The 120,771-nt window shown below is 42.5% G+C and overlaps 3 pseudogenes; all 3 read left to right on the top strand.

Moving 5' to 3' along the window:
• Nucleotides 1-4,776: 4,776 nt before the first annotated feature.
• Nucleotides 4,777-29,567, top strand: LOC108398056 (cytochrome P450 3A19-like; annotated as a pseudogene).
• A 183-nt stretch (nt 29,568-29,750) lies between these two features.
• On the top strand, nt 29,751-56,052 carry LOC108388358 (complex I assembly factor TMEM126B, mitochondrial pseudogene; annotated as a pseudogene).
• Nucleotides 56,053-56,449: 397 nt separating this feature from the next.
• Nucleotides 56,450-103,722, top strand: LOC108409676 (cytochrome P450 3A12-like; annotated as a pseudogene).
• Nucleotides 103,723-120,771: the final 17,049 nt, after the last annotated feature.

The raw sequence follows: 120,771 nt of genomic DNA, 5'->3' as shown, positions 1-120,771 counted from the left end.
GATGTCAACCCTTTATCGGATCTGTCATTTATGAATATATTCTCCCATATGGTAGGATACCTTTTCATTCTATTGATGGTGTCCTTTGCTGTGCAGAAGCTTTTTAGCTTGATATAGTCCCACTTGTGCATTTTTGCTTTTGTTTCCCTTGCCCAGGGAGATATATTCATGAAGAAGTCACTCATGTTTATGTCCATGAGATTTTTGCCTATGTTTTTTTCTAAGAGTTTTATGGTTTCATGACTTACATTCAGGTCTTTGATCCATTTCAAAGTTTCTTTTGTGTATGGGGTTAGACAGTGATCCAGTTTCATTCTCCTACATGTAGCTGTCCAGTTTTGCCAGCACCATCTGTTGAAGAGATTGTCATTTCCCCATTGTATGTCCATGGCCCCTCTATCGAATATTAGTTGACCATATATGTTTGCGCTGTTTGGAGTCTGTATTCTGTTCCACTGGTGTGTGGCTCTGTTGTTATGCCAGTACCAAATTGTCTTGATTACTGTGGCTTTGTAGTAGAGCTTGAAGTTGGGGAGTGAGATCTCCCCCACTTTATTCTTCCTTCTCAGGATTGCTTTGGTTATTGGGGGTCTTTTGTGTTTCCATATGTATTTTTGAACTATTTATTCCAGTTCATTGAAGAATGCTGCTGGTAATTTGATAGGAATTGCATTGAATCGGTATATTGCTTTGGGCAGGATGGCCATTTTGACAATATTAATTTTTCCTACCCAAGAGCATGGGATGAGTTTCCATTTGTTAGTGTCTTCTTTAATTTCTCTTAAGAGTGTCTTGTAGTTTTCAGGGTATAGTTCTTTCACTTCCTTGGTTAGGTTTATTCCTAGGTATTTTATTCTTTTTGATGCTATTGTGAGTGGAATTGTTTTCCTGAGTTCTCTTTCTATTGGTTCATTGTTAGAGTATAGGAAAGCCACAGATTTCTGTGTGTTAATTTTGTATCCTGCAAGTTTGCTGTATTCCGATATCAATTCTAGTAGTTTTGCAGTGGAGTCTTTAGGGTTTTTTATGTACAATATCATGTCATCTGCAAAAAGTGACAGTCTGACTTCTTCTTTATCAATCTGGATTCCTTGTGTTTCTTTGGTTTGTCTAATTGCCATGGCTAGGACCTCCAGTACTATGTTGAATAACAGTGGGGAGAGTGAGCAGCCCTGTCTTGTTCCCGATCTTAAAGGAAAAGCTTTCAGCCTCTTGCTTTTCAGTATGATGTTAGCTGTGGGTTTATCGTATATGGCCTTTATTATGTTGAGGTACTTGCCCTCTGTACCCATTTTGTTGAAAGTTTTTATCATGAATGGATGTTGAATTTTGTTGAATGCTTTTTCAGCATCTATGGAGATGATCACGTGCTTTTTATCCTTCCTTTTGTTGATTTGGTGGATGATGTTGATGGATTTTCGAATGTTGTACCATCCTTGCATCCCTGGGGTGAATCCCACTTGGTCGTGGTGTATGATCCTTTTGATATATTTTTGAATTTGGTTTGCTAATATTTCGTTGAGTATTTTTGCATCTACGTTCATCAGGGACATTAGTCTCTAGTTTTCTTTTTTAGTGGGGTCTATGCCTGGTTTTGGTATTAGGGTGATGTTGGCTTCATAGAATGAGTTTGGGAGTATTCCCTCTTCTTCTATTTTTTGGAAAACTTTAAGGAGAATGGGTATTATGTCTTCTCTGTATGTCTGATAAAATTCTGAGGTAAATCCATCTGGCCCAGGGGTTTTGTTCTTGGGTAGTTTTTAGATTACTTCTTCAATTTCATTGCTGGTAATTGCTCTGTTTAGATTTTCTGTTTCTTTCTGCATCAGTCTTGGAAGGTAGTATTTTTCTAGTAAGTTATCCATTTCTCCTAGGTTTTCCAGCTTGTTAGCATATAGGTTTTCATAGTGTTCTCTAATAATTCTTTGTATTTCTGTGGGGTCCGTCATGATGTTTCCTTTCTGATTTCTGATTCTGTTGATGTGTGTTGATTCTCTTTTTCTCTTAATAAGTCTGGCTAAAGGCTTATCTATTTGTTTATTTCCTCAAAGAACCAGCTCTTGGTTTCATTGATTTTTTCTATTGTTTTATTCTTCTCTATTTTATTTATTTCTTCTCTGATCTTTATTATGTCCCTCCTTCTGCTGACCTTAGGCCTCATTTGTTCTTTTTCCAATTTAGATAATTGTTACATTTGGGATTGCTCTTCCTTAGTTAAATATGCCTGGATTGCTATATACTTTCCTCTTAAGACTGCATTTGCTGCATCCCACAGTAGTTGGGGCTTTGTGTTGTTGTTTTCATTTGTTTCCATATATTGCTTGATCTCTATTTTAATTTGGTCATTGATCCATTGATTATTTAGGAGCATGTTGTTAAGCCTCCATGTGTTTGTGAGCCTTTTTGCTTTCTTTGTACAATTTATTTCTAGTTTTATACCTTTGTGGTCTGAAAAGTTTGTTTGTAGGATTTTGATGTTTTTGAATTTACTGAGGCCCTTTTTGTGGCCTAGTATGCGGTCTATTCTGGAGAATGTTCCATGTGCACTTGAGAAGAATGTGTATCCTGTTGCTTTTGGATGTAGAGTTCTATAGATGTCTATTAGGTCCATGTGTTCCAGCGTGTTTTTCAGTGCCTCTGTGTCCTTACTTATTTTCTGTCTGGTGGCGGTGGATCTGTCCTTTGGAGTGAGTGGTGTGTTGAAGTCTCCCAAAATGAATGCATTGCATTCTATTTCCTCCTTTAATTCTGTTAGTATTTGTTTCACATATATTGGTACTCTTGTATTGGGTGCTTATAAGTTTATAATGGTTATATCCTTTTGTTGGACTGAGCCCTTTATCATTATGTAATGTCCTTCTTTATCTCCTGTTACTTTCTTTGTTTTGAAGTCTATTTTGTCTGATACTCGTACTGCAACATCTGCTTTTTTCTCCCTGTTGTTTGCATGAAATATATTTTTCCATCCCTTGACTTTTAGTCTGTGCATGTCTTTGGGTTGGAGGTGAGTCTCTTGTATGCAGCATATAGATGGGTCTTGCTTTTTTATCCATTCTGTTACTCTGTGTCTTTTGATTGGTGCATTCAGTCCATTTACATTTTGGGTAATTATTGAAGAATATGTACTTACTGCCATTGCAGGCTTTAAGTTTGTGGTTACCAAATGTTCAAGGTTAGCTTCTTTACTATCTTTCTGTCTAACTTAACTTGCTTATTGAGCTATTATAGACACTGTGTGATGATTCTTTATTTCTCTCACTTCTTTTTCCTCCTCCTCCATTCTTCATATGTTGGGTGTTTTGTCCTGTGCTCTTTTTAGGAGTGCTCCCATCTAGAGCAGTCCCTGTAAGATGCCCTGTAGAGGTGGTTTGTGGGAGGCAAATTCCCTCAACTTTCGCTTTTCTGGGAATTGTTTAATCCCTCCTTCATATTTAAATGATAATCGTGCTGGATACAGTATCCTTGGTTGAAGGCCCTTCTGTTTCATTGCATTAAATATATCATGCCATTCTCTTCTGGCCTGTGAGGTTTCTGTTGAGAAGTCTGATGATAGCCTGATGGGTTTTCCTTTTGTAGCTGACCTTTTTTACTCTCTCTGGCTGCCTTTAATACTCTGTCCTTGTCCTTGATCTTTGCCATTTTAATTATTATGTGTCTTGGTGTTGTCCTCTTTGGGTCCCGTCTCTCGGGAGTTCTGTGTGCCTCTGTAGTCTGAGCAACTATTTCCTCCCCCAGCTTGGGGAAGTTCTCAGCAATTATTTCTTCAAAGACACTTTCTATCCCTTTTTCTTTCTTTTCTTCTTCTGGTACCCATATAATGCAGATATTGTTCCTTTTGGATTGGTCACACAGTTCTCTTAATATTGTTTCATGCCTGGAGATCCTTTTATCTCTCTCTGCATCAGCTTCTATGCGTTCCTGTTCTCTGGTTTCTATTCCATTAATGGCCTCTTGCATCCCATCCATACTGCTTTTAAGTCCTTCCAGAGATTGTTTTATTTCTGTAGTCTCCCTCTGTACTTGCTCCTTTACAGCTCCTTTAGCTGTATTTGCTTCTCTGCAGATCCATGAGCATGTTTATGATTTTCATTTTGAATTCTTTTTCAGGGAGACTGGTTAGGTCTATCTCCGCAGGTCCTCTCTCTAGGGTTGTCTAGACTATTTTGGACTGGACTAAATTCTTCTGCCTTTTCATGATGATAGTGGTGGCTGTAGGCAGGTAGCAGGTGTGTAAGCTGGGAGAAGAAAGTCCTTTCCTGTTTGCTGGACACCTTACCCTTCTCCACTGCCTGTGTTGATTACCTGCACTGCTGGAGGAGCCACTGAGTTAATCCCCTAAGCTACTGTGGGCGAGGTCTCCATCAGAGCAGCTCAGAGCCCTACAGGGTGTGGCAGGCACACCGGGTGCACTCCCCTGTGAAAGCAGTGCCCCTGCTTGGCAGCTGTGTGCTGGAAGTGGCCTTTGGGTCTGGCCTGGGCATCTGTGCATCGGGCTGGGATTCTGGGAAACTGCTGGGGGCGCAGCTGCTCCTGGGCTGCTCCTCCACCGCTGCCACCAGCTCCCGCAGGCTGCTCCCAGGCCCCTCTGGTGCTGCCGCAGGTGCATGTGGGCCTCTCCTGTGCCCCTCTGGTGCCGCCATCACCAGCATGCACGGGCCACTCCCATGCTGCTCAATTGCCACAGGCTTGCGTGGGCCACTCCCTGGCCACTCAGTCGCTGCCACTGTGGGCTCGCACGGGACTCTCCTGGTCCCCTCTGGTGCCACAGCCGCCGGCATGCGCGAGCCAGTCCCAGGCTGCTTGGTCACGCGTGGGCCACTCCTGATCTCCTCTGGCGCTGCCACCTCTGGCAAGCACTCCCACTCTCCCGCTATTGGGTTGGTGTGTTGGGGTCTGCGCCAGTTGGGGAAACAACTGGCAGGCTGCTTATTGCTGTGAGGGGCTTCAGAGCTGTGCTGCCCAGGGGGTTAGGGTGCCTAAAGTTCCCCGGGATTCCCAGCTTCTGGCTATGTGTGCTGGGATGACTTTGTCCAGCTCTTGGTCCCTGTCTCTTTAAGACTTGTAAAGAGCACTCTTCTTTTGTCTCAGGGGTGCTGGTTGCAGGGACCTGCCTGCAGGTTTTGCTTTTCCGTTTCTCTAATATCCAGCGCCCTGTGCACCATGTGTCTGCGTTCCGGGTGTGGATTTCTAGAGCTGGTTGTTTAGCAGTCCTGGGCTTTCACTCCCTCCCCATTCTGACTCCTTTCTTCCCTCCAGGTTCTGGGGTGGTGGGGCCATTCAGGTCCCACTGGTCCGTGGCTTGTATCTTACCCCCTTCATGTGATGTTGAGTTCTCACAGATGTAGATGTAGCCTGGCTGTTGTACTGTATACACTGGTGTCGCTTTTAGGAATAGTTGTATTTATTGTATTTTCATAAATATGTATGTTTTGGGGAGGAGATTTCCACTGAACTACTCATGCTGCCATCTTGGCTGGGTATCCCGACTCTATTTCTTTTGATTGGTGCAGTCCATCCATTTACATTTAGGGTGATTATTGATAGGTATGTACTTATTGCCATTGTAGACTTTAGATTCATGGTTACTAAAGGTTCAAGGGTAAGTTCCTTACTATCTGTGTAATTTGACTCACTTAGTATACTGTTACAAACACAATCTAAAGGTTCTTTTTTTCCTCCTTTTTCCTTCCTTCTCCATTCTTTATATATTAGGTTTCATATTCTGTACTCTTTTTCTATCCCTTGACTGACTTTTTGGGTGGTTGACTTGATTTTCCACCTGCTTATTAATTAATTGGTCTACTTTCTTTACTATGGTTTTATTTCTTCTGGTGATAGCTTTTTAGTCTTAGGAGCACTTCCTTCTATAGCAGTTCCTCTAAAATACACTGTAAAGATGGTTTGTGGGAGGTAAATTCTCTCAGCTTTTGCTTATCTGGAAATTGTTTAATCCCTCCTTCACATTTAAACAATAATCTTGCTGTGTAGAGTATTCTTGGTTCAAGGCCCTTATGCTTCATTGCATTAAATATATCATGTCACTCCCTTCTGGCCTGTAAGGTTTCTGTTGAGAAGTCTGATGATAGCTTGATGTATTTTCCTTTGTATATTATCTTTTTTCTCTCTGGCTGCTTTAATACTCTGTCTTTATCCTTGATCTTTGCCATTTCAATTATTATATGTCTTGGTGTTGTCCTCCTTGGGTCCCTTGTGTTGGGAGAGCTGTGTACCTCAATGGCCTCCAGGAGGAAGAGATTATCTCCTTCCCCAAATTTTGGAAGTTTTCAGCAATTACCTCCTCAAAGACACTTTCTATCTTTTTTTCTCTCTTCTTCTTCTTCTGGTACCCCTATAATGTGAATATTGTTCTCTTGGGATTGGTCACACAGTTCTCTCAGTATTCTTTCATTCTTAGAGATCCTTTTTTCTCTCTGTGCCTCAGCTTCTTTGTATTCCTCTTCTCTAATTTCTATTCCATTTACTGTCTCTTCTACTACATCTAATCTGCTTTTAAATCCCTCCATTGTGTTTCATTTAAGATATTGTATTCCGTAATGATTGAATCTCAGTCCTGAATTCTTCCCTGAGTTCTTGAATATTTTTCTATACCTCCATGAGCATGTTTATGATTTTTATTTTGAAATCTCTTTCAGGGAAATTGATGAGTTCAGTTTTACTTTGTCCTTTTTCTGGTGTTTGTGGGATTTTGGTTTGAACGAGGTTCCTTTGACCTTTCATATTTGTAGGTGGCACCCTCTAGTGCCCAGAAGCTCTACTCTCTGGAGCTGCTCAGCCCCTGGAGCAATGGCAGGGGTCACAGGGTAGCAGCACTGGTGCCTGTTGGGATGAATGAGGTCTTTCCTGCTTCGTGGCTGCAGTGCCTATCTCCACCACCAGGGCCAATGGGCCAAGCATGCAAGGAAAATCCTCTGTGCTTTGTGCTTGTAAGTACCATAGGAAGCAAGGCAGGGGCAGCTGGTTTGCGAGCCAGTGCCAGCTGGGAGGAAGGCACAGCAGGCTGCGTATCATGGTGGGGGTGCTTCAGGGCTGCATAGCCAGCCAGGGTGATGGAGTGCCTTAAGCTCCTAAAGTTCCCAACCTACTGGGAAGAGTGCACCCATACAATTTTGTCCACCTGTCCTTTCTTCTGAGCAGCATCCTCTGTGCAATCCTTGCCCCTTTAGCAGTCCTCTTGCTGTTAGGAAGTCTCTCAGACTGCCTGCCTTTCTTTTGTCCCAGAGGGGCTGGATGTGAATCCCTGTTTTCCACAAACAGCTGGAATCTCAGTCTTTCCAAGTATTCTGCCTGTCTTAGCTTTCCAACCCCAGTAATCTCCAGAACACCATGTAATATAGGTTCATCATACTCCCAGAGAAGATTTCTGGAGCTGGGTGTTCAGTAGTCCTAGGCCTCCACCCCTTTTCTGCTCCATTTCTCTTCCTCCCTCTAGTGAGCTGGGGCGGGGGAAGGTCTTGTGTCCCTCCAGATCATGCCTTTGGTACATGACCCCTTTCCTTGAGGTCTGCTGGTTTCCCCAGGTGTAGACAATCTGCTACAGCCTTCTTCCCTGTTGCTCTTTCAGGATTTGATGTCTTTGTTATATTTTCATATTATATGTGGTTTTGGGAGGAGGTTTCTGCCTCATCTCTCTCGCCACCATCTTTTCTGATTTCCTTTTCTTGTACTACTGCACTAGCTAGGATTTCCAGTATGACGGTGAGTAAGAATGGTGAGAGTGCACTTCTGCCTTGTTCCTGGTTGTAGGGGGAAGCATTTGGTCTTTTACCATTAAAAAAGTTATTTATCTATAATTGACAAATAAAAATGTGTTTATTTGAGGTATATATGTATATAACATGATGTTTTGATATATGTATACATTCTGAAATGATTGCCACAAGGAAATTGACATATCCAGCACCTCCCAGATTTTCCTTTACTGGGTTGTAAGAACACTTTTGAACTACCCTCTTAGCAAATTTCAAGTATACATACCACTTTATTAACTAGGGTCACATGTATAACTAGGTCCCAAAACTTCTTCATTATAAAACTGAAAATTTCTACCCTTTTATCAATATCTCCAGTTTTCAGCATAGAGATCCCATACATGTTTCATAAAATTTTACCTGAATTATTTCAGCTTCTTTGGAGTGATTGTTAATGGCATTGTGTTTTTAATGTGTTTTTGGATATTTATTTTTATTATATAGAAATGTGGTTGATCTTTGTGTGTTGACCTTGTTTCCTACAACCTTGCTAAACTCATTTTTTAGTTCTAAAGTTTTTTTCTACTCCTTGAGTTTTTCAATATTGACATTCATGTCACCTGAAAATAGAGACCCTTATTTTTTTCTTTCCATTTGTGTGCCTTTTATTTCTTTTCCTTGTACTTCACTTTAGATCTACTCTCTCAGCAAACTTCAAGTATACAATATGGTTTTACTAAGGAAAGTCACCATGTATACATTAGGTCTCCAAAACTTATTCATTATAAAACTGAAAGTTTGTATGCTTTGATCAATATCACCCCAACCCACTCTGCCTAGAATGATATTCACTATTCTACTCTCCATTACTACAACTTTGACTAATTTTTTTAAGATTCCATGTGTAAGTGAGATGAAGTGATATTTCCTCTCATGCATCTGGCTTAACTCACTTAGTATATTGTCCTCCAGGTTCTTCCATGTGGTTGGAAACAGTAGGATATCCTTCTTTCTCGAGGGTGAATAATATTCCACTGTACATATATATTTATACATATATGTATGCATGTGTATGTATATCGCATATCCTCTATCCATTCATCTGTCCACTTACACATAAAATAACTATTGATAGTAAGGTCTTGGCATTGGCACTTTGTTAATCCAAGTGTTTTATAGATCCTTTGTTCCTTCTTCCTCTCTATGATTTGGTGATGTTTTTTATAATGGTATTCTTTGATTCCTTTGTCTTTTACTTTTCAGTATCAACTATTTTTTTTCTTTTTCTCTGTGGTTACCATCAGGCTTACATAAAACATGTATAGATGTAGCAGTCTCTTTTAAGCAGTCTATATTTTATGCTGTTCTCATCCAAAAGCTCAATGCTTTTACTGCTTAACACCCATTTTATATTTATGATGTCACAATTTACATCATTCTTGTTGTGTACCCACTAGCAAATTGTTTTAGCTACAGTAATTTTTATTCTTTTGTATTTTAAAGTTTACATTGGAGTTATGTGATTTATACACCACCATTACAATATTACTTTATTTGGATTTGACTACATATTCACATTCCAGTTGTTTTATCCTGTCAAATGACTTCATATTATTAGTTAGTGTCCCTTATATCCAGCTTCAAGAACCTCCCTTTAGCAGTTATGATAAGGCATGTCTAGTGGTGATGAACTCTTTCTTTGTTTCTCTGGAAATGTCATTATCTTATGTCTCATTTATAAAGACTCTCACTTCTCCATGTAGAGTATTCTTGATTAGTAGTTTTTTCTTTTAGCATTATGAATCCCACTATCCCCTGGCTTTCAAGCTTTCTGCTGAGAAATCCACTTACAGCTTTACGAGCATTCTGTTGTATGTGATAATCTTCTTTTCCTCTGCTGCTATTTGTCTTTGATTTTTGACAGTTTTATTATAATGTGTTTTCATGAATTCTTTTTGGATTAAACCTCATTGGGGGCCATTGAGCTGCATATATTATGAAAACCATATAGTCACCACAGTTTGTGAAGTTTTTGTCTATTATTTCTTTAAATAGTCATTCTGCCCCTTTCTGTCTTCTAGGATTCCAATAATATGAATATTATTTCACTTAGTGGTATCCCATAAACATGGAGGCTTTCTTCATTCCTTTTTATTTTTTCCCCTACTCTGACTGGATAATTTCAAATGACCTGTCTTCAAATTCACTGATTCTTCTGCTTAAATGAGTCTTCTTTTATAATTCTCTTGCATTTTTAGTTCAGTCATCATATTCTTCAGCTTCAAATTATCTTTTTTATGTTTTACTTCTCCTTGTTGAACTTCTCATTTAGTTTTTGTAATTTCATTATAATTTTGTTAAATTTGTGAGTCCTAAAAATTTGTTCTTTTTTAATTCTACATTATTTTGACTATTCTGGGTATCTTATAATTCCATTTGAATTTTAAATTCAGCTTGTCAATTTCTATAAAGAACTCAGTTAGAGTTCTAATAGGGAATGTGTTAATCCATAGATTGATTTGTGCAGTATTGTCATCTTGACAGTTTTAAGTTTTCTGATCCATGAATTTGGGATGTTTTCATTTACTAAGATGTTTAATTTATTTTGACAATGTTTTGTAGTTTTAAGAGTATAAGTTTTGCACTTCTTTTGCTAAAATGATTCCTACATATTCAATTATTTTTTATCTTATTTAATTAGAGTTATTTTCTTAAATTTACTTTTGGACCACTTTTTGCAGTATACATAAGTACAATTGATTTTGTATTTTGATCTTGTATGCTGAAACACTGTTAAACTTCTTTTTAAATTCTAATAGATATTTAGGGGATACCTTGGGATTGTCTATGTAAAATATTTTATTAGGTAATAAAATTCTACTTATTAATTTCTTATATGGATACCTTTTTTTCTTCCCTAATTCCCCTGACTATATTCTCTAGTCCAATGTTGAATAGAAGTGCTAAGAGACACATTCTAGTTTTGTTTCTAAATTTAGTGGAAAGCATGCAGTCTTTCACTATTAAATATGGTGGGTTTTTCCTAGGTATCCTTAATTAGGTTGAAGAAATTCCCTTTTATAACTAGCTTGTTGTTTGTTTTTATCACAAAAGGGTGTTGGATTTTGTCAAATGATTTTCTGCAGTTTTGAGATGGCCATGAGGTTTTTGTTTTTATTGTATTGATATTACACAACCTTGAATTCCTGGGGTAAACTCCACTTGGTTATGGTGTCTACTTCCTTTTATATGTTGTTGGATTCAGTTTGCTAGTATTTTGCTGAGGATTTGTGCATCCATGTTCATAAGATATGTCTGTCTGTAGCTTTCTATTCCTGTGATAGTTTTGTCTGATTTTAGTATCATGGTAATACTGGCTTCACAGATTGAGCTTGAAAGTGTTCCCTTTTCTATTTTTGGAAGAGTTTGTAAAAAATTTGGTGTTAATTCTTCTTTAAATATTTGATAGAATTCATCATTGAAAGCTTCTGGAGCTGACTTTTTTTGGTGTGTGGGTAGTTTCTTGATTACTAACTCAATAATTTACTTGTCTATTCAAGATGGCCTTTTTCTTTTTGAGTCATTTCTAGGAATTTTTTTATTCCTCTAAGTTATTTGATTTACTTGTGTACAGTTGTTCATTGTATTCCTTTACAGTCCTTTTCATTTTTTTATGTCAGTAATACTCTCCCCTCTTTCATTTCTAATGTTACTAATTTGAATCTTCTCTCACTTTTTCTTGGACAATCTAGCTAAAGGTCTTTTAAAAGAATCAGCTTTTGGCATCATTTATTTTCACTATTATCTTTATTCTCTATTTCTTTAGTCTCTGCTCTCATGTTTCTTGTTTCCTTCTGCTTTACCTTTAGTTCACTTTGTTTTTTTTCCAGTGTGTTAAGGGAAAGGTTAGGTAATTGATATGAGATCTTTGTTCTTTTTAAATGTAACTATTTCTAGCCATAAACTTCTTTGTGATCACTGCTTTTGCTACACCCATAAGTTTTAATACATCCTGTTTTCATTTTTATTAATCTCAAAGTAATTCCTAAGTGCCCTGTGATTTCTTCTTTGACAGACTGGCTCCTTAGGAGAGTATTATTTTAATTTCTACATTTCCAATTTTCTTTGTGCTTTGATTTCTAATTTCATTCCATTGTGGTCGACAGGCATACATGTTATTATTTGCATTGTGAGTACAGTTTTTTGAAGAGCACGGTTAAAGTGTATGAGTATGGTTGTGGTTTAACCAAACAGACTCTGGAGTCAATAGATAAAAGGCTAATAGGTCAAGGAATTTAATCCTGTTCCTTTAGTCACTCAAAAAATGCAGTAGGGGACACTGATCTCACTGCTGTAGTGAGGGGACCTATGTTTGGGCTCACTTTGTTCAGCTGTTGGCTTGGAAGTCTAAGCAGAAGTCATACAGGGAATGGCTCCTGGTTGAGAAGCCTGGTGATTTTACTCTTCCAATTGGTATAGAAAATTATATTGCAGGTAAATTATGCATTTTCACTGTGCTTCCCCTCCCTCCACCATACAGTACTATTTCCATTCCTTGGCCCTATCTTTGAGGTATTAAATACCTCACATTTTTAAAAAGTGTCACTAATTTTTTTCACAAAATCTATAAAATGGATGAAATAATGTCACCTCAAAGATATACAAAAGATAAAAGCTGGTGACAGTTACATGGGGGTGTTTACTTTTTGATAAAGTGTTCAACTGTATACTTTTGGCATGTGTACATTGCACATAATTTTAAGGTTGCTAGAGAACTCTAGGGTTTAGGACAGAAGAGTTCTAACATTTTGGTAGGAATGAAGAAGGTGGACTTGGGGAAAGACATAAGAAAATGAGTCAGAGAGACAATGTTTAAATTTTATGTAGGCATGACAGTATGTCACTGCATGAATATCACAGGGATGAAAAATTTACCACTTTTCTTCAATAACTTGTCAAAGGATAAAAATTAACATTTAAAGATCATTTTACTATTCTCATAATTTCCCCAAATCTTAGATTGGCAAAGAATCACTTCAATTTCAAGCCTCTTATTTTACACATTTTCTAATGGAAGCCCTATCAGGCTACCTAGTGGAGTATAGTATGTTAAATTTGATCCCATCGTGATCTGGACATGGCCAGGAGTCTTCTTTGGACATTGAGGCTGCAGGCCGGCTAACACAGCTTTGCCTTCATGAGGCCTGGACACCAGTACAAGGATGTCTGCAGGCCAGGAGACAGGGCTGGGTACCCAGGGTGGCATTGTAGGTTGTGTAGAATTCTGGGAGGGTTGAGGCACTTCAAGAATCTCACCCAGAAGCTGCTGATGAACTCTGCAAAGGACACAGGTTAATCTGTGTGGCTCTACATTAAGAAGTAAGGCTGAAGAAAATTAAAAGGATTGAAATCAGGACTTCATCCTGAGCAGGAGGACAGATGGGTAAGGTGCAGGCACCTCTATGGACAGGAAGCTATGTTCAAAATCCAAAGAGACTGAGAATCAGAGAAGGTGAGAACTGAAAAGCAGTTGGACAGGATGGCTGGATTCCTCTCAGGGAAACATCCTGCTCTGCAAGATTTATAGCTATATATTTTTGTTCAATGGTGACCCCAGTCAGACTCTGGACTTGAAGGGCCATATTTTCAGGAAAGACGTTAAGTACTAACTGATTTCTGACTTCACAAGTGACTTTCTGTCATTGAGATTTCTCTTTCTGCTTCTAGCATTGAGTGGATGTTCTTCAGCTGATGACTAGCTCCCAGAATTTCAAAGAAAAGGATGGTCATAAATGTAACCAAAGAGTCCTTCAGAGGACCTGCACTGGGGAAACTCAAAGGTAGGGGTGGTTCTGAAGACATGCAGGATGTTTTCCAGGCAGATGAAAATTTCTGCCACATTGCAGAAAGACACCTGTTCAGATTAAACTGGTAGCCAGAGGCACATTCTAGAATCTTGAAGGCACAACATTGTAGAAGGCTTGGAAACAATCACAAACAAATATTTCATGCCCAGAAGTCCATCTGTGGTCTGTGGATCACCTACATCAGGACTTTGATGGAACCTCTTTCCAATGTCAATTCTCAGGTCTCATCCAGACCTGCTGAATCAGAACTTCTCCCTGGAACTTTGCATCAAGACCTCATCACATCAGGAGACATATTGCCCTGGGTTGGTGACCTCTAGAACTTAGATCAGGAGAGTTTGAACATTTTTCAGGGAATAATCAGTTGGAGGTAAGGGAAAGAAAGAAGAAAATGAGTCAGAGAGACAATGTTTAATAATATGCATGACTTGGAACACTTCATTTAAGTTGTGTTCACTAGCTTAATCTATAAAGTTTTATTTTTTCCTTTTTAATTAAAAGTGTGGTGGAAGACTTTGAGTCTGAGTAAGTATTCTTTTCCTCTTCAGACTTTCACTGTCTAGTTTTATCACTCACGGATGGTTTTTTACATAAACATCATTGCTGTGGTGGTTGTAAAAGATAACCTTCAAATTTCATCATTTCTTCTACATTTATTAGTTTATGTTCCATTGTCAGGGAGAGCTTTCCATTCTCTCCCATTTACTTACTAGCTTGTTTATTTTTGTCAGAATGATCTCATAAATTAAGAATTTATTCTCTTATATCATTCTTTATTTTGATTCTCAAATTCTCTCAGGTTTGTCCACCCTTTCAGGTGGGCTCTAATGTCATTGTTTTTCTTCTTCATTTTCAAGTTTTTTATTTTATCAGTACATTTTTTTTACAGCAGTTCCTGGTTCACAGCAAAATTAAGCTGAAGGTATAGGTATTTCCAGTATACTTAGACCCACTACAGCCTCTGTCACTATCAAAATCCCTCACAGGAAGAGTGCATTTGTTATAGTCAATCACCCAAAGTCCATAGCTTACCTTAGTGTTTACTCTAGGAGTTTTGAGGTATGTATAATGATATGTATCTCACATTGTAGTATAGAGAGTATCTTGTTCCTTTTCACATATCATTTTTTGGGTTGTTCCTTGCTTTTTGGTGGGAGACATTCCAGGTTTCTCTTCTATTTTCTCTGATCAGCCCTATAATCAACATTTAGAGCTGTGCTTTCAGTATCTTAGCCACTAGCCAGATGTGGAGCTTTGTGAGAAATGGTATTTAGAAATGGCATTTAGAAACCAAAATCTGGATGTAAGAGTGCTCATTGTTATTAGGGTTTCTTTGATTCTAGATCCTCTCAGTGCACAAACCTAAGAACATCAAATATATTATATAGGACTGAAAAACATAAATATTTGCACATCTGCTTATAACCATTGATGTAAACATGCTGTCTCTCAACAACAAGAGAGGCTTTATGTATAATTTACTTACATGACATAAATACTCTCATCATGGTTAATCTCAAGCCATCTCACCAAATTCCTGAAAATCTAATAGTTGATTTTAGAAAGTATGACTCTATCACACCACTAAAATATGTCTGTATTTATGTCTACATCTACTTCTATGTATCTATCAATCTGTCTATCCATATGATCCAAAACAAAGTTTTATGATGAAGGAAATATTCTATATTACTCTTTTCATTACAATAATCACTAGACACAAATGGCTGTTGGGCACTTGATGTGTTGCTAGTGTCACTAAATAACTGAAACTTATACTGTATTTAATTTTAATAAAATTTTAAATAGCCACATCTGGGTAGCGGCTAACATATTGACAACAGAGCTTTAGTAATTTTAAGTACCATGTGGCTCATGCAAACCCCATGGTGGAAAGAATTTGCTAGAGGAATTTACCCATAACAGCACCACAGAAACCATCTTTATGAAATCAGAACTCTGTAGACATTTCTTACACTGTTTTATGCAGGGGTCATGTTCATTTCAAAGCTCTAAGTACCTAAAGGTCCTAATCTCTTCTCAGTCAAATAGGTTAGAGCCTGACCATGCTCAGTTTCTTGCAGGAGAAAATCAAAAGGGAGATCAACTTATATTCACAAGGGCTGTTTTCTGACCATAAGATAGAAAAGAGTGAGGACATGTACTAAGGAAGACATTCAGGCCACGATTGAATTAACACTGTTAACTCAACTCACTGCATCATATATTTCTATATTTCAGCTGGCCAATCACTTACATTGACACACTCTATCTTCAGAAATTTTAATATCATTGTTTACTGTATTGTCAGTCACCACTCTTCTAGATTTTTATCTATGTCCCTGGTTTCTATAAATATCTGAGAACATCCATTTGAAGACTTAAGCCCCAGGACTTCTATTGCTTGATGACACACAAAGATGTAATTCATGCTTTACAAGCTGAGTTGTGCACACTAATCAGCACATCTCCTGAAAGTTCATATTTTGGTTCAGTAATTTAGGAAGAGTTTTGAGATTTTCCACTTCTAGTAAGCTCTTGGGTGCTTTTGGTCCATGGACCACAGTTTGAGTAGCAAAAGTTTATATATAGCCTAATATTGTTATCTAAATTCCCCCAAAACATGTTTAAATGAAAGATCCTTTACTTTTTCCTACAGTTAAGCCATATATTATCAACTCTCTCAAAATATTTCAAGCTATCCTTGAGTTAAAATTATTTAAGTTTTTTCCTCAGGGACAATGCTACCCCATATTCCTTCTAGCTACAGTACATTTAGGATTCTCCAAGGGATATACTGATAGCGTTGTGCATTTGAGAGAAATGCTATCTCATGAAATTAGTCAGTTATGTGGGTGGGGATGGTGTCATAACCAAGAGCAGATGCCAACAATAGTATAGACCTTAGGAAAAACTGGACCAAGACCATTTTTGCCTTTTTCTGGCTCTGAAAGATAAACATAAGAGGGCATGCCACTTCCAGTTGGACTCTGAATTGTTTTTCCATTTCCCCCCTATGTATTTGGGAGTTTCATTTTGATTTCCCCTCATCTAAACTGTGATGTTTTCCATTCTCATGCTTTTCCTAAAATGTCTTTCCTCCTCTTATCTGCTATGGAGCTGTGCACCAATGTTACCTTGTTTGTGGCTGGCTACGAAAGCACCAGCAGGGCTTTTTCCTTCCTTATATATGTATTTGCCACTCCCCATGATGTCCAGTAGATACTGCAGGAGGATATTGATGTAACTTTCCCAAATAAGGTGAGAGGGTAATACCCACAGAAGGTGGGAGAAGGTTAAACTTTAGGAAGAAGGCTTCCTTACTGAGGATTTTTGCAAAATGTAGAGGCATCAATTCTTATACCTGCACATTTAGGAAGGATCTATGGAGAGAAAACAAAGGAGAAACATAGGTAATATATACTATTTTCAAAAATAAAAGATCTTTGAAAAAAGTACTCATTCTGGTATATAGTTATCTGTTACCACAATAGTGCCAAATAAAAAACCACAAAATGTTAGTGGCACCTAAGAGTAAGCATTTATTTCTCAAGTGTCTGGATAATTATCTCTGTTGATACATGCTTCACCTGCCTTCATCAGGCTGTTGGCTGGTCTAGGCTGGCCTTGGCTAGGCTGGCTGGACTGACTCAGCCCCACATCCATGGATCCATGCATCTCTCCTATTCCAGAAAACTAGCCTGGGTGTGTTCTTCTTGGGACAGTAACATAGAACAAGAGAAAGAGCAAGAACAAGAAGCCCAATCTATGGGTGCCCTTCAAAACTCTGCTTGGTCAACATGCCATTGCTTCAAAGAAGGCCACATGGCCAACCCGAGAGTCATAATGGGAGAGAATCACATTAGATGGCAAAGGGCACAGACTTAAGAGGGGTGGGGGAACTGGGACCATTTGGGCAATTACCAACACTGAGTAACTTTGCAGTATACAGGAAAGAGCATCAGGTAGGAAATAGAAGACATAAATTCTAGTCCAGACTCTGGTTTTCACCTTCCTAAGGTGGTAACTTCAATAGGTCCTTCAAATATAAAGGTACATTTTATGACCTACCTATATTAGAGATGATATTTTGTCTGTGGGAAAGCCCAAATTGGGATCCTTTTGATTGGTACTACAAGACACAGCCTAACTAAAGTACTGTGTACTCCTCTTTTTAAAGTAATAATTACAATGTCAGCAATCACATATAGCTAACATTTGCTTCCTACTATATTTATCTCTTCTAAATGCTTCATACTTATAAATGAACTCAATCTTGCTAAAATTCTGTATTAAGGTAGGCCAGGTTATATGCCTCAGGAACAGACTAGCCCTCAAATCTCAGTGGCTTTACAAAGCAGAGATCTGCTTCTAACTCATATTTATTTGTCCAAAATGGATTTTAGATGGAGGGTGGGGGTGTGAGTCTCTGCTCCACATAGTTGCTCAGGGATTCAGGCTAAAGAGGCTCCACTTTCTTATAGCATTACTCTCTGGAATATGAAGCCTTCATGGTGGTTGGGGAATAAAGACCAAGAGTGGTGTTCACTGGTTTTTCAAATGTTTTGACTCCCCAAACTGGCATACATCCTCTTGGTTCACAGCCCATTTTCAAGCTCATGTCCCCTAACTTCAGGGTTGCTGTGGAAAGTGGGGGACAACATGGATTTTGGGTGAGCAGTGAATGTCTCTGCCACACAACCCTTTGAAGATCAACTCCAATTATCTGCTTATAGCATGAATGAAAACTGAGCTTCAGAGAGGTGCACCCTTCTACACTACTGGTGAGGAATCCAAGCTATGGACAAGGGTGTCTGGCTCCAAAACTAAACATGTAACCTCTATAATGTTGCCCATGAAATATAACACCAAATGATAGCCATGTATTGCCCATGCTATTGTTGGATGTCTCTCTGCCCAAACCAGAATTCTTTGTGGTGTGAGGAGACTTGGCCTCTGGGGCTCAGTTGGCTTGTCTGAGACCTTCAGAATTTATGGTCAAACCCAGAAGTGACAACTGGGAGATTATTTCAGCAACAGAGGAAGGGGCTCTGAGTGGGGTTCCAAACCTCTTTATAACATCCTAGAGCTGAAATTGTGTGCCTGGTAGCATCCATTCATACTCTTCATTTGTCATATTAGGTATCAAAAGGAAGTAATTTCTTCCCAAATTATTTTCAGAGATTTTATAGAGTGTTTATCTCCAAATTCTATACATACAATCAGAGAATTAGCTATCTAAGTAGGATTTTTCCACTGAAAAGTTTATGTTGAATAGGAGATTTGCTGTTTTACATGTTCTCTCTCCTTGGCACAGATGTGCAAGCTCCCTTGTGAAAGGAAAGAGTGACATTGGCATATTTGATTTAACAGTTAGGGCCATACTCTTGAGCCACTTTGTCCAAATGAGAAATAGAAACCATGACATGGTAACCGGAGGGGTTTCAGGGCCTGTTTAGGGATTGTCCCAGTGGTCTCCTGTTGTCCTGGCTACTCTGCACATCTAATGGGCTACTGAGCAGTCAAAGGACATGATAGATATTACAATTTATAGAAATGCAAAGGTCCTTAACCAAAATTAATTATTCCTTTTAGTTCTTAAAGCTCCAACAGTACTGCCTAGACTTAATTGAAAGTTGATCCCAAATATCAGTTTCCCTAAATTTGTTTCTTTCTTCCCAGATACTACCTTCCTATGATGCCCTGGTGCAGATGGAGTACCTTGACATGGTGGTGAATGAATCTCTCAGATTATTCCCAGTTGCTGGTAGACTTGAGCGACTCTGTAAGAAAGATGTGGAGATCAAGGGGGTGCTCATTCCCAAGGGGACAGTGGTGATGGTGCCCATCTTTGTTCTTCATCAAGACCCAGAGCTCTGGCCAGAACCTGAGGAGTTCCGCCCTGAAAGGTACAGGGCCCCAGGAGAGGGAACCCACCCTGGTCTGGGCTGGTTGGAGCATATTCTGACACCTCTAAGAATAGGTGACAGACATGTAGGTGTACGATCATTAATTTGTACATATTTTTAACTTTATAATTTTTTATTACAAGAGTGACCATTTTGTATTGTCAAAATTTTATACACCACAGGATAGAAAATTATAGCCATAGACAGTTCCATGCCTTAACAGTTCTCATTAATAATGTGATGTATGATTTTCAGGACATTTTTCTATGCATAACTATAGTTAAAAATTGGAATGGTATTAAACCCCATTTGTTTTTCCACTCTTACTTTATTTAACACTGAACTATAAAGAACATCCTATATGTGGGTGCAACTGTATGCATATGCCATAATTAACTTAACCACTATCTAATTTTAAATTCTAGGATTTTTTTCCTTTCAGTTTTTCTGTGCTTTTCTCTTTAGCTTTCTGCCTTACCACCACCATTCCCATATCCCATGTTTTTAAACATTGGCTGCCATTTGCTCTTGAGTTACTGCAGAGAGCAGCTGAAGACCTGCAGAAACTGCTCCCTGCTGGGTAAGCAGCTTCATGAGGGTGGAGGTGGGCACAGGTTCCTGGTACTGCCCATGGCTGCAGAACCATGCCAGCTCCCTCCTCTTTGGTATGGCGTGACTCTTCCAAAATGAAGCATATGCTCCTCAGACACTGAGACATCCTCCCTGGACAGGCCTTGAGCTTGCTCTCCTGAGAACGCAAAACCAATGTCTACTAGGGGCACAGGTTGAGTTCTGCCCAGAGTTGATGCTTTCCTACATCTTGGGTTGGTGAGCAGAATTTGGAATGACCTCTGGGGCACTACTTAGGATGTAAGCTTTTAGGCCCCTGACTAGAAGCCCCTGGGTAGTGGGACATTATCTTGATTGCAAGGTTTCCCCAGTTCTAGGGTAGTGTCTACACATAGTACTTGCTGAAAGACAATGTTAGAGTAGAGCAGCCCTATTTCCTCTGGATCAGGGAACCTCTGTGCTTCCCCCAAGCTCATCACTTCCCCATCCTGCATCTTCACAACCACAAATCAGAGACCACTTGCTGTCCTCCTTGATTTATCCAGGCATCAAACAGAGTAAGTGCTTACCTTTGTGTGTCAGGGATCAGGCCAGGCAGTGAGAACCTAAGGGTCAAAAAGTGCCTATTATGGGGGGTTTGGCTCAAGTATATTTGTATCTGACACATACGCAAGCATTTCCCTAGACATGCCTATGGATTACTTTCAATGAATCTGTTTGAGTGCACTGACTGCCTGGCCACCATCAACCCATGTCAGCCACCCCATCAACACACCACTGCTATTCTCCTAGTTCCCATAGTATTTGAAGGCACATCATTTGTATCTATTCCAGAACATTCTCTGAATAATAATGACTCTTTAAATAATAAATAACTACAATGCCATTATCACTTTCCCCATATCCACATTTTTCCTTTAAGTAATCAGATATGGAGGAGTGAGATTTGAATAACGCATGGGTCTAACCTTGGAGGAATGTGAAGCTAGTGCAACAGGCAGACAAGGAGATCAGGGATTGTACTGCAGCAGAGCAGAGCCTGCTGCCCACGGGAATCACCTGACTTTAGCAGGTCTGTGGGAGAGGGAGCAGAGGAGGAGCAGGGGGGGGGCAGGAAGGGGAGAGAAGGGGAAATACCACCTGCAGTAGTTGGAGGCCTGTCTCCTGCTCCATCCTCTGTGAGCATCTGGCCAGGTAAGTGGTGGGGGGGAGGTAGGAAGCCCCTCTTCCTTCAGTCAGCCTCATTTCCTACTTGCCTTTGAGTGAGAGCACCTACCCACTCTGAATGTAATTTTAGTGTTCAAACATGAATTTCCTTAAACAGCACTCATCTCATCTCCTGAATGAGACTGAAAGCTCCTACAGGGCAAAGGGGACATGAGGAGCTGTTGTTTGGGCTCCCACACCAAGTACCTGTGGTGGGACTTCCTGACTCACCCACAGTGTGGTCCTGTGCGCTCCTGGCTGAGGAGCTTAGTGAGAACCCACTGTGGACCTTTGTGGTTCTTGTTTCATTAACTTGTTTTCATCTACTATTGTGGATGCAGGTTCAGTAAGAAGAATAAGGATGGCATAAATACATACACATATCTGTCTTTTGGAGCCAGACCCTGAAACTTCACTGAAATGAGGTTCACTCTCCTGAACTTGAAACTTGTTATTATCAAAGTCCTGCAGAACTTCTCCTTCAAACCTTGTAAAGAAACACAGATCAGACAGATAACTTTCTGGATGTTTAGTGGGAGTTTTTTAAACTAAAAAATATATGTATATATGTGTAGAAACGAATGTGAATAGAACAGAGAATCTATTTGGAGCCATGTATGACCTCTGGGGGTCCTCAGCTATGGAGCACTAAGTGTGTGGCTTTATCAAGACCCAATCGTAATGGTTGCCTACAGCCTGTGAGGTTACCATGATGTGGTTATGCACAGACCTTTGAATGTGGACAAAGTTTAAATTCAGCTTCCAGGGCACTAGAAGGAAGGGTGTGTGGGCACAGTCATGCATTTAATATGTTGGCCCTCAGGAGGAGGAGGAGGATGGTTTCCTTGTTGTTTATGGCTTTAGTGCAGTTGTGTGGCTGTCCTATAAGTATGTACAAAAAGAACCCTGGGCCTGAGAGCAGCCTGGGATGGGCAGGATCTCCTATAAGCTCCTGGCATGCATAGCTGGGTGCTTCTCACCCTTCAGGACAGTGTGCTTGCCCTGAAGTCACTGAGATTAGAAGATGATTCTGCTGGGGAGTGATAGGGACTTAGGGGCTCAACCTGTCACTCCAAACCCTGAAGGTCTTCTCAAGTTCACTACTTGTTCTACACTTGGGAAACAACAGATGTTAGAAAACAGGAGTAGTGCCTCCCAAGACATCAGCCATGAACTGGATGTTACCACTGGGTGAGGTGATGGGATACCTTAGAAGTGAGGATGGTCCTGCCATGTGTTGTACCCACACAGGATCACATCTCAGGTTTCAAAATACACAAAATCAACTTGATGTGGCTTTTCAGAATTGCTTGCCCTAATGCCTAAGAATGTGGTTTATGTTTTAAAAACTCATCTTTACTTTAACTTTAAATCAAAACAGATCACAAGGCAACATGAGTATGTCTCTGTCCTGGTACATAGCAGCTGCCCCATAGATAATTTGTTGAATGAATGACAGATGAGCTTCCAGCTCACAGAATAAGTGCAGAGAATTACAGCAGGGAGGGGGCTGGGGAACGTGGTCCTGTTGTAAGATACATAAGTGCTGAGGTTGTCACACACAACATGGTGATAATTCACTGCCACTGCCACATGGCGCATATGAAGGGTGTGAAGAGAGGAGATACTAAGAATTCTCATTGCAAGGAAAAAAAATTTCTTTTTCTTCTTTTGGTATCAACATGAGATTATGTTAACTAAACTAGTAGTGACAATAATTTCTTGATTTATGTAAGTCAAATCATAATGTTGTATGCCTTAAATTTGCACACTGCTGTATGTCAATATCTCAAAAGTGGAAAAAATTTTTAAAGTGAAAATAAGGGAATACTGTGAAGAACTTTATGTCCATACATTTTATAACAGAAATTAAATAGACCAATTCCTTGAAAGAAGCAAGTATTAAAATTCATTCAAGGAAAAATAGGTAACCTGACTGTCCCTATATCTTTGAAAGATATTGACTGATAGTTTTTAAAAAAAGAATCAACTTCTGGAAAAAGATGGCAGAGTAGGATGGCAAGGCGGAAACCACCTCCCAGAAACACGTAAGAGAAGAACATACAGCAAATACAACTAAACCTGAAAATGACTTGAATACTACAGAACAGACCCCCTAAACATGAGGAAGAAGGTAAGACAGCACAGAAAAGGGTTAAGTGGCAGAGTTATGATAGAGCAGGACCCAAGTCCTCCCATCCCAGCCTACAGGCAGGAGAAATGAATGGAGCGGGGGGTGAGGGGGGCTGGGGGGTGTAGGTAGGAATCCAGGATTGCAAAATACCTAGCCCTGGAGTTCTTCTCTGGGAGCATGAGCCCACATTACATGGGTTCTGGTGATTAGTGGTGCTGGAAAGCAGGGACAACTGGAACACTCTGGGAAACAGACTCCACCCATTATAGAAGACAGGCATGCCAGTTGAGATCCAAAGCAGAAGTGGCAGTTTGAAAGACTTGCCAGCAGTGGGAGGGGGGCCAGAAGGTTAAGGGTTGGATTGAATGGTCTCCTGAGAAGAAAGGGCAGGTGGAGGATACTTCCCCAGCCCTTCCTATGCCCAACAGATCAGGAACTCTTGGAAGCCCCAGATGCTTCATCCCCGTAGCTGGCAATGCAGCCCTGAGGCTCCTCCATGTGCACACTGCTGACCAAACCACTCAGCTCAGCAGCAGTGTTAGACTTTGCCACCTGGCAGGCAGAGGGGAGACTCTCCCAGCTTCCTCAGCTCCATTTCAGCTCAATCAGGGAGGTGCCCACAGGAGCCTGCCCCAAGAGCTCCTTCCTTCCTGTGGGTGTCCAAGCCTGGTGCTGTGTATCCAGCCCAGACAGAGCTGTATATCAGCTTGCCTACTGTATTATCCCTGCAGCCCCTCTATTGCTGCAGGCCAGGCAGAGGGTGGCCTTTCCCACAGCAAGCTCAACAGAGATTCCTGAGTTGATCAAAAAGGCAGCAGCTGAAGCAAACTGCCAACACTGACAGAAAGATGTCCCCCCCCCACCACACTGTATGCCAATCCGGGGTCCCTGCAAAATAAAATCAGGCACTAGAGAGTAAAGAATCTCGAGCTTCTGGGCACCATAGGATGCCCTCTTCATAAAGCTATTATTCCATAGGACAGGAAGCATAACAGAGCCATCTAATATAAAGGAAGAAACACAGAAACCCTGATAAAATGAGTAGGCAGATGACTATGTTCCAAACAAAACTGCAGGACAGGACCCCAGAAGGAAGGCTAAATGAAATGGAGATCACCAATCTTTCTGATAAAGATTTCAAAATAAAAGTCATAAACATGCTCTTGCATTTACAGAAAAGTATTCAAGATCTCAGGGAGGACTTCAACAAAGAGAAGACATGAAAAAGAGCCACTCGGATCTGGAGAATGCAGTGTCTGAAATTAAACATACAATGGAGAGATTTAAGAGTAGATTAGTACAGTTAGAGGATATGGTGAATGAGATGGAAATTAGAGAACAGGAATTAATAAGAGAGCTGGTGACCAATCCAAATGAAACATTATTCACATAATAGAGGTACCAGGAAGTGAAGAGAGAAAGAAAGGGATAGAAAATGTCTCCAAGGAAATAACTGTTGAAAACCTCCCCAATCTGGGGAAGGAAATAGACACTCAGGCCATGGAAGTGTAGAGATCTCCTAACAAAAGGAATCCCAGGAAGACAACAACAAGACCTATGATAATTAAAATGGCAAAGATCAAGGATAAGGAGAGAGTGTTGAAAGCAGCCAGTGAGAGGAAAAGGATTACTTATAAAGCAATGGCTATCAGCAGACTTCTCAGCAGAAACTCTACAGTCTAGAAGGGAGTGTCATGATATATTTAATACACTGAAACAGAAGGACCTCCAACCAAGAATTCTCTACCTGGCAAGATTATCATTTAAATTTGAAGCAGGGACTAAACAGTTTCTAGATTAAATTTGAAGGAATTCACCACCACTAAGCCAGCCCTACAGGATATGTTAAAAGGGACTATTGTAGATGGAAATGTACCTAAGGCTAGATAGTTTTCACCAGTGAAAATAATCCCACAATAAAGGTAGTAGACCAACTAATTACCAAGCAAGTACAAAATTAAAACAGAAAAAAATCAGCTATACTTAAAATCAGTCAAGGGATACACCATGCAGATTATGACATCTACAATGAAAAATGTGGAGGAGGAAGAATAAGGAAAAAAGTACCTTTAGATTGTGTTTGAAATAGGGCAATCAGCAATTTATGATAAACTACTGTATAGTAAGGAAGGTATTCTTGAATTTTTGGTAACCAAAAAACTAAAGTCTGCAATAAATACACAAAAATAAATAAATACACAAACAAACAGAGAAATCCAATTGCAACAGTAAAGAAAACCATAAAAAACAAGAGTATAAGAGAGGAAGAAAGGGACAGAAACTACAAAAACAACCAGAAAACAATTAATAAAATGGCAATAAATATATAGCTATCAATAATCATTATGAATGAGTATGCACCCAACATAGGAGTACCTAAATATGTAAAACAAATACTAACATAATTAAAGGGGGAAATAGGTCAACCAGACAGAAAATAAATAGGGAAACAGAGGCACTGAACAATACATTAGAATAGATGAAGTTAACAGGTATCTATAGAACACTCCACACATTTTCCTCAAGTGCACCTGGAACATTCTCCAGAACAGATCACATACTAGGCCACAAGAAAAGCCTCAATAAATTCAAAAGATTGAAATTGTATCAAGCAGCTTCTTAGACCACAATGGTATGAAACTAGAAAGAAATTACACAAAACAAAAAAGCTTATAAACACATGGAGGGCTAAATAACATGCTTCTAAGTAATCTGGATCAATGAACAAATTAAAATGGATATCAAGCAATTCGTGGAGACAAAGAAAACAAAACCACAACAGCCCAGAGTTTGTGGGAGGTGGCAAAGGCAGTTCTAAGAGGAAAGTACATAGCAACATATGCTTACCTCAAGAAACAAGAACAATCCCATATAAACAGTCTAAAATCACAAAGAAACTAGAAAAAGAAGAACAAATGAAACTCAAAGGTAGTAGATGGAGGGACATAACAAACATCACAGCAGAAATAATAAAACAGAAAAGAATGAAACAGTAGAAAAAATTGATGAAACCAGGAGCTGGTTCTTTGAGAAAATAAACAAAATAGATTATAGCCCTAGCTAGACATATCAAGGAAAAAACAGTGTACACACATAGACAGAATCTGAAATGAAAGGAATAATCACAACAGCACAGCAATACAATGAATTATTAGAGAATACTATGAAATATTATATGCCAATAACTGGACAACCTAAAAGAAATAGGCAACTGCCTAGAAAAATACAACCTTCAAAGACTGACCCAGGAAGAAAGAGAAAATCTGAACAGACAAACTACCAGCAATGAAATTGAATTGGTAATCAAAAAACTCCCCCCAAACAAAACTCCATAGCCAGATGACTTCACAGCCGAATTCTACCAAATATTTAAAGAAAAGCTAATACCTGTTCTTCTTAAAGAATTGCAAATAGTGGAAGAGGAAGGAATACTTTGAAACGCATCCTATGAGATCAGCATCATTTTAATACCAAAACAAGACAAAGACAACACAATAAAAGAAAATTAAAGACCAATATCCCTGATGAACATACATGCAAAAATCCTCAAAAAAATTGGAAAACCAAATTCAAAAATACATTAAAAAAATCACCCATCATAACCAAGTTGGATTTATTCCAGTGATGCAGGGATGGTACAATATATGTAAATCAATCAATATCATACACCATGTTAACAAAAAGGATAAAAACCACACAATCATCTAAATAGATGCTGAAAAACACGTGAATAAAATGCAACATTCATTCGTGATAAAAGCTCTTAACAAAATGGGTATAGAAGGTATGTACTTCAACATAATAACGCCCAACTATGAAAAACCCATAACCAACATCGTACTTAATAGCAAAAAGCTGAAAGCTTTTCCTCTAAGATTGGGAACAAGACAAGGATGCTCACTCTCACCACTCTTATTCAACATAGCACTGGAGGTCCTACTCACGACAATCAGATAAGATAAAGAGATAAAATGCATCCAAACTGGTAAGGAAGAAGTTAAACTGTCACTATTTGCAGATGACATGACATTATAGATAGATAACCCTGAAGAATCCACTAAAAACTATTAGAACTAATAATTGAATTCAGCAAAGTTGCAGGATACAAAATTAATACACAGAAATCTGTTGCATTCCTGTATACTAACAACAAACTGGCAGAAAGAGAAATTAGGACAACTTCATTTACAATTGCATCAAAAAGAATAACATACCTAGGAATAAACCTAACCAAGGAGGTGAAAGAGGTATACTTTGAAAACTACAAGTCTCTCATTAGAGAAATTAAAGAAGACACCAAAAAGTGGAAATCTATCCTGTGCTCATACATAGGAAGAATTAATATTATCAAAATGACCATCCTGTCCAAAGCAATCTAAAGATTCAATTCAATCCCTATCAGAATACCAACAGCATTCTTCAATGAACTAAAACAAATAGTTCAAAAAAAATCGTATGGAACCGCAAAAGACCCTGAATAGCCAAAGCAATCCTGAGAAAGAAGAACAAAGCTGAGGTATTACGCTCCCTGACTTCAAGCTTCACTACAAAGCTACAGTAATCAAAACAATTTGGTACTGGCACAAGAACAGACCCATAGATCAATAGAACAGAACAGAGAGCCCAGATATAAATCCACATGTCTATCATCAATTAATATATGATAAAGGAGTCATGAATATATAATGGGGAGAAGACAGTCTCTTCAACAACTGGTTTTGGGAAAACTGGACACTTACATGTAAGAGAATGAAACTGGATTACTGTCTAACTCCATACACAAAAATAAACTCAAAATGTATCAAAGATCTGATTATAAGTCATGAAACCATAAAACTCTTAGAAGAACACATAGGCAAAAGTCTCTTGAATATAAACATGAGCAACTTCTTCCTGAACACATCTCCTTGGGCATGGGAAACAAAAAATGAACAAGTGGGACTGCATCAAACTAAAAAGCTTCTGAACAGCAAAGTACACTATCAGCAGAACAAAAGGGCATCCTACATTATAGGAGAATATATTCATGAATGACTCATGTGGTAAGAGGTTAACATCCAAAATATATAAAGAACTCATATGTCTCCAAACCCAAAGAACAAATAACCTGATCAAAAAATGGGCAGAGGACCTGAAAGACAATTCTCCAAAGAAGAAAACAAATGGCCAACAGACACATGAAAAGATGCTCCACATCACTAATCATCAGGAAAATGCAAATTAAAACTACAATAACATATCTCCTCACACCAGTCCACTATCCAAAATACAAAAAACAACAAATGCTGGCGAGGATGCAGAGAAATTAGAACCCTCCTACATTGTTGGTGGGACTGTAAATTGGTGCAGCTGCTGTGGAAAGCAGTATGGAGGTTCCTCAAAAATCTAAAAATAGAAATACCATTTCACCCAGTAATTCCAATCCTAGGAATTTACCCAAAGAAAACAAAATCCCTGATTCAAAAGATATACGCACTCTTATGTTTATTGCCACACTATTTTCAATAGCCAAGATATGGAGGCAACCTAACTGTCCATCAAGAGGTGAATGGATAAAGAAGATGTAGTACATATACACAATGGAATGTTATTCTGCTATAAGAAGAAAAGAAATGCTCCCATTTGCAACAACATGGATGGATCTAGAGGGTTTTATGGTCAGTGAAATAAGTCAGGTGGAGAAAGACAAATACCATTTGATTTCATTTATTTGTGAAATATAAAAACAAAGTAAAACAGAAGGAACAAAACATCAGTAGACTCATAGGCACGAGAGGTGATAGTGGTTACCAAGGGGACAGGATTGGTGCAGGTGCAGGGAGGGGTGGAGGAAGAGGACAAAGGGCACAATAATTCCCAATCACAAAATAAGTGAATTACAGGAACTGTTGAACCACTGTCATGTACATTTGAAATCAACATAAGAGTGAATATTAATGATACTTTAATAAAAAAATCAAAGATATATGATGCTAAAAGTAGTTTTTAGACGTTTGTATCCTTAATGTGTCTTGTCTACTCGCTTCTGTTCTTGGCTGGCTCCATTAACTCGTTCTCATATGCTTGATTACATGTGGCAGATCCCCATGAAATTAAGCAGAGACTTATTCAACCACAAAAGCCTATTGTTCTAAAGGTTGAGTTGAGAGATGGAACCTTGAGTGGCGCCTGACTTTCCCTAAAGATTCCACTTTGTTCTTCAGGGAAGCTGGATCCCATAACACCAGAGACCTCAGCTGACTGAATAAAACCCGAGGATGAAGAGGCTGTTAATGTAGTGCACGTGATGAGTAGGGCTTCCGAATGTTCATTTCACTTTCCGGTGTCCCAGTGGAGTATTACATATCCTGGTAACATGCAGGAGGACACTAATGAGCGCCAGCTTACCTGGTTCTCTGGACTCTCTCTGTCCACCTCAAGTGAGCACCTTATGCTCCTCCTGAGCTCTGATCAAGAATGAAATTTCTCAACGATTTCATCAAACAACTCCAATGAAAACAAGATTCATTGCAGTGACGATTATATCACATTTTATTTGGAATTTCTATATTAGGTATTACATTGATCAAGTCAATAAACATCTCTTTATACAAAGTATTATCTGATGCCTTTGTGTGCATTAGGGGGAATCTATAAACTGAACATAGAGATCCAGTGACTAAATGTTCTTAATCTTCCCAATCACTGGGTGGGGGTCCTGTCTCAGAAATCCAACGTTATATTAATAGATAAGAGTTCATCCACCATGACTTTGCCCATTGCTTAGTAGGTATATTCATACTTTAATCCTACCAAGTAATTCGTTGGTCAATTCATTGAGCAGAAAGGTGAACAGCATGCGACAGTTTCAGCTGGTATCAGGAGCTCATTGTTCCCCTTTGCCTCCCCTCTGCACCCTTCCTCCTCCTGCGCCCTTTTGTCCCTTCCCTTCCCTTCCCTTCTCTTCCCTTCCCTACTCCCTCCCTTGTCCTTCCCTCCTGGATAATCAGCCCATGGAGCAAACAGGGAGCGCTGAGTACCTGTCAGCTATTATTTTCATAGACTTATTCTCCCCAGACCTCAGGAGGCCAGTACTGGTTTTGAAGTTGGGCTCCGGTGTTGCCAGCTGCAGGTTCATCTGCCATGTTGGAAAATAACTGCAAACACCTTTCACAGAGGTTTCAGCATGAAATCACTGGGGTCACAGCTGATGCTGATCAAGCCTTTCCCCAAGCACTGTGAACATCCCCCTTCCAGGAGGGCCCTTGTCACCCGCGGAGCGGGGACAGCCTCGGGGATGCGCTGCAGGGCCTGAGGGACAGGCTCCCACCGCACTCACGGGGCCTCTCTCCAGCCCTCCCTCGGAATCACTTGCTGGTCCCAGAGTTCTGACAAGACTCTGTCGTGGTGTGCAGGCTGCGTGGTGCCCGGGATACATGAAAAGCTAGGCTGAGACAGGTTTCCCTCTTCAAGGGTCAAAGATAGGCGGGACTAGGGAAATGCCGAGCCAAAGTTGGTTAGTTCAGGGATTCACTGCCTCTCCTGTGACAGACTGGCTGAGAATTCTGCAGAGTGGCAACTGGCCGTGGGGCAGGAGGGCCTCAGCTGTGTCTGAATTTCCACATTCACTTCTGGCCAAGATTCATCCTCTCCATCAAAACTCATTTGAAGATATAGAAACTCCTTGAACATGTTGTACTATAAACATGTATATGTGTATATATGATTTTATCTATCATCTCTCTGCCTATATCTGTCAATCATAGTCTATCATCTATTCACCTATCCATTTATATAATCCATCTATATCTATGATCTATCTATGATCTATGTATCTATGTATCTATCTATCTATCTATCTATCTATCTATCTATCTATCTATCAATCAATCAATCATCATCAAAGGTCCACTCCCCTACTCCAGTGACTTACAAGTGGCTTATATCATTGTGCCCTGGGACTTTTTGTGTGATGCCATAAGAACTGGCACTTTTAATGCCAGTTTTCTTAAACACACACAATTAAAGATTAATTAATTGCTCTGCTTCCAGAGTGATGTGACCTCAGGTGGCCATAACAAAGTACCACAAACTGGACGGCTTAAACAGCAAAACTTGATCCTCTCACTGTTATGGAGGCACGCATCCAAGTTCAAGGTGTGGCAGGATGGTTCCTACTGGAGGCTCAGAGGGAGAATCTGCTCCAGGCCTCTTCCAGCTTCTGGGGGCTGCCTCTCTCCTTGGCGCTCCTTGGCTAGTGGCCATGTCAAACCTAACCTCTGCCTCCATCCTCACAAACTGCCTTTTCTGTCTGTGTGTCTCCTTGTCTCTTCCTGTGAGGACACCAATCACTGAGTTAGGACCACACCCACACACTCCAGTGTGACCTCATTTTAACTAAGTACACCTTCAAAGGCCATTTCCAAATAAGGCCACATGTTAAGGCTGCTGGTGATGGAGACTGGGGAGAACCACTGGTCAACCTGCACAGAAGGGCATCTGGAAGCCCACCTCTTTCCTGTACAGATGTGAAATAGTCCTCCCACCTCCCAACTCAGGTGCCTGGGACACTTGGTTTTGTGGCCAGTGGGCTCTGGGGTGTGCTTCTGCTTGCTTCTCACCTCCCCAGAGCTGCAGCTTCAGCGTCAGCTTTCTCTGTCCTGCCAAGGCAACCTTTCATGTCAGACATGTTGTGGTCACAGCAATGGATCCAGGGGCCAGACCACCTGGGTTGACATCCTGGCTCTGTGGCTATATGATTTTTGCCCAGATGATTTACCCTCTCTGTCCCTCTTTAAGGGGGCTGATAATAAGAGTACCTCTTTCACAGGGTCATTCTGAGGACTAAGGAGAGTGCTTAGAAAGGTACCTGGCACAAAGTGCTCGTTGTGACTCTTGGCTATGTCTACTTGTTAGATCCTAAAATTTGGTGGCTCGTCTCAGCTCTGGTTGTCCTTGTCCCTGTGAATTTATGCCTCTTGAAAGCTTTTTACTGCATTTTACTAGGGCTTCAGGAAGCATTATCAGTGAATACATGTGTTAAACCCACCACATTAAAGATTCTGAGAGGAATCTTAAAGATGAGGATGCAATCAGGAGAGAATACATCATGAGATCAGCTTGTATGAAGGTGCAGAGGATGTTGAGGTACCTTGGGGTGTGCAGGGATCTCAAAGGCTCAAGTCTGACACAGGGTGGTGTCTTCAGAAGGCACTGGGAATGCAACAGGGGCATTCACTTGTCACCTGGATTAGGCACAGGCAGTGCCCAACTGTGGGGGAGGGCAAGTCAGGAGCACCCTGATTAGATGTGCGAAGGTCTTCCTCAGTAAAGTGATCAGACACAGGAGGCCATCATTGTCTGGGTCAGAGATGGTGAGGGTCAGACTAGGGCAGGGAATTGGGCAGTGAGAAGAGGTGGAAAGTTTGAAAGATACTTACACTCTTGAAAAATGTTGCTGGTTTTCTCTTCCCCATATTTTATAATGACAATCACCAAGTAAGAAATACTGAACTGAAAGATGGACACTGTAGAGTAAACTCTGTTTTGCCTTACTTATTTTATTGCCTAGCTATCCACCCTTTACCCATCCCTCAACCATTCTATTTTTGACTCCTTAGGTATAAGTTGTAGAATGAGAACACTTTGCCCCTAAACACTGCAGCATGTGGGACCTTAACTAGAAGAACTGGTGAAATTAACCTAATGATCCTGACTTCATTTAAAATGTTGATATTTTGTTCCTCATAGATTAAAAAAATTTTTATTTAAAAATTCTGTGTTACAACATAATTCATCTTCATTACTGAGATTTTGGCAATTGGTACTCCACTGCAATGCCTCACTCTCCTCACCCTAGTCCCACCCCTGCCTGGAAATCTTGACTGAATCTTATAAATATACTGCATCTGTAAGAGGGAATAAGCTCTCCCTACTACTCTTTGTGGTTTTGTTGTAATTTGCCTTTTCTCTGCCCACAAGGAGCTCAGCTTTGGAAATTGCCTAGAGACAAATTATGCCCCAGGATAGGAGGAGGACCACAGGAGGGATTTCAGCTAGGGGGGCTTTAATATTGCCCATGAAAATTTCATTAAAAGCACCTTGAAAATAAAGGCAGAGATTTATTTGACTCAGAATTTGGACTTAGACCTGAGAAGATGTAATTTTTATAGGTGGGGCAAGAGATATTTTAAAAAGATCCAAGTCATATAGAGGTTTTATATCCAAGAGGGGACAGGCAAGAGAGAGAGAAGTTCAAAGAGGTTCATGTTAGGCTGGAGAAAGGAAAAACAAGGACACGCAAACAGAACAGAGAGATGCCATAGGGGGAGAACAGACCAGACCCCAAAGTCTGTGCCGTATATGAAAAGGGGACAGCTCTCCCTGAATTCCATCCTGATGTGCCAGCTGGGACCCGGATATCAGCCTCCTCCCTCTTGGAAGGAAAAAAAGTTTCTAGTTGTCTATTATGTCACCTTTAGCCAATCATAGCTCTCAACACCCACCTAAGATAGTTTGCCCACTCCTCCCCCTCCTAATCCCTAACCAGGCGTGACTTCTCCGACTTGTAGTACCCAGGCCGCGAGAACATCACCCGGGGGTATTTAAATAAATTACCTGGCCGTTTGTTGCCTCTCTTTGCCTGCTTATTCTGGCTAGAATTTATCTTACAGTTCATATCATTCACATAAGATATGTTATACAAAGAAAAGAGTGGGGCCATCCACATCCTGACAGGAACCTAGTGCATAAGGAAATTAAGTGAAAAGGAGAGCATTTAGCTTACCCTTTAACAGGAATACAGATGCAAATTGTTTATCTTTCAACTTAAAAGATAGTTTTCAGTTTTTCCTGGGTGACCATTTGACATTCCCAGAGTCAATGACCTTCAATACTCAGTGTCTTGTTAATGGGTTTCAGCCCGGGCAAGTTCACTATGGATTCAGTGTGACCAAAGAAATTGACCATAAAATGCTCTTTGGGGTAAAAGGGTCTTACAAAACTGCCGTCTGGCCCATCTCTCTCTCTCCTGCTCAAGCAGCAACCCCCGGCCTCCTCTCTCACTTCTCCAGTACAGATAAGCCCTCTGTTGCCCAGGTAATTACCCATTGACATGGAGATGAAAGATGCAAATGCACTAAAGCCTACTTCTTTACACCTCTGAACACCTGTTGATATGCAGATGTACCAAAGCCAGGCGAGATATTCTGGAAATATTACAATTTTACCCACACTCCACCCCTCCAGGATTCTTGCCTTACAATCTACACGCTTTCAATCTTCCGCAATGGTCCCTGTGCGAGAAAGCTGGAGCACTGTAGCCAGATTCCACAATAGCAATAGAGGATAACAACAACTTAGAGATAATAAAAATTAAGATAGAGCAAGATTTTGATAAAAAAATTATAATAATCCTCAAGCCAGAGGAGGTTCCAGTCCACAAAGACTTTAGGGGTGATAAGACACATGTTTTAATGTCACCAATGTAGGTAAATCTTGTCCATCAGGTAGGATGCATGCAAGAGAGTGGTCCTGTGATAGGACTGTAGCAGGAAGGGGGTCCCTTCCAGGTCTAGTATACCACACTTTTACTTCTTTCCCCATGGGGGTTACTGAAGGGTCTATATATAGTGCTACTGGAGGTGCGCGCACTGGCCATAATGATAAGACAAAACTCCCCGGTAAGATGTGTTAGGGTCCGGGCTTCCGAGGCTTCTCCAGAGAACAAACTACACAGGCATAGAGATGTAAATTCAAGCAAAGTCTTTATTCAGCCAGCTAGCTGGGGTCCAATGTCAGCCCGACGCAGCGGGTCTCAACAAGGACCCCGAGCACTCAGAGCCAAGGGTTTATATAGCATTTTCAAAGCACTTAACTCATAGTAATTTTCCACAATTATACATTATTCTTGCAAGACATACATCCTGGGGTTAAGCAAGGGCAGGATAAGACTACTCCTCAATGGTTAGGGAGGTTCTGCACGATAAGCTTGGTATGTAAGGTTAACTGACCAAGGTTAGCTGACCAAGGGTCACAGCTGCCCACCACCCTGTGCTAATGATTAACTTGTTTTTCAAGGCCTTACCCAGGCCCAGGTTTTTTCTTTTTTCTTCCTGAGTCACACCCTCAGAAAATGGTTTCTAGGTTTCTAAGATGGCTATGCTTATGCTAATTTACTAATCTTACTAATGCTTAGATCCTACATTTCCCCACTTTCTTTTGACCATTCCAATCATGGAATGTTTGTTTCTTCCTGCTGTGTGAGTGAATGATACTGGGTCTCAGCATTAGCACCTGAACAGCACTCACTCTTTCCCTAACAAAGGCTATTAGCCGGTTTAAGATACAGGGGCCTAAAGTGAGAAGCAGTATAAAAATAAGCAAGGGCCCTGCCAGGGTGGATATCAGGGTTGTAAACCATGGGTATTTAGTAAACCAGGATTCAAGTAGCCCTTGGCTGGCCTCTCGCTCTCTCTTCCTTTGATCTAGCCTCTCTCTAAGTTTAGACATTGGATCTCTTACTATTCCGGAATGGTCTGCTGTTAAGGTTTAGCTAAGTTTTATTCGTTCTTTTTCCTGACTCTTGATGCTCTCTGCACTCCTTTACATTTCCCCCCTTTTCTTGATTAGACTGTGGAATCTTCCACAGCGGCATCTAGGGCCTGATACCTTTGATGAAAGACCAAGAGTTGGACAGTGTCAATTCTTTCCTGCACAAACTTAACAAGCCTGTTAATTATGCACAGGCTAATCGTAAACAGCAACAGCAGGATGATGAGCGGCCCCGCAACGGCCGAGAGAAGGGTAGCAAACCAAGGCTTGTATTTGAACCAAGACTCAAACCAGCCTTCGCTAATTTCATATTCTTTACGTCTCTTCTCTAAATCTTTTTTTAGTTTGGCCAAGGAATCTCTGACTGCACCTGTTTTGTCTACATAGAAACAGCACTCTTCTCTTAAGGCTGCGCATAACCCACCTTCCTTTAAGAACAAGAGGTCCAGGCCTCTTCGGTTCTGTAGGACCACCTTGGACAAGGAGGTGAAGGATTGCTCTAGGTCTGATATTGTCTGTCGGAGTTGTTCTAGGTCTCTGTCGATTGCCAGCCTCAGGGCTGTGAGCCCCTTTTCTCAAGTTACAAGGGCTGCAACCCCCGTGCTTGTCCCTGCCATCCCTAGGGTGAAGAGGGCCCCAGTGGTCAGGGCGGTGACAACCTCTCTCTTTTCCCAGTAAGAGGTCGGCCGGGCTTCCCAATCAGAAAGGAAGGACTCATGAGAATGATACATTAGGCGAGGTAAAATGGCCACAAACACACAAAACTCATTGTTAGCATTGAGCACAGAGGTGGGTAGGGCCGGAGTGAGGCCTGTCTTTGAGCAGAGCCACCAGCCCAAGGAGGGTATAATCCACTTTCCCTGCTCCCACGTAGTATTATTATAGGAGGAGCATAACTGGTGCTGGGTTGTCGGGACTGTGCCTACACGCGTACCGACGAATGAGACTTGAGCGATAGTAAGTCCCCATGGCCTCCCATCCCAGTAAGTGGGATGGGAGTTGTTGATAGTGTAGGAGCCATTTATCCTGATTGCTTCATAGAAGGGGGGTGAACCTGGGTAGCATAGCCAACAGGGATCGGTAAGGGAGGAAGTGGTGTGGTTAAGAGTCTCTGCTACGACCTGCACCATTTCCCACATGGGATTATTTAACCCGGAGGGAGTGTGCTGGGCCCATAACTCAGAGGTCAATGGACCCAGTCCTCTCGTAGGCTCTGGAGCAAGCGTTCTGGTCGGCATTTTTTCATCCTTTTTACTCAGGCCCTTGTCTTGGATTGAAGGTTTCTGATGATTTATGACCGGGTTGGGACCTAAGGCTTTCTTGACTATTGGCTCAACTTTTAATTTGACTTGGATAAGGGTTCCAAAGGGAGGGGTCTGATAAAGATATAGGCCCCAGGTTAACCCTGTCTGCCATTGGGTGTCTTTTTTTCCTTGTTCTGTGAACTGGAGCTTGAGCAGATTACAGTCTGGGCTGTACCTAGTTCAGGTGCACGGTATAACAAATGAGAGAGTGATGAGCTGGGGAGTTACTTGCCACTTCTACTCCCCATCATTGGTGGTAACACAACTCCAGCGTGCACAGAATCGGGACTCAGCCCCTCCACACTGCTGCTTCGCTGGCCCTGTTCGAAACCCTGGGCATGCATAAAACCCATTTCGACTCACAGAGACTGCGCTGCTTTTCTCGCCAGTCTCCTCCTCCCATTCCAACAGGACAGAACTGAGGGGCGCAGGGAAGAGGGAGGCCTGAATGCTGACTCTTTCCCTTTCTGCCTCTCTTTTCTAAGTCCGCTACTCTATCTAGATTAAAGTACAGGTTAGGGAACCACGTGCCTAAGGGAGTCGTGTGGGAAGTGCGGTTGTATATTTCATGAGTTTCCCAGTTCTCTATTTCCCAGGTGAGCTGATAGGGGACATGGGGGTTAGGGTTCTGGTGGGTTGGAGGTAGCAAGAGCATCAGAATCACCAATAGCATGGTTCTTTTTATACAAGCGAAGCTTGAGGGGGTTATTAGTCCGAGTTACCCACCAATCTGGGCCCGGCGGGGGTCCCCGTTCTGTGTTGTCTCACGTAAACAGGGTCTCTCACCCGGAACTGATGAGGTACCGAAAGGTCCTCTGGCCGATAGGCTTCCTGGATGGACTCCTCTCTGCACAACTTCTAGGAGCCGGCCCCATTGCCTCGACGAGATGTGGCTCCTTTCATCTTCGGCTTAGGTGTAGTTTTAAGGGATTGGCAGGATGCTGCTGCACCTTCCACTTTTCCTTACGCGCCCCTGGGTCTTTATGAGGCAGGATCTTCCGAACGTGGGTGTGGTGTACCCAGGGAGCGATACTATCAACCTTGAGAGCAGTGGGGGTGGTAAACAATATAACATAAGGTCCTTTCCACCTGGGCTTGAGAGTCTTCACTTGATGTCTTTTGACCCATACTATATCCCCTGGGACTATGCCATGTTCCGGGCTCGGAATTTTCCCGCCCTCATAATATCCTCTGATCAGGGGCCAGATTTCTTGCTGCACTTTAGCAAGAGCTTGCAACACATTCAGATAGTCAGGGGCCGGGTCCTCTGCATCGGGAAGCTGCACTTGTCGAGTTATAGGTGGAGGGGCCCCATACATTATCTCGAATGGAGTTAAACCATGTACATAGGGGGAGTTCCGAGCACAGAAGATGGCTAAGGGAAGGAGAGTCACCCAGTCCCCACCAGTCTCCAATACCAATTTAGAAAGGGTCTCTTTCAAGGTCCGATTCATTCTCTCTACCTGCCCAGAGCTTTGTGGGTTATAAGCACAATGTAACTTCCAATCTACTCCCAAAGCTAGGGCTAGTCCTTGCAGGACTTTGCTAATGAAAGCTGGGCCGTTATCGGAACCTATTGCTTCAGGGACCCCATATCTGGGGATGATTTCTTCAATTAATCTTTTTGCTACTACCTGGCTAGTCTCATGCTTGGTTGGAAAGGCCTCCACCCACCCAGAGAAAGTATCTACCATAACTAGCAAATACCTGTATCCATACTTCCCTGGTTTTATTTCGGTGAAGTCTATTTCCCAATTCCTCCCTGGAGCCCTCCTCCTTTCCCAGGTACCTGCTGGGTGCAGCCCTCTTGGGGCTGGTCTTAGCATTGCACAACTACTGCATTCTTTCGTGATCTGGTGAGTTACCTCATTCTGGTGGGGAAACACCAACTGCACAGACTGGAAAAGGCTGAGCAGTTTTTTTCCACCTAGATGGGTGGACTTATGCAGATTAGCAAGCAGGTACTGTCCTAATGCTTCTGGCAAGATCAATCTACCCTCCTGGTCTCTACCCCAATGTCCCTCTCCAAACACTTCCCCCAGGACTTGTTTCCTAATCCACTCAAGATCTTGAGGGGAATACTCAGGTTTCGGCGGCAGTGCGGGCAGTTCAGGTATGGGTATTTCGAGGGCCGCAAGCACAAGAGAGTCCGAGAGGGCTGCCCTCTTAGCTTCCGCATCTGCATGGCTGTTGCCGATGGCCTCGGGTGTCTTCTTTGATTGGTGGCCCAGTACATGTATAACTGCTACCGCTTTAGGTTTTTCAACAGCAGCTAATAGTCTTTGGACTTCTTGCAGATTCCTCAGTCCCTTCCCTTCCGCGGAACAGAATCCTCTTTCTTGGTAGATGGCACTGTGGACATGGACAGTGCCAAAGGCGTATCTGCTATCTGTGTAAACGTTGGCCCGCTTTCCTTCTGCTCTTTCCAGGGCCTCAGCGAGAGCAATAAGTTCCTCCTTCTGTGCTGAGGTGCCAGGGGGCAGAGCTGCGCTCCAGACAACTTCCCCGTTGTGGGTTACTACTGCTGCCCCTGCTCTCCTGACCCCCTCCTGCACAAAGCTGCTCCCATCCGTATACCAATTTAGCTCACAGTTCAGTAACGGTGTGTCTTTCAGGTCTGCTTGCACCTGGATAATTTCAGAAAGGATATCTCTACAGTCATGGATGGGGGTCGTCAGATCTGGGTCCAGCAGAAGGGTGGCAGGATTTAGGGTTACCGGGTCAGAGAAGGCGATTCGGGGAGAATCTAGTAGGAGCCCTTGATAGTGGGTGAGTCTTGCGTTCGTCATCCATTTTCCTGGAGGATGCTTGAGGATCCCCTCCATGGTATGTGGGGCTGTTATTCTCAGATTTTGTCCAAAAGTCAGCTTGTCTGCCTCTTTTACCAGCAGAGCGATGGCTGCTAGGATACACACAAGGTGGCCACCCGGAGGCCACTGGGTCTAGCCGCTTGGACAAATAAGCCACAAGTCTCTTCCACGGGCCCAGCTGCTGAGCCAGAACTCCTTTAGCCACTCCCTTCTTTTCATCTACAAACAAGATAAAGGGTTTTTCTGGGTCTGGCAGAGATAGGGCGGGGGCCCGGAGGAGAGCTTCTTTTAGTCTGTTAAACGCCTCTTGTTGTTCCTGTGTCCATTGCCAGCCCGGCCCTTCTTTGGTTGCTTCATATAGTGGTCGGGCTATTTCTGTGTACCCTGGAATCCAGAGCCTGCAAAACCCGGCTGAGCCAAGAAATTCTCTCACTCCCCGGGGTGAGGAAGGGACGGGGATAGCCAGGATAGTTTGCTTCATGGCCTGCGTTAGCCACCTGGCCCCATTAGATATTGTGTACCCCAAGTAGACTACTGACCTCTGACAGATGTGGGCTTTCTTGGCACTGGCTCAATATCCCAGTTCACCTAGTTCAGCCAGCAAGTTCCCCGTGGCTTCTTCGCACTCTTCACGGGTTTCTGTGGCCAGCAACAGGTCATCTACATACTGCAACAACGTCACGCGGGGGTGGCTCCTGCGAAAGGGCTCCAAGTCCTGGCTTAGGGCTTCATTGAATAAGGTGGGAGAGTTCTTGAAGCCCTGAGGCAGTCTAGTCCAGGTAAGCTGCCCTTTTCTTCCTCCCCCTGGCTCTTGCCACTCAAAGGCAAACAAAGGCTGACTAACTTCAGAGAGTGGAATACTAAAGAAGGCATCTTTCAGGTCCAGAGTAGTATACCACACATGCGTGGGTGGCAGGTGGCTGAGTAAGGTGTAAGGGTTGGGCACTGTAGGATGGATGTCTTCTACCCTCTCATTGACTTTCCGCAAGTCTTGCACTGGCCTATAATCTTTACTGCCAGCCTTCCTCACTGGAAGCAGAGGCATATTCCATGCAGATTGGCAGGTCTTAAGGATTCCTGTCTCTAACAGTCTATGGATATGGGGTGCTATCCCTTTCCTAGCCTCTTCTGGCATTGGATATTGCCGGACCCGGATGGGTAGAGCTGCGGCTTTGAGTTGAACAACGACCAGGGATAGGTGTTTAGCGAGACCAATTCCTCCGGTCTCGGCCCATGTGGAAGGGAACTTCTGTACCCAAGAGTCCATCTCTCCCCGGCCCCCCTTTTCTTGATCCGCCTGAAACAGACGATGATCGTCAGCCAGGGACAGAGTTAACACATGTGCCGGTTGTAGGGGCTGCCCTTCTTTGTCCATGATTTTTATCCCTTCGGGTTCAAAATGAATGCGTGCCCCGACCTTGGTTAATAAGTCTCTGCCCAGCAATGGTGCGGGGCTTTCGGGTACAACCAGGAATGAGTGAGAGATCTGATGCCTTCCTAGGTCCACTTTTCTGTTAGTAGTCCAGGCACATTTCCTGGACCCTGTCGCTCCCTGGACTATACTTGTGCATCCTGGGTTTAGGGGGCCATGGGCCTGGTTGAGAACTGAATACTGTGCCCCAGTATCTACTATAAACCCAATGGGAGTCCCCTCCACGCACAGGGTTACCCAGGACTCGGGGAGGGGTGCCGAGCCCCATCCCTGTCAATCCTCCTCTCCTAGGTGCAGGGTCTTAACAGGGTTCCCTCTCCCTTGTTCCCTCCTTTGGGGGCACTCCCTCTTCCAATGTCCATATTTCTTACACAGGGCGCACTGATCTTGTCCTAGTCGGGATTGACGGGGTCCTGTTCCTTGAGGTGGCCTAGGGCCCTCCTTCACCCCGGCCAGGAATATCCTGGCCATCTCCTCCCTCTGCTTCTTGTTCTCCCTCTTCTGAAATTCTGTCTTCCTTCCTATTTTTCTCCTGCATTACCCATTTCTCTTTCCTCAGCCTTTCTTCTCTATCTTCCGGAGTTTCTCTAGCATTGAAGACTTTCTCCGCCTGCTGCAGCAGTTCCCTAATAGAGATCTCCCCTAGGTCCTCCTGCTTGTGGAGTTTTCTCCGGATATCGGGGGCTGCCTGGGAGAGGACTACAGCTGATCTATGTTCCTCTGCTTCTGGGTTTATGGGGGTATACTGCCAGTAAGCATCAAACAGCCTTTCCGGATACGCGGCTGGGCTTTCCATTTCCCCCTGAACAATAGTTTTTACCTTAGCCAAGTTAGTGGGCCATCTGGCGGCCGCCCGGACACCGGTCATCAGAGTCTGGCAGTAGACCCAGAGACGCTCCCTACCTTCTGCAGTTCCGAAGTCCCAATCTGGGCGCGTAAGTGGGAATGCCTCGTTGATGATGGGCTGGAGGGTAGTGGGTCTTCCATTTTCTCCGAGGACATTTTTCCTGGCTTCATTGAGGATATGCTCTCGTTCTTCTGTTGTGAAGAGAGTGCAGAGCAATTGCTGGCAGTCGTCCCATGTGGGATGATGGGTAAACATAATGGACTCCACTAAACCTATAAGACACTTGGGGTCCTCTGGGAAGGGAGGATTCTGAGTCCTCCAATTATAAAGGTCACTAGATGAAAAGGGCCAATATTGATATTGTTGAGTGATGCTGGTACCGATGGCACGCACAGGCAGAACCGGCACTGCTCCTTCTGAGGTGGAGGAGGGAGCCTCCCCTTCTTGTTCCCTGGCCCCTCGAGACCTTAACTGAATTCCTCCAGTTCTACCTAGCGCCCAGCTCTAGGTAGAAGCTCTTTCCGGCCTCCCGCCTCCCTCTGCTGAAGAGTCAGGGGAACCTGCAGCCACCTGGTTCCTGCTGGGTTCCCTAGCCGCATTTTCTATCCCCCCGGCAGCTTCACCCCTCTCCTCTGCATACGGGGGTGGCTGCTCAATCGGCAGGAGGGGGTAAAGAGGAGAACTGTCGGGGAGGACAGGTGGCGCACTTGGGTGCACAGGATTTCTGGCCCTGCGATCAGAGGGCTTTAATTTTTCCTGGGCAACTAGGATGGAGGTCTTTTGTGGGTCAGTATGAGGTTCCACCAAAAAGGGCTCCAACCAGGAAGGGGGATTCTCGGCCAAATTTTCCCAGACAAGAATATGGGGAAGTGGTCAGGGTGGCCCTCAGGACCTGGCCGGGAGATAATGGCTTTGATCTTGCCAATAAGGTCCAAAGAAAGAGACCCCTGGGCCAGCCAGCCTACTCCAAAGGAAGGCCACTCAACTGAGCAAAAGGTGTCGAGCTTACCCTTCTTGATGCCAAGGCTCATACTTAAGGCCTGTTCCTTGACCTTGGGGAAATGGGAGAGGATCAGACTCTTAGGAGTAGCCTGAGTCTGACCCATGGTGAGAAAGAAGAAGGAAAAAGAATATGAGGGAGACAAAGGCGAAGGATGAAGATGCCACTTCAAACAAAATGACTGTTGTATGTGCTTGTGAACGGGTGCCTGTCGTTGCACAGTTTTTCTTCCACGGGGGACGCGAATTTATTTGGGATTCGCGGCTGTGACCCCCTTATCCTGTCATGGGAGTCTTCTAGCGGCGGGCGCCCTAATGGCTCTTAATTGCCCGACTCGTGCCTGCGGGGAATGATGTAGTGGCAGAAAGGAGGAATGGAGAGAGCAGGAGAACCTTAGAACAAGGAAACTTAAAATGAGAAGTGCAAAAAGAAATATGAACCGAAACCAAAACACAGTAAAACAATCAATGATAACACCAAGCACACACACCACATCTGATCGCACTCATTTGGACCGGTCCTTCTCTCACTCTGGTGCGCACCACACTCACCACTTTCAGGATCCTCAAAAACTCTTGTAATTCTCCCGAAGGGCGTCCACTCGGACTGCCGCAGGGTGACGAGCTCGATCTTTTCCTCCTCAGGAGCCAGTTTTCTGCTGATCGGATTTGCCTTCCTAAGGCTGAGTCACTCGGACCCTAGGGCCAGGATTGGTTACCTGGGCTTTTACCCAGGGTCGCTAACCTGGGGGCTGGGACTACCAGCCCGGACTTCCTTGCTCGGGGACCACTAACCCGAGACCATACATGGGATGGCGACTCCCGCTTTATAATGGATTTATGCAGACACGAGGGGGCGACCCTCGAATTACACTGCCCTGTCCGGACAGTTAGACCTTGCCTCCAGCCATCCTTTGTTCTCAGGGAAGCCACTCATATCCCGGACAAGCCCCCAAATGTTAGGGTCCGGGCTTCCGAGGCTTCTCCAGAGAACAAACTACACAGGCATAGAGATGTAAATTCAAGCAAAGTCTTTATTCAGCCAGCTACCTGGGGTCCAAGTGTCAGCCTGATGCAGCGGGTCTCAACAAGGACCCCGAGCACTCAGAGCCAAGGGTTTATATAGCATTTTCAAAGCACTTAACTCATAGTAATTTTCCACAACTATACATTATTCTTGCAAGACATACATCCTGGGGTTAAGCAAGGGCAGGATAAGACTACTCCTCAATGGTTAGGGAGGTTCTGCACGATAAGCTTGGTATGTAAGGTTAACTGACCAAGGTTAGCTGACCAAGGGTCACAGCTGCCCACCACCCGGTGTTCATGATTAACTTGTTTTTCAAGGCCTTACCCAGGCCCAGGTTTTTTTCTTTTTTCTTCCTGAGTCACACCCTCAGAAAATGGTTTCTAGGTTTCTAAGATGGCTATGCTTATGCTAATTTACTAATCTTACTAATGCTTAGATTCTACATTTCCCCACTTTCTTTTGACCATTCCAATCATGGAATGTTTGTTTCTTCCTGCTGTGTGAGTGAATGATACTGGGTCTCAGCATTAGCACCTGAACAGCACTCACTCTTTCCCTAACAAAGGCTATTAGCCGGTTTAAGATACAGGGGCCTAAAGTGAGAAGCAGTATAAAAATAAGCAAGGGCCCTGCCAGGGTGGATATCAGGGTTGTAAACCATGGGTATTTAGTAAACCAGGATTCAAGTAGCCCTTGGCTGGCCTCTCGCTCTCTCTTCCTTTGATCTAGCCTCTCTCTAAGTTTAGACATTGGATCTCTTACTATTCCGGAATGGTCTGCTGTTAAGGTTTAGCTAAGTTTTATTCGTTCTTTTTCCTGACTCTTGATGCTCTCTGCACTCCTTTACAGATGCTCCTACCTTCTGGCCATTCAGGATATACTACTGTGACCTTTGGTGGCCACTCTGCTGTTATTCCAGGAATACACAGGAGGCCAGTTTCCAGGCCTTGTCCCCAAGGTGCCAGGAGAGCCAGCCATCATTGGTCCATGTGTTGAAAGGTCCAAGGCCACATTCACTCAATAGAGTCTCCAGGGTTCAGTGCAGTTGGTGCTGGCAGCAAGATGTTATTCTGGTGGCCAAACCTCGGCTTCAGTGATTCTTCCTTGGTTTGTACTTGCAGTTGTATAGGGGAGGCAGCCATATGTGTTAACATATCTACGGGGCTCAGGGCTCCCTTTCAGGGTCTCTCATTCGAATGCCGGAGCACAGTCCATAAGCGGACTGACCATCCCCACAGACTATTGGTATCTGACTTTAGTCCTGATTTTAACAAACCATTGTGCCTCTCTATCATGCCTGCTGTGGTAGGATTGTATGGCACATGAAACTTCCACTTGATTCCCAGCTGTCATATCCATTCCTGCATTGTATGTCCAGTAAAATGGGTGCCCTGATCACTCTCAATCTCCTGTGGTTGGCCATATGCAGCAAAGAGATGCTCCAGGCCTCTTTTGGTCGCCTGCTGGTCTGCACAACGGGTAGGAAAAGCTACCAGAAGTCCAGTAGCTGTGTCCACACAAGTCATCATGTATTGATATCCTTCTGACACAAGTAGAGGCCCAATATAGTCTATCTGCCATCTGATGAGGGGTATAGGCCCCTTAGCTATTGTCCCATGTTGCTGTGTAACTCAGTGTAAGTCCCTTTGGGAGCACACGACACACTCCTGCCGGGCTCTACTAACTTCTTCGAAGGTCAAAGGCAAGCCCCACTGACAGGCTACAGCCCACACTGTCTTTTGCCCCACATGCAACAAACGCTGATGTAGCCATTGGGCTACATCAGAGGCAGGCTTTCCTTCTAACCAATGTATCTGGGCCAATTTATCTGCCTCATCATTTCCCAGGGATGCCAGTGGCAAATGACCTGTCACATGGTATACTTTAATTATTTTAGTCTGACCGCAGGCCCATAAGTCTTGCCATAATTCTTGCCCCGAAAGGGGTCAGTGACAAACCAGCCAGTTGGCATGGTACCAGGTTGGTAGCCACAGGGTCAAGCCCCGATAGACAGCCCAGCTGTCAGTGCAGACAACTTTAGGGGAGGGTTCCTGGCTGCTCACAAGCCACACGGCCCACAGCTCTACCCACTGGCTTCTCTTCCCCTCACCATCTTCCATCCATATTGTCTCAGTCTTAGGATGGAAAGCTATGGCCCTCCATTTTGGGGGCTGCCCACGGCTGGAATCATCTGTGTACCATGCATCTTCAGGTATAGGGGCTTTTTCCTCCCGAAAGGGACTCTCTGCTGCTAATGGTTCGAAAGAAAGTTCTTCCTGTTTTTCACTAGTATATGTCACCAGCCCCAACAAGCGTTGGAGTTCTTCACTCAAGGGGCTACTAGAGAGGGCACTCTGCTGCTGTAGGTAAGCACCCCACTTGGCTGGTGTGGGTGTTTGTGCCATACCACTCCTTGGCTTTTGGGTCCAGTCTCATACCCACCCCAAGCTGGGATAGGTGGTTATTACCTTTATTGGGGCCATTCCAGTGATGGGTTCTGTAGCCAGCAAGGCATGATACATGGCAGCCAGTTGTTTTTCTATCAAAGTGTATCATACCTCTGCCCTTTTCCAGAGTTGTGAACAGAATCCAACGAGTTCATTCAAACCGCTGCCAGAGACCCCAGCCATAACCATCTTCAGTGACATGAACATCAAACTCACAGGGCCTTGATGGGTCTATCACACTCAAGGCCTGCACTGCCTTGACTGCCCATTTTGCTGTAGTAAAGGCAGATGCACATTTCTCATCCCAGTCCCACCTGACACCCTTTCGTACCAAGCGGTATAAGGGCTTCAGAATTTGTGCTAAGTGCAGTATAAACACTCTCCAGTAGCCTAGAAGACCCAGAAACTCCTGTAGCAATGCTACAGTTGTGGGGGTAGGAAAGGCCTGGACTTCATCTATAACTGCTTCTGGTATAACCTTGGTCTTACCTGACCAGATGACCCCCAAGAATTTAAGAGACAAGCCAGGTCCCTGAACCTTGGTGCTGTTCACAGCCCATTCTTTCTCCTGTAAATGTTGCAGCAGTCTAGGTGCTGCACCTTCTAAATCTGAAAGAGAATCAGACGTGAGCATGACATCATCAATATAATGGTACAGCTGCACCATTGGTTTCTCCCCTGTAGCCAAGTCCTGGGCTACAAGTCCATGACAGATGGAGGTATCCATCTGTGGAGGTATCCCTGTGGAAGGATGGTGAAAGTCCACTGCCATCCTTCCCACGTGAGGGCAAACTGTTCCTGACTTTCCTGCTCAATGTCAACGGAAAAGAAGGGATTAGCAAGATCTACCACCTAATGGTATGTTCCTAGTTCATAGCTGAGGGTATCCATCAAGCCTGCAATAGAGGGGACAGCAGCATGCATAGGGGGGTATGACCTTATTCAGTTCTCTGTAATCCACAGTCATTTGCCAGTAGCCATCTGGCCTTTTTACTGGCCACACTGGGGAATTGAAAGGACCATGGGTGGGCTTTATAATACCCACCTTTTTCAGCTCCTGGAGAGTGTTTCCAATCTCTTTATCCCCTCCAGGCAGTTTATATTGTTTGGTATTAGTCACCCGCCAAGGCACAGGCAAAGCTATTGGCGGGTGTCTAGCATGTCCCCTCAGAACTGCCTTCACCACACATTCTCTCAGTCTGAACTCACCTGCAGTGGTCTTCAGCCATAGGCCCTGCAGGATATCAATCCCCAAAATATACTCAGGAATAGGAGATATATATATATACAGTATACTCCTTTGGGGGTAGATGCCCTATTCCCAAAGGGATTTGGGCTTTTTTTACTCCGATAGCTTTCCCCCCATATCCATCTATGATAGTGGGGGTCCTGGAGAACCGTTCAGAGTTACCATGAATCAATGAACATTCAGCCCCTGTGTCCACTAGAGGCAGGACATGTTGTATGTTCAGTGGGGACCAATGGATAGCTATTTCAACATGTGGCCTCCAGTCACCCTCTGGTCCCTCAGGGCAGATACCTTGACCTTTCCCTCAGTCAAACCGTGTTCCCCAATCACCTTCCTGTGTGGACTCGGGAGGTTGGCTCGCTCCCCAGCAGGAAGTCTTGCAAACACACAGGCAGGACTTGTGGCTCTGTCTCTGACCTCTGCCTCTTTGGTCATAATGGCTGAAACTGCTGCTCTGGTTTCAGCTATTGCCATAGCTCTAGTAAGATCCTATTGGACTTTCCATCTAATTTCCTTCCATCTGCTCCTGCCCATATTAAATCAACCCACATATGGGTCCTCATAACCTTCATAGGGCCTTGTAAATTCTTCTTGTGAGTAACAGGTCTTATTTATTTCTGGATTCTCATTGCTTCTGCCTCTCCTAAGTCTGCTACTGTACGTGTCACCTTGCTTATGGGCTGCCCTAAGTGAGGGGAAGGAATGGCCACTAGAGACCCAAAGAGGGATGTAGGAGCCGTTTGAAGTAAAATATTTCTCATCCCAGTAGTGGAAACCTCTTCATCTGGGCCATAATTGTCTGGACTATAGATGGCATTTCTTATGCCTAGCTCTCGTAGCACCTGTTGGAGCTTAGCATATGTCTGCCATCTAACAGGAGAGGATGGTAGATCACCTGGATTGGGCCACACAGCATGAAGTGCATCCATAAGCCAATGGAGGAGGGGGTGACTCCCTGGGGTCTGATGTGCATTTTGTAATCGCTGCCTCAAGGCAGGCTGCACTGTCAGGGAAGCCAGCTTTCCCATCTCTGATCCCAACAGAACAATTCCATTCACCCCTAAGTCCCACAGATGCAGGAGTCAAGCTGATATTGACTCCGAGGGCTTCTGTCTAAACCAGGAGCCCAAATCCACCAGCTCAGCCTGAGTGTAGGGGCAGACAATAGAGTGCTCCATGACCTGGGGAGGGGGCTGCTCCTCTTCTTGGGGAACTTTCAGCTGCTGAGTTTTTATTTTCTTTACAACCACTGGGCGTATTTTCGATACAGGAGGTGCCAGTGCCTCGGACACCACCCCTTCATCCTTCCCCAGCTCCTCCATTTCTGGGGCTTATGGCACCTTTCTCTCCCCTTCCCTGAGTGCCTCCTCCGCTACAACCTTTAGCTTTTTTACTGTGCCTTGCAGCAATTCTACCTCTGTCTTCAGAAGCTCTCTTACCTTCAGCTCAATGCTGCGCAGCTGAAGTTCTCGTGCCACCTCTGCCTGTGCTTCCCTCAGGAGCTCACCTTTTTCCTTGATGGCCTCTTCCTCCTTCAGAACATCTGGCAGTGTTGCTGTCTCTTCTCCAGTGGCTCCTTGCTGCCGGGGCACTCGTGCTGCCTCCTCCCTCATCCAGGCCATCTCCTTCCTCAGGGAATCCACAGACGTTTGCAGTTCCCGTTCTCATGCTGCTTCCTCCCGCATCAATACCATTTCCCTCCTCAGGGCATCCACAGAAGTCTGCAGCTCGTGTTCTTGTGCCGCATCTTGCAACAATGCCACTTCCCTCCTCAGGGAATCTACTGAAGTTTGCAGCTCACGTTCTCGTGCCGCCATTCCTTGGGTCTCCTCTGTAAATCTTTTTAAGACTGTGAGAAGCAGCCAACCCACAGTCCCCGCTGCCTCACAGGCACTCTGCTTCTCAAAGGCTCAGCTTACTATACTAAGAGCCACCCCTACTGCCTCAGATGTGGTCACCTCCACTTGCCTCCAGTCCTGGGGTGGGGCCCAGTCCTCTAGGAGGCAAGCCACCTCAGACCACATACCCATTGGGGGATGATCCACTGTCTCCCCATTCACAGGGGCAGCCCGCTGAAGTACCCCTCCCATAAGGGCAGCCTGTCTTTTCCCTTGGTCAACAGTGAACCCTGCCGACTTCGCCAATTGTCTTGTTAATAGGTTTCAGCCCAGGCAAGTTTGCTATGGATTCAGTGTGAACAAAGAAATTGACTGCAAAACACTCTTTGGGGTAAAAAGGTTTTATAAAACTGCCATCTGGCCCATCTCTCTCTCTCCTGCTCAAGCAGCAACCCCCGGCCCCCTCTCTCACTTCTCCAGTACAGGTAAGCCCTCTGTTACCCAGGTAATTACCCATTGATATGGAGATGAAAGATGCAAATGCACTAAAGCCTACTTCTTTACACCTCTGAATGCCTGTCGAAATGCAGATGTACCACAGCCAGGCGAGATATTCTGGAAACATTACAATTTTACCCACAATCAGCTTTAGAAATCTTTTTGGTGGTCCCTAGTTTACTGGTCAACTTTTCTTCATTTCACAAAATGCTACAGAGGTGGGAAAAGGTAGGGTGCCACGTTTCCAGGCCCTGTGTTCAATAGCAAGAGAGACACCACCAGGTCCAGTTAGAATCCAGGAAATGAACTCTGTAAATATTTTGGACCTCAGGGGCTCCTCACATACCCATGGTAAAAAATTAAATCTTTTTAAAGATTTAAACACAACCAAGAAGAAAAAAGGTAAACATTCAGCAAACTCCCAACCTTTTCATCATTTAAACTAGAACTAGAGTTCACCTTTCCTCCTCTTTCTAAAAGAAAAACATTACACAGTTGCAGTTACTCTATAACTTTTGTCCTGTCTTGGCCCCTGCTTGGGTTCATGTTGAGTGAACATTTCTAGAGGCAGAGGGTGTTTACATAACTCACAGAGAATCTGTTAGTCACACTGTGGATTCCTACTTGCCTGCTGTCTACACAACAGAGAGCACAGATGTCCTCAGAGTCCAGAGAGAGCTCAGGGGTCACCTGGACCAAGTCCCCACCCCTTTCTTTGTCCCCCTCTGTCTCTGGCATGTACTCTTAGATTATTTACAAATTGTGACTGCACTGAGTCAAAATCCCAAAATTTTACTACTTCACCAGAAGAAAAAGAAAAAAGACAGAAATAACCAGTGTTGGTGAGGATGTGGAGAAATGGTAACCCTTGAATATTGCTGGTGAGAATGTCAAATGGTGTAGCCACTGTAGAGAGCAGTTTGGCAGTTTCTCAAAAAGGGAAGTGGTGAATTACCATACAACCAGGAAATTCCTCTCCTAGGTATATATCTAGAAGAATTGAAAACAGTTTTTCAAGCAAATACATGTACCCACATGTTCATTACAGACCAGTCACAATAGCCAAATGAGGAAAAAATGCAAGTCAATGGATGTATAGATAAACTAACTTTGGTAAATATACAACACAATGGAATATTATTCAGTCATAAGGGAATAAAGTACTGATACATGCTACAGCAGGGATGAACATTGAAACTTACTCTAAATGAAAGCAGACACCAAGGGCACATAATAATATGATTCAATTCATGTGAACATCTATTTTGGGTAAACCCATGAAGACAGAATTCAGGTTGGTGGTTGCCAGGGTCTGGAGAGAGAAAAAGGCCAGAACATGGCTCCATGCCCTGGCTCTCCAGTGTCACTGCTTGGGCAAGGCTCCTCACCACCCTGAGTGTCTGTTTTCACATCTGCAAAGTGGAAGTAAAATAATCCCCTTTCTGCTGTTGTCACAGGGTTATTGTGAGGACCCATTAGAGTGTTGTGAAGGCACTTGGTAACCTGCACATAGCAGTGGATATGCAGTGGTAGTTCATGAGGAAGGCGCCTCTGGATGGAGCAGAGAGAGAGCAGCCATGGGGACATCCTCCTTGGCTACCTCCCTTTGTTGGAAGATTTCAAAGTAAAAGTCATAAGTATGCTTACTGACCGGCAGAAAAGTATTGAACATCCAAGGGAGGACTTCAACAAACAGATACAAGAGCTGAAAAAGAGTCACTCAGAGCTGAAGAATACAGTGACTGAAATAAAATATACAACAGAGGGAATGAATGATAAATTGCTGCAAGTAGAGGAGACAATCAGTGAGATGGAAATTAGGAAAACAGTGAAGCTGAGGAACAGAGGGAAAAAAAGAATCTCTAAAGATGAAAGAATATTAAGAGCCATGTGACCAATCAAAATGAAACAATATTTGCTTAATAGGGGTCCCAGAAGGAGAAGAGTGAGACAAAGGGATAGAAAGTCTCTTTGAGGAAATAATTGAAAACATCCCCAATCTGGGGAAGGAAATAGACAAGCAGATTGTGGAAGCATAGGAAGCCCCTAACAAAAGGAAACCCAGGAAAAAACACCAAGACATATAATGATGAAAATGACAAAGATAAAGGATGAGGAGAGGGTACTGAAAGCATCCAGTGAGAGAAAAATGATTACTTATGAGGGAAATCCCATCAGGCTATCAGCAGACTTCTCAGCAGAAGCTTTACAAGGCAGAAGGGAATGGCATGAAATATTTAATGTGTTGAAACAGAAAGACTTTCAACCAAGAATCCTCTACCCAGCAAGACTGTCATTCATATTTGAAGCAGAGATTAAACAATTTCCAGATAAACAAAGGCTCAAGGAATTTATAACTATTAAACTGACATTACAGAATATGTTAAAGGGACTTCTGTAGATGGAAATGTTCTTAAGGGTAAACAGTTTTACAAACCCATGTAAAGGTTATAGAACAACTACTTACCAAGCAAGTATGAAATTAAAACAAAACAAAAGCAGTAAAATCAACTATACATAAAATCAATCAAGGAATACACAAAAAGTGCAGATTATTACATCTGATATAAAAGTGTGGAGGAATAAGAAGAAAATCAGACAAAATAGATTTCAAAACAAAGAAAGTAATAAGAGACAAAGAAGGACAATACATAGTGATAGAAGGAGCCAGTCAAACAAGAGGATATGACCATTATGAGTATCTGTGCACCCAACATAGGAGCACCTAAATATGGAAAACAAATACTTATAGAATTAAAGAGGGAAATAGATTGCAACACATTCATTTTAGGAGACTTTAATACACCACTCACATCAATAGATCAACCAGACAGAAAATAAATAAGGAAGCAGAGACACTGGACAATAGATTAGATCAGATGGACTTAACAGATATCTACAGAACATTCCACCCAAAAGTAGAAGAATACACATTTTTCTCAAGTGCACATGGAACATTCTCCAGAATAGATCACATACTGGGCCACAAGAAGAGCTTCAATAAATTAGAGAAGATTGAAATTATATCAAGTAGCTTCTCAGACCACAATGGTATGAAACTAGAAATAAATTATGCAAAGAAAACAAAAGAAGTCTACAAACATGTAGAGGCTAAACAACATGCTTCTAAATAATCAGTGGATCAGCGAAAAAATTAAAACAGAAATAAAGCAATACATGGAGATAACTGAAAACAAAAATTTAACAGTCCAAAATTTGTGGTATGCTGCAAAAGCAGTTCTAAGAGGGTAGTACATAGAAATACAAGCTTACCTCAAGAAACAAGAACAATCCCAAATAAGCAGTCTAAACTCACAATTAAAGAAACTAGAAAAAGAAAAACAAACAAAACCCAAAGGTAGTAGAAGAAGGGACATAATAAAGGTCAGAGCAGAAATAAATAAAATAAAGAATAAAACAATAGAAAAAAATCAATAAAACCAGGAGTGGGTTCACTGAGAGAATAAACAAAATAGATAAAACCCTAGCCAGACTTATCAAGAAAAAAGGAGAGTACACAAAATCAGAAACAGAAGGAATACTCACGATGGATACCACAGGCAAAGAATTATTAGAGAAGTATATGAAAAATTATATGCCAAAATTGGACACCTAGAAGAAATGAACAACTTCCTAGAAAAATGCAACCTTCCAAGACTGACCCAGGAAGAAACAGAAAATCTGAACAGACTAATTACCAGCAATAACATTGAATTGGTAATCAAAATACTCCCAAAAAACAAAAGTGCAGATCCAGATGGCTTCACAGCTGAATTCTACCATTTAAAGAAGAGCTAATACCCATCTTTCTGAACATATTCCAAAAAGTAGAAGAGGAGGGAATACTTCCAAACTCATTCTGTAAGGCCAGCATCACTTTAATACCAAAACCAGGCAAAGACACTACTAGAAAACAAGAAAATACCAGGCCAATATCCCTGATGAACATAGATGCAAAGATTCTCAACAAAATATTGTCAAGCCATATTGAAAAATATATCAAAGGATCATCCATCATAACCAAGTGGGATTTATTCCAGAGATGCAAGGACAGCAGAATATTTGTAAATCAATCAATATCATATACCATATTAGCAAAAATAAGGGTAAATACCACACGATCATCTCAATAGATGCTAAAAAAGCATTTGACAAAGTTCAACATCCATTCATGATAAAAACTCTCAACAAAATGTGTATAGAGGGTACACTTCAACATAATATGACAAACCCACAGTTAACATCATACTTAATGGTGAAAAGCTGAAAGCCTTTCATCTAAGATCAGTAACAAGGCAAGGATGTACACTCTCACCACTCTTATTCAACATAATACTGGAGGTCCTAGCTATGGCAATCAGATAAGATAAAGAGATAAAAGGCATCCAAATTGGTAAGGAAGAAATTAAACTGTCATTACTTGCAGATGACATGACATTATATATAGAAAACTCAATAGACTCCACCAAAAATAGAACTAATAACTGAATTCAGCAAAGTTCCTGGATATAAAGCTAATATACAGAAAAATGAGTTCCTATATACTAACAATGAACTAGCAGAAAGAGAAATCAGGAAAACAATGCCATTTACAATTGCATCAAAAAGAATAAAATACCTAGGAATCAACCTAACCAAGAAAGTGAAAGACCTGTACTCTGAACACTGTAAGTTACTTGTAAGAGAAATTAAAGAAGACACCAGTAAATGCAATAAATGGAAACCTAACCCATGCTCATGGATAGGAAGAATTAATATTGTCAAAATGGCCCTCCTGCCCAAAGCAATTTATAGAGTCCACACAATCCCTATAAAATTACCAAAAGCATTTTTCAATGAACTAGAACAAATAGTTCTAATATTCATATGGAACCTCAAAAGACCCTGTTTAGCCAAAGCAATCCAGAGAAAGAAGAACAAAGCTGGGGTATTACCCTCCTTGACTGAGGGATACAGTGTAGTGCCAGTGGGAATTGAGGATGTGCCCAAGAACATCAAGAGGGCAATAGACACATGTGGTCAGCCCAGTCTTTCTCTAGGAGATGCCAAACTCAAAAGATCAATGGTCATTGAAATGATAGAAAAACAATGATTATCTTAGAAAAGAAAATGATTTAAATACATACAGTACAGTGTTCTTTAGAACAACAGCTGGTTTTTGTAGAATGTTGGCAAATTTTATTTTCAGACACTGCTTAAAGGTTAAACATGATGCTTTGGAGACATGCATCATTGACTACACTTCCATTTTTGTCTACTGCAGTTGCTTATAAGCTCCTTATAACAGGTGCTTTATATTCAGTAAAATTATAGCAAGGAAAATTATGTCCTGAGAAGTTCGCTGATTGGCATAGTATGCAGTTTTTTACTAAGGTATCATTGATATATAGAAAACTTACTATATATCATTGATATATAGTAAAATAGTATGCAATTTTTTGTATCCAGGTGCTTTGGATTTTCCTAAAAATGGACATCTGGCAGTCAAGTACCATACTGTTCAACTGCCACCAAAAGAAAGGGTTTTACTTTATTGGCTGCTGTTTTGTCAGTCGGAGATAAAAACAATGGAAATTCCTCTCAACTCTCAGACAATCTCTGGAATATTTAATGGTTTGCAGCATTATGAAATATTTGAAGGTACACTTGAGAAAACTGTACATGAAGATTAATGAAAGAATGAATAGACACCATATCAGTGAAAGGATTTTTTTATGATGAGAACTCAGATTTTGCTGAAGGAATTAAGAATAGCTCTGGACAGAAGACAAGTAGTGACTCTGTGGCATCTTACTACACTGACGGACAGTGACTTCAATGGGGTATGGGAGGGGACTCGATAATATGGGTGAATGTAGTAACCACATTGTTTTTCGTGTGAAACCTTCATAAGAATGTATATCAATGATACCTTAATAAAAAAAAAAGCTCTGGACAATTTGTTTTTGTTCCTTTGATCTGGTAAATAGCAGCTACTGAATGAATATTGAGAAATTCAATTTAAAAAGCTACAGTAATGATAGCAGTACAATACTGGCACAGGAACAGACTCTCAGAAGGATAGCAGCCATGGACCTGATCCCAAGCTTTTCCACGGAAACCTGGGTCCTCCTGGCTACCAGCCTGGTGCTCCTCTACCTGTGAGTAACTGTCCAGCTCACCTCCTCTGTAACCTTGGACTAGGGTGCCATTCAGGCCCTCCTTTCGCTTATGTGTTTCGAAGATCTGAAAAAATTTAGTGAAAGGGAAGATGCCTGAACCTTTGTTTCTACAAACCTATATTATTGGTCTGCTCAGGGAGTAGTTACCATGCCCATCTCCCAATTTCTGAGGCTAGGAGGGCTTGGGGACATTACTGCTCATGGGGATGTTCTCATGCGCTACCAGGGTGGGCCTAGACTAATGCACCAGATTGCAGCAGAGACAGGTATAAACAACTGGCCGCTGAGTAGCAGGCTCCTCACCCCACTCCCAGGCTCTGGGGATCCTGGTAGCAGGAGGATGTGGTTGGGTTTTGTCTCATGATGTTGGCCTTCCGGGTTCTGTGTCGGCTGCAGGAGATGTGTAGAGGGGGTGGCCCCTGTGTCACTGAGGTGGCCCCTGCTCCCCTCCCTCCCACCATCACTCACACAGGACGCCTGGTGCATCCAGACTTCATGGGGGCTGGGAACTGCTCTGCTTTATCTTCAGACTGGCTCATCCCTCCTTTTGGTGCCCCTCCCCATCCCCCAGGAGCCCCTCCTAAGATTTGGTTCCCTGGCTGCGTAATGTGTCCCATGAGTGCTCTTAGAGCAGAGGAGAACTCTTGAACTTGTTTGCTGTTCTTTCTCCTTTCCCTTCCAGGCTCTATGAGGGTTAGCATCAGTATAGGCTTTCTGCTTCCCTGGCATGAAATCTGCTAGCAGCCTGCAAAGGCACAAGCCCAAAAGAGAATTCAGATTTTAAGTAGGTTTTCCCCTTAGTTACAGTACAGCAGGATGAATGAAACCATCTAGCAGAGGAATTCCTCTCAAAGGTGGGATTGCTGGCATCGTGGAGCAGGTTGGAAAGGAGTTGACATGTGGGGAGGGAAGGCCCTTCCAAGTCATGTCTGAGCTCTGTCTCAATTTCAACTTTCATTAAGAATAGGAAATAATGATGACGTGAACACAGAAAATATAAACATCGTTTTAATTCTTTCAAAGAAATGTTAGGCATTCTGGGTATTGCGGCAACATATTTTCTGTCTGATGACATTGTATTATTAGTTTATATGATTTTAATTTCATTCTATTAATGCTACATGTTTTACCAAGATAAGGCTATTTCCAGTGTGTTCTTTCTGATGGACAAGAGAGGGTTGTTGGTTCAGTATTTGTGACTCTAAAGGTGCATACGTGATGGAACCCTTCTAGAATAAAGTCGGGAATATGAATGTAGAGTAGGAATGGGTGCTTCTGTGATACAGATTGTATGTTTCTAAGTGTGCCTGCCCTGTAGGGGCAGGTGCGTAAGTGAAACTGTGACCAGTGTCTAAGAGAGTCATCCAGGTAGGTCAGGATGGAGAGGAGAACATTCCTCCCTCTGAGCAGACCTCCCAGAGATGCTCCTTGGTGCCAGGACCGCAGAAGGTCACTCACAGGGCAGAGGGTAAGCATCTCTTCTTGTGAAGCCTGGGCCAGGGACACCATCTACGTCACACTGTGTGTGGTGTGTCTGGCAGTGGGGCTGAACAATAAACACCATAGATTTAGAAGACTTTGAAACAGCCAATAGTCAGTATGTGTAGACAATGCCCTCCTTGTGCCAACCCAAGGGGAACACAATAAGGATGATGTGCTTTATTGTGAGCACTTCATTTGTACTAACAACAGGGTTATGCTCCCAAAAAGAGGGAAGGTGGCAAGAGAGCAAAGGATTCACCCAGCCCATCCACCACCTTGATAGGGCACTGCGTGAGTGTAGATACTAGACCACATCTCTCTTTGGGAACCAATGTGCTGACATTCACTCAATTTCTTGGCTCACTGGAGAGTTCACGTGACAAGCTGAAAGTTCAGAAGTGCAGGGATTTGTAATGGTTGTGATTGCAAAGGGAGGAACTGAGGAGGAACTAACTGAGGACATAGTCAGGGCGCAGGTGTCCAGCAACAGCCTTGGAGGAGGGAAACACCTGGGTCAACTTGGCTGAGCTGCCTTTGTTGGGCCCTATAAACACGCCTCTTCCATGCAGTTTTCAGATTTATTTTTATCACTGAAGATTTTCTGGATTTGTACAAAAACTTTGTAACCTATACCTCCTTGGGGGCTAACCTCCAAAAGGGAGACATCTCTTAATTCACTGTTCTGGAAAATTTTATGGTTACTCATTTTGTGTTGGATGTGTGTCTTCTACTGACAGGAAGGTACCTGAACTCTGGAAGTTTCCCTGTGTTTTAGCTGAAAGCACATGTAGGTTGAACCATTATACATAGCATACTTTTCAGACATACTTTCTTAATTTGCCTCTATAGAGTTAACCTTATAGGCCTAGCAAATTCATGGTTAAAGCAGTCACTGGCTGCCTCTTCCATCAGCCTCTCTGCTTTCTCTATTCTGCCACCTCTCAGTAACACTGGAGATGGAAGGCCTGCACGGATCCAGGACCCCCAGTCATGGGACAACACACAACACATGAAGGAGTGCCAGGCGTGTCAAAGAGAGCACCAGCCTAACTGGATTTATGAGATGTTGACACACAGAAGTAGAAAACGAACTGTTTTTTCAATGACCATCTTGAAGCAGGAGTGTGTCTGGCACTATGCATAGCTGGGGAATAGAATGGGTTGGAGGACCAGATGCCTCAAGGGGCAGGATGGTGTGGAAAGGCATCATTGGTTCCTTCATTTGGGGAACACCTGGGCCAGTCACCCTTCTCTGCAGTCAACCAAGTCAACCAAACTGCCTGACAAGAGAGACATGGGTGCAGGTGAACTCACATTTCTCCAAGGCCAATGCAAGGCTTGAACATTTTTCATTCTATAGAACTAAGAACACTGTGGCAGCAACAAGGCCTTTTATGAAGATGATTTAAGGAGAACCCGGCCCCCCCCAAAAAGGATGTTGGTGTGAGAGGTGAGACAGAGAACTCCTCCCAAAACCACATATAATATGAAAATATAGTTAATACAACTAATCCTAAAAGAGCAACAGAAAAGAAGGCTGTGCCAGACTGCACACACCTGGAGAACAGAACAGATCTCACGAAACAGGAAACCTTGCGAATCAATGATACTTTAATAATTTTTTAAAAAGTGAAAAAAAAAAAAAAGAAGAACCAGATCCTAAAACAGGGTCAGGGCATAGGGGGGAGGAAAGCACACAAGTGCCTCTGCAAACTGTAAGATCAGTGTCATGATAGGCTGTCAGTAACTCTCTTATTGGGTGGATTAACTTAAGCAAAATCTCATTACTGGAGTAGAAAAAAATTTTTCTCCTTCTACCTAGGAGGAGAATCTCTATAATCATAGAAAAGTCAGCTCACTAAATAGACATGAAGGAATAGCCTGGAAGAATTCCAGCCTGAACCTGTCAGGAGCACTTGCACGTGACAGCTCCCATCACATGGTCCCTCCGGGAGTGGACCACGAAGTCCTCAGCGGCTGTAGGCTGATTGCCGCCAGACCCACGGGGTCTCCAGGAGGCGGGGAAGCAGGTGCTGCGGGAACGTCATCATTGCCCTTGGACTGGCTGCTGGTGTTTCCGGTCCACACACTTTGGTCCAAGCTTCCCGGTCCCCGTTCCGAGTCAGTGCCCGGCAGCCCCGGCAGCTGCTCCACAGTCCCTGTGACCTGCCTTCTCATTCACTTCACAGATACGGGACCTACTCGCATAGACTTTTTAAGAAGCTGGAAATTCCTGGGCCGACACCGCTGCCTCTTTTTGGAACTGTCCTGTCTTACCGCAAAGTGAGTGCTGTTTGAGTTCCCACTTTGCTTCTTGTGGTCGCAAATCCCAGTTTAGCTCATCCGTAAAACTGTCCGTCCCCAGACTTTACTGAAATGGGATGTTTACAGATCACCTAGCAATGCCTGGTGCTCCCCATGGCGTTGTTGGGATTTGAGAGATGGACAGGAGCTTTCCGCCTCCTTCTGGGCCTTCAGAGGAGGCAGCGTGTGTGCGTGGGATGAGTGAGCAGTGGGGGTAACTGAGACAGGATGGTGGTTGTCCAAACTCAGATATTTGGTCTCTGAATGAGCTGTTACAAAGACAGAATCATTAGATAAAGTCACTAGAAAGTGTATGATTTGATGAAATTGTTCAAGTTTCACTGAGCAGAATGGTGATGCATGAACTGTGAATCTTGGTGGAGTCTTTGTGGTTAATCGTGCTCTGACCCCTCACCCCGGGCCCGGACCCTGGACAGAAGGGACCAGCTCACATCCAGGAGGCCAGTGAGCAGCGCCTTGTGAGCAGGCTGCTCTTTGCTTCAGAGTTCCTTTCCCTATACACAGGCTTGTCTCTCAGATCCTAATTCCCCTAGCTAGGCCTGCAGTGCCCAAGAATGTGCTGTATTTTATTCCTTGTGAAACATTTTTCCCTGTGAGAAAGCAGTAAGTTCCTTTCCACTTTTCCCAGATCCACTCCTTAGTAGATGCACCTGAACACCCACATTTCTGGGACTGTCTTTGCATAGTTAAAACTTCAAATGCCACAGCTGAAACTTAGTGACAGTAAGAGGTGTTTTGTAATTCCATAAATGAAAAGTCAGAGCCAGTGCTGTGCTTTCCTTATTCCCACCTGCAGTGGGGGCACCTTCCTGCCTTCTCTGGGTTGAGCTGGAAATTGGAAGGCGAGTCCCTTGGTCATTCATTCACTCACTCACTCACTTTCTCACTCAAACATGCCTGAGACTTACTGGAATCCTCTAGATGACAGGAGGTCCCTGGTGTCTTTAACTTCCTAATTCCACTAGAATTCTAGAGAGGCTCATGAGACAAAGGAAAGGCTGCTGACTAGGAGTTCAAGGAGTGCTCAGGCCACTCTGCCTCCCCCAGCTCGGTGTCCTCAGGTGTCCATGGAGGTGATAACTCAGAGAATTTGGAGATGTTAGAGACAACACACGCACAGACAGGTCAGAAAGACAAGCAGTTACCTGGTATCCACAGACACGGTAAGTGATCAGTACCCACCATCCTGGGAGAAAACTCAGGAGTGACTTTCAATTCTCCTTTTCAAGTCTTTCCCCTATTTTCTCTCCTCTGCCCTCAGACATCTCTGGTGAGGGCTTCCCTCTGCCAGTGGAAGGTAGTCCGCCTGATTTCATGCCGTTCGAGTCATTTATGAACTGATTTGAGGTAGGGTTCAGTCCATTTAGATTAACAATGTAATTTTGTTTCTCCTTGCAGGGCTTTTGGGATTTTGACAAGACATGTTTTAAAACCTATGGAAAGATGTGGGGGTGAGTATTCTGGAAACTTCCACCGCATAGACTTGCTATGCTGAGGACCCCATTGGTGTGGAGGCCAGTCTCAGTGCAGAGCCTCTTGAGATGAGGTCATTTGCCAGAAAGCTTTTGGGGGCTGGTCCTACGAGGGCTCCCATCTGTCACAGGCGTCCAGGTCTATGGTCTGCATCAGGCCTGGAGGGTGGCAGGGTATCGCTTCTCTCCAGACGTTGGTGGCTCAGGGACTGTAGCATTCCACCCATGCCGCGCTCTCCCTTTCTCTACATTTTCCTTCCTTACGTCCCCTTTGATTGCATAGAATGCATTATTTCAGACCTTCTAATGTGTGCTCATGAATGCATTCTGTGACCTTTTTCCCACATAATTCACCTTTCATTAAAAGTCAAAAATCCTATGTTTGGATTTAAATGCCATTTTGAAGAAGGACCAGAGGACAGTGTGATTAAGTTCGTACTGAACCTGGTGCCAGGGGCCCATCCCCAGTAATGGGCATTTTGACAGCGAGGAGGTCAGGCCGAACTGGGATGTGTCACAGACAAGGAGTCCCTTTGTGTGGTGTGTGGGTCACAGTGAGCCTGCCCTGCTGCTAAGGGGAGCCTCCTTCATGGAGCTCAGGGCCCTCTGGGACCCAGGTTTGAGAAGAAACATGTGGTGAGAAGAAAATATTGAACAGGTGAATTATATGTGCTCCTCTGTGTTTATTTCCTCTTTGTCCTTTTGTTTCAAAATTTTCTAACTTTACTGCTACCAAGAACCTGTCTTCAATAATTAAAATCATATTTCCACAAGTAAGCTAACTGTAGAAAATAGGACAAAAAAACATTCATTCAAAAAACCATTCATTATGATTTGTTTTGGAGCATTCCAAGTTTTTTCATTTGATGACTCATTTTTACAATATTTGTGGACAGTCTATCTACAGTTCTCTTCTAATATTTTATATAGTTTTTTGTTTTTGATGTGTCTTTAAAATTTTAATTTTTAATGATTGAATGGGTGGTCTCTCCCTCTGTATTTTTTTTTCTTAGTTTACTTGCTTTAAATTGTCTACAAACCTAACTTCATTTTTGAAAATGAAATGTTTTAAACATACAAAAATTATGAAGAATAGTATAGAAAATACCCATGTACACACCACCTAGACTTAATAAATGTCCCAATGTTCTTTCTAACCATGATCCTTAGAGTATGGATTATGTAATATCAGGATGAAATTCCAGACTTCCAGGTGTGGCTCCAGTTGCAGATATCGGCTTGTTAAATGTCATCAGCTCTTTTCCCCTCACAGGTTTTATGATGGTCGACAACCTGTGTTGGCTATCACAGATCCAGACATGATCAAAGCCGTACTAGTGAAGGAATGTTATTCTTTCTTCACAAACCGGCAGGTAGGCACCCATTTTTAAATTTACCATTTTATTAACTTATTCAATGTTTATTTTGAAAGAATTATTGATTCCAGGAAGTTGCACCAAAAATGTACAGGGCATGTACCCTTCATCCAGTGTCCCCCAATGGTATCATCTGCATAACTGTAGTACAATATCAAAGCAGGAAATTTGACATGGGTACTATCCACAGAGCTAATCAGATTTCAGCAGTGTTATGTGCCCTCATTTGTGAGTGTGTGTCTGTGTCTGTGTGTGTTGCTCTATGACACTACCATTTATATAGATTAGCATAACTCCCACCACAATCAAGTGACAGAGCTGTTCCACCCCTAACAGGCTCCCTCCTACTATTCTTTTATAGTCACGGTGTTCAGCTTGTCTTTTCCTCTTATCAGGGTCCTCAGCAGAACAATTTTTTTTGATAAGGCTCATCTATTGATTTTTCCTTTTGTGGGTTCTGAATTTGGTGTCAAGTCTGAAACCTCTTCACCTAGTCCTAGGTCCAAAGACTTTCTCCAGTTCTTTTTTCTAAATGTTATGTAGTTTTGTGTTTTCACATTAAGTCTATGATCCATTTTGGGTTAATTTTTGTATAAAGGGTGAAGTTTAGGTTGAGGTTCATTTTTTCCCTGTGATGTCTAATTGCTCCCCACAATTTGTGAAAAGGCTATTCTTCCTCCATTGTTTTTGCGCCATTGTCAAAAATGAGTTGGGCCTGTTCGTGTGGGTCTGTTTCTCATTCTCTGTTCTGTTCATTGATTGATGTGATTAACTCTCCTTCAGTGCCCCAACCTCGTTTACTGTCCCTGTTATAGTAAGTCTTCATATCACATAGAGTGGTTCCTCCCATTTTTTCATAATCGTTTTAGCTATTCTAGGTTCTTTCCCATCCTTACAAATTTAGAATAAGCTTATGTATATTTACAAAGTAGCTGCTCAGATTTTGATAAGAATTGATTTAAACCTATAGCTCAGACTAGGGAAAACCTTTATCTTTCCCAGGTCAAGTATTTCATTCCATGAACACTGTGCATCTCTCCATTTGTTTGCTGTTTCTTGGAATCCTTTCACCAGCATTTTGTAGTTTTCAGCATAGATATCCCATACATGTTTCATTAAATTTACACCTGAAGTATTTTATGTTCTTTGGAGCAATTGTAAATGTTATTGTGTTTTTAATGTGGTTTCACATATTCATTGTTATTACATAGAAATGAGGTTGATTTTTGTGTGTTGACCTTCTTTCCTACAACCTTGCTGAGTTCATTTATTAGTTCTAGAGGTTTTCTTTTTCTGTTCCTTGGGTTTTTCAACATTGACAATCATGTCAACTGAAAATAGAGACACTTCTATTTCTTCCTCTGCATCTGTGTGCCTTTGATTTCTTTTTCTTGTACTAGTGCATCAGCTAGGATTTCCAGTATGATGGTAAGAGTGGTGAAAGTGGGCACTTCTGCCTTGTTCCTGGTTGTAGGGGGAAGCATTCGGTGTTTCACTATTTAAAAAATTATTTATTTATTTTTGACAAATAAAAATGTGTTTATCTGAGGTGTGTATATATATATATATGTATGTATATACACACACACAATGTGATGTTTTGGTATATGTATACATTGTGAAATGATTGCCACAGGAAACTGACTGACAGATGCAGCACCTCCCACAGTTTCCTTTTTTATATGGTAAGGAACATTTTAGATCTACTGTCTTAGCAAATTTCAAGTATACGTATCATTTTACTAACTAAAGTCACCATGTATACCTTAGGTCTCTAGAATTCATTCATTGTATTTTGGAAGTTTGTGCCCTTTGTTCATTATTGCCCCTGCCCACTCTCCCTAGAATCTGATAGCTACTTTTTGACTTTCTGTTCTTGTAACTTCATTTTTTTTAGATTCCACATATAAGCGAGATAAACTGATATTTGCTCTTCTGTGTCGGGCTTAATTCATTTAGCATGTCATCCTCCAGGTTCTTCCATTTTGTGGGAAATAATAGGATTCCTTCTTAAGTATGAATAATCCATTGTACATATATGTGTGTATGTATATACATTTCCTTTATCCATTATTTTGTCCAACTACACATGAAGTAATTATTCATAGTAAGGACTTACCATTGACACTTTGTTAATCCAAGTGTTTTACAGATGCTTTGTTCCCTCTTCCTCTCTTCTGATTTCATGATTTTTTTATAGTGGTAACATTTGAGTACTTACTGTTTCTTTTTTCTGCATCTACCATTCGTTTTTGCTTTGCGGTTTCCATGAGGTTTACATAAAACATGTATAGATGTAGCAGTCTATTTTAAGCTGCCTATTCTGTGCTGTTGTCATTCAAAGCTCAATGCTTTTACTTCCCAACACCCATTTTGTATTTTTGATGTCACAATTTGCATGTTTTTATTGTGCATCCACTAACAAATTATTTTAGCTTAGCTGTTTTTAATTCTTATCTCTTAAACTTTACATTAGAGCTATATGTGATTTACACAGAACCATTACTACTACTATTGTATTCTGATTTCGCTACATATTTACATTTACCAGTAAGCTTTATCCTTTCAAATGATTTCATGTTATTAGCTGGTGTCCTTTATTTTCAGTGTGAAGACCTTCCTTTAGCAGTTATGGTAAGGCAGTTCTGGGTGTGATGAACTCTTTCTACTTTTGTTTCTCTGGAAATGTCATTATTTCTCTCTTTCACTTATAAAAACTTACTTATCCATGTCAAGTATACTTCATTGGCAGTTTTTCCCTTTAGCATTTTGAATCCCACTGTCTCCATTGGGCTGCATGTATTATGAAATTCATATATTCACCAAGGGTTGAGAAGTTTTCATTCATTATTTCTCTAAATCAGCATTGTGCCCCCCTTTTTTCTCTAGGCTTCTAATAACATGATATTGTTTCATTTGGTGGTGTCCCACAAGTCATGTAGGCTTTCCTCATTCCTTTTCATGTTTTTCTCCTCTTTACTGGATAATTTCAAATGCTCCGTCTTTGAGTTCACTGATTCTTCTGCTTGATTGGGTGTTCTTTTGTAATTACATTGCATTCTTGAGTTTAGTCATTGTATTCTTCAGCTTCAAACTTTCTGTTTTTATGTTTTATGTTTCCTTGTTGAACTCCTTCTGCTTATGTATTTTTTTCTAATTTTGTTAAATAATTTTTCTGTTTCTCTTATAGCTCTTGGAGCTTCCTTAGAACAATTCTTTTGAATTCTTTGTGAGGCAATTTGTGGATTTCCATTTCCTCAGGGTCTGTTAATGTAAGTTTATTGTATTCCTTTGTTGGTATCATGTTTCCCTAATTCCTCATGATCCCTGTAGTCTTGCAATGGTGTCTGTGCTTTCGAAGAAGCAGATAGCTCTTTCAGACTTTATGAACTAACTTCGCTAAGGAAAGACCTCCTTTTGCAGGTTGGGGCACATGGGAGTGTGCTGTGGTCCTCGGTCTAGTGGGAAGGGGTGGCAAGTGTGTGGGGGGGGAGGGGGCTCCCATTCCGCAAGAGCATGGTTGGTTCATGCAGCTGAGGTTCACAACATTACCAACTCATGATCGTTGGCAGCAAGGGGTATCGAGGGCCCGCAGTGGCTGTGAGGACTGTTGGGGTCTTCAGCAGCACTTCCAGGCCCAGTGCATGTAGAGGTGGTGGCCAGAGTTGGTGCTGTGCACATATTCATCTATGGGGCCTGACTGCGGCATATGCCCAATATGAAACCCTTGGGGATAAGGCAGCAAAATTGGCAGGGGGCCATCAGGGGCTGTGCTGGCTGTTGTTTTCCTAATCAGCAAAGGCTGCTGAGGTCTTTTGCAGAGGACAACACACACAGAACCACAGTCCCTCCAGCTGCATGGCTGATGCTGGTAGTCCTGCCCCTCCTTTCTTCCTAGCTGTCTCTAGATGGCTCAGCTATGTCACCCTCTGGGTGTGGTGGCACCAACATGGGTCATTTGTGCAGTGCCCTGAAAGGCTGGAGAACTGTGTGCTCACCTGCTGTCCCTTTCCCTTCCGTGGGATCACTCTCACGCTGGGGAGCTAGCTCCCTCTTGGCACTGAGCAGGGCATGAGATGGTGCAGGCAAAACAAAATAATACCCCTTCCCTTTGTGCAGTTATTTCAGTTTGACACTCTGCTATGTTGCTGTACCTTCTAAGTGGGCTCCCGAACTCCCTTTGGTCTACTTTCGTCTGCAGATAGCTCAGTGCTCTTCTTCCTTTCGGCCGTGGAGGCTCTTCTGCCATCAGGGTGATGTCACTCACTCTTCCATCATTTAGGCTTATGTTGGCTCTATGGTTTCTTTAAGATGCCCTTGACATCAAGTTGAGGAAGTCTCTCTCTCCCCCTAGTTTGTGAGTGCTTATCATGAAAGGGTGTTTGAGATACGCATTTTAAAGAAAATATAATTTTGGAAGATAGAGGAAAGTTTCAAGCATGCTGGTTGGATAGGCTAGTCACAAGGTGAGAAACAGAAGTATGTCCCTTTTTCCCTTCTCTCCTTGGGTGAAAAGTATAGGGGAAGAAGATTTCCAGGTAATTCCAGCATTTCTTCAGAATATCAAATAGATTTCTAATCTTTTAAGTGTTAATTATTATCTTAAAAATCACCATATCAAGACATCTATTTTTCACATTTTCATGCTGTAGGTACATGTAAAGATAGAACAGGTCACAGGCAGATTCTTTGCCAGGATGCCTGGCTATATGTCTCAAATCCAGTTCTACTGTGCAGAGCCCATGGGAGTATACTGGTTCTTAACACTCTATTCCCCTGGAAGAATAATTTTCCTTCTATATGGGTGAAGTGCATATAAAAGATAATTGCAACATAAACCTGGAAACTACATCAGATGCCTGGATGTCTCCTGAACCCTCACAGGGAGGTAGGCCTTATAGAATAAATATTTACTGACCATCTAGCATAAGGCCTGCTACTAAGAAGACAGTCACTAAATATTTGTTGGATATTTGGTGTCCATTTAACAAGTTTTACAGAACGTTAGAGACCTCCACAACTTTATATGCCAAAAGGTCCTTTGTTTTTGACTAGAATCTTAGTCCAGTGAGATTTATGAAAAGTGCTCTCACAATGTCTGAGGATGAAGAATGGAAGAGAATATGAGCATTGCTGTCTCCAAGTTTCACCAGCGGAAAACTCAAGGAGGTAAGAAGATAAGAGGACTTCTGATTAGAAACTTAAAGTAACTTTTGCATCTGAGAACAGGTGCCAAATGTGACAGTCCATTTCCAAAGGGCAATATGCTTAATTTCAGCTCCCTAAAAAAGTTATTTTATCTATATGTCCCAGAGCAGACATGGTAAGATTTGTTATAAATTGCAACTTCCTGCTCCATGCTTGTGAATGCCATGTCCTTCTAGCACGTACCTTGGCATTTATTTTGAGTGCGTCTTATTTTCCGTCTAGATGTTCCCCATCATTGGCCAGTATGGAGATGTGCTGGTGAGGAACCTGAGGAGGGAGGCAGAGACGAGCCCATCACCATGAAAGAGTAAGGGGGAAGGCAGCTGCTGGGATTCTGAGCTCTGCCCTGAGGCCTTCCCGCTGCTGCCACGGAGCTGACACTCCCGCAGAGGAGTTACCCCAGTGCCAGAGCAGAAGCGGGTGTGTGGGGGTAGAACTCCAGTGGGTCACCAGGGAGTGACCAACAGATGGGGCAGCCAGCAGAGAAAGGGTCTGCTCCTGTGCACACGGGTACTTCACTTTATATGCTACTGTTGGCCTTGGATATTCTGGAAGACAAAAATACATAGCTTAGCATGAAGAGACATGATCAGACCAAAGTTGTGAGAGTAGAGTCTGTGGACTGGTGGGAGGGGAAGGCACCTGGTGCTTACTGGTGGGCACTGGGAGGGGCAGGAAAGTTACAATGGGGAACTTGGAACAACCTAAATCCCTTCACCATTTGCTGAGGAAATCAAAATACTACATATTGATCCTTACCCCTGCATCTCTTTCCTTCAGTCTCTAAACAGAGGGGCCCTTGTACAGGCTATGGGTAATGTGACCATATCAGTTACAGTCTAAGCTCAGATATTTAATTACTCAGAAACAACAAGTGTACCCTGGGCTGTCCTGGAACAACTGGGACATGCAATCACTGTTATGGGATCCCAAAATCAGAATCCGAGTGATATAACATTATTTTTTTAAACAAAATCTTTCTCAGTTCTACATTTACAGATGCGAGTCTGCCCTCAGGGCACCCTCAGATCACGGTAGCTGAGGAAGAGTGGGTCTCCCAGGAGACTTAACATGGGTGCAGACAGGGAGGGAGGACGTTGGCCGGCAAGTGAGAACAGGGTGTTGCTGTTCTGTGTGTGCTGAAGAGGAATCAGCTGAGCGTAGCTGCTGCGGTGAGGCAAGACCCAGCTCAATGTCACCTTCCTTGACACCCAGGAAGAGTTCATTACTCCACCCTTTGCCCTCATCAAGCACAGGCTCACACACCTCCCGTGGCCCACACTCAAAACACACAACTGCATTTTGTCTGATTGTGGGTCTCCATCCCTCTGTGGCCAAGCTCCTTGAGCTCAGAGGTGGGTCTCTGACCTCAGTGCCCCAGTACCCACAGCACAGGGCCAACACGTATCACTGGCACCTCATGAACACCCCAGGAGTGAGTGTGATGGCAGCATAGACACCTCAGCTGGCCCAGCAGGTGGCTCTGAGAGTGTGTGTCTCCCTGTTGTCCCTGGTTATGAAGTTACATGGTCTTCCTGGTGCCTGTGCTGGGTATGCAGAATAAAGTGGTGCTGGCTTTAACTTCCATATGTTTCTTTCTCTCCTCAGCATCTTTGGGGCCTACAGCATGGATGTGATTACTAGCACATCATTTGGAGTGTATATTGATTCCCTTAACAACCCACAAGATCCCTTCGTGGAAAATGTCAAGAAGCTCTTGAGATTTAATATGTTTGATCCACTCTTTATCTGCGTAAGTATGTGGACACTATGTTTCTGTTCCTTCCATTCTCCCTCCCTTCCTACCTCACTCTGTCTCCCCTCTCTCTCTCTTTTTTTCCAAGCTGCTTTATGAGATATCATTCACATGCCATATACTTCCATTTATAAATACAATTCAGTGGTTTTGCAACCTGTGTCCATCAACAGGTGAATGGTAAAGAAAAGTCAAGTTATATATATATATATATATACAATGCTATTCAGCCATAAGAGGAAGGAAAGCCTGCCATTTACCGTAACATGGATGGACCTTGAGGGCATTATGCTTAGTGAAATAAATCAGACAGAGAAAGACAAACACTGTATGGTCTCATTCATATGTGGAATCTAAGAAAAAGCAAACTCATACAAAAGCAAGATCAGATTTGTGGCCTCTCGAGGTAGGGTTTCAGGTATAGAAATTGAGGGTGGTCGTGGACACAAACAAAACTTGTAAGATAGGAAAGTACTGGTGATGTAATGTACAACCTGATGACTATAGTCATACAGTACAATATATGACTATAGTTAACACTGCTGTATGTGATATTTCTAAGTTGCTAAGAGAGTACATCCTAAAAGTCCATCACAAGGGAAAAATGTTCTAGTATCTGCATGAGGCGATGGCTATTAGGTAACCCTACTGTGGTAATCATTTTGCAGCATATGTATCTCTAGTTGTCATGCTGTATGCCATAAATCTATACAGTACTGTGTGTCAATTTTATCTCAATAAAATAAAAAAAATGTTTTAATCCATTCATTGATGTGCATAACCATTATTTTGATCTTTTAATGAGCATTTTTTAAACTCAGAGACCCTGTACCTTTTAGCTACCACCTCCCACACAACTTAGCCCAGAACAACCACTAATCTACTTTCTGTCTCCATAGGTTTGCCTATTCTGGACATTTCACATAAATGGAATCACATTATATGTGGTCTTCTGTAGCTGTCTTCTTTCTTTTAGAATAATGTTTTCAAGGTTCATCCGTGCTATAGCATGTAGCATGTATTCCTTTCTTCTTATGTCCAAAAAATTTCCATTGTATGGTCTTTCTGCATATTGTTTATCCGTTCATCAGTTGGTGGACATTTGGGGTGTTCCCACCTTTTGGCTATTGTGAGTAGTGCTGCTGTGAACATTCCTGTGCAAGGTTTTGTTTGGATACATGTTTTCGATTAATTTGTGTATGTATTTGTTAGGAGGGGGATTGTGAGGTATATAGTAAATCTATGTTTACCTTAATAAGGAGCTGCCAAACTGTTTTCCACAATAGCTACTCCATTTTACTTTCCCACCAGTAATGTATGAAAGTTTCAGTTTCTACACATCCTTGCAGACACTGGTCAACACTTTCCATTCTTTTTTAAATAATGGCCGTCCTAGTGGGTGTGAAGTGGTTTTGATTTGCATTTCTCTAATGGCTAGTGATGTTGAACAACTTTTTATACACTTTTTGGCCATTTTATGTCTTCTTTATATAAATGTCTTTAAATCCTTGCCCATTTATAGTTGGCTTGTGTGTCTTTTTATTGTGGAGTTGTAAGAGTTCCATATATGTTCTAAATAAAAAGTCTCTATTAGATATATAATTTGTGTAATTTTTTCACCTATTTTGTTGGTGTCTTTTCAGTTTCTTGATAGTTTCCCTTGAAGCACAAACTATTTAATTTTGATGACATACAATTTGTGTATTTGTCTTTTTTTTTTGGTCTGTGTTTTTGGTGTCATATTCAAGAATTCAATGGCAAACCTGATTATGAAGAATTACCCCTTTCATCTATGAGCTTTAGCTCTTATGCTTAGGTCTTTGAGCCATTCTGAGCTTATTCTATATGGCATGAGGTAAGAATCTGAATTCAGTTTTTTCATGTGGTTAAATTGTTGTCCCAATAGCACTTACTGAAAAGACATTTTTACTCCATTGAATGGTCCTGGAACCCTTCTCAAAATTCAGTTGACCATAGACATGTGAGTTTATTTCTGGACTCTGAATTCTATTCATTGGTCTATGTGTTTATCCTTATTCTAGTACTACATTGCCTTGGTTATTATAATTTTATGGTAAGTTGGGAAGCAGGAAGTGTGAATCCTACAAATTTATTCTTTTTTTATTCCACATTATTTAGGCTATTCTGGATCCCTTACAATTCCATATGCATTTTAAATTCAGCTTGTCAAGTTTTGTAAAGAACCTAGTTAGGTTTCTGATAGGGAACATATTAATCTGTAGATCAATTTGGGGAGTGTTGCTATCTTGACAATATTAAGTTTTCTGATACATGAGTTTGGGGATGTTTTCATTTACTTAGATCTTTAATTTATTTCAAAAGTGTTTTGTAGTTTTCAGAGTACAAGTTTTGCACTTCTTTTGCTAAAATTATTCCTACATATTCAATACTTTTTGACCTTGTTTAAGTGGAGTTATTTTCTTAATTTCACTTTTGGACTGTTTATTGTACTGCACATTAGTACAATTGGTTTTGTATATTGACCTTGTATCCTGAAACACTGCTGAAGTTCTTTATTGGTTCTAATAGATTTTTAGTGGATACTTTAGGATTTTTCTATATATAATACCACACTATCTGATAATATAGTTTTACTTGTTCATTTCCAGTATGAATACCTTTTTTTTCTTCCCTAATTCCCCTGGCTGGAGCCTCTAGTACAATGTTGAATAGAAGTGGTGAGACATGCTGGTCTTGTTTCTAACTTTAATGGAAAATATGCAATCTTTCATTGTTAACTATGGTGGATTTTTCATAGGTTTGAGGACCTTCCCTTCTATTTCTAGTTTGTTGTTTGTTTTTATCACAAAAAGGTATTAGATTTTGTCAAATACTTTTTCTGCATTATTAAGATGATCATGAGGTTTGGGATTTTATTCTATTGCTATTACACAACCTTGACTTACTGGGGTAAACTTCGCTTGAGTATGGTATATACTTCCTTTTATATGTTGCTGGATTCAGTTTGCTAGTATTTTGCTGAGGATTTGTGTATCCACGTTCATAAGATATGTTGGTATGTAGCTTCCTTTTCCTGTGATAGCTCTGTCTGGTTTTAGTATCTGGATAATACTGGCCTCCTAGATTGAGTTTGGAAGTGTTCTATTTTCCATTTTTGGAAGAGTTTGTGAAAATTATGGAGTTAATTCTTCTTTAAATATTTGATAGAATTCACCTTCAAAACCATCTGGATGGTTTTGATGTAGTCCCACTCTTCATTATTTATATTGTTTCCCTTGCCTGAGGAGATGTGTCCAGGAAAAAATTGCTCATACTTACGTTGAAGAGATTTTTGCATGTTTTCTTCTAAGAGTTTTTATGGTTTCATATCTTATATTCAGATCTTTGATCCATTTCTAGTTTACTTTTATGTATGGAGTTAGTAATCCAGTTTCATTCTCTTGCATTTAACTGCCCATTTTTTCCAACACCAGTTATTAAAGAGGTTGTCTTTTCCCCATTGTATATTCATGGCTCCTTTACTTTATTATTTTTATTAAGTTATCATTGATATACAATCTTATGAAGGTTTCACATGAGCAACATTATGGTTACCACATTCATCCCTATTATCAAGTCCCCACCACATACCCCATTGCAATCACTGTCCATCAGTATAGTAAGATGCTATAGAGTCACTACTTGTCTTCTCTGTGCTATACTGCCTTCCCTGTGCCCCCGCTACATTATGTGTGCTAATCATAATACCCCTTAATCCCCTTCTCTCTCCTTTCCCACCCATCCTCCCCAGTCCCTTTCCCTTTGATAACCACTAGTCCCTTCTTGGGTTCTGTGAGTCTGTTGCTGTTTTCTTCCTTCAGTTTTTGCTTTGTTGTTATACTCCACAAATGAGTGAAATCATTTGGTACTTGTCTTTCTCCACCTGGCTTATTTTACTGACCATAATACCATCTAGCCCCATCCATGTTGTTGTAAATGGTAGGATTTGTTTTCTTCTTATGGCTGAATAATATTTCATTGTGTTTATGTACCACCTCTTCTTCATCCATTTATCTACTGATGGACATTTAGGTTGCTTCAATTTCTTGGCTATTGTAAATTGTGCTGCAATAAACATAAGGGTGCATATATCTTTTGAATCTGGGATCTTGTTTTTTTTGGGTAAATTCCTAGTAGTGGAATTCCAGGGTCAAATGGTATTTCTATTTTTAGTTTTTTGAGGAAACTCCATATTGCTTTCCACAATGATTGAACTAATTTACATTCCTACCAAGAGTGTAGGAGGGCTCTCCTTCCTCCACATTCTCACCAGCATTTGTTGTTGCTTGTCTTTTGGATGGTGGCCATCCTAACTGGTGTGAGGTGATATCTCATTGTGGTTTTAATTTGCATTTCTCTGATGATTAGTGATGTGGAGCATCTTTTCATGTGCATGTTGACCATTGAATTTCTTCTTTGGAGAAGTGTCTGTTCAGATCCTCCGCCCAATTTTTGATAGGGTTATCTGCTTCTTGGCTGTTGAGGTGTATGAGCTCTTTATATATTTTGAATGTTAACCCCTTATCAGGTATGTTGTTTATGAATATATTCTCCCATACTGTAGGATGCCTTTTTGTTCTACTGATGGCATCCTTTTCTGTACAGAAGCTTTTTAGTTTGATGTAGTCCCATTTGTTCATTTTTGCTTTTGTTTCCCTTGCTCAAGGAGATGCATTCAGAAAAAAGTTGCTCATGTTTATATTCAAGAAATTTTTGCCTGTGCTTTCTTCTAAGAGTCTTATGGTTTCATGACTTACATTCAGATCTTTGATCCATTTCGAGTTTACTTTTGTGTATGGAGTTAGAGAGTAATCCAGTTTCATTCTCTTACATGTACCTGTCCAGGTTTGCCAACAGTTGTTGAAGAGGCTGTCATTTCTTGATTGTATATCCATGGCTCCTTTATGATATATTAATTGGCCATATATGTGTGTGGGTTTATATCTGGACTCTATTCTATTCCATCAATCTATGGGTCTGTTCTTGTGCCAGTACCAAATTGTCTTGATTACTGTGGCTTTGTAGTAGAGCTTGAAGTCGAGGAGCGTAATCTCCCCCACTTTGTTCTTCCTTCTCAGGATTGCTTTGGCTATTCAGGGTCTTTCGTGGTTCCATATGAATTTTAGAACTATTTGTTCTAGTTTGTTGAAGAATACTGTCAGTATTTTGATAGGGTTTACACTGAATCTGTAGATTGCTTTAGGCAGGGTGGCCATTCTGACAATATTAATTCTTCCTATCCATGAGCATGGGATGTATTTCCATTTATTGGTGTCTTCCTTAATTTCTATCAAAAGTGTCTTGTAGTTTTCAGGGTACAGGTCTTTAACTTCCTTGGTTAGGTTTATTCCTAGGTATTTTATTGTTTTTGATGCAGTTGTGAATGGAATTGTTTTCCTGATTTCTCTTTCTGCTAGTTCATCGTTAGTGTATAGGAGTGCAACAGATTTCTGTGTGTTGATTTTATATCCTGCAACTTTGATGAATTTAGTTATTCTAGTAGTTTTGGAGTGGATTCTTTAAGGTTTTCTATGTACAATATCACATCATCTGCAAACAGTGACAGTTTAACTTCTCCTTGCCAATCTGGATGCCTTTTATTTCTTTGTGTTGTCTGATTGCTGTGACTGGGACCTCCAGTACTATGTTGAATAAAAGTGGGGACAGTGGGCATCCTTGTCTTGTTGCCAATCTTAGAGGGAAAGCTTTCAGCTTGTCACTGTTAAGTATGATGTTGGCTGTGGATTTGTCATATATGGCCTTTATTATGTTGAGGTACTTGCCCTCTGTACCCATTTTGTTGAATGTTTTTTTCATGAGTGGATGTTGAATTTTGTCAAATGCTTTTTCAGCATCTATGGAGATGATCATGTGATTTTTGTCATTCTTTTTGTTGATGTAATAGATGATATTGATGGATTTTCCAATTTCGTACCAGCCTTGCATCCCTGCATAGCTCCTTTATTGTATATTAACTGATCATATATACATGGTTTTATATGGGCTCTCTATTCTGGTCCATTGATATATGGGTCTGTTCTTGTGCCAGTACCATACTGTTTTGATTACTGTAGCTTTTTAGTACAGCTTGAAGTCAGGGAGCATAATAGGCCAGCTTTGTTCTTCTTTCTCAGGATTGCTTTGGTTATTCAGGGTCTTTTGTGGTTCTATATGAATTGTAGAACTATTTGTTCTAGTGTTCACTGAAAAATGCTTTTGGTATTTTAATAGGAATTGCATAGAATCTATAAATTGCTTTGGGCAGAATGGTCATTTTGACAATATTAATTCTTCCTCTCTACTCAAAAGGGATAGGTTTCCATTTATTTGTGTCTTTTTTCATTTCTCTTACGAGTATCTCATAGTTTTCATACTATGAGAACCTAACCTTCTTGGTTAGGTTTATTGCTAGGTATTTTATTCTTTTTGATGCAATTGTAAATGGTATTGTTTTCCTAATTTTTCTTTCTGATAGTTCATTGTTAGTGTATAGGAACACACCATTTTTATGTGTATTAGCTTTGTAACCTGCAACTTTGCTGAATCCAGTTATTAGCTCTAATAGTTTTTTGGTGGTGTCTGTTGAGTTTTCTATGTATAATATTATGTCATCTGCAAATTGTGATAGTTTAACTTCTTCCATACAAATTTGGATGACTTCTGTCTCTTCATCTTGTTTGATTGTCATGGCTACAACCTCCAGTATTATGTTGAATAAGAGCGGTGAGAGTGAACATCCTTGCCTCTTCCTGATCTTTGAGGATAGGCTTTCAGCTTTTCACTATTAAGTATGATATTTTCTGTGGGTGTGTCATATACGGCCTTTATTATGTTGAGGTATGTTCCTTCTATACTCATTTTGTTGAGAGTTTTTGTCATGAATGGATGTTGAATTTTGTCAAAGGTTTTTTCAGAATCTACTGAGATGATTGTGTTGTATTTATCCTTCTTTTTGTTAATGTGCTGTATGATATTGATTGATTTATCAATATTGTGCTATCCTTACATCCCTGGAATAAATCCCACTTGGTCATGATGGATGATCCTTTTGATATATTTTTGAATTTGGTTTGCTAATATTTTATTGAGCATTTTCGCATCTATGTTCATCAGGTATATTGGACTATAATTTTCTTTTTTTGTGGTGTGTTTGCCTGGTTTTGGTATTAAAGTGATGCTGGCTTTATAGAATGAGTTTGGAAGTATTCCCTCCTCTTCTACTTTTTGGAATACTTTCAGAAATATGGGTATTTGCTTTTCTTTAAATGGTAGAATTCAGCTGTGAAGGCTTCCGGACATGGAGTTTTGTTTTGGGGTAGTTTTTTAATTACATTGCTGGTAATTGGTCTGTTCAGATTTTCTGTGTCTTCCTGGGTCAATCTTGGAAGGTTGCATTTTTCTAGGAAGTTTTCCATTTCTTTTAGTTGCCCCATTATTGGCATATAATTTTTCATAGAATTCTCTAATAATTCTTTGTGGCATCCATTGTGAGTATTCCTTCTTTGTTTCTGATTTTGTGTATTCTCTCTTTCTTGTTATGTCTGGCTAGGGATTTATCTATTTTGTTTATTCTCTGAAAGAATTAGCTCTTGGTTTTATTGATTTTTCTATTCTTTTTTCTTCTTTATTTTATTTATTTCTGCTCTGATCTTTATTACATCTCTCCTTGTACTAACTTTGGGTTTCTTTTTTCTTTCTTTCTTTTTTTAGTTTGTTTAATTCTGAGTTTTGACTGTTGGCCTGTATTGCTATGTACTTCCTTCTTAGAACTACTTTTGCAGTGTCCCACAAATCTTTGACTGTTGTACTTTTGTTTTCATTTGTCTCTATGTATTGCTTGATTTCTATTTTAATTTGTTCATTGATGCATTGATTATTTAGAAGCATGTTATTTAGCCTGTACATGTTTGTTTTATTTGTGTAATTTACTTATAGTTTCATACCATTGTGGTCTGAGCTATTTGATATAATTTCAATCTTTTAAAATTTATTGAGGCTCTTCTTGTGGCCTAGTATGTGATCTATTATGGAGAATGTTTCAAGGACACTTGAGAAAAGTATATATCCTGCTGTTTTTGGGTGGAATGTTCTGTAGGTATCTGTTAAGTCCATCTTATCTAATGTATTATTCAGTGCCTCTTTCCTTATTTATTTTCTGTCTGGTTGATCTGTTATTGATGTGAATGGTGTGTTAAAGTCTCCTAAAATGAAGGTGTTGCAATCTATTTCCCCCTTTAATTCTGTAAGTACTTGTTTTACATGTTTAGCTGCTCCTATATTGGGTGCATAAATATTCACAATGGTTATATCCTTTTGTTGGACTGACCCCTTTATCACTAGCAATGTCCTTTTTTGTCTCTTCTTACTTTTGTTGTTTTGAAATCTATTTTGCCTGATATAAGTACTGCTGTCCTGCTTTTTTCTCCCTATTATTTGCATGATCTATCTTTTTCCATCCCTTCACTTTGAGTCTGTGTATTTCTTTGGGTCTGAAATGAGTGTCTTGTAGGCAGCATATAGACGGGTCTTGTTTCCTTATCCATTCTGCCACTCTGTGTCTTTTGATTGGTGCCTTCAGTCTATTTACATTTAAGGTAATTATTGATAAGTATGTACTTACTGACATTTTATTAATTGTTTTCTGTTTGTTTTTGTAGTTCCTCTCTGTTCTTTTCTTCCTCTCTTATTCTTCTCTTGTTATTTGATGGTTTTCTTTAGTGTTGTGATTGGATTTCTCTTTTTTAATTTTTTGTGTATCTATTATAGGCTTTAGGCTTGTGGTTACCCTAAGGTTCAAGGATAGCTTCTGACTATGTAACAGTCTGTATTAAGTTGATGATTACTCTATTGAAACACAAACTATGAGTACTACTTTTTTCTTCTTTATGTATTAGATGTAATAATCTTCACTTTTTGTGTATCTCTTGACTGGTTTAGTGTATAGTTGGTTTTACTGCTTTAGTTTTGTTTTAATTTCATACTCACTTGTTAAGCAATTGTTCTATAACCTTTATGTGGGTTTATAAACTATTTACCCCTAGGAACATTTCCATCTACAGCAGTCCCTTTAACATAATGCTAGTTTAGTGGTTATAAATTCCTTAAGCCTTTGTTTATCTGGGAATTGTTTTCTCTGCTTCAAATATGAATAGTAATCTTGCTGGGTAGAGAATGCTTGGTTGAAAGTCCTGTTTCAATACATTAAATATTTCATGCCACTCCCTTCTGCTCTGTAAAGCTTCTGCTGAGAAGTCTGCTAATAGCCTGATGGAGTTTCCCTCAAAAGTAATCTTTTTTCTCTTTCTGGATGCTTTCAATACTTTCTTGTTATCTTTAATCTTTGTCATTTTCATCATTATATGCCTTGGGGTTGTTTTCCTGGGTTTCCTTTTCTTAGGGGCTTTCTATGCTTCCACAACCTGTGTGTGTATTTCCTTCCCCAGATTGGGGAAATATTCAGTATCTCTGTATTTCCAAAAAGTGCCACTAGTTTTTTCACAAAATCTGTAAAAAGGATTAAAAGTCACCTCAAAGATACACAAAAGGTAAAATCTTGTGGCAGTGACAAGGGGGTGTTCACTTTTTGAAAATGTGTTCAACTGTATATTTTCAGTGTGTGTACATTTTTCATAATCTTAGGCAGGTAGAAAACTCTATGTTAAGGTTAGGAGAGTTGTAACATTTTGGTGGGAATGTAGAGGCTAGATTTTGGGAAGCATGTAAGAAAATGAGTCAGAGAGACAGTGTTTAAATTTAATGGAGGCATGACAGTATGCCACTACATGAATAGCATAGAGATGAAAACTTTAGCACTTTCCTTCAATAAATTGTCAAAGGATAAAAATTAACATTTAAAGATTATTTCACTCTTCTCATAATTTTCCCAAATTTTAGATTGGCAAAGAATCACTTCAATTTCAAGCCTCTTATTTTACACATTTTATAATGGAAGCCCCATCAGGCTACCTAGTGGAGTATAGTATGTTAAACTTGACCCCGTCGTGATCTGGACATGGCCAGGAGTCTTCTTTGGACATTGAGGCTGCAGGCCGGCTAACACAGCTTTGCCTTTATGAGGTCTGGACACCAGTACAAGGATGTCTACAGTCCAGGAGACAGGGCTGGGTACCCAGGGTGGCAATGGAGGTTGCACAGACATTTGGGAGGGTGGGACACCGCACGATGCTCACATGAAAGCTGCCGGTGAACTCTGCAAAGGTCACAAGTTAATCTGTGTGGCTCTTCATTATGAAGTAAGGCTGGAGAAAATAAAAAGGATTGAAGTCAGGACTTCCTCCTGACTATCAGACAGGATGAGAGAGGTGCAGGCACCTTGATGAGCAGGAAGCTGTGTTCAAAAGCCAGAGAGACCAAGAATCAGAGAAGGTAATAACTGAAAAGCAGTTGGACAGGATGGCTGGATTCCTCTCAGGGAAACATCCTGATCTACAAGATTTTTAGCTGTATATTTTTGTTCACTGATGACCTCAGTCAAGACTCTATTTTCAGGAAAGGGGTAAAGTACTGGCTGATTTCTGACTTCACAAGTGACTTTCTGTTATTGAAATTTCTCTGTTTCTAGCACCAAGTGGATCTTATGCAGCTGATGAGTAACTCCCAGAATTCCAAAGAAATGGATGGCCATAAAGGTAACCAAGGAGGGCTTCAGAGGGCATGCTACAGGGGGACTGAAAGGCAGGGGTGGTTCTGAAGACAAGCAGGAAGTTTTTCAGGCAGATGAGACACTTGTTAAATTTAACATGTAGCAAGAAGCACGTTCCAGAAGCATGCAGGCAAAACTCTGTAGAAGGCTTGGAGGCAATCATAAACTATTTTGTGCCGAGATGTCCATCTGTGGTCTATGGATCACCTACATCAGGACCTCGATGGTGCCTCTCTTCAGTGTGAGTTCTCAGGCCTCACCCAGACACACTGAATCAGAACCTCTGCCTGGAGACTTGCATCAAGGCTTCATCACATTAGGAGGCACATTGCTCCTGGTTGATGGCCTCTGGAATTTATAGCAGGAGAGTGTGAACACTTTGCAAGCCGGTGGAGGTAGGGGAAGGAAATAAGAGAATGGGTCAGAGAGACAATTGTTAATAATCAAAAAGTAGGCATGACTTGCAGCACTTGGTTAAAGTTGTGTTCACTAGCTTAATCTCCTATAAAGTTTTATTTTTCCCTTTTTAATTAAAAGTAATCGTGGTGGATGACTGTGAACCTGTGTAAATATTGTGTTCCTCTTCAAACTTTCACTGTCTAGTTTTATCACCCAAGGATGGTTTTTTGACTGAAACTATGAATTACTGTGATGACTGCAAAATGAACTTTCAAATTCCATCATTTCTTCTACATTCCTGAGTTGATGTTCCATTGTCAGGGAGAGCTTTCCATTCTCCCACGTTTACTTACCATTTATTTTTATCACAAAGATCTCATAAATTAATAATTCATTGTCTTACATTATTCTTCATTTTGATCCTCAAGTTCCCACAAGGTCTATCCACTGAAAACCCTTCCAAGTGGGCTTTCATGTAATTTTTTCTTCTCCTTTTTAAAATTATTTTATTTACAATAAATTCTTTTTTATCACAACAGTAAAAACTATACTGTTGTAGTTTCACAGCAAAACTGAGCAGAAAGCACAGCTATTTCCAGCACACTCCCTGCCCCCTCCCCACACAGCTCCCCTCACTGTCAAACCCCTCCCAGGAGTGGACCTTTGTCACACTCAGTGAACCTGCAATAGCACATTATTATCACCCAAAGTGCACACTTTACATTAAGGTTCACTCTTGGAGTATATTCTATGGGTCTTCAGAAATGTGTAGTGCTGTGTATCTCCCATTATAGTATATAGACTATCTTGTTTCCTTTTCACATACCATTTTCTGAGCTCTTCTTGGCTTTCTGGTAGGAGAGATTCTAGGTTTCTCTTCTATTTTCCCTGACAAAATCTGGAATCTACCATTTCTCCAAGAAACCTAGGTTCCTTTTAGTGAGAAATGGTATTTAAAAACCAAAATCTGGGATGTAGGAATGCTCATTGTTACTAGGATTTCTTGGTTTCTAGATCTTCTTAGTGCACAAAGCTGAGAACATCAAATATATTTACACATGACTGATAAACATACATATTTCTTTATCTACCCATAACCATTGTTGTAAACATGTTGTCTCTCAACAACAACAAAAAAGCCTTGATGTATAGTTTACTTCTATGACATAAATACTCCCATGATGGTTAATTTTAAGCTACCAATGGTTTGAGAACCATCACACAAAATTCCTGAAAGTTTAACAATCAGTTGTAGAGAATAAGGATGACTCCAGTACAGTACTAAAAGATATCTTTTTCCTTACTTCTATCTGAACTTTTTGTGATGAAGTAAATAGTCAATATCTGTAAATAGTCTATGTAATTACTGGACACATGTAGCTACTGAGCACTTCATATATGGGTAGTGCCACTGAAGAGATGAAACTGCATTATATTTAAATTTAGTCAATTGAATTAAAATTTAAACAGCCACATGGGGCTAGTGGCTAACGTACTGAAAGCAGAGCTCTAAACTTTGAGTATCATGTGTTTCATGTTAACTCCATAGAGGAAAGAATTTTCTAGAGGAATTATCCACAACAGCATCCTAGAAACCATCAGAGAATCAGAACTCTGGAGACCTTTCTTACATGCATTTTGTATTGTTTTTAGTTGTGAGGCACATGGTTGTGGCAGGTGCCATATTCATTACAGTGCTTAACTATCTAAAGGTTCTAATATAGACTCAATCAAACATATTAGAACCTGACCATGCCTAGATTGTCCCGGGAGAAAATCAAAAGGGAGACCCACTTATCTTCACAAGGGCTGTTTGCTGAGCATGAAGTAGAGCAAAGAGTGGGGACATGTGCTAAGGAAGGTAACATTAAAGCCATGATTGAATTAACACTGCTAACTCTGCTCACTTGATCCTGTTTTTCTGTGTTTCATGCTGGTCAATGTGCTTTTAATGATACATTAAATAAATAATACATAAATGGTATTTAATGATATATGAATATATCTGCTATTTTAAGTCATTTTTTAGACTAGGGTTAATACCACTTTTCTACCTTTTGTCCATATCTGTAATTTCTGTACATTATTGAGATCATTCATTGAAAATCTGTGCCTCTGGTCTTCTGTTACTTGATACCTCTTAAAGGTACAATAATCCATACTTCCTAAACTAGAGTGTGCACACAAATCACCCATACCAAGAATGTTCAGATTTTGATTCAAGAGTTCTATGATGGAGTTTGAGATTCTGCATTTCTAATAAGTTCCCAGGTGCTACTAGTACTGCTGGTCCATGGACCATTCGTTGAGTAGCAAGAGTGTATCTGTAGCCCAGTATTTTTGTCTTAAGTTCCAGCAAACATGTGTAGGTGAAAGATCTTTTTCTTTTCCTTACAATGAAGCCTTATATTGTAAAATCTCTCAACAAAATAAGCTATACATTAGCTAGAATTATTGAAAATTTTCCTGGAGGAGAATGCTATCCCATATCCTTATAGCTAAAGTACTTTTAGGATTCTTCAGGGGATATGCTGATCACCCATGTATGTTTGGAATAGACAGAAATGCTAGCTCATGAAATTACCCATTCATATTGGAAGAGAGAGTGTTATAACCAAGCACAGAAGGCCAAGAATAGTAGTAGCCTTGGAAAAAACTGAATCAAGACCACTCTGGCCTTTTTTTGGCTCGGAAAGATAGACATCAGAGTGCAAACCACCCCCAGCTGGACTCTGAATTGTGTTTCCATTTTTACCCCTAAGGATTTGGGAGTTCAATTTTGATTTCCCCACATCTGACCTGTGATGTTGTACACTCACTTGCTGTATCTAAATTTCTTTCTCTCCTTTTAGCTCTGTCTGATATGGAGCTTGTGGCCCAATCTATTATCTTTATTTTTGCTGGATATGAGACCACTAGCAGTGCTCTTTCCTTCCTTATGTATTTATTGGCCACTCACCCTGATGTCCAGCAGAAACTGCAGGAGGAGATTGATGCAACTTTCCCAAATAAGGTGAGAGGGTGATACCCAGAGTGGGTGGGAGAAGGTGAAGGTTTGGTAAGAAGGCCTCCTCAGCATTTCCTAGGAGGATTTTCACAAAACACAGAAGCATCAGTTCTTACACCTGTGTGTTTAGGAAGGACCTATGGAGAGAAAACAAAGGGAGAACTTACATAATATATGTTATTCACAAAAATAAAATATTTTGCAAAAAAAGCACTGGTTCTGGTGGATCAACATCTGTTAGAAAGAAAGTGCTAAATAAAAATCCCAAAACCTCAGTGGTGTCTAGCAAGTGTCTGGAATAGTTATTTCTACTGATATTTGCTTGACCTGCCTTTGTGTGACTATTGACTGATCTAGTGTGGCCTTGGTTAGGCTGCCAAGGAAGACTCAACCCCACACATGCCCATGTATCTCTCCTACTCCAGAAAACTAGCTTGGGTGTATTCTCAGGGTAATAACAGAGAGAAAAAGCAAGAATCCCAATCTATCGGTGCCTTTTCAAACTTCACTTGCATCACACTTGGCCATTCCATTGCTTCAAAGCAGGCCACATGGTCAACCACAAAGTCAGAATGGGACGGCACCACATTAGATGGCAAAGGGCACAGACACAGAAAGGGTAGAGAATTGGAACCATGGAAGCAATTTACTACACTGCATAGCTTTATAGACCAGGAGAGGCCTGGTATGGATAAAAGAGGTCAGGAAATAGAACACTTAGTTTCACTCCTAATTGGTTTTCACAAATGTTATCAACTTCCTGAGTGAGAGGTCCTTCAAATACAAGGTAAGGATACATTTAAGGGCTTACCTAAATTAGAGATTATCTCTTCTCTGTTGTAAAGCCCATATTGTGATCCTTTTGAATGCAATAAGATGGAAAGGTCACTATGAGACAGAGCTTACCTTAAGCACTGTGTTCCCCCATTTTTGTAATAACAATTACAATGTCTACAACAACACTAATAGCTAACATTTGCTTCTTACTAACATTTATACGTATTTGTTTTAAATGTTTTGTACTTATAAATGAATTCAGTCTTGCTAAAATTTTGTATTAGGATAGGGCAAGGTATGCCTCAGGAACACACTAGCCATCAAATCTCAGTGGTTTTACACAGGAAAGGATTGTGTCTAACCTGTATTTCTATGTCCAGCATGAATTGTAGGTGGAGGATGGATGAGTGAGTCTCTGCTCCACATAGTTACTCAGGGATTCATGCTAAGAGACTGCTTTCTTAGAACATCACTCTGGAAAGTGAACCCTTCATACTGGCTGGAGAATAAAGACCTAGAGTGTTGCTCATTGGCTTTTCAAATATTTTTATGTCAAAACTAGCATACATCCTCTCAGTTCACAGCCCATTTGCAAGCTGGTGTTCCCTAACTTCAGGTTCACTTGGAAATGTATGGGACAACATGGATATTTGGTGAGCAGTGAATGTCTCTGCCACCAAACCCTGTGATGGTCAACTCCCATTATCTTCAAGTATCATACCAAAAAACTGAGTTTCAGAGAGGTGAAATATCTTTCATGCACTCTCCTATCACTACTGGTAAAGAAGCAAAGTTATGGGTGGATGTCTGGCTCCCAAACCAAACACTTAACCCCTGCAATGTCGCCCATTAAATATAAAACCAAGTGATAGCCGCATATTGCTCATGCTCTTTTCAGATCTCTCTGCCTGAACTGGAATTCTTTGTAGTGTGAGGAGACCTTGCCTCTGGGTCTCAAGTGGCTTGTCTGAGATCTTCAAAACTTATGGTCAAACCCAGAAGTGACAAGTGGGAGACTATTTCAGCAACAGAGGAAGTGGCTTTGGGTGGGGTTATGATCCTCTTTATATCACTCCTTAGAGCTAAAATTGTGTGGCTGGTAGCATCTGTTCATACCCTTTATTTGTCATATTAGGTATAGAAAGGAACTAGTTTCTCCCCAAGTTATTTATACAGATTTATATAATATAGAACTTCTCTCCAAATTCTCTATATATTATCAGAGAGTCAGCTAGTAAGTAGGATTCCACTATAAACTTTACATTGAATAGGGGAGTTGCTCTTTTACATGTTCTCTCTCCTTGGTACAGATGCACAAGCTCTCTTGTGAAAGGAAACAGTGACATTGGCATACTTCACTTAGCAGTGAGGGTCATGGTATTGAGCCACTTTGTCCAAATGATAAAAACCACTACATGGTAATGTGAGGGGTTTCAGGGGGTGTTTAGGGATTGTCACAGTGGTCTCCCATTGTCCTAACTTCTCCACACATATAATGGGCTATTAAGCAGTTAAAGGACATGATAGATATTAAAATGTGTATAAGTAGGAAGGTCCTTTATCAAAATGAATTATCCCTTGGAGTTCCTAATGCTCCAGCAGTAATGCCTAGACTGAGTTGAAAGTTAATACCAAATCTCACTTTTGGTAAATCTGTTTCTTCCTAGATGCTACCTTCCTACGATGCCCTGGTGCAGATGGAGTACCTTGACATGGTGGTGAATGAATCTCTCAGATTATTCCCAGTTGCTGGTAGACTTGAGTGACTCTGTAAGAAAGATGTGGAGATCAAAGGGGTGCTCATTCCCAAGGGGACAGTGGTGATGGTGCCCATCTTTGTTCTTCATCAAGGCCCAGAGCTCTGGCCAGAACCTGAGGAATTTCGCCCTGAAAGGTACAGGCCCCCAGGAGAGGGAACCCACCCTGGTCTGGGCTGGTTGGAGGATTTTTTTTTTCATCTCATGTAATCTTTATTTTACTCCTGTGTCAGTTGTTATAGCACCTCCATTTTGCCATACTTGAAGTTTGATACATAGTATTGAAAGCATTATGTTTCTACAGAATAATACATTATACACACACATAACTGTCTATGATGTATGCAATTGTACATATATGTACATTTAAAAGGGCTCCTGAGTGAAACTGCCAACAGTGGTAAAGTTAGGGGAGAAATGAGGGGGTGAGAAATAATCAAAAAAGAATTTAGTTTATCCATTATGTTTAAACATTTTTTTTATAGTTTAAAAATACTTCAGTTATTTTGAAACTAACAAATACACTGGCAAGTGAATGGCATAAACACTTAACACAGGCAGTCCCCAACTTACTATAGATCCACTTAGGATTTTTTTAATTTTTAATTTTTAATTTTTAATTTTGTTATCATTAATCTACAATTACATGAAGAACATTATGTTTACTAGGCTCTCCCCTTCACCAAGTCCCCCCACATCCCAATTCACAGTCACTGTCCATCTATGTAGTAAGATGCTATAAAATCACTACTTGTCTTCTCTGTATTGCACAGCCCTCCCCGTGCCACCCCCCTCTATACATGTTAATCGTAAGGCCCCCTTTCTTTTTTTCCCGCCCTTATCCCTCCCTTCCCTTTCCCTTTAGTAATTGTTAGTCCATTTTTGGATTCTGTGCTTCTGCTGCTGTTTTGTTCCTTCAGTTTTCTTTTGTTCTTATACTCCACATATGAGTGAAATCATTTGGTACTTGTCTTTCTCTGCCTGGCTTATTTCACTGAGCATAATACCCTCTAGCTCCATCCATGTTGTTGCAAATGGTAGGATCTGTTTTTTTCTTATGGCTGAGTAATATTCCATTGTGTATATGTACCACATCTTCTTTATCCATTCATCTACTGATGGACATTTAGGCTGCTTCCATATCTTGGCTATTGTAAATAGTGCAGCGATACACATAGGGGTGCATCTGTCTTTTTCAAACTGGAGTGCTGCATTCTTAGGGTAAATTCCTAGAAGTAGAATTCCTGGGTCAAATGGTATTTCTATTTTGAGCATTCTGAAGAACCTTCATACTGCTTTCCACAATGGTTGAACTAATTTACATTCCCACCAGCAGTGTAGAAGGGTTCCCCTTGCTCCACAACCTCGCCAGCATTTATTGTTGTTTGTCTTTTTGATGATGGCGATCCTTACTGGTGTGAGGTGATATCTCACTGTGGTTTTAATTTGCATTTCTTTGATGATTAGTGATGTGGAGCATCTTTTCATGTGTCTGTTGGCCATCTGAAGTTCTTCCTTAGAGAACTGTCTGTTCAGCTCCTCTGCCCATTTTTTAATTGGTTTATTTGCTTTTTGTTTGTTGAGGCATGTGAGCTCTTTATATATTTTGGATGTCAATCCTTTATCGAATCTGTCATTTATGAATATGTTCTCCCATACTGTAGGATACCTTTTTGTTCTATTGATGGTGTCCTTTGCTGTACAGAAGCTTTTAAGCTTGATATAGTCCCACTTGTTCATTTTTGCCTGTGTTTTCCTTGCTTGGGGAGATATGTTCATGAAGAAGTCACTCATGTTTATGTCCAAGGATTTTTTCCTATGTTTTTATCCAAGAGTTTTATGGTTTCATGACTCACATTCAGGTCTTTGATCCATTTGGAGTTTACTTTTGGGTATGGGGTTAGACAATGGTCCAGTTTCATTCTCTTACATGTAGCTGTCCAGTTTTGCCAGCACCATCTGTTGAAGAGACTGTCATTTCCCCATTCTATGTCCATGGCTCCTTTATCATATTAATTGGCCATATATGTTTGGGTTAATGTCTAGAGTCTCTATTCTGTTCCACTGGTCTGTGGCTCTGTTCTTGTGCCAGTACCAAACTGTCTTGATTACTCTGGCTTTGTAGTAGAGCTTGAAGTTGGGGAGCAAGATTCCCCCCACTTTATTCCTCCTCAGGATTGCTTTGGCTATTCGGGATCTTTGACAGTTCCATATGAATTTTTGAACTATTTGTTCCAGTTCATTGAAGAAAGCTGTTGGTAATTTGATACGGATTGCATCAAATCTGTATATTGCTTTGGGTAGGATGGCCATTTTGACAATATTAATTCTCCCTAGTCAGGAGCATGGGATGAGTTTCCATTTGTTAGTGTCCTCTTTAATTTCTCTTAAGAGTGTCTTGTAGTTTTCAGGGTGTAGGTCTTTCACTTCCTTGGTTAGGTTTATTCCTAGGTATTTTACTCTTTTTGATGCTATTGTGAATGAAATTGTTTTCCTGATTTCTCTTTCTATTAGTTCATTGTTAGTGTATAGGAAAGCTACAGATTTCTGTGTGTTAATTTTGTATCCTGCAACTTTGCTGATTTCCAATATTAGTTCTAGTAGTTTTGCAGTGGAGTCTTTAGGGTTTTTTATGTACAATATCATGTCATCTGCAAATAGTGACAGTTTGACTTCTTCTTTACGAATCTGGATTCCTTGTATTTCTTTGTTTTGTCTTTTTGCCATGGCTAGGACCTCCAGTACCACGTTGAATTACAGTGGAGAGAGTGGGCATCCCTGTCTTGTTCCTGATCTCAGAGGAAAAGGTTTCAGCCTCTTGCTGTTCAGTATGATGTTAGCTGTGGGTTTTTCATATATGGCCTTTATTATGTTGAGGTACTTGCCCTCTATACCCATTTTGTTGAGAGTTTTTATCATGAATGGATGTTGAATTTTGTCAAATGCTTTTTCAGCATCTGTGGAGATGATCATGTGGTTTTTGTCCTTTTTGTTGATGTGGTGAATGATGTTGATGGATTTTTGAATGTTGTACCATCCTTGCATCCCTGGGATGAATCCCACTTGGTCATGGTGTATGATCCTCTTGATGTATTTTCGAATTCGGTTTGCTAATATTTTGTTAAGTATTTTTGCATCTACGTTCATCAGGGATATTGGTCTGTAGTTTTCTTTTTTGGTGAGGTCTTTGCCTAGTTTTGGTATTAGGGTGATGTTGGCTTCATAGAATGAGTTTGGGAGTATTCCCTCCTCTTCTATTTTTTTTGGAAAACTTTAAGGAGAATGGGTGTTATGTCTTCTCTGTATGTCTGATAAAATTCTGAGGTAAATCCATCTGGCCTGGGGGTTTTGTTCTTGGGTAGTTTTTGATTACTGATTCAATTTCATTGCTGGTAATTGCTCTGTTTAGGTTTGCTGTTTCTTTCTGGGTCAGTCTTGGAAGGTTGTATTTTTCTAGGAAGTTGTCCATTTCTCCTAGGTTTTCCAGCTTGTTAGCATGTAGGTTTTCATAGTATTCTCTAATAATTCTTTGTATTTCTGTGGGGTCCGTCGTGATTTTTCCTTTCTCGTTTCTGATTCTGTTGATTTGTGTTGACTCTCTTTTCCTCTTAATAAGTCTGGCTAGAGGCTTATCTATTTTGTTTATTTTCTCAAAGAACCAGCTCTTGGTTTCATTGATTTTTGCTATTGTTTTATTCTTCTCAATTTTATTTATTTCTTCTCTGATCTTTATTATGTCCCTCCTTCTGCTGACCTTAGGCCTCATTTGTTCTTCTTTTTCCAATTTTGATAATTGTGACATTAGACCATTCATTTGGGATTGTTCTTCCTTCTTTAAATATGCCTGGATTGCTATATACTTTCCTCTTATGACTGCTTTTGTTGTGTCCCACAGAAGTTGGGGCTTTGTGTTGTTGTTGTCATTTGTTTCCATATATTGTTGGATCTCCATTTTAATTTGTTCATTGATCCATTGATTACTTAGGAGCATGTTGTTAAGCCTCCATGTGTTTGTGAGCCTTTTTGCTTTCTTTGTACAATTTATTTCTAGTTTTATACCTTTGTGGTCTGAAAAGTTGGTTGGTAGGATTTCAATCTTTTGGAATTTACTGAGGTTCTTTTTGTGGCCTAGTATGTGGTCTATTCTGGAGAATGTTCCATGTGCACCTGAGAAGAATGTGTTTCCTGTTGCTTTTGGATGTAGAGTTCTATAGATGTCTATAAGGTCCATCTGTTCTAGTGTGTTGTTCAGTGCCTCTGTGTCCTTACTTATTTTCTGTCTGGTGGATCTGTCCTTTGGAGTGAGTGGTGTGTTAAAGTCTCCCAAAATGAATGTATTGCATTCTATTTCTTCCTTTAATTCTGTTAGTATTTATTTCACATATATTGGTACTCCTGTATTGGGTGCATATATCTTTATAATGGTTATATCCTCTTGTTGAACTGAGCCCTTTATCATTATGTAATGTCCTTCTTTATTTCTTGTTACTTTCTTTATTTTGAAGCCTATTTTGTCTGATACTAGTATTGCAACACCTGCTTTTTTCTCCCTGCTGTTTGCATGAAATATATTTCTCCATCTCTTGACTTTTGATCTGTGCATATCTTTGGGTTTGAGGTGAGTCTCTTGTATGCAGCATATAGATGGGTCTTGCTTTTTTATCCATTCTATTACTCTGTGTCTTTTGATTGGTGCATTCAGTCCATTTACATTTTGGGTAATTATTGAAAGATATGTACTTATTGCCATTGCAGGCGTTAGATTCGTGGTTACCAAAGGTTCAAGGTTAGCTTGTTTACTACCTTACTGTCTGACTTAACTCGCTTATTGAGCTGTTATAACACAGTCTGATGATTATTTCTTTCCCTTCTTTTTCCTCCTCCTCCATTCTTCATATGTTGGGTATTTTGTTCTGTGCTCTTTTTAAGAGTGCTCCCATCTAGAGCAGTCCCTCTAAGATACCCTGTAGAGGTGGTTTGTGGGAGGCAAATTCCCTCAACTTTTGCTTGTCTGGGAATTGTTTAATCCATCCTTCATATTTAAATCATAATCATGCTGGATACAGTATCCTTGGTTCAAGGCCCTTCTGTTTCATTGCATTAAATATATCATGCCATTCTCTTCTGGCCTGTAAGGTTTCTGTTGAGAAGTCTGATGATAGCCTGATGGGTTTTCCTTTGTAGGTGACCTTTTTTCTCTCTCTGGCTGCCTTTAATACTCTGTCATTGTCCTTGATCTTTGCCATTTAAATTATTATGTGTCTTGGTGTTGTCCTCTTTGGGTCCTGTCTCTTGGGAGTTCTGTGTGCCTCTGTAGTCTGAGCAACTATTTCCTCCCCCAGTTTGGGGAACTTCTCAGCAATTATTTCTTCAAAGACACTTTCTATCCCTTTTTCTCTCTCTTCTTCCTCTGGCACCTCTATAATGCAGATATTGTTCCTTTTGAATTGGTCACACAGTTCTCTTAATATTGTTTTATTCCCGGAGATCCTTTTATCTCTCTCTGCATCAGCTTCTATGCATTCCTGTTCTCTGATTTCTATTCCATCAATGGCCTCTTGCATCTTATCCATTCTGCTTATAAATCCTTCCAGAGTTTGTTTCACTTCTGTAATCTCCCTCTGGACATCTGTAATCTCCCTTCAGACTTCATCCCTTAGCTCTTGCATATTTCTCTGCAGCTCTGTCAGGATGTTTATAATTTTCATTTTGAATTCTTTTTCAGGAAGACTGGTTAGCTCTGCCTCTGCAGATCTTTTCTCAGGTGTTGTTTGAACTATCTTGGACTGGACCATATTTTTTTTGCCTTTTCATGGTGATAGCAGTGGCTGTAGGCAGGTTACAGGTGTGTCAGCTTGGAGAAGAAAGTCCTTTCCTGCTTGCTGGATGCCTTGCACTTCTCCACTGCCTGTGATGGTTACCCGCACTCGTGGAGCAGCCACCGGGTTAGTCCCCTAAGCTGCTGTGGGAGGGGTGTCCATCAGAGCAGCACAGAGCCCTGTGGGGAGTGGCAGGCACACCAGGTGCACTCCTCCGTGCTAGCGGCAACCCTGCCAGGCAACTCTGTGCCAGCAGCAGCCTTTGGGCCTGGCCTGGGCGGCTGTGCCTTGGGCTGGGATTCCGGTCAGCTGCTGGGAGCGTGCCTGTTCCCTCTGGCTCTGCTGCAGGTTCACATGGGCCTCTACCGGGCTCCTCTGGCTCCCCTGCCACTGGTACCCCGAAGCCATGCCCAGGCTGTTTGGTCATGCTGCTGCGGGCTCGCACAAGCCTCTACTGGTCTCCTCTGGTGCCATTGGTGCACGGATCTGCTCTCAGTCCCTTCTGGCACCATCATCCCCGGCACGCGCTGCCACTCTCCCACTACTGGGCCAGTGTGTAGGGGTCCACGACAGTTGGAGGAATGACTGGCAGGCTGCTTCATACCGTGAGGGGCTTCAGAGCTGCACTGCCTCCCTGGGGTTTAGGGCGCCTAAGTTTCCCCTGGATTCCCAGCTGCTGGCTAATTGTGCCAGGACAACTTCGTCCAGCTATGGGGTCCCTGTCTCTTTAAGACTTGCAGAAAGCACTTGCTTTCTTTTGTCTCAGGGGTACTGGTTGCGGGGAACTGCTCACAGGATTTGCTTTTCTGTTTCTCTAATATCCAGCACCCCGTGCACCTTGTGTCTGAGTTCCAGGTGTGGATTTCTAGAGCTGGTTGTTTAGCAGTCCTGGGCTTTCACTCCCTCCCCGTTCCGACTCCTTTCTTCCCGCCAGGTTTTGGGGTGGGGGAGTGTTCGGGTCCTGTCTGGCCGTGGCTTGTATCTTACCCTCTTCATGTGATGCTGAGTTCTCACAGATGTAGATGTATCCTGGCTGTTGTACTGCATCCACTGGTGTCTCTTTTAGGATAGTTGTATTTATTGTATTTTCGTAAATATATATGTTTTGGGGAGGAGATTTCCTCTGAACTACTCACGCCGTCATCTTCTCGTGATCCCCCTAGAAACATACACTCTGGTTAAACTAGGAGAGGCAGAGCAGCAGCCTGAGCTCCCGGCAGGCATCCCGCTGGTTCCTGCGCAGCTGCTGTGCTCTCTGGTTGGAGCATATTTTGACATCTTGTAGCAGAGATGACAAACAAGTGGTTATGCAATCATTTATTTGTACATATTTTTATTCATTTTTGGGAGATTTCTATTACAAGAATAATCATTGTGTATTGCTAAAATGTTACACCCTTAGCATTAGAAATAGAAAATTATAGCTGTCTACAGTACCAACACCCTAAGACAGGTTTCATAATTATGTTATGTTGTGATATTGTCCTTTAGGACATATATATATATATTTTTAAAATTAGAATGGTATTATACCTTATTTGACATTTAACCTTACCTTATTAAACTATAAACTATTAAAAAAATCCTGTATGTGGGTGTGATTGTTTGCATATATCATAATATGCTTAAGCACTGTGTAATTTTATGTGTATAGGGTTTTTTCCTTTTAGTTTTCCTTGCTTTTCTCTTGCACTCTCTAAATTTAACACCAATGTTCCCATATTCCATGTTTTTAAACATTGGCTGTGATTAGGTCTTAAACATTTTTTTTAATTGAAGTATAGTTGATATACAATATTATATTGGTTTCAAATATGCAGCACAGTGATTCAGCAGTTACTCACCTTATTAAATCCTCACCCCAACTACTGCAGTTACTATCTGTCAACATAGAAAGATGTTACAGAACCATTGACTATATTCTTAATGATGCACTTCCATCCCAATGACCAACTTATATTATGATTGATTTTTGTGCCCATTTATCTCCATCACCCACCGCACCCACCCACACCAACACATCCCCATGGTAACCACAAGTCACTTCTCAGTGTCTATGAATCTATTGCTGTTCAGTTTTATTTAGTTTTTATTTATAGATTCCACATATAAGTGAAATCATATGGTATTTGTCTTTCTCCATCTAGCTTATTTCATTTAGCATAATGCCTCTAAGCCCATTGTTGTTGTCCCAAATGGCAGGATTTCTTACTTTCTCATGGTTGGATGATACTCCATTGTGCATATGTACTACCTCTTCTTTATCCATTCATCTACTGATGGACACTTAGGTTGCTTCCATGTCTTGGCTATTGCAAAAAGTGTGGTGATAAACATAGGGGTGCATATATCTTTTCGAATCAGAGATTATGTTTTCTTCAGGTAAATTCCTGGAAGTGGAATTACTGGGTTATATGCTATTTCTATTTTTAGTTTTTTGAGGAAACTCCATAGTGCTTTCCATAGTGGCTGCACCAATTTACATTCCCACCAACAGTGTAGGAGGGTTCCCTTCTCTCCACATCCTCACCAGCACTTATTACTTCTTGTATTTAGGATAGTGGACATTCTAACTGGTCTGAGTGATATCTTATTCTGATTTTGATTTGCATTTCCCTGATGATTAGCAATGTGGAGCATCTTTTCATGTGCCTGGTGGCCATCTGAATTCTTATTTGGAGAAATGTCTGTTCAGGTCCTCTGCCCAGTTTTTCCTTGGGTCATTTGATTTTTTGGTGTTGAGGCATATGAGTTCTTTATATATTTTACATGTTGACCCTTATCAGATAAGCCATGTATGAATATATTCTCCCACACTGTTGGATACCTTTTTGTTCTGCTTATACTGTCCTTTGCTGTACAGAAGTTTTTTAGTTTGATGCAGTTCCAATTGTACATTTTTACTTTGTTTCCTTTGCCCAAGGAGATGTGTCTAGGAAAAAAAATTGCTCATGCTTATGTTCAAGAGATTTTTGTCTATGTTTTCTTCTAAGAGTTATGTGGTTTTATGTCTTATATTTATGTCTTTAATCCATTTCAAGTTTACTTTTGTGTATGAAGTTAGACAGTGACCCAGTATCATTTTCTTGCATGTAACTATCCAATTTTCCCAACATCAATTTTCTTGATAAAACTAACTAGTGATTTGTCTATTTTCTTTCTCTTCTTAAAGACCCAGCTCTTGGTTTCATTGATTTTTTTCAATCTGCTCTATTTTATTTATTTCTGCTCTGATCTTTATTATGTCCCTCCTTCTAACTTTGGTTTTCATTTGTTCTTCATTTTCTTGTTTCTTTATTTGTGAATTTAGACTGTTCACTTGGGATTGCTGTTCTTTCTTAAGGTTAGCCTGTATTGGTATGTACTTTCTCTTAGAACTGCTTTTGCAGAAGCCCACCTGTTTTGAACTGTTGTATTTTGTTTTCATTTGTCTCTGGGTATTGCTTGATTTCATCTTTGATTTGTTCATTGAGCCATTGATTATTTTACCTCCATGTGTTTGTGATTTCTTTTGTTTTCTTCATGTAATACATTTGTAGTTTCATACCATTGTGATATGAAAAGATGCTTGATACAATTCCAATCTTTTTAAATTATTGAGGCTCTTTTTGTGTCCTAATATGTGATATATTCTGGAGAAAGTTCTATGTGCACTTAGGAAAAATGTGTATCCTGCTGCTTTGGAGTTGAACATTCTGTATATGTCTGTTAAGTCCATCTGTTCTAATATGTTCCCCAATGTCTCTGTTTTCTTATTTATTTTCTGTCTGGATGATCTGTCCAGTGATGTAAATGGGGTGTTAAGGTCTCTTAATATGATTGTGCTGCTGTTATTTCCTATTTCAGGTCTGTTTGTATTTGTTTTATATATTTAGGTGCTCCTATGTTGGGTGTATAGATAGTTAAAATTGTTATATCCTTTTCTTGGACTGACTCCTTTGTGTATGGAATGTCCTTCCTTGTCTCTTGTTACTTTCTTTGTTTTGAAGTTCATTTTATCTGATGAAAGTAGTGCTACTTCTGTTTTTTTTTCTCTTCATTTGCATGAAATATATTATTTCCCATCCCCTGACTTTCAGTCTGTGTATTTCTTTAGGTCTGAAATGTCTTGTAGGCAGCATATAGATGGGTCTTGTTTCTTTATCTGTTCTGCCACCCTGTATCTTTTGATTGATGCACTTAGTCCACCAACATTTAGGGTAATTGTTGATAGGTATATACTTGTTGTCATTTTATTGTTTTCTTTTTGGTTATGAAGTTTCTCTCTGTTCCATTCTTCCTCTATTATCTCTTCCCTCATTATTTGATGATTTTCTGGAGTGTTATGCTTGGATTTCTTTTTTAAATTCTTTTGTGTATCTATCATACTTTTTGGGTTTGTGGTTACCATAAGGTTCATAGACTGTTTCCTTTATTAAGCAGCCTATATTAAGTTGATGGTCACTCTATTTCTAACACAATCTGAAAGTACTTCTTTTTTATTCTTCTTCTGCCTCTATAATTTATGTGTAAGATGTCAAACCTAAATCTCTTGTGTATCCCTTGACTTATTTTGTGTATAGTTGATTTTACTACTTTTGTTTTTTAACTTCATACTCGCTTAGTAAGTAACTGGTCTACTACTTTTACTGCAGGTTTATTTTCACTGATGAAAATATTTAGACTTATGAACATTTTCATCTACAGAAGTTCCTTTAAAATGTCTTGTAAGACCAGTTTAGTGGTGGTGAATTCATTTAGCCTTGGTTTATCTGGTAAACTTATAAGCACTCCTTCAATTCTTATAATAACTGAAATGAAAAATAAAAAGGAGGAAATAAATAGGAGATTGCTGGAAGTAGAGGAGAGACTTGTAACCTTGCTGGGTAGGGGATTCTTAGTGATAGGCTTTTCCTTTTCAATACTTTAAATACTTCATGCTACTCCCTTCTGGCCTGTAAAGTTTCTGCTGAGGAATCTGCTGGTGGCCTTATGGAGTTCCCCTTAGTGTTGCTTCCCTGGAGTTCCTTTTGTTAGGTGCCCTCTATGCCTCCAGGACCTGGGTGTCTATTTTCTTCCCCAGATTGGGGAAGTTTTCAGCTATTATTTCTTCAAAGAGGCTTTGTACTCCTTTGACTCTCTCTTGTCCTTCTGGGCCCCCTGTTATGTGAATATTGTTTCATTTGGATTTGTCACACAGCTCTCTTAGCATCCCCTCATTTTTAGAAACCTTTTTTCCTCTGTAATCCTCAGCTCAGTTGTTTTCCTGTTCTGTAACTTGCATCTCATCGAGTCTCTCCTCTACTTCCAGCAATCTCCTATTTATATGCTCCTTTTTATTTTTCATTTCAGTTATTGTATTCTTCAGCTCTGAGTGGCTCCTTTTCAATTCTTCTATCTCTTTGATGAAATTATCACTGAAATCATCTATTCTTTTCCTCAGATCAGTGACCATCTTTATGACTGTTACTTTGAAATCTTTATAAAAAATTGGTAATCTACACTTCACTTAGCCCTCTTTCTGGTGTCTTATCCTGTTCTTTTGTATGGAACATATTCCTCTGCCTCCTCATTTTTTCTTGGTTTCTGTATATCTTCCTTTCTATACCCATCAATTAAGGATGTAGATTAGATAGATCAGCTCTGCCTCCTGGTCGAGAAAGCAGTGTCATCCTGTGGTTCCCAGAAGCTTAAGACTCTTTTCTCACAAGTGCCTGGTTCTCCTTTATGGTGGAGCCCCAGTTCCTGTTGGTGGGCTCTGGGCAGGACAGCCTTTCAGCCTGCCTGCTGGTGCAGTGGTTGGTCTCTGTCAGCAAAGGTTGAAGGATTCCCTCAGGGTTCCCCACTGCATGGGGTGCAGTGCTTCTGCAGGGATCATTGTGAGCAGGGCCTCCTTCTGCCTGCCAGGCAGCAAATGGCAGCCACTGCAGGGCCAGTGGCGCAGGTACAGCAGGTACACAAGGGAGTGTGACACAAGGCTGAGCCACAAGGGAGATGGATTCTGCATTTGGAGCTGGGTCCTATAGATGCCTCAGCATTAGGGCTGAGAGAGGACTGGGAATAGGGGAAGGTCTTCGTCTTCCTGCAAGGCAGCAGTGTCTAATGACTGCTGGCTGGAGCGCGCCACACATGTAGGTGGGAGGGTGCACAGGGAAGTGCTTCAGGCCTGACCCATCAACTAAGGACTAGAACAACTGAAGCAGGCTCCTGTGAGAACCCAAGGAGTTGCTCAAAAGGGCTGGAGGAGCATCATCCACCTGTCTGTTCTCCTTCAGAGAGAGCTCCCAGCAATCCACACCCTTTGGCACACTTCCTGCTGCTGACATATTTTTCAAACTGCTGCTTCTGTGTTGAGTCTCAGTGGGACTGACCGAGTGTGCCTACTGCCACAAGCAGCAGCAGTCTCAGTCCTCCAAGGGCTCCCAATCTCCCTGGGGTCCATCCCTGATCATCACTGAGGCTCAGTGTAATGTGCACTTGTGTTCCCAGAGCATATCTCCAGGTGTTCAGGGTTCCTGAGCACTCATCCTCTCCCCAGTCTGTTCTGCTCACTCCTACTTGTTGGCTAGAATGGGAGAAGGGTTTTGGGTCCTGGACTGTGGCTCTGCCTTTACCCTTCTCTGCGTGTTTTTCTCTTCTTCACCAGGTGTGGATGGTCTGCAGTCTTCAGATAGTTTTCAGGGTTAGTTGAATTTGCTGTAGTTGCTTCCTTCATGTATATGTGGGAGGAGTTTTCCATCCTGCCATACTGTATCACCATCTTTTTTACCACAATCCCCCATTTGCTGTTGAGTTATTGCAGAGAGCAGGCTGAGGACCTGTGGGACCCACTCCCTGCTGGGTGAGCAGCCCCTGCTGTGGGGGAGGTGGGCACAGGTTCCCAGGACTGCCCTTGGCTGCAGTCCCGTGCCAGCTCCCTCCTGTATGGTATGGGGTGACTCTTCCAAAATGAAGTCATATGCTTCTCAGACACTGAGACTTCCTCCCTGGACGGGCCTGGAGCTTGGTTTTCTGGGAATACAGAACCAAGGTCTGCTCTGAGCACAGGTTGAGTTCTGCATAGAGCCGATGCTGCCTGTGTACTGTGTATGTGAGCAGAATTTGGGATGAACTCTGGGGCACTACCTAGGATGTAGGCTTCTTGGCCCCTGACTAGAAGCCCCTGGGTGGCGGGATGTTGTCTTGTTTGCCAAGGTTTCCCCAGTACTAGGATAGCATCTACCCATAGTACTTGCTAACGACAATGTCAGATTAGAGCCGCCCTCATTTTTCTGGACCAGAGGACCTCTGTGGTTCCTCCATGTTCATCAGTTCCCCATCCTGCATCTTCACAACCACAACTCAGAGGCCACTCACTGTCCTCCTCTTTGATTCATTCAGGCATCAAACAGAGTAAGTGCTTACCCTTGTGTGTCAGGGATGGGGTCAGGCAGTGAGGATCTAATGGTTAAAGAATGCCTATTTGGAGGGGTTTTGGCTCAAGTATATGTGTTATCTGACATATACACAAGCATTTCCCTAGACACGTTTGTGGAATACTTTCAGTGCATCTGTGTGAGCCCACTGCCTGCCCGGCCACCATCAACCCATGTCAGCCACTCCACCCACACACCAAGGCTACTGTCCTAATTCCCAGAGTATTCAAAGGCACATGCATATCATTTGTATCTATTCGAGAATGTTTTCCAAATAATAATGACTCTTTAACTAATATATCACTACAATGCCATTATCACTTTCCTCATATCCACATTTTTCCTTAAAGTAATCAGATATGGAGGAGTGAGATTTGAACAACTCATGGGTCTAACCTTGGAGGAATGTGAAGCTAGTGCAACAGACAGACAAGGAGATCAGGGATTGTACTGCAGCAGAGCAGAGCCTGCTGCCCACGTGAATGACCTGACTTCAGCCGGTCTGTGGGGAGGGGGAGCAGAGGAGGAGCAGGGGGGGGAAGGAAGGGGAGAGAAGGGGAAATACCACCTGCAGTAGTTGGAGGCCTGTCTCCTGCTCCATCCTCTGTGAGCATCTGGCCAGGTAAGTGGTGGGGGGAGACAGGAAGCCCCTCTTCCTTCAGTCAGCCTCATTTCCTACCTGCCTTTGAGTGTGAGCATCTCTCCACCCTGAATGTCATTTCAGCATTCAAAGGTGAATTTCTTTTAAACAGCACTCATCTCATCTTCTCAATGAGACTGAAAGCCCCTGCAGGGCAGAGGGGACGGGAGGGGCTCCCACACCAAGTGCCTGTGTGGTGGGACATCCTGACTCACCCACAGCGTGGCCCTGTGCACCCCTGGCTGGGGAGCCTGGGTGAGAACCCACTGTGGACCTTTGTGGTTCTCATGTTACTTTAACTTGTCTTCATCTACTATTGTGGGTCCAGGTTCAGTAAGAAGAACAAGGACAGCATAAATCCATACACATACCTGCCTTTTGGAACTGGACCCTGAAACTGCATTGGCATGAGGTTCGCTCTCCTGAACATGAAACTTGCTATCGTCAGAGTCCTGCAGAACTTCTCCTTCAAACCTTGTAAAGAAACACAGGTCAGACTGATAAGTCACTGGATAAATAATGTTAATTGAGAGTTTTTCTTAACTAAGAGATATATATGTCTATATTTGTCTAAGGGAATGTGTTCTATTCAAGGAATCATTTGCTCCATAGGCCAGAGAACCTATCTGGAGCCATGGATGGCTCTGGGGGTCCTCAGCTATGGAGCACTGTGTGGCTTTACAAACAGCCAGTAGTAAAGGTCACCTGTGGTCCCTGCAGTTACTGTGATGTGATTATGCACAGGCCTTTGAACATGAGCAAAGTTTAAATTCGGTTTCCAGGGCACAGGAAGGAGGGGTGTGTGGGCACAGTCATGCATTTAATATGCAGGCCCTCAGGGAGAGGAGGAGGATGGACAGGGTTTCCCTGTCATTTGTGATTTTAGCGCAGCTGTGTGGCTGTCTTATAAGTGTGAACAAACAGGAACGTGGGCTCTGAGAGTAGCCTGGGATGGGCAGGCCCTACCATAAGCTCCTGGCCATGCACAGCTAGGTACTTCCCTCCTCCCAGGATAGTGTGCTTGCCCGGAAGTCACAGAGATTACAAGGTGACTCTGCTGGGGGCCCCCACATGAAGGAGTGATGGAGATTTAAGGCACTCAAAGTGTCAGTGCAAATCCTACAGGTCTTCACAAGTTCACCACTTACCCTACACTCAGGGGCCAGATGTTAGAAAACAGGCGTAATGCCTCCTGAGACCTGTGCCATGATCTGGATGGTTCTACTGGGTTAGGTAATGGGATGCTTTAGAAGTGAGGGTGGCCCTGCCATAAAATCTGTTTACCCCCACAGGATCACATTGCAGGTTTCAACATACACAAAATTAACTTGATGTGGCTTTTCAGAATTACTTGCCTTAATGGCTAAGAATTTGGCTTACATTTTTAAAAACTCATCCTTTTTACTTAAACTTTAAATTATAACAGACCTCAAGCCAACATGATTGTGTCTCTGTCCTGGTACATAGCAGCTGCTCCACAGATAATTTGTTGACTGAATGACAGATGAGCTTTCACCGTCCAGTCCTGGCACAGCTCACAGAATAAGTGCAGAGAATTACAGCAGGGAGGGGGCTGGGGAACGTGGTCCTGTTGTAAGATGCACAGGTGCTGGGGATGTCAACGTATGACATGGTGACAGTCGCTGATGCTGTCACATGGCACACATGAGGGGTGTTAAGAGAGGAGATGCTAAGGATTCTCACTCCAAGGAAAAATTCTTTTCTTTCTCTTTTTGGTATGTATGTGAGATGATAGTGTTAACTATTAGTGGTAATAATTTCCTGATTTATGTAAGTCAAATCATAATGTTTTACACGTTAAATTTATACACTGCTGTATGTCCATTATCTCAATAAAAGTGGAAAAAATTTAATTGTAGAAAATGATAATAAGGGAATACTGCAAAGAATTGTAAGTCCATGTATGTTATAACAAATTAAATAGACCAGTTCATCGAAAGATGCAAGTATTAAAATTCATGCAAGGAAAAATAGATATCCTGTCTGCCCTTATATCTTCAGAAGACGTTGAATTGTAGTTTAAGAAAACAGAATCAAAGATATATGATGCTAAAAATAGTTGTTAGATGTTTGTATTATTAATGTATCCTATCGGGTCCCTTCCCTGTCTCTGACCTGCAGATGAGGGAAGAGACGCGATTGGTCGTCGAAGATCTTAAGGACCAGCCAGGGGACTCAAGGCGTGACAGCGCAAGAGTCGTGCCGAGAAGGCATCTCTCATATTTATTGATGAAATAGTTGTTAACAACAATATTGGGGTTTCCATGCACAATCATTGATTAAGTCCAACTCTCAACAGTTTCACCTTCTGAAGGATAACGAATAAATCCTCATGGTGAACGAACAGAGAAACTCTTTCTGTCTTGGCTACTGTTTCTGTCTTGACTACAAATCATGAACCATAAACAAACCATCAAGGCAGATGTGACTATACATCTGCTTTTTTTTATACTTTATATATAAATTCCCACAGTATCCTGTCTACTTGCTTCTGTTCTTGGCTGGCTCCATTAACTGGTTTTCATGTTTGATTACGTTTTGATTACGTGTGGCAGATCCCCTTGAAATTAAGCAATCAAGGACTTACTCAACCGCAAAATCCCATTGTTCTAAAGATTGAGTTGAGAGACAGAATCTGAGTAGCGTCTGACTTTTCCTAAAGATTCCGGTTTGTTCCTCGGGGAAGCTGGATCCCACAACACCAGAGACCTCAGCTGACTCTGTGAATAAAACCCGGGATGAAGAGGCTGTTAATGTAGTGCACGTGATGAGTAGGGCTTCTGAGTGTTCATTTCACTTTCTGGTGTCCCAGTGGAGTATTATATATCCTGGTAACATGCAGGAGGACACTAATGAGCGCCAGCTTACCTGGTTCTCTGGACTCTCTCTGTCCACCCCAAGTGAGCACCTTCTGCTCCTCCTGAGATCTGATCAATAATGAAATTTCTCAACAATTTCATAGCCAACTCTGATGAAAACAGGAATTTTTGCAGTGATAATTATAACATGTTTTATTTTGAATTTCTATACTGTTTTACATTGATCAAGACAATAAACATCTTCACAAAGCATTATCTGATGTCTTCATGTACATTAGGGGGAATCTATAGAACCAACCACTGAGCTCCAGGGACTAAATGTTCTTGACCATCCCAGTCACTGGGTGGGGGGCCTTTCTCAGAAATCCAATGTTACATTAATAGGTGAGAGTTACTCCACCATGACTCTGCCTGTTGCTTAGCAAGTATATGCATAGTTTAATTCTACCTTTTTGGAGCAAATATCTCTTGTAACACTCAGCTGAGGCACTAAATGTTATATATATATATATATATATATATATGATTTGGTGTTTTCAATTAATCTCCCCTGATGTTTCTGGGAGAAAGGAGGGATTTGCTTATACCTCTGTGTTCCGAGCTCAACTCCCCAGGGCCTTAACACAGTGAACATAGAAGGAAAGATGGTCAATTGGTCAATTCATTGAGCAGAAAAGCGAACAGCATGCGACAGTTTCAGCTGGTATCAGGAGCTCATTGTTCCCCTTTGCCTCCCCTCTGCACCCTTCCTCCTCCCACGCCCTTTGGTCCCTTCCTTTCCTTCCCTTCTCTTCCCTTCCCTACTCTCCCTGCCTTGTCCTTCCTTCCTGGATAATCAGCCCATGGAGCAAACGGAGCGCTGAGTACCTGTCAGCTATTATTTTCAGAGACTTACTCTCCCCAGACCTCAGGAGGCCAGTACTGGTTTTGAAGTTGAGCTCCAGTGCTGCCAGCTCCAGGTTCATCTGCCATGTTGGAAAATAACTGCAAACACCTTTCACAGAGGTTTCAGCATGAAATCACTGGGGTCACAGCTGATGCTGATCAAGCCTTTCCCCAAGCACTGTGAACATCCCCCTTCCAGGAGGGCCCTTTGTCACCGCGGAGGGGGGGCAGCCTTGGGGGATGCACTGTAGGGCCTGAGGGACAGGCTCCCACCGCGCTCACGGGGCCTCTCTCCAGCCCTCCCTCGGAATCACTTGCTGGTCCCAGAGTTTTGACAAGACTCTCTCGTGGTGTGCAGGCTGCGTGGTGCCCGGGATACATGAAAAGCTAGGCTGAGACAGGTTTCCCTCTTCAAGGGTCAAAGATAGTCGGGACTAGGGAAATGCCGAGCCAACGTTGGTTAGTTCAGGGATTCACTGCCTCTCCTGTGACAGACTGGCTGAGAATTCTGCAGAGTGGCAACTGGCTGTGGGGCAGGAGGGCCTCTGCTGGGTCCGAATTTCCACACTGGTGACTTCTGGCCAAGATTCATCCTCTCCATGGAAACTTGTTGGAAGATGAAGAAACCCCTTGAACGTGTGGTACTGCATGTGTGTATGTGTGAATGTATGATTTTATGTATCCTCTCTCCATGTCTATCAGTCATAGTCTATCATCTATTCACCTATCCATCTATATAATCCATCTATCTGTCATCTATCTGTCTGTCTATGTTGTGTATCATTGTCTCTGTATCTACTAGCTTAGCTCCTGGGTGAGGGTGTTCCCCAGCAAATCCCCTATGAAACCAGTGAAACCAAAATAACTCAAGGGAAAGGGTAGATTGGGAGAAACCATTTTTATTGCTCACAGTTTGCTAGAATTTGCTAGCCAGGCTCAGGCCTGTCCATCTCTTCTGGCCACTGCTTGTGCTCTACAGCCTTGGTGTGCTCTCTACTTCCTGCCCCTCCCCTTCCTGGAGGAACTCCGTTGGCACATCCTTGGTGACTGGCAGATGCCAGACTGATAATGTAGCAAGAACAGAGGGGAGGATAGAATGGCCATTATTTTTCCACCCCTTGCCCTGTAGGCTGCGGGAGGCTGCGGTGGTAAACACCTAATGATATGAAAATGGACTAAGACCAGGAGGGAGATTCTGGAAATTCTGCAGTTTACCCCACAACTAGGAAGACACTAATGTCTGAGGAAGCCCAGGCACAGCAGCCTCCAGCTATTTGAGTCTTTCCAACCCAGACATGGGAAGAGAGCCTTTGTAATGACCCCAGCCCCAGCCTGTCTGCAACCACATGGGAGACCCAAGCAGGAGGTACAAAGCTCAACTACTCAGCTAAGTCACTTCTGAGTTCCTCACCCACAGAAACCGAGACAATAAAATCATTGTTTTAAGCCACCAAGTTTTATAGTAATTTGTGAGAGGAGAAGGTGGCCACTGCAGAGACACAGGGGCTGGATGGCTGTGCAGAGAACGCTGAAGGCTGCCCAGGGGCATGACTGTCAGCTGGAAGCCCCAGGCAAGGGAGGGAGGTGGGGGTGTGTGTGCGTGTGGACGGGGTGGGTGGACACACATGCAAGGGGCAGGGTTGAGCGGTTGTCCTGATGGGAGGGTAAAGGTTACTGCTGCCAGTAGGATGTAGGGGCGAGGGGGCAGGCTCTCCCTGGATTCAGCTCTGCCACTGAGAAGCCAGGGGACCTAGTGATTTACATTTGGGAGTCTCAGTTTCCTCACCTGGAAGCAGGGATGGTAAGAGCACCTCCCTCAGGGGCTACCGGGAGGATTAAGTGAATATAGCTGCAACTTGGAGAATGGTTCTGGGCACATGGGCCACCACCACCAGTGCCACCACTGTGAGGAGCCCCGCTTCCCAGCAGAGCTCTCAGCACTGCAAGAGTGGCAGGAACATCACAGAGCCACAGGCCATTTGCTGGTCACCAGCTTCCTCAGGATGCTGGCTGAGGTGCCCTGTGAGGTGAGAAGTGGGCTTTTCTGTAAACACGCTTTACTAATTGTATTTCTGGGCTTGTGCCCTCCTGACACCTGCCCCTCCTCTGCACTGGCCTTTCCTGGCCCACACTGCTGCCCCCTCCTGTGGGCACATGGGCACCCGGTTGGCTTCTCCTGCTGTTTCTCTATTTGTGGACTTGTGTCTCTGTCTCTGGCAGAGACATGGAAGTGATGGAATACCCCAGGTCTTGATGTCTTAGGGTTTGAGTGAACTGACTCATCTTGAATTCAGTGCCAGAAGCCAGCACCAGGCTTAAAGCCAGCTGCTCCTGGTGCCCATGGTCCCATGGTCCTGGCCCATTTGCCCAAAGCTCTGCCCTCCCTACTCCAGTGCCTTCTATCATTGCACCCTGGGACCTTTTGTGTGATGCTATAAGAACTGGCATAATGATTAATTGCTCTGTTTGCAGAGTGATGTGAACTTTGCACTGTCCATGGCAAGGTGGCCATAACAAAGTACTACACTCTCACTGTAATGGAAGCATGCAACCAAGGTCAAGGTGTGGCACAGTGGTACCTACTGGAGGCTCAGAGGAAGAATGTGCTCCAGGCCTCTTCCAGCTTCCGGGGGCTGCTGCTCTCCTTGGCACTCCTTGGCTAGTCGCCATGTCAGCTTAACCTCTGCCTCTGTCCTCACAAAGCTGCCTCTTCTGTCTGTGTGTCTCTGTCTCTCTTCCTACGAGGACACCAGTCACTGAGTTAGGGCCCACATGCCCCAAGGTGACCTCATCTAGCTAGTCACACCTGCAAAGGCCATTTCCAAATAAGGCACATGCTGAGGCTGCTGGTGATGGGGACTGGGGGGAACCACTGGTCAGCCTGACAGCAAAGCACCTGGAAGCCCACTTCTTCCTGTACAGACATGAAACAACCCTCCCACCTCCCATCTCAGAGGCTTCCGGTTCTGTGGCCTGTGGGCCCACAGGCAGGCATCTGCTTGCTCCTCATCTCTCCATAGCTGCAGGCCTCAGAGATGATATGGGCTTGACTAGAATGGGGAATCGGAGGGTGAGAAGAGGTGAAAAGTTTGAAAGATATTTAAACTCTTGAAAAATGTTGCTAGTCACCTCTTCCCCATATTTTATCATGACAATTTTCAAGCATAGAAAATTTGAACAGAAAGATGGAAAGCTTACAGTAAATTGTACAGTAAACCCTGTGGTCCCACTATCTGGATGGAACAACTCGTATTTTGCCTTACTTTTATTGCCTAGCTATCCACCCCTCTAACCATTCATCAACTATTCTATTATTGACCTGTTAGGTGTAAGTTGCAGAATGAGAACATTTTACCCCTAAACACTGCAGTGTGTGGGTAATTAACTAGAAGAACCCTGGTGTGTAAGTGAAATTAACCTAATAATCATGTTGGATTAGAGCAGGGACATGGGAGAAGCATCATGATTAATTTTTCCAGCCTGTAATGAAAAATCCCAGGATATAAACAGTATAGTAAGAACAGGAGGAACTCCATTCTAAGGCTAAGATTCCAATTGAAAAACCAGGGAGTTGGGAGGTAAGATTCCTAACATATTCTTTGGTAATTAGGCAATAACCCATCCTATCTTTAGGCAGGGGAAGCAGTCTTAGCTGATATGTTTCCAGTGCTTGAGGGGAACCACTCTCTTGGAGAGGAACTAGATCAATAAATTCCTTGTGTTAAATTAATCTTACAGAATTATCTAGAGGACCTACTGTGGGTTGTGACATAATGTCTCTCACTGCAGTTAGACATCATGAGACTACAAGTTAAGCTTATGCTCCACAACCCCCAACACTACCCTCCACCTTTTGCCCCATTCTTGAAAGCCTTAAAAGACAAAATCCTAAGCCCTTAAGTGCACCTCCTCTCTGGGGTTATCCGCACACCCCTTTCTTCAAGTGTGTATTTTTTAAATAAAGCCTTCTCACTGCTCAGCTTACTGCATTTTGTCCCTGTTCTCTTCCAGTGGTGTCTTTGCTACTTCAGTATTTCATTCTGTTTTCTAGACTTTAGCACAAAGTCTCTCTGTCCTACTGTTGGGAGAGAAATCAGTTTGGAGATGCAGGGAAATCAGAGTACAAGGTGAGGAAGGAATTTATTAAAATGAGAATATCAGGGAATGACAGATAAGAATAACAAGGAAAGTTCACTGGGCTGCTACTCAGCATGGGGCACATCCCCTGCTAACTCCTTAAGCCAGTGTCACCTGGTGTCCAGTGTCCACTTGGATCTGCACAGCATTTGAACTGAGGCCCTACCACCCCAGAATTTGGCAGAGCCACAGAGCACTGGATGGAATGAGATTTTGTTCTGTGAACTTCCTAGAGACAAGAAAGGAAACTTTCAGGCAGGCTACTAAAGAGCATGGCCGTAAGCTGCAGTTTTGTTCAAGTCACCCAGGCAACGGTAATTTGCAAGCCCAGATCTGAGCTCTCAGCAGCCCCTCCTTGCTTATCTGAAATAGAACAGAGAGAGTGAAGGTTTGAGCTTAAATCCAGAGGATCAGAATGTCAAATCAAAGTAGCACAGACACTTACCACTGGAAAAGCAGAGACAAAAAGTTTTAAGTTGAGCAGTGAGAAGTTTATTTAAGGCAAAAAGGTGCACACTCAGAGAAAGGGGAGTGTGGGCTACCTCAGAGAAGCGGTGCTGAAAGATTGGGAAGCAGATATGCACTTAGAAAGTACAGGCGACCTCAGGGAGCAGTGTACCCCTAGGATTTAGGGTCAGGGGTTTTATAGGGGGTTGAGGATTTTCAGGAATGTGACAGAGGGCTAGGGTTGTAGATTTGTTAAGTGGTCCCAAAATGTTTATCTTCGATGAGACATTAATTTTCTTCTCTTAGCACAAGAAATTTATTGCTCTGAGTCCTTCCCAGGATAGCAGCTTTTGTCTGGGAGCATATCAATCAAGACTGCCTGCCCTGCCTCCATGGTGGGCTGAGTTATTGTTTGTTTGTTTAAAATGCAATCTTAGCTTTAAGATGGAATTCTTTCTGAATAAGCTGGGCCTCTCTCAGCAGGCTAAAGTTAATCTTACAATGGCATGATCTAATTGATGCAACAAAGACATAGGCTATGCTGAGGTACTTTTCTTTATCTGGGGAATATTCAAACATTCCAGGTCAAGTTGCTCCTGGCCTTTTGAGCTTCAACTGATTAACTCATTAACTCTGAGTCTTTTCTGGCTTTCTAGTTTTTACTGGTTAATTCTGTCAGTCCCTTCTAGTGGGCTTTACTGGCTTTATTCTCTTTCCACCCTGCTCATATCTGTTCTCCTGCCTAACCCTACTTCAGCTTCCTTTTCTCTGCCATCTGCAAGGTAGCTGCCATTCCCTGCTGCTCTTGCTTTAGTGAATTCCTTCCTTACCTACACTCTTCTGACATGCTCGAGAATTCTTTCTTCTTCAGAGTCAGGAACCCTCCCCAATCCTGGTTGAAGTTTATGGGTAAAATTGTAACATTTCCAGAGTATCTTACCTGGCTTTAGTGCATTTGCATATCCTCAGGGGTGGAGAGAAGTTCATCTCCATCTCAATGGGTAATTACCTGGGCAACCAAGGGCATGTCTGCACCTGAGAGTTTAAAGGGATGGGCTGGCTTGCTTGCTTCTTCAGAAGCAGAGGAGAGAGATGGCCCTGGACTGCAGTCTGTAAGCAATAAATGGATTTTAAACTTTATTTCTCCCTTTGACTGATTTTGGTTTTTAGAGGTATTTTGCCCCAGGATTTCCTCCCCCCAGACTTAGAAAGTTTCACCTGGTGTGCAGGGAGAGACCTCCCCAGACACAGCTGTCCAAAAACATCTTCATTTAAAGTGTTGATATTTTTGTCTCTCATAGATTTTTTTTGCATTAATATTGACTTTCCAAAGTATTGCATTAGAATATAATTTACCTTTGGTACTGAGTGTAAGGATGGAGGCACCAGGGGAAGGAGTGAGCCTGATGGACAAGCTCAGGCCTCACAAGGCAAAGAGGCCAACAGGTTCCGGTCTGACAACATTCCAGAGCCTGATCGGATAACCCTCCCAACTAGAGCCCTTCCCCCAAGCTAAAAGATTAGTGGTAACTTTCCAGTACCTGGCTAAAGACCAATGAGAGACCCCCCACGTACCCTAGGCGAGCCAATCCTCATGCCACTGTACACCTTTGCTCTCCCTCCCCCTGCCTTCTTTAAAAACTTGCTGCCTGCCCTGCTGGGTGTGACTTCCCTGGCCTGTGTTTCAGACTGAGGAACATCACCCAGGGATTGCGTTCAAATAAACTGCCTGGCCCTTTGTTGCCTCTCTTTGCCTGCTTATTTCAGTTGGAATTTATTGGAATTTATCTTACATTTGGTGCTGAAATCCTGGGAAGGAGTGTGAGCGCAGGGCCCCGACCAGCCACTGGTGGCCCTGCCCCTTCCTTCCCTGATCTGGGACCTCAGCCTGCTCTCTGCTGCATGGACTATTTCCTGGTGAGTCCCTCAGTTTCCCCCGGTCTGTTTCTCATCCTAACTCCATTTTACCTGGTCCATTAGAAATCGTACATACATCCAGGGGGGCATCTGGCCCCTGGGCATCTGGCCCACCCTTTGCGGGCATCTGGCCCGCCCCTGGCCCTGCGGTGTGGGAGACGTCCCTACCCCAGGCCCCAGGATGTCTCCCCTGACTTGGTGCGTTTGGGACTCTGGGCGCTCATCTCAGTGGGATTAGTCGGGGGGTAACACAGATATGGGGAACCAGCCCTCAAAAGTGGAGGCCCAGACCCCGTTGCGGTGTCTCATTTCTAATTTGGCTACTCTATATTTGTCCCGGGAAGTTCACAAATGGAAGCTCGTCTTCCTTTGCTCTGAGGCCAGGCCTCAGTATCCCTTGGACAACCAATCTCGCTGGCCCCCTGAGGGAACTTTCGATTTTGGCCTCCTCACTGACTTAACTAATTATTGCCATTGGAGCGGAAAGTGGAGTGAAATCCCATATGTGCAGACTTTTTGGACTCTGTGCACCTGCCCAGATTTGTGTGTTAAGTGTACTCCTTCCCAAGTTTTGTTAGCCCAGGCCTCCGCCAAAGATCGCCGATCTCTACCCCTCCTATTACTGGGAGGCTCTTCTCTGACGGACTCGGCAGAATATCTCAGCTACCCCCCTTCCTGCTCCTCCAGGCCCACCGCGGGGGCCGGCTCCCTTCCGCAATGTATCTCTCCTCCATCTTGTTCTCCTTCTCTTTCGGTCTCTCCACCACCTTGTTCTCCTTCTCTACCAGTTCCTTCACCATCTCATTCTCCTTCTCTTCTGGTTTCTCCACCGTTTTGTTCCCCTTCTATTCTGGTTCCTTCACCATCTCGTTCTCCTTCTCTTCTGGTTTCTCCACCACCTTGTTCTCCTTCTCTTCAGGTTTCTCCATCATCTTGTTCTCCTTCTCTTCTGGTTTCTCCACCACCTTGTTCTCCTTCTCTTCCGGTTTCTCCATCATCTTGTTCTCCTTCTCTTCTGGTTTCTCCACCATCTTGTTCCCCTTCTCTTCCAGTCACGCCACCATCTTGCTCCACAGGTGCCGACTCCACTTCAGATAAAACAGATAAAACTCCCCCATACCCCAATCCCCTACCTTCAAGCTCCACATTGATTTCCAAGTTGTATCCCCCACTGCCAAGGTTGCCCCCTCCGCCCCCTCCTTCGAACCCGCCGCCGTCTTACTCGCCGCAGCTGTTGCCCAAATGGTCTAGCCCTCCTGTAACCCACTCTGAGTCACAGTGGTCTCAAGTCCATGTGATGGCTCCTCTGAGGGAGGTAGTGGAGGCTGAAGGGGTAGTGCAGGTTTATGTTCCGTTTTCTCTGGCAGACTTATTCCAAGTAGAACAGCGATTGGGGTCCTTTTCCTCCAACCCTGTAATGTTCGCTAAGCAGTTTAAATATCTCACTAGAGCTTACAAGCTCACCTGGCATGATGTGCATGTAGTCCTCCAATCCACTCTAACCCCAGAGGAATATGACCATGTCACGGCAGTGGCACAGCACTGTGCCAATGAAGCCCATGCCACAGATGAACAGGGACCTATGAGCAAGGAAGCTGTTCCTGTACAGGAACCCATGTGAGATTATAATACTCCCAAGGGTGAGGTGTGCTGGGATCACATGGTTCGCTACTTATTGGCAGGTATGAACTCAACTGCCCAAAAGGCTATCAATTATGATAAGCTTAGAGAGATTACCCAGAAGCCTGATGAAAACCCATCAGAATTCCTCAAGCGCCTAAAAGAAACTCTAGGAGCTTTTACTAAAATTGACCCAGCCACAGCGTTAGGTTCCTCTCTCCTAGCCATGCATTTTCTAACTCAGTCAGCTCCTGACATCAGGTGCAAGCTTAAAAAGGCTGAGGGTGGTCCCCAAACCCCTCCAGGAGACCTGGTAGATATGGCATTTAAAGTTTTTCATGCCCAAGAGGATGAGAGTGAGAGGAGATCAGCTGCCCAAATGGCAGAACAGACTTGCACCATAACAGCTGCTATGTGGCCAGCTCATGGAGATCGTCGGGGTGTCCCTGAAGATTGACTCGAACCTCTGGGCCCTTGCTTTTGGTGTGGTGAGGAAGGGCACTGGGCACGGAAGTGCCCCAACCAACCGTGCAGACTAACCAGACCATGCCCCAACTGTGGTAAGCGAGGTCATTGGAAAGTAGACTGTCCACTCGGGGGTGGTTCTCCTCCGGCGGCAGAGCCCTGCAGGGGGCAGATGCCCTCAAAGGGCTACCCTTCAGACCTGCTGGCATCCTCGAAGACTGAAGATGTCTGGACTCGGACACCCTGATCACCCTCGCCAAGCCCAAGGCCAAGCTCTGGGTAGCGGGTAAGCCCATCTCCTTCTTGGTGGATACGGGGGCTACCTACTCTGTTCTCCCCTCCTTTAAAGGGCCTTTGAACCCTGCCAAGGTCTCCATAGTTGGGGTCGTGGGAACCCTCTCCAAGCCTTTAGAGATGGACCCAGTGGCCTGCACCTTCTAAGGCATCCCGTTTACCCATTCCTTTCTAGTCATGCCTTCCTGTCCTATCCCTATGTTAGGACGGGATTTGCTTTATAAGTTAGGAGCCTCTATTTCCCTCCCACCTTTTAAATGCTTACAAAATGCCAAAAACTCCCTCATTGCTTTGGTCGGTGAAAGAGAGTTAGACGACGGTAACCTGAGTCTCCCAGCTTCCTGGACTGCTGTCAATCCGGTCGTGTGGGACATCTCCACCCCTGTGGTGGCAACCCACTACACCCCAGTTTTAATATGCCTTAAAGACCCATCCCGCTTCCCCTCTCGGCCTCAATTTCCTATTTCGCAGGCTCATTGAAGGGGACTACAGCCTATTGTTAATTGTCTACTCTCGCAGGGGCTTTTAGTACCGACTAACTCTCCATGCAATACTCCCATCTTGCAGGTACAAAAGCCTTCTGGAGCGTACCGCCTCGTTCAAGAACTCCGAATAATTAACAAGGCTGTTATTCCCTTACACGCAGTAGTGCCTAACCCATATACTCTTCTGTCTCAGGTCCCTTCCGGTACCTCTCATTTTACTGGACCTTAAAGATGCCTTTTTCACTATACTTCTCCACTCAGACTCGCAGCCGCTATTTGCCTTTATATGGGAAGACCCTGACACCTGTCGATCTAGACAACTGACCTGGACAGTTCTACCTCAAGGTTTTAGAGATAGCCCCCATCTTTTTGGACAGGCCCTGGCAGAAGACCTCTCATGACATTCAATGGGCGAAAGTACTCTCCTCCAATATGTGGATGATCTTTTACTTCGCAGCCCCTCAAAGGAGGCCTCGGTCCTGGACACCACATCCCTTCTTAATTTCCTGGCAGACATGGGGTACAGGGTATCCCCTGTCAAAGCACAGCTGTCTCTACCTCAGGTTACATACCTCGGGCTAACTCTAACTCCCACCACTAAAGCCCTGATGGCAGACCAAGTGGCTGCAATTAAAGCTCTCCTGCCACCTACTTCAGGAGCTGAGATACTATCCTTTCTAGGATTGGTGGGGTTTTTCAGACACTGGGTGCCTAACTTTGCCCTTCTGGCCAGACTGCTTTATGCGGCTGCCATGGAGACTCCTACTGGGCCGCTGACTTCACCCATCGAGGTGGCTTCTGCTTTCAATCAGTTGCAGGATGCGTTGCTCTCAGCCCCCACATTGATGCTCCCCAACTGAACTAAGCCCTTTACCCTATATACAGCAGAGAGGGCAGGAGTGGCAACTGGAGTGCTGGCACAGCCAGTGGGGCTGGGGTACCATCCTGTTGCCTTTCTCTCCAAGCAGTTAGATACCACTGCCAGGGGGTGGCAACCTTGCCTCTGAGCCCTGGCAGCTGTGGGAAGTCTGGCCCGAGAAGCCCTGAAATTAACCCTCCAACAGCCCATTACTCTGTATTCCCCACACCAGTTACAGGATCTTCTGAGTCATAAATCCCTGGCCTCCTTGAGTCCTTCAAGGGTACAAGAGTTCCATCTTCTGTTCTCTGAACATCTGCAGGTAACCCTACAAGTCTCTCCACCCCTTAACCCAGCCTCCTTGCTTCCCGTCGGCGATCAGGCAGATCAGCCCACTCATTCCTGTGCAGAAGTTGTAGAGGCTCTTAGGAAACCCAGAGAGGGCCTACAGGGTGTGCCCCTCGAAGACCCTGACTTGACTTTTTTCGTGGATGGAAGCTCGATGAAGGGTAGTGATGGGGTGTGAAGGGTGGCCTAAGCAGTGGTGACTCTGTCACAGGTGATAGAAGCAAACCTACTCCCATCTGGGACCACCTCCCAGGAAGCCGAATTAGTAGCTCTTACCCGGGCGTTACAGCTGGCAGCCGGGAAGAAGGCCACAATTTACACTGACTCTAAATATGCCTTCCTAATTGCACACATGCTGCGATTTGGAAAGAAAGGGGCTTCCTTACCACTAAGGGAACCCCGATCATCAATGGTAGGGCTATCAGCCACCTGCTACAGGCCCTACAAGACCCCAAAGAAGTGGCCATCGTGCATTGTAAGGGACATCAGACTAGAAACGATCCAGTAACCAGAGGTAGTGCGTTGGCCTGAAAATTAACATCCGGGTTGGGGCAACCCTCTGTGCTGTTTCTTTCCCCCTCTCTATTGCCCCAATACCCCGATGACGAATGGCGACTGCTTCTACATCAAGGGGGGATGTTGGGAGACCAGGGATGGATTTATCTCAGGGAACGAATTGCCCTCCCCAAGCCCAAGGCAGAGATGTCATATCCAAAATTCATCAGTTTCTACGCATTGGGCTGGCAGCCATGCACCGGTTTCTCTCCCCCATATTTGCCCCTTATGGTCTCCGCAAAGCCATAGATCAGGTGCACCAAGCCTGCACTACTTGTCATCGCGTCTCATCTCAAGGTGCTCTGAAGATCCAGATGGCCCTCCACCAGATGAGAGGAACCATCCCCGGACAGGACTGGCAGGTCGATTTCACCCACATGCCTAAGCATAAAAAGCTCTGGTATTTACTAGTTCTGGTTGATACCTTTCCAGGGTGGATTGAAGCCTTCCCCAACAGCCAAGAGACAGCTTCGGTAGTGGCACAGACATTGGTAGTGCATATCATCCCCCACTTTGGCCTGCCTGCCTCACTACAGTTGGACAATGGGCCTGCTTTCGTCTCTTGGGTCACTCAGCTAACAGCTGAGGCTCTCAATATCACCTGGAACCTCCATATACCCTACCACCCCCAATTGTCGGGTAGGGTAGAAAGGGCTAACGGTCTTTTAAAAGACCAACTAACTAAGCTGTCTCTAGAGGTAAAGCTCTCGTGGCCCGCTCTTCTCCCCATTGCTCTCACTCGGCTGCGTGCTGCCCCCCGGGGACCAGCTGGACTAAGCACATTTGAGCTGATGTATGGCAGGCCCTTCTTAGTAAACACAGGCCTGCCCGCTGCCTCTCCTCCTTTGGCCTCCTACCTTCCTTACTTTATGCTGTTGAGACATCTTCTTAGGGAACACACAGACCAGCTCCTACCCCAACCTACGTCATCCAACAACCCAGGAGACGTAGCGATCCTTCAGCCAGGAGATGAGGTACTCCTAAGAGAACTCCAGCCAAAATCTCTCCAACCCCACTGGACAGGGCCTTATACAGTAATCCTCACTACACCTTCAGCAGTCAAACTACATGGGCATTCCTCCTGGTATCACCTTTCTAGGCTCAAATGGGTACCCAGACATGATGAGTGGGTGTCTTGTGAGGTGGGTCCTCTTAAGCTGTGGGTTAGTTGTGTCAAGTACAACCAGCCAGATGAATAGCCCGGTGGTCTCCAGGCAGAATTATTCTGCATGGAAGTTTAAGCTCCAACTAACTCTTTATGGAATCAACTGAGAAATAGGCACCCAAAGTTGTCCGCGTGTAGGTTGTCAGGCACCCATTCAAATACCGGTACACACAGACATCTTAAACACTTTCTCAAACCCTACACTGTGCTTTCCATATGACCAAATCTCTCATACATGTATTTTCCAGTCCAACATGTATAGGAGATGTCATCCTGAATTAGACACATGTAGAGTTCATGCAGTAGAAAAAACAGCAATAGGAGCCTCTGACAACATGTTCTTCAGAATACAGGATAAGCTATACCTTACCATTAGTGACCCATGGGATCCATGCTGGGAAAAAGGAGTACAGGGCAAGCTGTACGATAGTTACCAATGGTTCCCACAGGGCACAGTATACATCAAGAGGGAATGGACCACTGTAAATCCCACTCTCACGGAAGTTCTAAACATGCAGGCACAGGTATCAAGTAATATTCTAAAAACAGAACAGGCACTAAAACAGAAGATTCAGTCGGACCCCTACCCCCACTCTCTACGACCAGCAGGAGTACCACTTTCCTGGGCTGGAGTCATTAGAGAAACAGTGCGGTTTCTTAATGCTTCACATTTCCTCAGCAATGTGATTGTTTCCTCTGCGCCTCCCTCCAAAGCCCCCCGGTGGCGGCAGTTTCCATTAGTTTTTTCCAGGCTCAACCAGTAAACTCTGAAAAAGACTGCAGCCTCCCTTTAAATGAGGTACCGATGTGGAAAACAAGCCTTAAGCCCAAAGCTCGACACAGGTCCAGGGCCACCAGAAAATGGCACGAAGAACCATTGTCCCCACTGACCTGCTACCTGACCCAGCATTCCACCATCTCAGAATTGTCAGTGGAAAGCCAATGCCGATGATGGGTAACTGTAGACACTCCAATCTCCCTTCAAGGGAGCGGGTTCTTCTGGTGCAATAATACACTTACCCAATGCATCAACAGCACCACAGTAGGACCTTGCTTTTCGGTGATGCTGGTGCCCCAACTAACATCGTACAGCAAACCTGAGGTAAGATAGGCACTAGATGAATGGTCTATATATAGAAACACTAGACAGAAGAGGGAGGTTTTTCTACCTGTGCTAGTGGGAGTGAGCTTAGTTACTGCAGTGGCCGCGGTAGCCACAGGGGCAGGAGCGTTAGGCCATAGCTTAGTCAGCTCTCAGGGTCTAGCAAATCAATTGGCAGCATTAGACAATAGAGTGAGCCTAACCTTGGGAGAAACCTTGACCTCCCTTATTTCCCTCCAGTGACAACTTACTTCCCTTGCCCAAGTCACCCTTCAAAATCAGTGGGTGTATGGCAAGCCCTTCTTACTAAACACAGGCCGGCCCACTACCTCTCCTCCTTTGGCCTCCTACCTTCCTTACTTTATGCTGTGAGACATCTTCTTAGGGAACACGCAGACCAGCTCCTACCCCAACCTACGTCATCCAACAATCCCCAGACAGAACTGAGGTAAGACAGGCACTAGACACACACATAAAAGTTAGTCAACTGTTGCTGCACAAGTACTTGCCCCTCCTGACTGAGCCTCCTCTGGCCATCAACCAGCCTTAAACCCATCCCCCTCCATGACGCCCCTTGTCAGCCGGAAGTAGCCAGATCAAGTTGTCGCCCATTATGACCAAAAGACTGGAATGTAAGGATGGAGGCACCAGGGGAAGGAGTGAGCCTGATGGACAAGCTCAGGCCTCACGAGGCGAAGAGACCAACAGGTTCCGGTCTGACAACATTCCAGAGCCTGATTGGATAACCCTCCCAACTAGAGCCCTTCCCCCAAGCTAAAGGATTAGTGGTAACTTTCCAGTACCTGGCTAAAGACCAATGAGAGACTCCCACGTACCCTAGGCGAGCCAATCCTCATGCCACTGTACACCTTTGCTCTCCCTCCCCCTGCCTTCTTTAAAAACTTACTGCCTGCCCTGCCGGGTGTGACTTCCCTGGCCTGTGTTTCAGACTGAGGAACATCACCCTGGGATTGCGTTAAAAAACTGCCTGGTCCTTTGTTGCCTCTCTTTGCCTGTTATTTTGGTTGGAATTTATTGGAATTTATCTTACACTGAGATTTTGGCAATTTGTGCCTCAATCTCCTCACCCTAATTCCGGCCCTGCCAGTTCCATGGAGATCTGCCTTTTCTCTGCCTACAAGAAACTCAGCTTTGGGAACTGCCTAGAGACAAATTCTGCCCCAGGCTAGGAGGAGGAACATGGGAGGGTTTTCAGCCAAGGGGGCACTTTAAGATTCTACAGGAGTGGGGAAGGTGGGGTGCCACTGCTCTGGGCCCTGTGCTCAGCAGTAGGACAGACACCACCAACTCACTGAACATTCAGGACCTCAAGGACAACTCACACACCCATGGTAAAAAGAGCCATTTAAACACAATCAATAAGAGAAAAGGTAAACACTCAGCAAACTCCCAACCTTTCCATCTTCTTTTCAACTAGAACTAGAGTTCATCTCTCCTCCTCTTGCTGAAAGAAAAAACATTACACAATTGCAGTTACTCTGTAACTTTTGTCCTGTCTCGGCCCCTGCTTGGGTTCATGTTGAGGGAACATTTCTAGAGGTAGAGGGCCTGTGTATCAGTCAGCACTCTGTGGATCCCTACTTGCCTGCTGTCTACAAAACAGAGAGCACAGATGTCCTTGGAGTCCATAGAGAGCTCAGGGGTCACCTGGACCAGGTCCCCATCCCTTTCCTGTCCCCCTCTGTCTCTGGCATGTACTCTCAGATTCTTTATAAATTGTGATTGCACTGAGTAAAAAAATCCCAAAATTTTACTACTCACTACTACCAGGGGGATGAATAAGAAAAAAAAAAGGAAATAACAAGTGTTGGTGAGGATGTAGAGAAATGGTATAAGTCTGGGGAAAGAAAATCCTGGGGCAAAATACCTCTAAAAACCAAAATCAGTCAAAGGGAGAAATAAGGTTTAAAACCCATTTATTGCTTGCCCACTGCAGTCCAGGCCCTTCTCTCTTTCCTACTCCAGCAGAAGCAAAACCAGCCCTTCCCCTCACCTCTCAGGTTCAGATAAGCCCTCCTTGCCCAGGTAATTACCCACTGAGATGGAGATGAACTTCTCTTCACCCCTGAGAAATGATGCAAATGCACTAAAGCCAGACTGCTTTCCACCTCTGAATGTTTATTGTTATGCAGATGTACTAAAGCCAGGCGAGATATTCTGGAAATATTACAATTTTACCCACATATTGCTGGTGAGAATGTCAAAAGGTGCAGGCACTGTGGAGAACAGTTTGGCAGTTCCTCAAAAAGGAACATGGGGAATTACCATATGACCAGGCAATTCCACTCCTAGGTATAGACCTAACAGAACTGGAAACACTTTCTCAAGCAAATACATGTACCCACGTGTTCATGGCAGAACATTCACAATAGCCAAACATGGAAACAACACAAGTCAATAGATGAATAGATAAATGAACTGGTAAATACACAACACAATGAGTATTATTATTATTATTATATTAATAATATTAATATTATAATTAGTATTATTGAATCATAAGGGAATGAAGTACTGATATATGCTACAGCAGGGATGAACCTTCAAACATTATCTTTAATGAAAGGTGTTAAAAAGAAACAGACCAGAATGAAGTATCTTATGACAAGTCACACCAATATTTATTACCTAACCTACTTCTGTTTTTAGCCTCTCCCTGGGCTGGAATTTTAACCCATCAGTGTAGAATTTTCTCACCAGCACTGCTGAGCTCATCTGCAGGATATAACCCCTGCCTGGCCTAAGGGAACTAACCTGACCTGAAATAATCCACTCTCAGCCTCCTTGTCCCACCCTCCATCTTTTACAAAATCCTTCCTTTTCTACAACTCCCAGATCTCCATTCCATTTGCAAGATGGAATGCTGCCCCACACATGCATCTCTGATTAAAGCCAATTAGATCTTCAAATTGACTCAGTTGAATTTTGTATTTTTTTAAATACAGGCCAGACACAAAAGACCACACATTACGTGATTCCATTTATAGGAACATC

Source organism: Manis javanica, chromosome 10 (assembly GCF_040802235.1).
Source record: "Manis javanica isolate MJ-LG chromosome 10, MJ_LKY, whole genome shotgun sequence".
Taxonomy (NCBI): Eukaryota; Metazoa; Chordata; class Mammalia; order Pholidota; family Manidae; genus Manis; species Manis javanica.
This window is presented reverse-complemented; position numbering and strand designations above follow the sequence as displayed.